This window comes from Vombatus ursinus, unplaced genomic scaffold, assembly GCF_900497805.2.
Source record: "Vombatus ursinus unplaced genomic scaffold, bare-nosed wombat genome assembly UNPS02007284.1, whole genome shotgun sequence".
Classification (NCBI taxonomy): domain Eukaryota; kingdom Metazoa; phylum Chordata; class Mammalia; order Diprotodontia; family Vombatidae; genus Vombatus; species Vombatus ursinus.
Window position 1 is genome coordinate 9,821,894 of NW_020947062.1, and position 115,009 is coordinate 9,936,902.

Consider the following 115,009-nt stretch of genomic DNA (forward strand, 5'->3'; position numbering starts at 1 on the left):
GATCCAGGAGAGAGAATTTTAAAATTACTGGACTATCTGAAAGCCATGATCAAAAAAAGAGCCTAGACATCATCTTTCAAGAAATTATCAAGGAAAACTGCTCTGATATTTTAGAACCACAGGGCAAAATAGAAATGGAAAGACTCCACCAATCACCTCCTGAAAGAGATTCCCAAAGGAAAACTCCTAGGAATATTGTAGCCAAATTCCAGAGTTCCCAGGTCAAGAAGAAAATATTACAAGCAGCCAGAAAGAAACAATTCAAGTATTGTGGAAACACAATCAGGATAATACAAGATTTAGCTGCTTCTACATTAAGGGACTGCAGGGCATAGAATATAATATTCTAGAGGGCAAAGGAGATAGGATTACAACCAAGAATCACCTACCTAGCAAAACTGAGTATAATTCTTCAGGGTAAAAAATGGTCATTCACCGAAATAGAGGACTTTCAAGCATTCTTAATGAAAAGACCAGAGTTGAATAGAAAATTTGATTTTCCAATATGACTCGAGTAGAACATGAAGAGGTAAACAGGAAAGAGGAATCATAAGAGACTTATTAAGGTTGAACTGTTTACATTCCTGCATGGAAAGATGATATTTGTAACTCATGAGACCTTTGTCAGTATTAGGGTAGTTGGAGGGAAAAAATTATATGTATGTATGGATAGATAGATAGATAGATAGATAGATAGATAGATAGAGGGCACAGGGTGAGTTGAAGATGAAGGGGTCATATTTGGAGAATAAAATTAAGGGGTGAGAGAGGATTATACCAGGAGGAGGAGAAAGGGAGAGGTAGAATGGGGTAAATTATCTCACAAAAAAAAGAAGAGAAAAGGCTCTTACAGTGGAGGGGAACCAGGGGAAGGTGGGAGGAAATGAGTGAATCTTATTCTCATAGGATTTGACTTAAGGAGGGTATAACATACACACTCAGTTGAGTATGGAAATCTGTCTTACCCTACAGGAAAATAGGAGGGGAAGGGGACAAGAAAGTAGGGGGATGATAGAGAGGAGGGCAGATTGGGAAAGGGGGTAATCAGAAGCAAATACTTCTGAGGAGGGACAGGGTCAAAAGAAAGAATAGAATAAATGGGGGGGTGGGATAGGATTAAGGGAAATAGAGTTAGTTTTTCACAGCATGTCTACTATGGAAGTATTTTGCATAACTGCACATGTATAACCTATATTGAGTTGCTTGCCTTTTCAATGAGGGTGGGTGGGGAGAGAGGAAGGGAGAAAATTTGGAACCCAAAGTTTTAAAAACACATGTTTAAAAAACAAATGTTTTCACATGCAGCTGGGAAATAAGAAATACAGGAAATGGGGTACAGAAATCTATCCTCCCTACAGGAAAATAGAAGGGGAAGGGGATAAGAGAAGGGGGGGAGAGATAGAAAGGAAGGCAGACTAGGGGAAGGAGTATTCAGAATGCATGCCATCTTGCGGTGGGGGGAGGGGCAAAATGGGGTGAAAATTTAGAACTCAAAATCTTGTGGAAGTAAATGTTGAAAACAAAAAATAAATAAATTTATTAATTAAAAAAAAATAATGTTTTTAAAAATTGAATTCTTAAATAGCTCTGTAATGTTGAACACATAGGAGACTGAGTTAACCAAAGAATTATTCCTAGCAAACAGGAAATACCAAACCATACACTTTCAATATCATTTGATACACCCTCCCTTCTTTCCCTCTTCGGCCCTTGCCCTTGTTTATGACTTCTGGATCTAAAAGATAAATCAGAAATTGCTTCTGAGATCATTTAACTTTACTATTTCTGCTCTCGCAGTTAATGTTGACGATACTATTTTTAAATACTGTCAGCACTTTATACAAATGGATTGAGAGAGTAGGGATGCCTAAGTATTTTTTTTTTTAAAAATCCATTATACACAATTCCTTTAAAATGCATCTGACCACACATTGACACATTGTACTAGAAGTGATGACCTAATTTAGGGGCTGCTTCTAAGAGATAAATAACACGGCTAGTTGTGTGAGTGAAAGAATATCAGTTTTGTGATAACTGATTCTTCATTCTTGCCCCCCCCCACTTTTCCTTGCTCATTTTGGTGTGGGGCCCATCTTTCAGTCCCATCTCTAGAACAGGAAACAAATAATATGCAAAGACTTGGTACTACTCATATTTTCCTATGTCAGTCACAATTTTCTATCTAATCCAAATTGTGATGTCTATAATATACCACCCCTCAGGTCATTCCCTCTCCTTTCTCAAGTTTGGCACCTGGTTCACCATCTTCTCCTCTCCACCTCTTGCCCTTACAGTAGGAGTCTTTAATATCCATGTAGATGCTCCCTCAAACCTCCTAACCTCCAAATTCCTCAAATCACCATGACCTGCTCCTTCATCTCAACTCAGCCACACGTATGAACTGTTACACCCAAGAGCTTGCCAGTAGCTACATGGGTTCTATTTCCCTAATTAGGTAGTCTAATATTCTCCCTTAGAGACAGCTAGATGACCCAGTGGATAGAGCGCTGGATCTGGAGTCAGGAAGATCTGAGTTCAAATCCAGGCTCAGATACTCACTAGCTTTGTGACCCTGGCCAAGTCACTTAATCTCTCTTTGCCTTAATCCACTGGAGAAAGAAATGACAAACCACTCTGGTGTCTTTGCCAAGAAAACCTCATGTGGGGTCATGAAGAGTCAGACACCACTGAACAATAATAGCATTTACTTATTATACTTCTTATTATTTCACCCTTCATCTTCCTAATCCTATTCTTTGCTGTCATCAAGACTTCCAATCCCTATATCCCTCAGTACTTTCTCAGGTAATTAATCCGGCTCTGACTTTATTTTCCTACCTCTTTCCAATTTTCAACCCAATAGTTAGTCATTTTTCAATTGTACAATTTCCTCTGCTCTCCAATCCTTCAGCCACTTATTCTACTGTCTTTCTACTCTTACCAAATCTCAGTCATGGCATCTTCCTCCTTCCTTCCTGCTCATAAGCCATTAAACAAAGAAGTCTCACAATGATGCTGATTGAAAACATTACAAATTCACATAATTGAATCTCAATGTGCTTTCACTGTAGCGAGATAGTTCTTTTATTCTTCATTAATTGATTCCCTATCTAACACCCCACAGAACCAAACCTTCCCCTCCCTCATCTCTCAGTTCTGGATCTTGTCTCTTACTTAGAAAATTGAAGAAATTCAACATCAGTTCCCTCTTCTTCCATTCTCTTCATCTTGCAATCCCTTGACACCTTCTCCTTCTCTCTCTTCCTTTCCTCCAGTTTCTGACAAAGAAGTGACCCTTCTCTTTTTTAATTCCATTACCTCATGTCCTCTCCAGTAGACTGCTAGAGAGGGATCCTCAATTTCTGTTTCTTGAGTCTTCAATCTCTCCCTAGCCAATTGTCTTCCTAAATGTCTTCAATCACATCCAAGTCTCCCCTTCCCCATCCTTAAAAAAAACCTTCACTCTACCCTATGATGCCCTTAAGCTATCATTCTATATTTCTTTTTCCTTTTTCAGACAAATTATTTGAAAAAACTATATATAATGATTGCGTCCTCTTCCTTTCTTCTCACTCACTCCTCTACCCTTGGCAATTAGGCTTCAGACTTCATCACTCACCTGAAACTGCCCTTTCCAAAGTTGTCAGTGATATCTCAATTGCCAAATCTGATGGTCTTTTCTCAGTCTTAATAATTCTCTCTACTACATTTGATTCTGTTAATTTCCCTCATCTCCTGGAAACTCTCTCTTTTCTGGGTTTTTGTGACACTAATATCTCCTGGTTTTACTCCCACCTGTCTTGCAGCCTCTTCTCAGTTTCCTTTACTGGTTCATCATTCATATCATGACCCCTAACTGTGGGTGATCCCCATGGTTCTGTCTTGGGCTCTCTTCTCCCTTTGCATTTTGCACCCTGAGGTTGAGCTCCTAAGGATGTTGATAATCTACCTGAACTCATTCTTCATGACTCCCCTATGCCCTAGCCTCTCAGTTGAAGATCTTGCCTCATATGTGACTGAAAACAATTTAAGCCATTCTCTGAGATCTCCCTCTTATCCCCTTCTCCTCCTCTTCACTCCTTCTTCATATCACTCAGATGCCACTATCTTTTCCTTCATCCTCCTCTCACATGAAGATGGGACCCTTCTCCTTGACAGCTAGCCACTCTATATGAACAGAGGATCTCATTCCATCCTATTTTTTTCCCTCTGTCATTCCTACTCTCTCACTAATCTGCAATTTCTCTCCATCTACTGGTTGCTTCCCTACCGCCTACAAACATACTCGTCTCCCTTAGTATAAAAAAAATCAAACCCTCACTTGATTGTTCCATCCTTTCTGTCATCTCATATCTCTCTTCCTTTTTATGGCTAAACTCCTTGAAAAGCCATCTATAATAGATGCCTCTACTTTCCCCTTCTTTCACTGCCTTCTTAATTTTCTACAGTCTGGCTTCCAACCTCATCTTCAACTCCTCTCTCCCTCTCACCCCCTATATCTAATAAATTGTCAAATCCTGTCTAACGCACTTTTGTAACATCTCTCACATTCTCCTTCTCTTCTCTGACACCGCCATTACCTGTTACAAGCTGTCATCACCTCATGCCTGGTTGATCTACTTGACTCCCCTCACTGCATTCCAGTCCATCCTCCACTCAGCTTTCAATTTTCCTAAAGTGCAGCTCCCTAAACCCTCCAGGATCAAATATAAAACTCTCTGCTTCTCACTCAAAGTCTGTCATAAACTGGCCCCCTCCTACTTTTCTTCTTCTTATACCTTATTCATCCCCACTTACTTTGAAAGTCAGTGACACTGGTTTCCTCAGTGTTTCTTACACAAGACAGTTCATCTCCGGGCTCTGCTCATTTTCATTAGCTGTGTCCCCCATGTCTGGAAATCTCCTTCCTCAAATCTGCCTAGTGGCTTCCCTGGCTTCCTTTCAATTTGTTACACAACCTCAACTAGGTTCTCACTGCTGATAGGGAATCTTTCTATAGCTGCTTTATCAACTTATTATTCCATTCTCTACAGTAGCTCTTTCAAATCTTTTCATTCCCCCTCAACCTCCCATGACTCCCCCTTTTCCCATCCTCTCAAGGTTCTCACCTTGCCTCATATTTTCAGAAAAAAAATGACCACATTTGCTGTGAGCTCCCTCTTCTTTCCTCTTCCTCATCTATTACTCTTTTTGCACTATCTTTTCAACCTCTGTCTTTTTTAAAAAATAATTTATTTATTTTTAGTTTTCAACATTCACTTATATAAGATTTTGAGTTTTAAATTTTCTCCACCTCCTTCTCCTCCCCCCTCCCCAAGAGAGTGTGTAATCTGATATAGGCTCTGCTTATACATTCATATTAAACATATTTTCACATTAGTCATGATGTATAGAAGAATTAGAACTAATGGGAAGAACCACGAGAAAGAAGAAATAAAACAAAACAACAAAAGAAAAGGAAAGCAAATATTATGCTTCCATCTACTTTCAGACTCCATGATTCTTTTTCTGCATATGGATAGCATTTTCCATAGTGAGTCTTTTGATGTTGTCTTAGATCCTTGCATTGCTGAGAAGAGCTAAGTCTATCAAAGTCAGTCATCATACAATGTGGATGTTACTATGTACATTGTTCTCCTGGTTCTGCTCGTTTCAGTCAGAATCAATTCACCTAAGTCTTTCTAGATTTTTCTGAAGTCTGTCTGCTCATCATTTCTTTTCTTTTCTTTTTTTCTTTTTCTTTTTTTTTTTTTTTTGGTGAGGCAATTGGGGTTAAGTGACTTGTCCAGAGTCACACAGCTAGTGAGTGTTATGTGTCTGAGGCCGGATTTGAACTCAGGTCTTCCTAACTCCAGGGCCAGTGCTCTATCCACTATGCCACCCAGATGCCCCTCATCATTTCTCATAGCACAACAGTATTCCATTACATTCATATACCACAACTTGTTGAGCCATTCACCAGTTGATGGGCATCCCCTCAACTTCCAATTCTTTGTCACCACAAAAAGAGCTGTTATAAATATTTTTGTACATGTGGGTCCTTTTCCTTTTTTTATGATCTCTTTGGGATATAGACCTAGAAGTGGTATTGCTGGGTCAAAGGATATGCACAATTTTTTAGCCCTTTGGGCATAGTTCCAAATTGCTCTCCAGAATGGCTGGATCAGTTCACAACTCCACCAACAATGAATAAGTGTTCCAATTTTCCCACATCTTCTCCAACATTTATCATTTTCCTGTTTTGTCATGTTAGCCAATCTGAGAGGTATGATGTGATACCTCAGAATTGTTTTGATTTGCATTTCTCTAATCAATAGTGATTTAGAGCATTTTTTCATATAACTATAAATAGCTTTAATTTCTTCCTCTGAAAACTGCCTATTCATATTCTTTGGCCATTTATCAATTGGAGAATGACTTGTATTCTTATAAATTCAACTCAGTGCTCTATACATTTTAGAAATGTGCCCTTTATCAGATACTGCCTGTAAAAATTGTTTCCCAGCTTTCTGCTTCCCTTCTAATCTTGGTTGCATTGTTTTATTTGTACAAAAACTTTTTAATTTAATGTAATCAAAGTCATCCATTTTGCATTTCATAATGTTCTCTAGCTCTTGTTTGGTCATTAATTCTCTTCTCCATAGATCTGACAGGTAAACTATTCTTTGCTCTCCTAGTTTGCTTATAATATCAGCCTTTATATCTAAATCATAAACCCATTTTGACTTTATTTTGTTATATGGGGTGAGATTTTGGTCTATGCCTAGTTTTTGCCATACTCTTTTCCAGTTTTCCCAGAAGTTTCAAGCTCTGTCTGGCATGAAGAAGTAGCTTTGCTCCTTACCAAGGTTAATACTTCTAATTGCTCATGATCCCATTGGATCCTGTCTCTTCTAACAGATTTTCCCCTCTGTCATCCTCACTCTATCACTTATTTTCAATTTCTCCCTATCTAATGCCTCATTCCCTAATGCCTACAAATGCCCATGTCCACCTCAACTTGAAAAAACCCCTCACTTAATCCTTCTATCCCTGCTAACTATCATCCTAAATCTCTTTGGCCTCTGTAGCTAAACTCCTCTAAAAGGCTGTCTACAATAGGTACCTCCATTTTCTATCCTCTTCTTAATCCCTTACTTTAGATCCTAACCTCTTCATTCAACTAAAATAGTTCTCTCCAAAGTTACCAATTATCTCTGTTACCAAATCCAACGACTTTTGTTAATCCTCATTCTCATTGACCTCTCTGCAGCCTTTGATACTATCAATCACCTTCTCCTTCATACTCTCTTTTCTCTAGATTTTTGGGCTACACTCTCTCCAGGTTTTCCTCCTACCTATCAGATGACTGCTTCTCAGTCTCTTTTGCTGGATACTCCTCCAGGTCATGCCTCTCTGGGTTCTGTCCTGGGCCCTCTTCTCTTCTCCCTCTATTCTCCTTCACTTGGTGATCTCCATCAGCTCCTATGGCTTTAATTGCCATCTCTATGGTGCTGATTCTCAAATCTACCTTTCCTGCCCCAATCTCTCTGCTGACCTCCAATCTCACATCTCCAACTGTTATTTCACGCATCTCCAGCTGGATATCTGATAGACATCTTAAACTCAACATGTCTAAAACTCATTATTTTTCAGAACTCATTATATTTTCCTCAACCCCTGCCCCCCAGCTTCCCTATTACTGTAGAGGGCAACACCATCCTTCTGGTCTCTCAGGGTCACAACCTAGGAATCATCCTGGATTCCTCACTATCTCTCACTTCCCATATCCAATCTGTTGCTAAGGCCTGTTGATTTTACCTCTGCAACATATCTCAAAATATGTCTGTCCCCTTCTCTCCTTTGACACTACCACCACTCTAGTGCAAGCCTTCAACAATTCACACCTGGACTACTGCAATAGCCTGCTAGTGGGTCTGCCTGCCTTATGTCTTTCTCCTATTCCAAATCCATCTTCCATTTAGACACTAAAATGATTTTCCTAAAATGTGGGTCCAGTGATGTCGCCTCTCTATTTAATAAACTCCAGTGGCTTCCAATTGCCTCCAGAATAAAATACAAAGTGCTCTGTTTGGTATTCACAGTCATTTATAACCTGGCCTTTTCTTACCTTTCCAGTCTTTTTAAACCTTACTCCCCATCACATATTTTTTGACCCAGAAACACTGGCCTCCATGTTGTGCCATGAACAAGATACTCCATCTCTTGCTTCCAGGCATCTTTCCTGGCTGTCTCTCATGCCTTGAACACTCTTCCTCCTCAACTCTGCCTACTGACTTCCCTGGTTTCTTTTAAGTTCCAACTGAAATCCCATCTTTTACAGGAAGTCTTTCCCAAAACTTCTTAATTCTACTGCCTTCCCTCTGTTATTTCCTATTTATCTTGTATACAACATTTTTGTATATATTTGTCTGAATGTCATCTCCCACATTCGATTGTGAGCTCTTTAAGGGCAGTGCCTGGCACAAAGTAGGTACTTCATAATGTTTATTGATTGATCTCCATCTCTTGACCTCTGAAAAAAAAATCAAAATTGATTCTATTATGTATCACTGACATTTTGTATAACTGCCTTAGTCATGTTTCTTTATCTTTGAATTAAGTTCAGAAATTCATAGGTTCAGAAGTTCAGTCTTCCTCTCTGAGTTAAGTTTAAAAGTTTATTTTCTGTGATATAACCATTTTAGAGAGCAATTTCAAACCATGCCCAGGGGACTATAAAACTGTGCATACCCTTTGACCCAGAAATCCTGTTACTAGGTCTATATCCCAAAGAGATCAAAGAAAAAGGAAAACGACTTATATGTACAAAAATGTTTATAGCAGCTCTTTTTGTGGGGCAAAGAACTGGGATGCCCATCAATCAAGGAATAGTTGAACAAACTGTGTTATATGATTGTGATGGAATACTATTGTGCCATAAGAAATGACAAGAAGGATTTCAGAAAAACCTAGGAAGACTTATATGAACTGATGCAAAATGAAGTGAGCAGAGTCAGGAGATCATTGTATACAGTAATAGCAATATTGTCTGATGATCAACTGTGAATGACTTAGCTATTCTCAGCAATACAATGATATAAAACAATTCCAAAGGATCTATCATGAAAAATGCTATCCACCACCACAGGAAAAACTGATGAAATCTGAATACATATTGAAACATACTTTTTTTTTTAACTTTCTTCTTTTGGTCTGTGTTCTCTTTTGCAATTGGGCTAATGTAGAAATATATTCTGTATGCACATGTATAATCTATATCAAAGTACTTGCCTTCTCAACGATGGAGGAGGGGAAGGAGGAAGAGAATTTGGAACTTAAAAATTACAAAAAATGAATGTTAACAATTGTTTTTATATATAATTGAATAAAAATAAAACATTCTGAAAAAAGTTGTTTACTTTAAATTAAATTACTTTAATTAAAAGAAACCTGTTATCTCTATACCATTAGCTGTCCTTCTACACTTAGAGGAAGTCTGTTATCTATATACCATTAGTTATATTTATAGATGGACTAAATCAACCAGAATATCCTAGTGGCAAGATGGAAGGAGGGGTTGTTACTAGCCCCGCATTTCCAGTTTCTGGCCAATCTTATTATTCCCCATGTCTATAATGCTTCTGATTTTGTAACCAGTTCTATTGTCTTTCTCATCTATAATGCTGCCTTCTATTTTTTTGGATGCCCTCTTTTTCTCTATAAAAATGATGTCAGGATTATTTCAGAAAAACCTGGAAAGACTTACATGAAATGATGCAAAGTGAAATGAATAGAACGAGGAGAACATTGTACACATTAACAAAAATATTGTGCAATGAAGAACTGTGAATGACTTAGTTACTTTTAGCAATGCAATTATTCAAGACAATCCCAAAAGACTAATGATGAAGTATAATACCTGCCTCCAGAGAAAGAACTGATAATGTTTAAATACAAACTGATGCATGCTATTTTTTCAGGTTCTTTCATTCTTTTTCTTATATTCAAGTCTTCTTGCACATAATGACTAATATGGAAATGTTTTATATGATTGTACATGTATAACCTATATCTGATTGCTTACTTCTCAGGCAGGGGAGAGGGTAAGAAGAGAGGAAGGGATAGAATTTGGAACTCAAAACTTTAAAAAAAGTTAAAAAGTTGTTTTAACATGTCATTGAGGGAAAACAAAATATACTTTTAAAAAATGATCTGTCAGCCCTCATTTGGGGTTTTAGCTTGCTGAGGATGCTGAGACCCTGTTTTTTACTGGCAAATTCTTACTTTGATAATATATTGATTGTGCTTGGAGCTTGTGCCTAAATTTATCTTAATTTTAATCATGACAGTTGGCAAACACAGCAGGATCGAGGAAGGGAGCCCAGTCCCTGGGACAGCTTTTCAGAGGGATTTCTAGGTCCCTCTAGTGAAAATTTTCACCAAGGGTCTTCTCCACAGAAGACTGCACTAAAGGCTGAACTCTCCCCTCAGTCCCAACTCCTCTGAGCCAAGATAAAGCCTCCATACTATTGGGGAAGTTGCAGCTTTACTTGGTGGTCTTCATCTAGTGTCTTTGTGTCTATTGTGAACATTTGGTGATTATTGGCAACAAACCGAGGAAATCTACTGCAGGGGCTAAGCCCTTGGAGAACTTTTTTTTTCTTTAAGGAGAGCTCCTGGTTCAAGCTGAAAGAGATATTGAACCTGGAAACACGGACGCTTGCCAGTCAAGGAGTTGGAAAAACCTGGAAACAGAGATGCCTCCAGGTCTAAGAGGGGGTAACTAATAATAATAAAAAAAAAGTCTGAAATTTGGCCTGAAAAGGACCTGTGTATATTGATTTTTAAGTATTTTTGTATCTATCTTGTCATATTATCTGTGTTTTGTAAGTCAAACTAGCTTTTTCCTGGGGCCTGGTCAGCTGAAGGAGAAGGAGTTTTTCTTTCTTCAGAAAGAAAGTGGGAAGACCTATAAGAGACATAGATAAGAGGGAATCTTTGCTCCCAGTCTGAAGAAATTTATGGCATTATAAACTAATTAGAGACTAAATTTGTGACTGAAACGTAATTTCTCTACTGTGAATTTCCAAAATGTGGTTTGAATGTTTTTATAAATGCTGAAAGATTTCAGTAAGTTTTGGGATAACACCCTGTAGAATGTAAGGGGAAAAAAGAATAAAACAAAGTTTACATGGAAACAGCACTTGGACTTCTTATCACTCTTTCCCTGGAGAGTGACAAAGTTATTGTATTAGTACAAGGGAGGAAGATTCTTTCACTGATTAGAGAAAAAAAAAAGAAGAAAAAAGAAAAAAAGCTAGTTTGAAAGTATCATCTGTGGTTTCAAAGTAAAAAAGGTAGGAGTGTGGGATGTTGCAATTTGCTATTTAAATTTATCTGGTTTTTAAGAACTGTCTATTATTAACTCTTTTCTAAAAGCTTATTTAAATCGGAGCAACTAGAGTAAGTAAAATTTAATTTGGAAAAATGTTTTGATGTTACTACTCTATTTTCTTCTGTAAATGATATGATAGAACTAATTGTTTAGGTAAACTAGAAGCAAGGTCACCAAAAGAAATTGGATAATTTGTTTGGAAGTTCTTAAGAACCCCAAAGGCAATAGTATTTCAATGAACTGGTTGTATAAGAAATTTTTTTGTGGCAAATTACAAAGAACAAATTGAGCGGGATGAAGATTTGTTCTATAGACAAACTAGGATATGATTGGGAAATAAAGATTAAAAGAATTGAGCAAATAGAAGGAAGTGAGGGAAATGCTGGATTATAATATGAAAGAAACAAGACAGGCGCAATTTTGAAAGAATATAAAAAGAAATGAAAAGATAAAGTTTAAATAAGAAGGGATAAGAGAAACTGGGTAGAAAGTTAAACAAAGTTGTAGTCTATTTGCACTGATTGTGAATGAAGGGTTTCAAAATAAAGGGTTTGGAGTTCTGGAAAGAGAGGCTTAAGGGAGGTTTTGATCTCACTGAGAAAAAAATATGGGAAACATTAGGTGATTTTATTTTATGATATGGAAACTGTAGTAATAAAATTGAAGCTCCAAATATTATGGGCTCCAGAGCAGGTGGATAGGAATGCAAAGTTGCCACATAGAGCCTCTCCCAATCTCTTGCCCAAGGTTAAAAATGAAAAGCCTTGGGGACAGGTGAAAAAGTGGGGGCTAGATTGTGAACATAATAGGAATTGATTGGTTTGGGGTTGGGTGATTTAAAAAGAAATAAAGAGAAAGTTCCGGGGAAATGGGAGGGTGACCACCTGTAAAAGTTTTATAATTAAATGAAGTAGTAAACTTTGAGAAAACAACAGGATCAGACTTTTATCTAAGAACTAGAATATATAAATGCATGTAATTGGCTTTCAAATGTTTCTAATGCATTACTAAATTTAAAAATTAGATCAAAGATTCTACATATAAATTGCACTAATAATTATAAATAAACCTTAAATCATCTTTTTCCTATTTGAAGTATCTGTCTGATAATTTAAAGATAAAGAAGGGCCCATTTTACAAGCCAGGCTCTCATAGATGCATTTTAAGATTTTTCACTCAACCTGTTGCTGGCACTGTCTATATCAGGTACAGGACTTGGTAAAGATAGAAACAGAAAGTGGTTTGTAATAACTGAAATTCTTTGAAGTTTTAGGTTTATTACAAGTTCCTAATTTGTTGTTCTTCTAACAATTCTGTTAATATTTGAGCTGATTTTCACCATGTGAACTAGTTACTGTAATATCAAATTTAGGAAGTTATACTAAATTGTATTGAGTAATCTCTCCAAGTAACTTGGAACCAGAGAAGAAGATCTTCAAGGAGGAGCTCCCTTCAGAGCTGCCCTGAGAATGAGACCTATCCTAGAATGTGCAAGAGAAGATGTTTCCAGGGACTGGACAACTAGATGAAACATCTAGGATCCAAGATGAAATGTGTTGATTAAATGGACATTGGCAGTGGTTTACCAGGATACAGAGAGACTTGATGTTAGTTAATATCAATGGGCATTATCGTATTACTTTGGGTTTTTGTTTCATGGTGTTTACATTTGTGGAATTTTCTTGGTTACCTTGGTGACAAACAAATCTCCCTTTTCAAGTTAGTATTTGGTGAATCTTCTGAGAAGTTTGAATATCTAGCTTGAAATTGAAAAGTTGGCTCAAAACACAAGTGAGTCCATTTCCTCCCTCCAGATTGAGGCAGGTTCTGTATGTAGCTCAAATGGCTTTGCAAAACCACATGGTTTTAGATATTCTCACTACAACTCAAGGAAAGGCTTATGCTGTGATTAATCAATCTTGTTCTTACATTAACCATGCAGAAGAAACTGTGACAAGCCTACATAAGACTCAACAAGTTATGGTAGAGACACAACTACCCACCCCAAGTGACTCCTGATGGAATCCTTATTCTTGGTTCACTTGACTATAGGTAAATGGCTTGTTAGCCACCTTTGGTAAATGGGTCCTTATTACTCTCTGTCTTATGATTCTGTTTAGACTTTGTATGAGTTGCTGTGTTAAAGCCTGTTCCAAACTTGTGCCAGAAAGGCTTCTGTTAGCATGCACTGCTGACACTGACCATATTAAAAATCTTATAGAATTAGCTTACAGATCAGTGATCCATGGGATACATGTCTTCCATTGATCAAAGGGGGGAATTGAGAAAATCAGAACTGATTCTATTTTTTAATTGATTCTACTTTATATCACTGCTGTCATTTTGTATAACTTGCCAAAGTCATGTTTCTTTGTCTTTGAATTAAGCTCAGAAGTTCATAGGTTCAGAAGTTCAGTCTTCCTTTCTAAGTTTAAAAGTTCAGTTTCCTTCTAAATAATTTTAATTAAAAGAAACCTGTTATTTCTATACCACTAGCTGTCCTTGTACAATTAGAGGAAATTTGTTATCTACATGCCACTAGTTACTCATGCAGGTAGACTACATCAATCAGAATTTCCTAGTGGCAAGATGGAAGAAGGGGTTGTTGCTAGCCCCACATGCCTGATTTCCAACCAATCATATTGTTTCCCAGCCTGTGATGGTTCTGACTTTGTAACCAATCATACCATCTTTCTCATCTATGGCGATGCTATTTTTTTTTTTTTGGATGCTCCTCCTTTTGTCTATAAAAATGATCTTTCAGCTCTCATGCTTGGGACTTGTGCCTCATTTTCAATCATGACATTTCCCTGGCTTCCATCAAGATCCAGCTAAAATTCTATCTTCTACAAGAAACCTTTCTTAATGCCCCTGAATGCTAATGCTTTTACTGTTGATTATCACAAATTTATCCTGTATGTATCTTGTTTGTACATGGTTTTGTATATTGTCTTTTTCATTAGACTATGAGCTCCCTAAGATCAGGGACCTTTTTGTTTGTTTTTGCCTTTCTTTATAAGCTCAGTGCTTAGCACTGTTCCTGCTCCATAATAGGTGCTTAATGACTGACTGACATAGTCTTTCCTGGTAACCTCATTGGTTTCCATAGGTTTAACTCTTTCTATGCAGATGACTCCCAGTGCTAGCCTCTTTCCTGAGATTCAGTTCTGAATCACCAATGACTATTCTATTCTGGACATTTCAAACTGAATGTCCAGAGGTATCTCAAACTCAAAATGTACCATGCTGAATTCATTATCTTTTCTCCCAAACCTTTCTGTGTTCTAAACTTTCCCATTTTTGTCAAAAGCACTACTGTCCATCCAGTCTCAGATGCTCATAACTTCAGCATTATTCTTTAACCCTCATATCCAATTTGTTGTTCCTACTTTCACAACATCTGTCGTTTTTTAACCTCTTCTCTATTCACACAGGTACTATCTTAGTTCAAGCCCAAATCACTTCTTCCTTTGATTATTCTAATAGCCTCTTAATGGGTCTCCCTACCACAAGTCTCTCACAATCCTATACTGTACACTGTTCCTGAGACAATTTTCTTTATTGTCTCAGGAACAGTGTACAGTATAGGATTGTGATCTGACCATGTGATTCTCCTAATCAATCAACTTCAGTGACTTCCTGGTTCCTCTAGAATAAAATATAAACTGCTCTAGTCTTTAATGTCCTTTATAACCTGGACCCAAATTATCTTTCCCATTTCATTAGACATTACTCCCTTACCTGCATCTGTAATGCAGACAAACTGGCCTCTCTATTCCTCTCACACCTCTCTGCCTTTGTCTTGGAAGTCCTATATGCCTGGAATGTCCTGCCTTCTCCCATCTGTCTCGTAGAGTGTCTTTCTTCCTTTAAGACTCAGCTCAAGAAATATCTTCATGAAGCCTTTCCTGATCCCAACTACTACTGCCTTCTCTCCCAAACTACTTTGTATAATTTATATTTACTTGCTACATATGTATATGTACTTGTGTATGTACATATTACATATATGTGTATGTACATACACATGTATATATTTGTATATGTATTTATCTCCCTTTAGAATGTAAATTTCTTGAGGGTAGGGCTCATTTTATTCTTTGTACTTGTATCCCTAATGCCTAGCACAAAACCTGGTACATAGTAGGTGCTTAATAAACGTTTGTTGAGTGGCTGATCCTGTCATTTGTTTTACCTACTGAAGATATTATTATTTTGTTGAATTTATCTCTATTTCTAAAACTATAATACAAGGAGTTCAGCATTTGATATTTCCCTGAAAAATGTAAGTACCATGAAGAATAATACCACAAATAGATAATCTTCTTGTCTACGAAGAACAATGGGAAACAGATATTTAGTGTACAGTAAGTGTTTTGATTCACAAAAACAATTATTCTTTAATTCCTAGGAGGGCTTGTTTTCTTTTTAAAGTAACTTTTGATGATTAGTTTTTAAAAATTATAGTCATTTCTGGAAACATTCTCTCACTATTCCAGAATTGAACTTCTCCTTATAATAAAGAAAAACATTTAAGCAAAGATACCCTATACTGTGATCTCCTGTGAAAATACATACAACAATCTGCTCTAGTGGTCCTGAACCTTTATCTGCAGAAAGGAGGGAAGCATATCCTCTTATCTGTTCTCCCAGATAATTATGTTTTGGGGGTTTTATGTGTGTGTGTGTTTTAGTTACTCAGTCTGGCTTCCTTCTAGTGATATTTTCCTTTATGTTACATTGTGATCACTGTATTCATTATTTTTCTGGTTGGCTCTACCTTAGTTCATGCAAATTTGAAGTGATTATTATTATTTTTTTTTGGGGGCAGTTGGGGTTAAGTGATTTGCCCAGGGTCACACAGCTAGTAAGTGTCAAGTGTTTGGTCTAACGCCAGATTTGAACTCAGGTCCTCCTGACTTTAGGGCCAGTGCTCTATCCACTGTGCCACCTAGCTGCCCCTAAAGTGATTATTTTCAAAAGAAAGAGTGATCTGCATTTTATTCATTCAATAAATGTTTATTGAGTGACTATTATATGCAAGGCACTACAGATTATACGAAGAATTAGACATGGTCCCTGCCATTACAGCGTCTGAAAAGTGCCTAAGTTTTAGAATCATACGTTATTAGATATTGTAGCTATTTGGTAAAGCTTGAAGGGTCACAGATCTAGATCACAGCCTCCCTAACACTTACCAGCTGGTCTTCACAAGTTGCTACGACCAAAAATTTAATCAGATGTTACAGATGGCCTGGTCTTTGGACAACAAAATCTTTTCTGGTTGTTGGTAGGACCTGCTTGAATTTGTGCTCCACTAGCATAGCCTTTGAGAACTCAGGGTCACTTCCACACTATGATAAAATTAACAAAGGTGATTAAGAAAAAAAATTAGATGACTTGGTATGGTTCATTTGGGTTTGGAATGTTTTTAGTTAAGTAAGGATCCCTCTTTCTTCCCTGAACCCAGACCAGTAATACTGGGATCAAGAATAACAAGGTCACTTTAGGGTCAAAGGACGGACATAAAGACATCCACAAAGATGGTGACTAATCTTGAGCAAGTCAGACCATCTGAGCTTCAGTTTCTTCTTCTATAAAATAAGGGAATGAGATTAGTTGCTAAGGTCCCATCCAACTCTAAAATTCTGGGCCTTATTCAAGATCCTGTATTCACAAATTTGGCATCATTTGGCAAGTGATGACTTGGCAAGTGATGACTTGTCAAGTGATGACTCAATGAATCTAGAACAAAAAATAAACATGCCCCAACACTGTTTTGAAGATGCACTGTAATGTATGGCAAAATGTGTGGTGCAGCATTACAATACCGATGATTACAGAATCATAGAACTAGAACTGGAAGGGAGCTTTGAAGCCATGTAGTTTAATCCCTTCATTTTACAGATAAGGAAATTGAAGGCCAGAGAAGTGAGGTGACTTGTTCAGGATCACATCCGTTATGTACACACATCTCTCTAGTCTCTGCTGCTGGGAAGGCTCAAGCTTGATCCCTTGAGTTTGGGAGCTCTGAGCTGCAGTCAGAGTAAAGTCAACAGGGGTCCATACTCAACCTGGCCTCAACATGGTTAAGTCCCTGGGGGCAGGGGATCACTAAGGGTGCCTAAGGAGGGGTGAAGTGGCCCAGGTCAAAGTTTCCTTGCTGATCAGCAGTGGGGTTGGGCCTGTGAGTGGCCACTGCACATCCAACTTGGAAGAGATACAGAACCCTGTCTCAAGCAAACAAACAAAAGGATCATACAGGTTATAAGTGAGAGAAATAGGATTAGAATTCAGATGCTGTGACCTCAAGTTCAGCGCTCCTGCTATGCGCTATGTTGCATGGTTTCCCATGCACTGAATCAACATGATAGAAAAATAACCTCATCTAGCAAGCTGAATCTGAAAAGTTGGTTAGCCTACATAGTGAATTAATTAAGGTCAGAACTAGAAGCAAAGAGACTGATCCTAAAGATATATACATCTTTTTAAAAAATTCATTTTATTTATTTTGTTAAATCTTTTCCATGTAATTTTTTTTAACATTTTAAAAAATTTTGAGTTCCAAATTCCCTCATCCCTCCACCACCCATTGAGGAGTCAAGCAATATGATATATCGATTATACATGTGAAGTAATGCGAAACATATTTCCATATTAGCCATGTTGTGAAAGAAAACACACACATATATAAAATAAGAAAAATAAAGTTTAAAAAATATGCTTCAAACTATACTTAGAGGTCATCAGTTCTCTCTCTCTGGAGGTAGATAGCATTTTTAAATCATCATGGGTCTTTTGGAATTTATACATCCTCTAAATTTTTCTTTATATATTTTTACATCTTAATTTCCCAATATATTCCTTCTCACACCCTTCCCCAGAGAGCTATTCCTAATAATAAAGAATACAAAAAGAAGAAAAAACCAAACCCAGTTTATCAAAACTAATCAATACATAACCAAGCCTGGCATGATTAGTGTTCCACACCTGGAATTATCCGAGTTCCGTGAAGAAGGGAGGTCATTATATGCATTCCCACATCTCTTCTTTGTGGCCAAGCTTGACCTTTATAATTCCCCAGCACTCAGTTTCAGGTTTTCTTGTTCTTTTTTTCTATTCACATTGTTATAATTGCTGGAATACCTCCCTTTCTATAGCTTCTTTGCTACTCCATAGTTGCAAATCACAATTGCCTCTAGGCCTTAACAGACAGTCTTGAGGAGTTGCTGTTGCTAAAAAGATACATCATTTGGTATCCAGTCTTGTGGTGCTGAACCTTTCTGAATTTGGGCTGGGCCTGAGATGGTAGACACAGTTAGTTACTGGGTCTAAGCTTGGAGTCTTTCCAGCTGTGACCTGCTAGAGCCTAAGTCACTTCTATGCCACAGTGAGGCATGAGGAGAATATCCAGCCACTTTAAAAATTATTTCAGTTTTTTTCCCTGACATTATTGTAAATACCTTAATGAAATTTCTTTCTTTTAAATAACATCAATCTCTAAACTTGAAATGAGGAACATGCCCTAGACTGGTTCCTTTATTAAATGGTAAAATGCTCCATATGTGATTATCTATTTAAGAACATCATTTACAAACATTCTAAGCACTTAAAACATATAAGGAATGCTGACAGTCACTGGGGTTACAAAGAGATCCCTACCCTCAAAAAGAGTGCATCTTGTTGAGGATATAAGATAGGTACATGAAAAGATAAATGGAAAATATTATAAAACCAAAGAGCTTTGTCTTTATAGGCTAAGTGCCAAATGAGTGGTACCTACAATAAGGGCTACAGAGTCTGGAGGCACATATGGTCTTGCAGAATAGCAAGCAAGGTAAGGCTTTATGAAGGAGGGGGACAGGTTCAGTGCCTTTAGAAAAAGACAAAGGATAAATGTGATCACCACAGACAGAAAAAATTAAGAGTCAAAAGCAGGAAAACTAGTCTACAATGTGGTAGAAAGAACAATGGCTTAATATCTAGGTTCAAATTGGTCAAGCTACTTCATTCTTGGCCTTGTTTATCATGTTTTTATTCTGTAAAATGGATAATACTGCTTGCATTTCACATCACATGGTTGTGAGCAAAGTGCTCTTAAAAACTTTCACTTCGGGAGTTTGTGTATGAGAGTAGTAGAAGTTAAGACTGAAGAAGTAAAAGTAGATGCTATCTGCATCGAAAGAAAGAACTGATAAATAGGAGTACATATAGAATGATTTTACATACATACATACACACACATTTGTGTCTAATGCTAGCCATCTCTAGGATGGAGGGGGGAGGGAAGGAAAGAAAAAAAAAGAAAGTTACATGGTAACTTTATTAGGTATTTAAAAAGAACAGTGAGTTGTACATAATAGATTTGCAGGTTCATGTGCAACGATCTTTTTAAAAATTCTACTGTTATGGAAATGCTTATTTTATTTCTTAAATCAAAATAAAAATTTAATGTTTTTTTAAAGTAAAGGTCCAATTGTGAAGGACCTTAATCATTACAGTTGTTATGTGTACAATGCAAAGTGGAATTTTTGGAATATTAATTTTCCCATCACTAGTAAAATGGATTAAATAGTATAAGAGAATGAAAATAGGAAGACTACAGTAATAATTCACATATAAGGTGAAAAAGGTCTGGACTAGGATAGTCACAATAGGAAGGGAAAGGAGGAGACAAGTGCCAGACACATTGTGTGAATGAGACTTGGCAAATATGGTTTCCAAACCTGGACATGTATTACTCTGCTAATATTATGTACATTATGAAACACAAATGGAACACAAAGGGAGAAAAAATTCTTACTAGTCATTGCCCCAGTCAGACTCCTTCAATCTCCAGTCTCTAGGGGTATCTCCTGCAGCCATGAAGTAATGGTGTGTGGGTGAGTGTGTGTGTGTGTGTGTGTGTGTGTGTGTGTGTGTGTGTGTGTGATTTTCCCAGTGGTACCTGCATAGTGGCTGCTGAGGTTGCCTGGGTAACAGATTATAACTGTTGAGGGGGAAGGTTGGGAATTTGCACAATGGAGGAAGGGGTTGGTACAAGGGAATGTTGTAGAATAAGAGCAAGTTCTGTGTTGGAGACAATTCCAATATTGGCTATCGTGGGGAAAGTGGGATGTGAGCCATCTTTCCACTCATCAAATGGTTGATATCAAACCCACTGGGATCAAGTCATCAGCACACTCTTTGGAGAGCACCAACACAGAGCATGGATTACTGTGAAGATGACACAGTCTATACCTTAAACAATGACACAAAAGGGAACTATCTTCTTTGACATTCTAACTACATATTGGATGGTTAGCAGTCACTGACCAAAAAAGGGGAATCCAGAGAAGCTGGTTTTTAGGGGAAATTTTTTGTTTTACATGTGTTGAATCTGAGGTGCTAAGCAACTGAAGCTCAAATGAGAGGTTAAGGATGAAGATGTATATTTCAGAGCAATCAATCAGAAGTGATAGTGAAAACTATGAGAGGAGCTCTGCCTGGTTGAGACTCCAAGGGAGTTTACTTTGGGTGGGACAGAGTGAGTCTCATGAACTGAGAGGGCGTGGATCAGAATCAGTCGCAGAATGTATGACATATTTTATCACATGAACTCCCCCTCCAAACCCATTCCTCTTCCAAACCTCCTTATTTGTGGGATAAGCTGATCAGCTGAAATCTCACCATCACGCTGAGGGATTCAGCTTTGGATCCTCAACACCTTCTCAGTTCCCTCAGTTTCCTCTCCCCTCAGACTGGAGGGCTAATGGATAGAACATGAAATTCCCTCCCAAGCACTCCTCTACAGAGGACACGCATCTGAATTTTACAGTTAACACTTCACTTTCATTAATGGCTCTCCTTGGTTTGGACTGCAGGGAACATCATACCCCTACGCCAGGTACCCCCTTGTACCCCCCTCCCCTTTTCCAGCTTTCTTTTGTTCATTGTCTTCCCCCATTAGATTGTAATCTCCTTGAGGGCAAGGACTGTCTTATTATTTGTATCCTCAGAGCTTAACACAGTATCTGGCAAATAGCAGACACTTAATAAATGTTATTGAATTGAATCAAGTACATGAGATTTTACAGGGGAAGAACTTAGAGAACAGATCATTAAGAAAGTTTTATAGGGAAAGGATGCAGGGCTTTAGTATTATAAATCCCTTTTGAGGGTTCTGAATAATTGAATTTCTAGTTAACTAAGGGTTAATCAGAGAATCCTTTGTCATCTTTTGTTTTTGAAAAATTATTTTGTTACTAGTTTCCTGAACTAGTAAGAATATTATAAACATAACTGAATCATTTTTGGATGATTCAAAATATCAGTGTTTCATGATCATAATTGCAAATATGAATTATCATTGTGGACGTTGACAGACTGTCCACTTCACATCCATCAGATTGCAAAAGTGACAAAAACAGAAAAATGACAATTGTTGGAAGGAATGTACATAAAGAGAGGCATGCAAATGTACTGTTGTTAGAACTGGGAATTGGTACAGTCATTCTGGATAGGAATTTGAAATCCTCTTAGTTACTCAATTTTATACCCTTTGACCCAATGGTGTAGCTACTAGGGTTATACCCCGAAGAAACACAAGAAAAAGGAAAAGGATCCATATTAATATTACAAAAATATTAATAGCAGCACTATTTGATGTATCTAAAGAAATTGAAACCAACAAGGTGCCCATTAACTGGGGAAGGGAACAAACTATAGCATAGTAATATGATGGAATACTACTGTGTCATAAGAAATGATAAAAAGGACAGATTCATAGAAATGTGGGACTGTTTGTATGAACTGATACAGAGTGAACTAAGCAGAAATCAGAATAATTCACATGACTACATCTGGTAAAGAAAAACAACTTTGAAAGACTTAAGAATTCTAATTACTGCAATGACCAATCACAACTCAAGAGACTGAAAATGAAACATGCTTCTCACCTCTTAAACAGGTGATGGACTACAAGTACAGAATAAGACATACCTTTTTAGACATTGCCGATGTGAAGATTTGTATTGCTTAATGATGCTTAGTTATTATAAGGGAGAGACTTTTTATTTTCGGAGTGAAGAAAGAAGAAGGGGAGTGGTGGCATAGTGATAATGATGCAAAGAAGAAAAAGAAAAGGAGGATAAAGTCACCAGAGCATTTAAAAATACACACACATAAACTGAAGACAGTTCAAAAGGAAACAAACAGGACAGCTTCGGAACTAACAGGCTGAATTTATTGTATACTTTAAAGAATAAAAGGGGTCAGCCATAAGTGATGGAGATTTGCAATGCTAAGTGCAATTATTTTTCTGTTCTTTGTATTGGAAAATGCTGATATTTGTTGGTATTTGTCAATTTTAGCATATTAAAACAAAATTTTAAAATGTTTAAATTATATCTGTAGCCAAAAGTGATTGGGCTGGATATGGTGATTCAAGAACATACTCTAAAATAGTAAGTGCTAAGAATTTACTTGTTTTGTTGTCATGTCTTTTTTCTAAAACTAAAACAGAATGATAAAAAATTCTAGGTACCTGAGGAATCTAATTCAGAGGATCATAGGATTTTGGAGATGGAATGAACCTTAGAGATCATTTATTCCAATCCCTTGATTTTGCAAATAGGATTTTACTTCAGTGTTTTTCTTGTAATATCCACAGGATATTGGTCAAATGCTGTGCAAATAATACAATTACTATAATTTTCACTGACACCTATTTACTTTGGATTATGTCAAGGTGTGTATGCTTTGGGCTTTTTAGAAATCACATCACTTCCCTCATAATATTTGCTCACAAAAATCATAAAGAGAAGGCATTCATAGCTTAACATTATCTTTGTACTGCAGCTATGAACTGATGGTCCATTTTTTCATTATAACTGTCATCATATTCATCTTATTAAATTATAAGCCTCATGAGGGCAAAGGCCATTGATTTTTTACTTTTTATATTTTCCCTGTAACTATAATTGTGCTCTGTATGTAGGTAAGCTCTTCAAGGTCCACTGAAACTAATCATATAAGACCAATTTTTTTTCCATGAGAATTCTACCTGAATTTGTTTCCAATTGTCTTTACTCTGGAAATTTCAAAGCACAGCTACAAAGAAACACAGATATGAATTTATATATTAATGGATTTTTAAAATCTTGAGCTGTGTTTCATCAATGTAGGGAACTCTCTGTAAAGAAACACCTTCTACAGACAAACAATATGATATTGATTATACATGGGATGTCATGCAAAACATATTTCCATATTAGCCATGTTGCAAAAGAAAACACAAAAAAGCTAAAAAAAATAAAGTAAAAAAAAAGTATGTTTCAATCTGTATTCAGAGTTCATCAGTTCTCTCTCTGGAGGTACATAATATTTTTCATTAAGGGTCCTTTGGAATTGTCTTGGAGCATTGTCTTGATCAAAGCAGCTAAGTATTTTATAGTTTATCATGTTTACAACATTGCTGTTACTGTGTACAATGTTCTCCTGGTTCTGCTCTCTTCACTTCAAACTAGCTTTTCAAATAATTATTTTCCAATAACTACTGGCATTTTCTTCCATTCTGCACTACTTGAATCTTTCAAAATTGCTCAGTAACAAAATCCAAGAAAACTAGCTAAAATAAAATGTTAATAACACTACAAAATAATTCAAAAAAATTTAAAAGACTAAAGGACTGTATTTGCAAATGTTGAAATGACTACTTATAATCGATCTTACTTAAAAATAAAATAGGTATATAGTATTCTTTCTTGGAAAAAAAACACAACTTCTATTCAACTGAAACTGCTCTGTCTAAAGTTATCCGTGATTTCTTAATCGACAAATCAGATGGCCTTTTCTTAACTGCCATCCTTCTGGGTCTGTTGCACGTGACAATGCTGATCATTCCCTCCTCATACATACTCTTTCCTCACTATTTTTGTGACACTACTCACTCTTGGTTCTCTTATCTGACTACTACTTTTCATTCTTTGCTGGATCATCATTACTTTAGTCCCTTAACTCTGGGTATATTCCAAGACTGTACTGGACTCTCTTCATTTCTCAATCTATAATCTCTGAGAACTCACCATCTCCCGTTGGTTCAACTGTTATGTCTACACAGATGATTACTAGATGTATATATCTAGCTATATAATCTCAACTCCAGACCTGCACCATCAACAGGTTTTTGCATATTTTTCCAAGTGGATATCTACAGGCCTCTCAAATTCAATATATTAAAAATAGAAGTCATTATCTCCTCCCCCAACCAAACCCACTCTTTCAAACTTCTTTATTTCTGTTGAATATACCACCATACTTCCAGTCACAAGCATTTGCAACTTTTCAGTCACCTCTGCCTCCTCACTCTTCCTTACCCCACATACTAATGAGTGGCCAAGTTTTGTCAATTCTATCTCTACATCTCTCTCATCCATCTCCTTCTTTCCACTCCACAACCACCCTAGTTTAGGGTCTCCTCACCACTCACTTAGACTATTGCATTTTAAATTGGTCTCCTTCACAAGACTGCTAAAGTGACATTACTGAAGTAAGGTATGACTTATGTTACTTCCTTGCTCAATAAATTCTAGTGGCTTCCTACTGCCCCAGGCTAAAAAATAAAGTGCTTTGTTTGGTGTTTAAAATGCTTCACAACCTGCCTCCAGTCTACTTTTCCAGCCTTATTATACACTAATATATATATGAAAGGGAGCTCTGTGTCCAGCCAAATTGGCCTTGCTTTGCCCAAATACAACATTATAGGCTGTTCCACACCTGCATTCCTGGAATGCACTCCCTGCTCACCTCTTCCTCTTAGAATAGATCAACTCACATACCACCATACGAAGTCTTTCCTGATTTCCACAGTCACTGGTACTTTTTCTTAAAAATTACCTTGTATTTATTTTGTATATATTATATGTATACCTTATCTCCCTTTAGAGAATGTAAGCTCTTTAAGAATAAGGACTATTTTATTTATGTCTTTGTTATCTCCAGCATCCACTTCAGTCCTGGCAGAGGAAGCATTTAATAAATACTTACTAATTGACTATAGATGGTAACTGCTTGGCAGCTTATAGGCTTAGTTGCCTGGGATACTAAGAAGTTAAGTCCAAGTTACCAAGCATTTATTAAAAACTTACTATGTTCCAAGGACTGTGCAAAGTGTAGGGGATTTAAAGAAAGGCAAAAGATAGTCCCTGTTCTCAAGGAGCTCACAATCTAATTGGGGAGACAGCATGGAAACATGTAGTAACTTGTCTAGGGTCACAAAGCTGAATCCAGATCTTTTAGACTCCAAGGTCTGCTTTCTATTCACTGTCAGTGTCTCTATAATAGAAATCACTTTTTACATTTTATTGACAACATTCATGACTACAGTTATATGCATTCCTCTACAAATAAAAGTATCTCTCCTTACTAATGCTGAACAACTATTAGACTATTTAACGGTTTATTTAGAGGTTTATTTAATTCAAGTGAATACTACTAACCTAGGGTAATAATAAAGCCTTCAGGAAATGAGCACCCAGTTCATTTTTTTTACCTTTCTCTAATGGGTTAAAAAGTGTCTAATGTGTTAACAAATTAAATCAACTTTCAGGCAGAAGGCAAAACTGTCAACTGAATGATTCTCAACCAAGTCCTTCACAGGCAGTCCAACCAATGAAGTTGAGAGGCAGAGTATGTTTTCCCCTAAATTCTTTGTTCCTGCTAGGTGACTTGTCTATACCCTTTTATGGTTATACATTTCTCCAATAAAATTTATGCCCGTTCTCAGTGGTAATATGAGGTGACCTTCAACTTTAATTCTTCAGAATGATATTTCATGCCTCACAGCCTAAATGTTTATGTTAAAAAGATGGGCCTTTGGGGGAGCAGTTTGGGGTGATTTAAAGAAAGCACTGAGTAATTTCCCAAATGCCAGCTCCTCCCCTTTAAATAACTGAAAACAGCTATCTATTATGGTCAATAAATTGTCTCCAGTCTACGTATCCTTAATTGGTCCAAACATTGCTCCTCTGACATAATTTGCAGTTTCCTTCCCATTTTACTTGGTCATTTCAAAACAAGAGCCAGCTTTTTTTCCCTCAAATATAGTGTCCAAACACTTATGATGGTTCACAAACACCGTATTCCAGCTATTTGACCAAGGAATGACAGGACTGTCATTTCCCTCTTTCCCAGAGATTCTTACCTTGGGGCCCAAACACATTTTTTCTTTAAAAAAATTGTTTTGATAACTATTTCAATATAATTGGTTTCCTTTATTATCTTATGTATTTTATTTTATGCACTAAGAAATATTCTGAGAAAGGGTCCATAGGCATCATTAGGTTGCCAAGGGGGACTATCACACAAAAACTCCCTGTTCTAGAGGAAGACTTGAGGAAACTAGACGTGTAATGGTTACAGCCCTGGATGTGGAGTCAGGAAAATCTCAGTCCAAATCCTGACTCAAACACTTACTAGCTGTGTGACTTTAAGGAGGTCACAATCTCTGTTTGTTTCCCCATATGTAAAATGGGGATAAGACGGCACCTACCTCCCAGGGTTGGGAGGAGATAATATATGTAAATCACTTTGCAAACCTTAAAGATCGATATAAATGCCAGCTATTATTATCAGACACTTCTATTAATGGAATGTATAGGTTGAAAAGGCAATTAGCAAGCAACAAGCATTTATTAAGCCAAGCATATGAAAAGCAAGAAATGAAACAAGGTAAAAAAGATCTGGGCTTAAGTCTCTCTCTGACCTCTACTAGTTGTGTGATCCTGGCCAAGTCATTTAAACTGATAGTGCCACAGGCAACTATTTAATAAGTTACAGAACAGTTGCTGATTCGCATACGGGTAGAGGGAGTGTCCTCATCAGGAATTCTTTACAGCAATAAAATCAGAGCACGTCCAGTCCAAAGGGGGAAAAATGTTTTAAAGGCTTGGAATTAAGCGAAAGGGGCTGGACCAAGAGGTGTCTGAGGTGTCTTCCCTTAGAGAGCATCTCACCTGACCCAGAATGAAAAGTGACTGGGTCGTCAAGGTCACCCAAGTACTACGGAGTCGAGGAGCTGCACCCCAGGGTTCTTGACTCCAAATCCAGGGCGCTCGCCTCTCTAGATGGGGCCGCCAAGGAGCCCCCAAGGGCTCCCGGTCTCCTCCTGCACAGTCAAGGGCCGGAATCCGGCGGCGTCCCTAGCTCCTGCCCTCTCACGGCTTCCGTCCTCGCCCGCACGGGACCCCGCCCCCCGCCCTCCGCCCCCCTCTCGTCCCAGCCCGGCCTGGCTCGCGCTGAGGCGACAGCGGCGGTTCCCACACCCTGGGACGGCCTACGACAGAGGACTTGGCCCCCCCCGGGCCCCTCACCTAGCTGGCGGCGGTCGCAACGGCTCTCGGGGACCCAGACACAGGGGCCGGAGTCCGCGACTGAGCCTGGGACTGCCAGGGGATATCTAGCTAAGCCGAGGAGGTGGTCGCGCCTGCGCAAACAAACTATAAACAAGCCCTCCCTCCTTCCCGTGGCCGCCGCACTCGGTTGGGAGAGAGCGGAGTGGAAGGGTGAGAAGGAAGGCGGGGTGAAAGAGGAGGGGGAGGGGGTGGCCTCTGGGAAAGCTAGGGACGGCGCCTGCGCAGTGGGTGTGATCCGGGCACTTGGGGCAGGATGAACGCTGCTTTCCAAGATGGCGACGGAGGGAGGAGGGAAGGAGATGAACGAGATTAAGACCCAGTTCACCACCCGGGAAGGTCTTTACAAGCTGCTACCGCATTCGGAGTACAGTCGGCCCAACCGAGTGCCCTTCAACTCGCAGGGGTCCAACCCCGTGCGCGTCTCCTTCGTCAACCTTAACGACCAGTCTGGCAACGGCGACCGCCTCTGCTTCAATGTGGGCCGGGAGCTCTACTTCTACATCTACAAGGGGGTCCGCAAGGTACCGACCCGGGCGGCGCCAGGGCCCGCTGGGGGCGGGGGTAGGGGAAGCGACATCGGCACGGGCGGTCGGGAGCGGGACGGGACCTGCCGACGTGACCCGAGCCGGGGAGGAGGCGGCGGCCGCTTCACTTCGGAGTGGGCCGGTAACTCCACTTGAGAGTTCTCACCTCAGCGCCTGAGCTGGGGGAAGGAGGGAGAGAGAGGGGGCGTGAGGCGTGGGGGGGCCTGGGGGGTCTGACTGGGGGAGAGGAAGCCTCGACCCGTCCGGGGAGGCCACCCCCCCCAGGTGGCTGCTTCTCGTCACCCCACCCTCCTCCGCCCCGAGTCTGTCAGGTTGGGTGACAAGCATGGAGCCGGGCCTGCGGAGTCCCTGGGAAAGGGGCGAGGGGGCGGCGGCTGCGCGCTGAGGGGCTCCCCCCAAGAGGACAGGGACGAGGGGCGACTGGGGGAGGGCGGTGAGTCAGGTGGGACCCGCGCCGGGCAGCTGCAGGATCCTGTCCGAAGTCGGAGCGGAGCTGCTCGGCCGCGGGTGGGGGTTCGGCGAGGGGGCTGATCCACCTGCTGCCGCACTTCCGAGGACTCGGTCCTGGCTCGGCTGTTAACACTTTGTATCTCCGAGAGTTCAAGGGAGGGCAGCTGTCGCTGTCTCCTGCGCTAGAACGCACGGGAGTGAATCTTTCCGTAGGAGAGATCGTGAAAGATTGTATCTTGCCTGTTTCTAGAATGTGGATAGGCTAAGTTTTAAACTGAGGGACCGAGTCATCTTACTTTTCCATTATTTCAACTGGTGATACGGGTTCGGCGTGAGGGTATTGGAACTAATCTTGTCAGAGAAGTCGGATCTAAATCATGAAGGTCTAAAAAGCTCCTTCATTTGATCCTTTCCTTTTCTTGGCAAACAACAGTAATTCTTTCGACCAGGCAATCGTCCTCAAGCATGTTCTCCCTTTAAGAAAACAACTTGGTAGAGATTTCATTTGTTACTAAATACTTGTTGACCTTTTGAAATAGATCTTTGAATTTACTATTAGCAGAGGGAAAATAGTGGACTCTCTACATATAATCTGTGCAAGATTATGAACAAGCAAATATGATAAATGCTAATTTTTATTAGTATCTTAAAATATGCACATAACGAATAAGAAAGAATACAGATTTTTTTCTGCGAATAGATTATGTTCAAGTACAGTATTTTAATTTCAGTATTGCAGGGTCACGTGGTGAGTGTGCTGCTGCTGTTTGTAAAGCAGTTGTTTGAAATGTTTTTGCTAGTGATTGTGGTCAAAATGTGATGGAAAATATCGAAAAGAAGCCATTTAATTTTTCTTTTCCTTTTAAAGTTAGGAAGTAAGAAAACATAATCTTGGTCCTGTTCCTAGCTTTGTCACTGACTTGTTGGGTGACCTTTATCAGGTCGGTTCACTTATAACTCCTCTACCATAAAAAAAGATTGGTTGCTGTGAATGTGTGTGTGAATGTGTTGTAAATAATGAATTAATAAGTGTAAAATGCTGTGAAGTCTGCAGAGATGATAAATGGAAAACAGTTACAAGTATAAAGAATAATGGTCAGACAGGAAACTGCCATCTTGATTTTGATACTAGGACTCAAAGGGTCAGTTTTCCGTAGAATTAGTTTCAAAGTTTTAATTGTTAAAATGTATTTTTTATATGCAAAACACCAAAAAGAAAAAAATCTTAACTTTAACCTAAACTGAAAACCAATTGAACCTGCTTGTTATTCTTAAGTGTTACTTTTTTTACCCCACAAGTTTTCTTTTTGAAGCTTTCTCATAGGAAACTTGGTCTGGTCAGTCGTGGTTTACATCATAAAACAGAGCCCATGCCCAAGAATTATCTTTGCAATGGAAGTTCTTGTTAAGAGAGGTAATAACCTTTCTTATAAAATGGTAATACTAAAGTAAAGAGAGATTTGCAAAACTATACTGAAAAGTTCTTGTAAATGACTTTTTAAAAAATAGGAGTTGCATTTACAAAAAAAAATAGAAGCAGGTGGTGATAGTCAGGAAGATGTGAGTTCAAATAAGGCCTCAGACACTTAACTAGCTGTGTGATCCCAGACGAGTCACTTAACCTCAGTTAAATTTGCCTCAGTTTCCTGAACTGTAAAAATGGAGATGACGATAGCACCTACCTTTCAGAGTTGTTATGAGGATCTAATGAGATATTTGTTAAAAATAAATAAAGCGCTTAGCTCCAGACCTGGCACATAGTAAGCTCTGTGTAAATGTTTATTCCCCTCCCCAAATCCCTCATTTGCCTACATGATCCTATTTATACTTTGATGCTAATTTACAATATTTCCTTTTAATGTTTAGCCCTCTTTGGATACCTATGTGAGACACATCGTATCTCTTCTATCCAGCATAAAATACTTAGATTTCTGTTTTTATTGTCTGAATTTGCAATGTATTTCATGTTTCTAATTATTCACATTTATGTAGTCTTTTTTTTCCCAAAGTTTACGAAGTGCTTTCCTCAGAACAACCCTTTGAGTTACGAAGTATGAGTAATATCCCTATTTTACAGATGGGGACACAAATTCTGAGCTACAGTGACTTTCCCCTGGCAATAGATAGCTGGTAAATATCTGAGGCAAGATTTGAATCCCAGTCTCCTGACTCCAAATCTAGCATACTTGCCATTACATTACTCTTTCTTCTATCTGTGTCTTTCAGCTTCTCATTCTAGTAGTAATTTTTTTGTCAGTTTTTTAAAAATTTGAAATACCTTGAAGAATATCTTTAAAAGCTAGAAAATTGAAATTTAATTATTTTACTGTTAAGTGATAATGATGGTTTTAAAATCTAATTTTGACAGTGTGAATTATTTAGACAATCATCCCTTGTATAACAAATTGAACAACATTTATTCAGATCTAGAATTTTCAATTTTGGTAGATTAATTCAACAAGTTGAGACAAATTTGTAGAACATATAGTTTTTTAGAACACTTAAAACATTGACTAATGAATAATAGAGTTTATGAAGATCTTGGTTTTGATATATTGCTGCTCTTGTGGATAAGAAACTGGGATATGATGGTAGTGTAAGGAATTACTTTGGCCCATTGTTATGATTAACTGACCAAATAAAACCTTATGTTTAAACCGAGTCAAACCTTGTGTTAGTAATTGAATTAAAACACAGCTGAACTCACGGTATCATTTTCATCTCTTCCTACTACTGACTGGTTCCCTACAGCCCACAAATGTGCCCAGGTATTCCCCATCCTTAGAAAACTTCCTTTAAATCCAGCCATTCCTACTAGCTATTGTTCTACATCTCTCTTCTCTTTCTCAGCCAAATTCTTTGAAAAAGCCATTTTAGTGCCTCCACTTACTCTCTTCTCTCTTCTAAACCCTTTTCAGTTTGGTTTCTCACTTCATTACCCAACTAACACTGGTCTATAAAGTTAGCAAAGATCCCTTAATAGCTAAATTTAATGGGTTCTTCTCCTCATCCTTCTTGACCTCTCCACATCATTTAATACTGTTGACTTCCATTTCCTTCTGAATACTCTCTCCTTTTAATCGATCAGCAAATACTTCTTAACCACCTTCTGTGTTCTAGATACTGTGCTGGGTGCTGAAGATACTCTGAATTTTCATGACACTCTTCTTTCCTAGTTCTCTTAGTTGTCTGGCTCTTCCTTCTAACCCCTCTTCCCTGGTCCATCATCCATTTTATGCATGCTAACTCTGGATATTTTCCAAAGGCTCTTTTCCTGGGACCTCTTTTCTCTACACAGTCTTTTAACAACCTTATTTACACCCATGGATTCAATTACTGTTTCAATGCAGATGACTCATAGAGCTATATATCCAGCCGTAGTCTGTCTCCTGATCTTCAGTTGTGCATCTCCAACTGAAGGTGTTCAAAACAAGATTCACCATCTTTTCCCCCAGATCTCTCCCTCTTGTGAGCTTTCCTGTTACTGTTGAGAGTACCATTATATTTCTGTCACCAAGATTTGCGACTTTGGAGTCATCCTTGACTCCACTAATCTTTGACATCCAACCACTTGCCAAATCTTGTCATTTCTATCACTACAACATCTCATGTTTTTCCTTGTTCTCCACTCACACAACCATTACCCTAATCCAGACCTTCATCACCTCTAGCTTCCATTGCTTCAATAGCATCTTATTCGGTCTCCCTGCCTGAAGCCTCTCCCTCTTCCAGTTCATCCTTCACACATAACTTCCAGAGTGATTTTCCTGATGAGTATGTCTGACAGTGTTACTCTCTCCTATTTAAATAAACTCCAGGGACTCTCATTTACCTCTTAGATCTATAAACTTCACTGTTTGGTCATTAAAGCTCGGCATAACATGACTCCTTCCTACTTTTCCAATCTTTTATTTTACTCCCCTTCCCACATTCTCCAGTCCAGCTGTATTGGCCTGCTTGCTGTTTTCATATATCTTCCATCTTCTTGACATTGCACTGGACTGTCCCCTGTGCGTAGAATTCACTCCTTCTTCACATTGACCTTTTGGAATCCCTCATTTCCTTCATGCTAAGCATCACTTTCTTCATAAAACCTTTCTTCATCCACTCATCCATCCCCAGCTGCTAAAAGCATCTGCATTCCCACAACTGTCTTGTATTTATTTTATATATATTTTTATTTTCTATTCTGTATATCTTTTTACATCTTCCTGTGTCACATCTGTCCTAGAGTACCTATCATGTAATACATACTTAATAAATGCTTGTTGATTGGTAAAATCAGTCACTGATTTTAGATACATGTGACTTTTATATGGATTTTTATTTTTTTCTCTATAAGTTACATTTATATTAAGTATTTACGTTAAAAACTGACAATTGAATGAGTTATTTCAAACTCAGAAGTAGCGAGATAGAAGCAAATTTAATGTAACTGGTGAACAAAATTCACTCTTGTAACTGAAAACAAAATTGAGAATTCCCTAAATTGTTTTGTTTAGGCCAAAAGCAAAGCATCTTTATTGGAAATAGGTCCCCAGAACTAAAGCTATAGCAAATGATAGGGTCTTGAGCATCTTTTCTCAGTGTGTTGAATTGAGCTCTAAAGTAGCTTCTTATTTCAGAATAAGTATTACATTAACTACTTTGATTAAAGATATTTTTTATTAGCTATGTTTTAATTTTTTTTAAAATTGTACTCAGCACTTCTGCTTTTTCATGTGCATTTGTTATGCCACTTCAGAAAAAAAAAAAGCATCTACTAACACTGAACATGGTACTGGATCAGTGCCTAAAACAGTTTAACAGTTATGTATAATATCTTGTCTCATTGGCTTACATTTTGTAGTATTGACAGATTGCAAATTGAGTTTGAACTTGAAAGTTATAGGATGAGAGAAAATGAAATAATGGAATTTCATGAAAAGTAAATCAAGTACCATGTCTCAGACTGTCTAATTTTATATACTGTTTCTTATCATACTATATTGCCTACTAGATTAATGTTCAAATGAATAGCTAACAGCATACCTTTGCAAATATTAGATTTGGGAAAATTTCTCTAGCTTAATTTTTAATCTCTAAACATTAGATTTGTGAATAAAAAAATATACTCAGATTTTTGTACCATTGCACACTATACTTCATTAAGGCATAAACTTTAAAAATTTAAAAGGAGCAAGCAAAAGGAACATGATAAGGGAACATAGACAAGCAGTACAGTGTTGGAACTACAAATTTAAATTTAAAATATACAAAAAATCTGCCAAGCTGTCTGTAATAAGGATTCATGGTGGCATTTTTTCCTGTTCTTCTTTGTATAAGGAAATGGTCATGTTTGTCGATGTTTGTCAAAATCAGAATAATAAAAAGGAAAAAAATTTAAATATATGTGTTTACCTAAAAAAAGATTTAAGCTTTAGAAAAAATATTAATAAACTTTGCAATCTTTTGTAAATCAAACAGTGGCATACTTGGAACAGAACAATTAAACTTTGAATGACCATTTTGTGCATTTAATGTATGATGGTAAAACTAGCACATATTATGTAAATCAGCACAGTGCCAACAATGGAACTTCTTCTGTTTTGATTCAACTTTTAAATATTCACAGTACTGTACATAGAGGCAGCATGATGGAGAGCAGACAGAGAGCTGGCCTTAGAGCCAGGAAAGCTTGGGTTCAAGTATTGTCTCTGACGTGTATTGGGTGTGTGACCCTGGTCAACTCTAAAACTATAAAATGCAGAGGCTATACTGACCTTTGGTAGAGAGAATTTCCTCACACAAAAGTTCTCTATACTAGTGAAATCAGATCCAGTCCCTATCCGTAATATTGTATAAAATATCCTAAGAAACATGAATGAGTGTTTTTGAAAGAATCTAGGCAATAGATATTTATTTTTTTAGTGATTCCTGCTTTGAGTAGGAAGTTTAACTGGATAGTTTTTCAACTTTAAGATTCTATGGCTCTGTTAATAGGTGTTTGAGGAACCTAAATGGAATAGTGGAAAGAGTACAGAACTTGAAGTCAGGAAGACTTGAGTTTGAATTCTGCCTTAGATACACACTGTCTGAGTAAGTCACTTAATCTTTCTCAGCCTCAGTTTCCTCATCTATAAAATAGAGATTATAGCATACTTCACAGGGTTGTTCTAAGCATCGAATGAGATAATGTGTAAAGTGCTTTGCAAACGTTAAAGTGCTTCAAAAGTTCTAACTTTAATTATACTAATCCATCATAAAACTAAGTTTATGATATATGTCTCATGTGTATCATAAACTTTCCTATTGCTCTTTTTTCAGATCTGAGCCCATTGTCGATCTCTTCAGTTATGATGGGTGTATGCTTTATGTGAGGAAGTGTGATTTCAGCTACTCACAATGAAAGCAGCTTCACATTTAGCCCTGAAGGGCAAATCTGAGGGTAGTGAATAGATGGCAGGTGTAATAGTCCCACAGTTGATATTGCCCCCAGAATAGACCCAACTGCCTTATTTAGTTAGTAAGCTTTCTTTCATTGGAAGTGTTTCATTGGAAGTGTTCAAGCAGAGAAGACATGGTCACCTTACCTGTTAAGGATATTGTTGAGGAATTCCTTCTTTGGGTGAAACTAAGGTCCTTCTAGGATTCTGTCATTCTAAGACAGTGAAGGATCTTGTTGATAATTGTAAGTACTAGGATTGCCTTTTCTCTCTCCCACTCTTTATATAATATGGTTGATTTATTCCTTAATAAATTGTGAAATTCTTTATATTGGGGTGAAAAATGAGGGAATATCTCTATCCTCTTCATTTTTTTCCACTTTACTAAATGCCCCATAACTTTCGATTCAAAGACTTTTTGTTTCAATATTAGCAGGTGTCTGAGGCAGGTTCACTGGATCATTTAAAGCGGTCTCAAAAAAAAAATTTAAAGCTGTCTCGGGTTCTTTGACCTCGAGGGTGTGTGTCTGTGTCTGTGTCTGTGTCTGTGTCTGTGTCTGTGTGTCTATGTCTATGTGTTATCCTAGGATTCTTTTTTTTTCCAGGCAATGGTTAAGTGACTTACCCAGGGTCACACAGCTAGTAAGTGTCAAGTGTCTGAGGCTGGATTTGAACTCAGCTGACCTCCTGACTCCACAGCTTGTGCGCTATCCACTGCGCCACCTAGCTGCCCCCTATCCTAAAATTCTTAGTAGTTAGGAAGCAAACAAGCAAGTGATGGAACTTTGCTAAATGTATTGGCTAGTATTGTTGAGCACATAGGGATATAAAGAGTGTAACTCCACCTTAAATTTTATTATTGTGAAATTAATTTAGGAAATTGGTGTTAATTCTTGTGTTTTGGTCAAAGCCTTAGGCAGGGGTTGGAACATATAAACAGATTTTTGAGAGGCTGGTGATAGCTTCCTACTTTATCATTTTCATGGAAATGTAAAATTCAGATTGCTTTTAATGGAAAATAAGTGATGAAGGTATTGGGCTATTTTCTGTTTATATTTCAATAAATTTAATGATGAGTACTTGGTATTTCTTGGAAAATACTTTCTTATTTAGTGCATTATTTGTTAGTATTAAGCCCATTTTCACATCTGATCATGATTTCCTCTCCTGTCGCTCTTTCTCACTCCTGAACTTTTTCATCCTCCCTCACCTCCACTTCTTCTGTCTCTCTGTGCACTTCGCCCCTTCTTTACCACCCTTTCCTATGTTCAGTCATGATCTTGTAGTTGACCAACTAGTTTAACTATGCATTGTCATCCACCTATGACTGCCTTTTCAGTCAACAACCATTTATTAAGCCCTCATTATATACCAGGCAATGTGCTGAAGAGACACGGAGGAGACAACCTGTGAACACCAATGTTCGTGCAAAGTAACATACTGGGCAAATTAGAGGTGCTCTCAGAAGAAAGGCATTAGCATTTTATAGAGGACCGGGAAAGGACTTTTTGCAACAGTTGCATTTTTAGCTGAAACTTGAAGGAAGCCAAGAATTAAATATGAGGAGGAAAAACATTGCAGACAGGGGGAACAGCCATTGAAAATACACAGGAGATAAACAGCAAATAGGCCAGTGTTTACTGGAGTGTAGAATACAGGGAGAAGAGTAAAGTACAGAAATATTAGAAAGGTTGGAAGGAGTTAGGTTATAAAGGGATATAAAAATTCTTCCATTTGTTCTTCTACCATCTCTTTCCTGACAGTCCTCAACCCTGGATCATTCCCACTATCCACTTTTCTCATTGCTGTTCCTAAACACAGCTAGAAGGAGGGAGTGTCACCACTCTGTGACCAGTTCCATTACAAACTCATGCTTTCTAATCTCAAGGAGGCCTTCTTAAGGGTGATGCAGTGGATAGAGGCTGGGTCTGGAGACAGGAAACTGGAGTTCTAATCTAGCCTCAGACACTGAACTATACAACCTTGGCCACGTCCCTTCAGGAAGACCTGTGTCAAACAGAGCATCAGACATTACTAGCTATGTGACCCTAGATACTTAATCTTATTCTCAAATTCCTCACCTGTGAAATGGGGATAATAATAGCACCTAACTCGTAGGATTTTTGTCAGGGTCAAATGAGGTAATATTTGTAAAGTACCTGGCACAATGTAAGCATATGATGAATGCTCATTCCTTCCCTTTCTTGTTCCCCCCAACCTCCTTCGTGCTGCAGGAGAAAACTTATTCTTTCTTGATTCTTTCCCAGTGCCTCCAGCAGCTATTCTGTACTTATCTCTTTAATGGCTTCCAGTGCCTCTACTACCTTTTTTTTTTTTTTTTTTGGCCTTTTTGGTGAGGCAATCAGGGTTAAGTGACTTGCCCAGAGTCACATAGCTAGTAAGTGTCACATGTCCGGAACTCACATCCTCCTGACTCCAAAGACAGAGCTCTATCCTCTGCGCCACCTAGCTGCCCCTTGCTCCCTTCTTTTTCAAGAAACCCAAGGTTTAGAGCTGAAAGAGAATTGAAACGTCATCTAGTCCAAACACTTCACTTTTACGGATGAAGAAACTGAGACCAAAGATGTGAAGGGACTTCCATCATACAGGTAGTAAATGACATAGTTAGGATTTGAACCCAAGTTCTCTGATACTCTTTCCATTGCATTATTGCATTTCCTCTTTTCCTAAGGAACTTTACTAAGAAAATAGATGTCATCTGTTTTGAACTACCTCTTCTCAACTACTTCATCCTTTCTCTTTTATTCTTTACCATGAAAGTATTGCCAAGTCCAGCCTCTCTCATCTATCCTTGATCCTATCCTTTTCCTTTCCCTCCAGGGGCTTGTCTAATCTCTTAACATCTACTAATTCTTTCTCCATACCTACAGATATACTCGGGGTAACCTCTTTCTTAAAAAATCTTCAATGTCACTGCCATACCTTCAAGCTATTGTCTTTTACTCTTCATGCCAAACTATTGTAATGGCTCCATTTACTGTGCTACTCAATTATCTCAAACTCTTTCACTCTAGCTTCCTATTCAAACACTAAGCTAAAACTGTTCTGTCTTGAAGGTTACCAGTGAACTCTTTAACTGTTAAGTCCAGTGACCTTTTCTCAGTCTTCAAACTCCTTAATATTTCTGCAGCTTTCTCTTGATCCCCTCTTCTTCCTAGACACCTGCATCAACCTTTCTGACTTTTTCTCAGTCTTCTTTGCTGGATCAGTGTTCATCTCCCCTCCTCATAATGTAGCCAGCAGGCTCTGTTTCGGTCTTTCATTTTTACTTTAGCTGAAGCATAGTAGATTTTGCTGCAGTATGTTATTTTAACTCTGAGCATCTTTCAGTTTCAGATGTTTTTCTAATAAACATATTGTTGTAGTCTACTTTCCTCTTCTGTGTTATGAGTGAGTTCATCCCATTCACATTCACAGTTATAATTTTTGAGTGTGTATTTCCATCCATCATGTGTATTTCCTTCTCATTGTTTTCTGCTCTCCTGTGAGAGTTTGTTTTTCTTGTTTGTTTTCCTTCTTTTAATCTATCATTTCTCTTATTCCTCCCTTTCCCTTCTCCCTTTTCCTTTGTTTTCCTGTTCAGTGAAATGTAGTTTTATGCCCAATTGTATATCTATGTATTCTTCCCTTCTTTGACCAGTTTAGATAAGAGTGTGAGGTTCAAGTGTTGTCTGCTCCCTCCTGCCTTTTCCTTTTTTTTAATTTATTTTTTATTTTTTTTAGGCAATTGGGGTTAAGTGATTTGCCCAGGGTCACACAGCTGGTAAGTGTGAAGTGTTGGGTCTGAGGTCAGACTTGAACTCAGGTCCTCCTGACTTCAGGGTCGGTGCTCTATCCACTGCGCCACCTAGCTGCCCCACTCCCCTACCTTTTCATTCTTGTTTGTTCTAGGCTTCTACTTTTGTACCCTTATTATGTGAGATAATTTTCCCTCATCCTTCCTCTCCCTCTCTCCTTGACCACCTCTCTTCTCTTTCCTTTCCATACTTCCTTTAAGGTCATCAGGATATAACAAAACTACTCCTAGGCCCTCTGTCTAATTAGACTCCTTCTGTGACCCCTCCTGATGATAAAATCTGAAGGGATACATGTATCTTCTCCCAATTTTAGATTGTAAATCTTTTGCCTTTTTTAGTCCCTTATGATTGCTTGTTCACATTTACATCCTTTGTATCTCCAGGTTTCTGTTTAGCTCTGGTATTTTCATTAGGACTGCTTGGAAGTCTTTCATTTTAAAAGTCCATTTTTTTTCCTGTCAGAATTATATTCAGTTTTGCTGGGCAAATTATTCTTGTTGGTTACTATAGATTTTTTTTTTTGCTTTATATTTTTTACTTTCTGGAATATCTTATTCTAAGCTCCTTTATAGTGATGGCTGCTAAATCATATATGATTTTGATTATGGCTCCTCGATACTTGAAATTTTTCTTTCTGGCTGCTTTGTTTTTTTTCTTCTAATATGGAAGTCCTGAATTTTGATTGTAATGTTGGTGTTCTTTCGGAAGGCATTAGCTCTCTATCTGGAGGTGGATAGCATATTTTATCATGAATCCTTTGTAGTGGTTGGTCATTGTGTTGATCAGTTACTAAGTCTTTCCAAGTTGATTTCCTTGACAGTATTACTGTTACTGTATAAACTATTCTCTTGGTTCTGCCAAATTAACTTTGTCCATGTAAGTGTTCCTAGGTTTTTGAGAAAACATCCCCTTCATAATTCTTACAACACAATATCTCATCACGTTCATACACTATAATTTGTTCAGCCATTTGCCATTTGATTGGCATCTCTTCGGTTTCCAGTTCTTTCCCATCATGAAAAGAGCTGCTATAAGTATTTTTGTACATATATGTCCTTTTCCTCCTTTGAACTCTTTGGAGTAATATCAGACCTGGTATCAGTAAAGAATAAGCACAGTTTAGTAGCTTTTTGGGCATAGTTCCAAACTGTTTTTTGAAAAGGTTGGACTAGTTCACAGCTCCACCAATAGTGCATTAGTGTAGACTGTTTTCCCATAGCTCCACCAACATTTGTCATTTTCTTTGTTTGTCAGCTTAGCCAATCTGATGGGTGTCAGATGGTACCTCAGAGTTGTTTTAATTTACATTTCTCTAATTATTAGTGATTTAGATTGTATTTTCATATGGCTGTTGATAGCTTGGATTTTTTCTTCTGAAAACTGCCTGTTATATCTTTTGACCATTTATCAATTGGAGAATAACTATTATTCTGGTAAATCTGACTCATTTCTCTCTACATCTTAGAAATGAGAGCTTTCTCAGAGAAACTTGCTACAAAGTTTTTTTCTTGTTTCCTTTTCTGATATTAGCTATGTTAATTTTGTTTGTGTAAGACTTTTTAATTTTATGTAATCAAAATTATCCATTTTACCTCCCACGAATCTCTTTGTCTCTTGCTTGGTCATAAACTCTTCCTCTATCCATAGATCTGAGAGATAATTTCTTCCATGTTGCATTAATTATCTTATAATATCACCATTTGTATCTAAAACATGTACCCATTATGAGTTTATCTGGGCCCCTTTTTTCCCCTTTTGATTCCTTTGATACTCTCATTCCTCCAAATAAATTTTATTATTTTTTTCCCCTAGCTCTATAAAGAAGTTCTTTAGGAGGCATAAAGTGAATAAATTAATTTATGTAGTATTGTCATTCTTATTATATGTTATTATTTGTTATATCAGCCTACTCATGAGCAATTAATATTTTTCCTTTTATTTAGATATCTTTATTTGTATGAAGACGTTTTGTAATTGTGTTCATATAGTCCCTGTGTGTGTCTTGGCACACAGACTCTCAAGTATTTTACACTATCAGTAATTATTTTAATTTTCTCTATCTATCTCTTCCTGATGGACTTTGTTGGTAACATATAGAAATGCTGATGGTTTATGTGGGTTTATTTTATATCTTGCAACTTTGCTGAAGTTGTTAACTGTTTCAGCTAGTTTTTTAGTTGATTCTCTAGGATTCTGTAAGTATACCATCATATAGTCTGCAAAGAGGGATAGTTTTGTTTACTCATTGCCTGTTCTAATTCCTTTGATTTCTTTTTCTTATTGCTACAACTAGCATTTCTAGTACAGTATTGAATAATAGTAATGATAATGGACATCCTTCCTTTACCCGTGATCTTACTGGAAAGACTTCTAACTTATCCGCATTACAAGATAATGTTTACTCTTGGTTTTAGATAGATACTGCTTATCATTTCTAGGAAAGCTCCATTTATTTTTATGATTTCTGGAAATAGGAAAGGGTGTGATATTTATGCATCTATTGAAATAATCATATAATTTTTGTTGTTAATATGGTCAATTATACTTAGTTTGCCTAATATCAATCCAGCCCCACATTCTTGGAATAACTCCAGACTGGTCATAGCGTTTGATCCTTATGACATATTGCTATAATCTCCTTGTTAGTGTTTTATTTAAAAATTTCAAATAGATTATTATTTATTAAAATTAATATTCATTAGTAAGCCGTTTAAAAAATTAGTCATCAAAAAATTTTTTTTAATTCACTGACCTCAGGTCAAGAATACCTGATCTTTGTGGTGGATCATCTGTACCCTTGATCTTTCTTCCCTTTTGCTAACTTCATCTTGGCTATTTCTTTGCTCATTATCATTGTCACCAAAAGGGCACACCGGGCCATATTCCTTTCCATCTATATCTTTATTTAATAGCAGCTTCAAATAATATATGTTTTTTTGCTTCTTTGATGTCAGTCTTAGAAGTTAAGTCTCTCCCTGCTTTTAGTAATCATAACTCAGCTTTCATTCATTAATTTACCCAGGTGCTTTTCAGAATTGTTTTTTGCTTAGATCTACCACCTCTTGTGGAGTCAGCTAGGTAGCTCAATAGATTGTTGGGCCTAGAGTGAGGAAGACCAGAGTTCAAATCCAGCCTAAGACACTCACTAGCTCTGTGACTGTGGACAAGTCACTTAACTTCTGTTTGCTTTAATCCACTGGAGAAGGGAATGGCAGGCCAATCCAGTATCTTTGCCAACCAAACCTCATACAGGGTCACGAAGAATCAGCCACAACTGTACTACTGAACAACAACCACTACTGTCTCTTTTGTCAGTGAGCTGTGAAGTTATTCTTACTTCTCTTAAGCTTATTTTGTGCAAGTTGAAAAGGTTGTACCACAGTCAGAATATCTTGAGATTTGGTTCATTTCATTTAAGGTTTGTGAAAAGTTTTATGGATTTTGGTGATGTCCATTCTCAGTCTTTGCCTTTCCAATCTGAAAAACTCTTTTTTTCTCTTCTTAGTCTCTCTCTCTATATATAACTCTCCCATCTCTCTCTCGCTCCTAATCCCCCATTCTCAGGTGTAGATGCACCATAACTTTAAATTTAGGTTTTCTTTTTATGTTCGGTATTCTCAGTGATGTACAACACGCTGTTACTTTTTTCACCTATGGGGGAAAGGCGATTTGTGGATTCACCTAAAAGTCTTATTTAAATGTAGGCTATATTTTTAAAAAGCTACAGTGGATAGAAAATGCATACTTTTCTTCTTGTTGGTAGTATAAAATTAACTAAACTAGTTGTTAAGACTTGGAGATATGTTTTTTAAATTATTTGCTAAAATGAAGCTTGGGGATTATACGTAGACAGCATTCTCATATATAATCTAAAGTAGACTATAAATTGAATTCAGAATAAATGCTCATTTTATTAGATTTGTGTACTGAGTAAAGTCTATTTTAAATACTGGCTATTTTTCAAAAGCTAGTAACTAAGCAGTTTTGCCAAAAAAAAGTGAATACAATTTTATTTATCTAGGTGGCTTAGTAAATAGTCTGATACAATTCAAGAGGATTTAGAAGAATTATGATGTTTTATAGTTAGGATTCCTCGTTTGAAATCCAGTAAATTTTGGGTGGGGCTTGATATAGATTTATATAAAAATTTATAATGCTTGTTTGTACACGCATTAGACAAGAATAGAAACTACACCTGTGATTTCATTGAGCCAGTGAAGAAATTCTCTCTACCTGTACAAGTAAGCACCTCCTCTGTAATTTATAGTCTTATAAATAATTGCTCATCAGTGATAGGTTTCAGTGACATAGCCACTATGTGTCAGTGATAGGCCTCTCAGCTCTCTATCTACTATGCCTTATTGCCTTGATATACATTCAAATATCGTTTTTTTTTTTAAGGCAGTTGGGGTTAAGTGACTTGCCCAGGGTCACACAGCTAGTAAATGTCTGAGGCCAGATTTGAATTCAGGTCCTCTTGACTCCAGGGCTGGTGCTCTATCCACTATACCATCTAGCTGCCCCACAAACATATTTTCTAGGTACAATGAAGAAAATGTGTATCGTGTATTATAGGTTAAAGTTAAATATTAAGTTTTATACATCAATGTTTTAGGACAGAATTTTTAAAAATAATTTTTGTTAAAAAAATGAAAGCACTTTTTGTTGATAGCTTTTGTTTTGATATTGTTTGGTAGGCCATATCTTAGCATTTTAGGCCATACATAGTATAGTTCCAATTCCTTATATCAGCCAAACTATATTAGGTTCTGTGCTTATGCAGTCCCTCATGCCTAGAACAGACTCTTCCCACCCACCCCCCAGCCCCTCTCCATTCCCACTTCTCTGCCCCTTCTTTTTATTTAAGACCCAGCTCAGATGCTACCTTCCCAAAGTTTTCTCCCAGATCTACACACCAGCTCAAAGTGAACTCGTTAAATTTCTCAGATCATGTTACCTAGACCCCTCCTTTGCATTTTGTCATGCTCGCTCTTTTATCGTAGATCTTTGAGTTTGTGTAATTCACTCTATCCATTAAATCATAAACTTAGAGTATTAACTGTACTGTATTAGCCCAGTGTTTTGCATATTTGAGCACTGTTCGTTCCATTTTAAAAAACTCACTTGAATTGATTTGTACAAAAAGTGGAATGGGCTACACCTTGCTAAGTAACCTGGGAAGTATCTTAGAGGATCATAGATTTGAGCTAAATAGGATCTTAGAGATCATTTGATTTAACCCCTAGATTCTACTTATGAGGAAACTGAGGCCCATAGAGCTTAAGAGACTTGCAAAAGGTTATATAGGTAGCGAGACAGACTGAATAATTAGTTGTTGGAAATGTAGAATGGATTTCTTATTAGTTGAATTCTGGGGCACCTTATACCTCTTGATAATCTATGATATAACTATATCATAGTTTTTAATCTATTCCTTTTGACACCACTGTTAAAAGTGTATTACATTTGAAAATATCACCTATTGAATATAAACTATATAGTAGCAATACAACAGATATTTTGCTAGTAATTTCATCTGGTTAATTTTTGCTAGGTAAGTGGACTAATTGGATAATTAGAACTACAGAACTTTAGAGCTGGAAAGGACGTCAGGTTCACTCTGGAGTCTAGGAGTCCAGAGTATAATACTTAAATGGAACCCTTCATTTGCAAACCTTTCTCAGTTTATTTTGAGAAATCAGGTATTTCTGTACAAAAGATAGTGTGCTCTGCCATATTTGCATGTTAAATAGCAGAACTTAACTACAAAAAATCTCTTAAACAAAAAGTTATTTAGTCATGACTTGTGACTGGCTCAATTAAATTTTTTTAGAAATAGTATAATTAGCAGTAACATACTCAGTTCCAGGTGCTTTGTATAGCATTAATTAAGTTCAGCTTTTCATTGGCTTCCTGTTTATAGGGATTAATAATGCTTGAGTTACTGTACCCAAATATACTGTACCCAAATAGGACACATTACTTTTCTTAAAGTTAATAAGCCAGATGTGGAAATAAAAATGACAGCAATAGGGGCAGCTAGGTGGCACAGTGGATAGAGCACCAGCCCTGAAGTCAGGAGGACCTGAGTTCAAATCCGGCCTCAGACCAAACACTGGACACCAGCTGTGTGACCCTGGGCAAGTCACTTAACCCCAATTGCCTTAAAAAAAAAATGACAGCAATTGAGCCAAAACAATGGCAGCCTCGTGAAAAGAAAAAAAAAATGTGTTGCTAATTGGTTCATGAGTATTCTCTTTCTGGTTCAGCTCCCTTATTTTGCAGGTGTGGAGACTGAGGTACTAGAAGAATTAATTTGTCCAGTCACACAGGTGGTGGCAGAAATATGACTGATTTTTTAAAACCATCATGTCTGAACTCATACAAAAGAGCTTTTTAGAGCTCTTCTTTTATCTTTCAAAATCTGTCATAATCTTTGAAAATCCCCAGTGGTTATTCATTTTTTTGTTCTTTGAAGATGGATTTGATTTTTGCAAAAAGCCTGAAATTATTTGAAACCACCTGTGGTGATCAAGGTGGCATTTTTTTTTTTTTTTTTGGCGAGGCAATTGGAGTTAAGTGACTTGCCCAGGGTCACACAGCTAGTAAGCGTCAAGTCTCTGGTCTGAGACTGAATTTGAACTCAGGTCCTCCTGACTCCAGGGCAAGTGCTCTATCCATTGTGCCACCTAGCTGCGGCAGTACCATTTTTAATTTTAAAAAAAGATATAACTTCAAGTAACTTATTTTATAATAATAGGTAATTTATTTCATAATGAAATAATTTATTTTATAAATTCATAGAATGTTAATTCTGGAAAGGACCTCAGAGATCATTAGATCCATCTTCATTTTGCAGATGAAGAGACTAAGGCCTAGGGAGAAGAAATTACATGCTTATCGTTCAGCTGATATGAACCAAAGTCTTCTGACTCTTCAGTGCCCTTCCTATTATTAGACCATGTATTTTCTTATGTGACTTTGAATAGACTTTGAAGGCAGTTTCAAAAATATTTTGAATAGGGCAGTATTGTTGGAATGAGTACAGTATATACCCTCCCACAGTACCTGCTTGGAATGACAGCACTTGTTGGACTGTGTAAGTTCTGGCACGTTTACAAGATGGCTCATTACTTTTTAGCTACACTTTGTCTAGCCACTAGTGTTACTCAGATGACATTTTAATAACGTTGGAAGTTCTTTTCCTTTTCTTATAATTATTAGAGAAGTTGTTCTTTCCTTATAGTTGGTACTTTTAGATTTTTTAAAATTAAAATTAATATTGTAAATTTAATATTAAACATCAAATGGCTAATTAAGCTTGCACTACAACTATTTACATTTAAGTAAATGAATTTCAACACAAAATGTTATACATTTTCAGGCAGTCTGTTTAGACTGCATCAGAACTTTTTGTCCATTCTTTCCTTTTACTTTTCTTTCGTGTGGTATTCTGTTCTTCTGATTTTGCTTCTTTTACTTGGCATTTTTTCTACTTTTTAAGTATTCTTCTTACTTGTCAGGCTTAATTGCATTATGGCTTTTTATTACATTAATGTCCTAAAGTTAATTTAACCATTCCCCTATTGTTGGACATTTAGGCCATTTTCAGTTTTGTGCAATTACAGGTAATGCTAATAAAATCTTTCCTTTTTTTTATTTAAAAAATGTTTTATTGATTCAGTTTGTCTTATTTATTTTTTTAAGTAACCCTTTCAGGGGTATTCCCAACAATGGAATTACTGGGTCAAAATTTTTTTTTAAGCTTTTATAGCCAAATTGCTTCTGAAAAGATTTTTACTAGTTTGCAATTCCACCATTGAGGAATAAGCTCACTGGTTTATAGCCTTGACTTTTAATTTCATTGCTTTCAATTGTTTTTGTCAATTTGTGCATAAAGTAGCAGCTCATAGTTGCTTTAACTTCTACTCTGATTATTATTGAGATTAAACATTTTTCAAGTAATTTTCAACAGTTCACATACATTCTTTAAAAATTGTCTGTGTATATCCTTTGATTATCTGTTAAGGACTGGAAATTATTTTTGTAAATTCTTATGTATTTTAGATGTCAACATTTTATCTATCATAGTTACGATAAATATTTTCTGCAATCTACATTTTTATTTTTATGTTGTGCAGAACTTTATTTTAATGTAATCAAGAGTATCTATCTTGTTAATATTTTTTTATTTTATTCTAACATAAACACATTAGATTTTCCCCCCTTTTTTAATTATTAAGCTTTTAAAATGTATAATATTTTTTTATATCACATTGATTGCAAATACACCTCTCTTCCCCTTCCCAGTAAGTCTTCCCTTTGTAGCAGAATTGTGAAAAAAAATTCCCCCAAATCAAATAACACATTAGCTGCATTTGTCAGCCCGTGTTATGTTCCACATTCATATCTTCACACCTCTCCAAGGAAGGGATGTGGGAGGTATATTGTCTTATCTCTTCTCCAGGCTAGCTTTAATCATTATAAAATTATACAATATCCAGTTTAGTTTTGTTGTTTTTTCTTTTTATATTGTAGTCACTGTGTCTGTTTTCCTATTTCTATATCAGTTCATATCTTCCCATGTCCATCAAATTCTTCACATTGCTCATTTCTTATGGTACAGTACTATGCCATCTTATACATATATGTGTATATAAGTATGTAGTAAGTCTATATTATGTATAAGGATATATTATATATTCGCATCTTATATATGTTTAAGATGGCAGAGTACCATGAGAAATGAAGAATAAAAAAAATTCATTGAACAGGAAGACTTATGAATTGTTGTAGAGAAAAGTAAGCAGAAATGGGAAAACAACAGACGCAATGACTGTAACAATAAAAGTAGAAAAAATAAAATGAAACTAGACAGTGTATAGTTATGATTAAGGTTAGCCTGGAGAAGAGATGAGACAATGTGTCTCCCTTCCTTGGAGAGATGGGGACTTTGGATGTGGACTGTAATGCATGCAAACAAACACAGTTAATGTGTTAATTGTTTTTGTTATTGTTGTTGGGTTTTTTTAAATTTTGTTTTGTTTTTAATTCTTTTATTTAGTTTTTTGTTTTTGTTTTTTGTTTTCTGTTAGGCAATGGGGTTAAGTGATTGGCCCAGGGTCACATAGCTAGTAAGTGTTATGTGTCTGAGGCCAGATTTGAACTCAGGTCCTCCTGAATCCAGGGCCAGTGCTCTATCCATTGCGCCACCTAGCTGCCTCTTTAACTCTTTTATAAGGGAAGACTCACTGGGTAGGGGAGAAGAAAGGTATATTTGTAAATGAATATGATATAAAATTATTATTTTATATACATAAAATATGAGTATTGCTCCATAGAAATTAATATGAATGTTTATATTATGTGTAATATTTTTATTTCATATATAACTATATCTATATAGATAGAGATATATATGTTTATATGTCCTGGAGTTCCGCAGTGCCAGAGGTAGCTCAGTATTTGGGAGGTTCTAAAAGAAAGTGTGAGAGAGAAGAGGCATTAGGCTGCATACCAAACTGAAGGTCTAGAGAGCCATTGTGCTGATTTCATCGTTGTATGCTGTGAAACCTGGATGGTCTACCAGCACCATGCTAGAAAATTGAACTGCTTCCATTTGAATTGTCTTAGGAAGATTCTGAAGATTATCTGGCAAGATAACGTACCCGGCAGTGAGGTCCTCTTTCCAGCTGACCTGCCAAGCATTCAAACTCTGCCGTAGACAGTGCAACTTTGATGGGCTGGCCACGGAGCCTGCATCCTAAATATACCATTTTATGGAGAACTAGCCCAAGGCAAGCACTCACATGGAGATCAGGAGAATCAGTACAAGGACACTCTCAAAGTCTCTGAAGAACATTAGTATCAATTGTGAGACATCGGTGACTCCAGCACAGGACCACCGAACATGGAGTGCCTGCATCAAAGAAGGCTCTGTGCTCTATGAGCAAAGCAGAATCAAAGTAGTACAAAGGAAATGTGCAGATCTAAAGACATCTCCATCTCAAATGTTCAAATGGACTATTTGTGCCAACTTATGGTAGAACCTTTTGAGCTCATATTGAACTGATCAGCCACAGTGGAACACACTTAACTTTGTTCCCTAATCATGTCATTAGTCCTCTTTGAGTACAAAGGATGAACAACATTTATATGTAGAAGAGTATCTATACACATTTATTTTGAAATTTATTATCCAGGTTCAGTTCACTGAAGTATACATGATATGAGATGTGGGTCTAAATTGTTTTCAGTTGTGTTGGTGCCAAAATGTTGAAACAAGATAAAGAAGTAATTAACAATAGTTAATATCAAAATGCATGATCAGACTGGAAGAGTACAAAGCAAGCTTTTAATATATAGTTGTTTAATAAATGAAGAAGAGATAATGGTATGACCAGAATTGAGGAGTTTATGTATTCAACTATATTCAAACTATCTTTAAAAAGTAAGTTTCTCTTCAAGACCAGCATATAGTGTAACCAAGATTATTCTCAATAAATACTTGTTCATATCTCCGAAAGACCTTCAGGAAAGAACAGTCCATGAATTTTACCTCAGTGATCCATTCTAGTGTTTGTCATTTGCTGCTAAAAGAATCTCCTATCCCAGATGTCTTTCTTTAGGGTACATAGACAAGTATTTACTGAGCATACTGTATTCCAACTTTTTTACAGATATTTTCCTGATCCCTTCAATAAAGGTAGTAATAGTCAACTGTGATCTAATTTTCATGAAGGCTTGTCAACTCCTTTTTAGATAGGGTAAGAGTATTTCTTCAATGTTGCCTAAACCTGGATGAAAGCCAGTCTGGTGCATTAGGTTCAAAATGAAATCCTTGTAGACTATCAGACAGTTAATAAAAGATTTGTTTAACTGTGACATGGAAAGGATACTCAGCAAGGATTCAGATAAGTGCAAATTCCCTCTTTGTGGGTCACACATCTACTTGTCAGAAGCCCGAGGGAGGAGCTCCTGACTCCTTGTGTACTGGCTATTGTACTTAGACCTCCAGGAAGTAACCTCAGTGGCCCAAGCCTTGGCCATTTAAGACTTATGGATGATTTCAGTACCTTTTAAGAAAAAATTAGCTTAGTGTTTATGGTAGAGATTGTTCCTTCTACCATGCATAACTTTCCTCTTTCAAAGCACAAGAATGGCATTGTCCTTTTACCTTCTCCCCCAAAATATAGATTGTTAGTATGTGAAGACCAGTCTGTGGAGGTTACAGATAATTGAAAATAGTTGGTGGTTTGCTCAGAATTGTTCTTGTTGCCCCACCAGTGCCCAAATTCCATAAAGATTAGAGTGAGAAAGTAAATTTAAAAAGCAATTTAGAGGTTAAGGATATGAACTCACAAGTTTGACAGAGTTCATAAAAGAAGTCAGATGGTGTGGGTTCAGTGATTAAGATTCTATTTGGACTTAAGAAAAGTTTCACAGAGTATTATTTCTGAGCTGGACCTTGAAAGAAGAGAAGAATTAGTGTTGTTGAATGGAATTATATTGAAAGGCAGTATGCATGTTGTCTTTCAGTTTAATGGATAAATTGAAACTTTCTTCTTTTGGTGACATCTGCTCTCTGCTCACTTTTGTGCAACTGAAATTGTGAGAGAAAGACGGTGGAAACTTAAGTAGATCTATTGATCTATTGATGATGCCAATCAAATGGGGCAGATCACAGTCTATGCACGTCTCATCCTATGCAATTCTTGACCCTTTCTTCCCATAAATCTCATACAGGAGATCCGCACATTATGCCTTCATTTTGAAAATCTCTTGACATTACTTGAGTTTTAATGGAACTTTGGACTGTCCATTTCTTGAGTTCCAGTGTTACACCACTTTTTGGACATTTTTAATTGTATGTCCGGTAAGTATCTCAAACTACATCTCTTTCCTCTCAAATCAACACCTTAATTGAACATCCTTATTTTTTTCAAGGACACTATTCTTTCAGTTACCCAGGTTTGTAGTCTTCAACTCCTTACTTTCTGTTTTGCATAACCAGTCTGTTGTTAAGTTTTATTTATACCTCCACCCTTCTGACATCTGTCTACTTGTCGCCAAAACCCTAGTTCAGAACTTCATCATCTTTTACCTGGACTCTTGCAGTATCCTAATGAATCTCCCTGCCTCAGTTCTCACCTCACTCCACTCATTCTCCATACAGTTACTGAAGTGACTTTTCCTAAAACACATGCCTGACCATGTCATTCCCTGTTCAGTAAACTCCAGAGGCTCCCCAGAATGGCATTTAAAGCCCTTTACAACTTGGCCCTAACATATTTTTCCTTATTTCAAGAGGGGCTCCCCAGTGTTTCACTCTACCTCCAAAATCATTTTCTGGACTTTTGCTTCTCCTTGCCAGCTGCCTTGCCACTCCGGACAAATAAACAACTTAGAACTCTCTGCTCTTGATTGGTGACTGCCTGTAACATTTTCAGACAGGGTCCCAGTCAGGTTTCACTCCACTCCTGGCTCTGCTCTCTTCACTTTTCCTTCTCCCTGAATGGTTTATAGACCAAAGGATTTATATACCCTTTTTTCCCCTTCCCTTCCTCTCTCCACCTAGCTTTTCTTTGTGTTGTCTTTTCCCATTAAAATGTAAGGTCCTTGAAGGGGAGAATTTTTGCTTTATTTGATCACTAATGCCTGATAGTGTTTAATAAATGCTCTATGTAATCCATACCTTTGCACTGGCTATCCTGCATGGCTGAAATGTACTCTAACCTCCATTTCTGGTTGTATACCTCTTTTACAATGCTTGTACTTTATAGTTCTTCATTGATGATGTTTTGCAGCCTATTTACCCATAATGTATTTCTATTTTGCATCCTGTAACTATTTCCCAGCCTAAAGTGATGGACTTTTATTTCAGGGAAAAGCTTATAATCGTTAAAAGTATGATGTATTTCTCATTATTCTAGTTCCAGGTCACCATACATCCATAGCATCTCTGTGAGAGGGTGTGTGTGTAGGTTGTCCATCTAACTACTTGGCATAGTCTGTACAATAGATACTGTTCATCTACTTGATTTTTCCTGTGTAGATAGAACAAACTCTTGATTGATTATAGATCTTATTTACGAGGCTCTGCAGTGTTCTAGGGCTTGATGGAATCAACATTTTAAGTACCTACTGTGTACTAGTCACTGTGCTAGGTACTGGGGATACTGGAGTTCATATTCTAATGTGGAGACAAGTACATATATGAGTATATATCTAATAAATGAAAGTAAACATAAGATAGGGAAGGGAGAGTATTATCAGTTAGGGAGATGAGGAAAGGCTTTGTGTTTAGGTTGGTGTTTGAGTTCTGTCTTAAAGAAGGAGAGGGATTCTGTGAGGTATAAATGAGGAGCGAATATATTCCAAAATGGTAGGGATGGGTGATGGAATGCTATGTGTCAGGAACAGAAAGGCCAATTTGGCTGGATCACAGTGTGGGAGGTGTATAATGTCATCTGCAACTAGGACTATCTGGAAGACATCATCTCTGGGGATCCTTCTTCCATTTGGATTCTGTACTGAATGCCCTCCATGACAGTGGCAAACATTAGTGAATAAACATTTCCCTTTTTTATACCTCACTTGATATTAGTTGTGGAATAAAGTTATTTTGGTATCTTTAAAGGAATTTTACATAATTTTAACATGCACATAAAACATTTTATTGAAGGAGAACTTTTAAAGTAGCATTTTGCTATACTAAAACTTTTTTTGTACTTAAATAGTAAACAAGTAAATATGGAATCTCCATATTTTCCATATTTTTTACTCAGTTTATGACTAAGGATGTAGTATTTTGCTGTGAAATGTTTGCTTCTGAATGTCTGATTTTTTTTCTTATACTGTTATCAAGAATGATTTCAGTGTAGATTACTTCAGAGATTTATAATGAAGTAGTGATGTGGGGTGATAGTTGTTCATATTTTCTTTTTTTATTAACAACTCTGTAATTTTTTTCCCTAAGCATCTGGTATTCTTCCCTTTCCCAGATAATCTTGAGACTCAGTCTCTCAAAACTCCTCAAAATTTCATTACCCGGAGCCCAGGCTTTCTCATTGCATATTTGGTTGGGTGCAGCTGTTCTTCCTGTCTTTGTTTTCTTTTAATGCCATTTCTTATTCTCGTGCAGCATATCGGAGACTCTGATTTTAGAGTTCAAGAATGGTGGCTCTGCTGTTGTTGATAGAGGAGATAATTTATTGTAAAAGTCTTGACTGATGTGACGCTTTTTATTCTTTCATATCATGTTTTCAATTTCATCCTTAAATGCTTTGGGAATGATGTGACTTAATTCAGTTTCTCATCATTTTCTGTTTTTGTTTTCGTTTTTTTTCCCACTGCTTGTGGTGATACTTCTCATAACCTACCATCACTTCTCAAGTGAGTTTATGTTTTGAACCTAATGTTGCTTTTGGCTGCCTTTGCTCTCTATTTTCTAAGTGGAAAGGCTTCATATTGACCAATTTACATCAGTTAAACTTCCTTAGGAAAGAGTAATAGTCTGTCAGTATTTGTTCTTGTATCTTTTTTTTCCAGTATCAACATCTTGTTTAAACAGATCATGTTGGAGCTGTTGCAAATTGAGTATTGATACTGACCTTTGCAGTCAGTGGTCTTACTGTACATAAACATCTGATTCAGAAATGACTGCCCACCTCATCAATAATCTAGCATTTCTCGTTAAGGTGTAGTCATTTTAATTTTTTGTGATTGCTTGCCTGCCATGTCTAGCACCTGCCATGTGTCTTGAAGAAGGTGTGAAAACACATGTATAGCCTACAAATCTTTGAGCACTTCCATTTCTGCCGAGCCATATTTTTCCATTCATATTTTGCTGTCATCCCCAGACTTACTTTTGCTTTGAAGTTACTGAGTAATTGAATGATCTTGAGCAGTTTCTCAAAGAAATTCTCCCCTCAACCCCTGCCCCAAGTCTTTGCAATTGATTTTGGCATTTAAAATTAAAATTCATGGTAGTCTTACTACTTGTTCTTATTCTGAGCACTGCAATACAAGATGACCAATTGTTCCATGAATTGAGTTCACTATAAAGTTGGCTCTGCCATTTTCTTTATTTTATTTGACTTCCCAAGGAGAACCTGGAAGTGGTCTTACCATCTAGCAGCAACTTTAAACTTTTGGTTTCATTTATTCTAAAAATGTCAAGATAGATATAATTTAGTTCTTCTAGGAACATGGTATGTCCTTGTTATATATGGTATAACCATTTCATTGGTTAGCTTTTCATATTGAAGGCAAGGGCAGGGTAATACAATATGGAATTGGGCACATAAAGTGATTATGTCTGTACCTTTTGATCATAGATTCTACTACTAGCATATGCCCCATGGAGGTCATTGACAAAAAAGAAGGCTTCATGTACACGAACAAATGTGTAGAAGTCAGTAAGCATTTGTTAAGTGCCTACTGTGTGCTAGACAGTGTACTAAGTATTGAGGATACTATGATGAGTGAAAATGTACAAGAGAGAGTTTCTGAGTAAATTATAATCACTTTTATTAATTATAGCCAGCAAATAATCAGTAAAATGAGCTCATTTGTTCCTCTCAGTGAGCAGAGAAGCCTAAACTGTGGAACTTGTGGAAATCAATTCTGATTGGTTAACAAGTAATGAGAGAATGAATATTATAATGAGATGTGGGCTTATTCTAATGAGGGTTTGGGGGAGGGACTCTGATTACTCAATTTTGGTCAGAGAGACTCATCTGTACCTATACCACTTTGTCTCAGGTAATCTAGACAAAAGGGGGAATCTTGTTTGACTCAAACACAATGGACTGGAATCCACCAATTCACCTAAACTAGAATTTCTTTACCTTTTGATCATATCTAAGTTTTTGGGCCCAAGATTCCATCTCATTATCAGTCCTCTCTTCAAAGGCTGTCTGGATAGCCTCCAGGGTTTGATTTCTGAATGAGGAAATAAAAAAGAAAACCTTAGTCCTAATTCAATAATTGGTTATTAATATAAGAGAGAAGTAATCATTTCTCTTAGTACAAAGAAAAGCACAAAGACAGTTTGTGCCCTTAAGCTCACATTCTAATGGGGGAGACAACATGCAAATATGTACAAATGAGCTATATACAGTACTAATTCTTATTAATAGAAAATAATTAACAGACGAAACTCACTAGATCATGAGTTCAGTGTTGGATAAGTTGAATTTAAGATGTCTATTGGAAGTCTGGTTTGATGTGTTTGAAAGGTAGTTGGAGAAGTCTGCACTTACTGTAGAGGTAGCAAAAACTGGAAACAGTAGATACCCATTAAATTGGAGAATGGCTAAACAAAGTAAGGACTGGATTCTGACGTTTAGAGCACTCAGTTGGATTAGTGTTTATAAATCATCTAAAAACTTTGGTCTAAAACTTTTTGTCCATATTGCTCTTGTACCACTTTGAATATAGATATGGAAGGAAGCTTCACAGGCCTGAAGTGCTGTATTTTCTTTCTTGATATTTGCTTTCTTCACCTTCTTTGCTAGCAAGGCAAATACAGGTTTTGTTTGATTGAGGATGGGAAGTGGCAAAAAACCATTAAAGGGAGAACAAAACAATCAGTAGCTCCCAGTGGAGAAAAACACAAGAGCAAAGCTGTAACAGGGAGCTGGGTGGGCAAATATAACTAGAGAAAGGCATAGCTCTAGGAGGTCAGACACTACATGAGTTGAATAGGTTTTCTGATAATGGAAGGAAACCATGATATACAAATCCAAAAACTAGATAATCATAAAGTAGTTTAGACATAGCTTTATCTTGTATTGAGATAAATTTTCTAGGCACTTATCTCCTAGGTAAAGATTTAGTCTGACAGTTTTACTTTCCATTCCTTAAGCATATTGAGTTGTAAGCTCTTTGAGGGGAAGAATTATCTTTGCTTTTGTATTTGTCTATCCTGTGCTTGGCTCTTATTAAGCACTTAATACATTTTTTTAATCATTCACTCATGTATTCAAATGTGATAAGCGGAAGCAACCTGGGATTTTAAATATTCTGTCAACCATCTGCTTAATGAATAAAGCTCCATGTAGAAGTTACCTGTGTTTAGTAAAGCATTAACTCTCCCTGGTTTGGTCACTGTGGTCTTGAAGTATGCTGCAACTTTATAATCTCTGCCTACTCACTCCATCTACCCATTGCCCCTTGTTGCTGCCATTGGTCAAACAGCAAGCACTTATTGGAGCAGTCCTGCTTCTGGCTTGTCAATTCTGGAGCACTGAAGGAAGGATGTTAATTTTTAACAGCTGTATTTCATAGAAGAATTATGTCTTTCCTTATGAGAAGTGTTATCTATGTTTCAAGTTTAAAGCAATTTTAGTATTGTATTCAGCGCTAGAGTATGCTGAATAACTTTTTTTCTGTTGAGAAAGTAATTTAGAAAAATATTGAGACTTAGAAGTTAAACTGTTTCTAAGGAATTCTCCCGCTTTGTTCTTGGCCTGTCATTTTGCTTTTAGGCAGTTATTGGATGTAATTTGGAAATTTCAACCCACCTAAGCTTTGTAACAAAGACATAGTTACTGCTGTTTTGTGATGGCAATACTTCCCATGTTTGGAAAAGTCTATTTTAGTCCAGATTTTATCATTGATTTGGGGTGTGGTGGATATACTCTTTCGCATCATCTAACACAGAAAAAATGCCTTTCACATCATAATAGTTACATATATTTTCTGTAGTGAAAGTGTTTTTGTCACAATAAACCTATCGGGTAAGCAAGGCAAGGATTGTTATTCCCATTTTATAGGTGAGTAACCAAAGTCTCATTGAGCTTGTGACTTCTCTGTGGTCACAGAAGTATTAGACCAAAGATAGTAAGTTTGGGAATAAATATTTGTAGAAAATATTGACCTTTTTTTCGTTCCTCATATGTAAAATGTATATTTGCATACTTGAGTTTATCAAGTGAAGTGTCATAAAATTCTAGAATAAGAAAAAGCTAGATGAATGACCAAACCATTTCAGACAAATGGAGAAATCTTTTCTTTGAAATTGTTAGAATTTTTAATTAATTTATTATGAAATATTTTCTATTTATAATAGTTGTTTATAAATAAATTTATATAATTTTACTATAATAAATTCTTTTAATTTATTAGAAGGAAATATCTAACCATGTTTAAGAATTCTCATTGTAAAAGTCTTCCTTAAATCAAAATCCTCATACTACAATTTAAACCTACCACATCTTGTATTTTAGTGATTATGAAAAACAGTTAGTCACTACCTTGTTTACCTTCAGAGGATGGGCAGGTGCATTGTGGCATGTAATTATCTGAGCATGAGCATCTGGATCCTGAGCTACTGCTGCCTTTTGCAACCCTCATTAATTTAGAACTCCTAGAATTTTCTCTTCCTTCAGCTGTTCCTTTTTGCTTAGATTGGAAAAACTGCTTGTTAAGGCTGCAAGAGCTGCATGTATTTGAAAGAAAAGATGGAGATCGTTTGTAAGTGATTTAAAAGATGTTTGACATGGCCATTTCAGATGTAATCAATCTATGATAGAGAGGACCTTCTAAGATTTAACAGTTCTACTAACTACTCCCTCTTCTGGTAATTTCAAGTGAGAAGGAATAATCCAACCAGATGAAACCTGGGAAGAATCTCTAGGGATTAGTGAGCTCCTGGATGGGAAACTGAAGAATATAGGGGTGCTTATGTTATACTTGCTATTTTCAACTGAAAGTGGAGGAACATACGAGAATTGAACATCTGAGTAAGAATTATATGGTGTCAAAGAACAGAATTTTACTTTCTGGAATATGACAGTGTATTGGTAGGGCTTTTGGCCAGGATAGATTGTATCTAATGCAGGTTGAATCTAAGATGAAATTGAATTTTTTTAAAGTCTATACCTGTCTAGGACCTCACTAATCCTGTATTTGTGCAGACTTTCTTATTTCTATTTTTAAAATTACATATAAAATATATTTTAAATCAGCAAAAATCCACCTTCTCTTCCCCTCTGCTCCCCAAATTGAAGATAAAAGAAAACTCAAACTGCTCTTACCAACATGTATTGTCAAGCGAAACAAATTTCCACATAGGCCATGTCCAAAAAAAAAAAAGTTTCATTCTATACTAAGTCTTTCACCTCTCTATCTGGAGGTGGTTAGCATATTCTGTTATTAGTTCTCTAGAATCGTGTTTGGGGATTACACTGATGATCAGAGTTCCTAATTCTTTCAAACTTGTTTGTCTTTACCATATTATTATCATTGTATAAATTGTTTTTCTGGTTCTGTTCACTTCACTCTGTGTCAATTTGTACAAGTCTCCTTCGGTTTCTCTGAAACCTTCTTTTTCATAATTTCTTAGAGCACAATAGTAGTGTATTATACTTCTATACCGTAACTTGATCAGCCATTCCCTACTTTATTGGTACCCCCTCAGATTCTTTGCTGCCTCAAAGAGCTATAAATATTTTTGCACATCCTTAAAGTCTGTTTTGCTTAAGAGCAATCACACCTTTAAACTACCCTCCTAATTCCCCTTTTTGCCATTTTTCTGTTAAGATATATTTTTACCTAGTTGAATGTGTATATTCTACCCTACTTTGACCTGTTCAGATGAGAGTGAGGTTTAAGTGTCAGATGCTCCCCCACCACTCCCCTTCTTTGCTTGTATAGCTGTCCACTTGTACACCTTGATTATGTTGGATAATTTTCCCTTTCCCTTCCTTTTCCTTTCTTCTCCCTTTTCCCTGCCCCCCCATTCCTTTTCTCTTCTTTTTCCATTCTTCTCTTAAGATCATCAAGATAACAATCATTCACATGCTTTCTGTCTAATTAGATTCTCTCTATTGGGTACACATGTGTCATCTACCCACATTAGAATGTAAGCAGTTTATCTGTATTTAATCTTTTATCATTATTCATTTATGTTTACCTTTTTATGTTTCTCTTAAATCCTTTGTTTCTACATAGCTCTGATCTTTTCTTCAGAAATGCTTGGAAGTGCTCTATTTCATTAAAGATCCATCTTTTCCCTTTTAAGATTATATTCCATTTTACCGAGTAATTTATTCTTGGCTATAAGCCTTTGTCATATTCTGAGCTCTTCCCTCCTTAGAGAGGCTGCTAAATCATGTGTGATCCTAAGGTGGCTCCTCAGTACTTGAATTCTTTCATTCTGGCTACTTGCATTATTTTCTCTTTAACCTGGAAATTGGATTTTGGCTATAATGTTCCTGGAAATTTCATTCAGGGATTTCTTTCAGAAGGTGACTGATGGATTTTTTTTTTTTTTTTTTTCGTCTTTGCTCTCTGACTCTGAAAGCTCTGGGCAGTTTTCTTTGAGATTTCTTGAAGTGTGATGTCTGAGCTCTTGTTTTGATCATGAGATTTAAGTAGTCTGATGATTCTTAAATTTTTTTCCTTCATGTTTTCTCAAGGCCAGTTGTTTTTCCTATGAGGTACCTTACGTAGAGACAGCTAGGTGGCACAGTGGATAGAGCTTTGGGCCTGAAGTCAGGAAGTCCTGAGTTCAAATCCAGCCTCAGATACTCATTAGCTATGTGACCCTGTGCAAGTCACTTAACCTCTGCTTCAGTTTCCTCAACTGTACAGTGGAGGTTCTAATAATACCTAACACATAGGGTTGTTTTAAAGATCAAAAGAAATAATATTTATAATGTACTTCCTTAGCACAATGCCTGGTGCATAGCTTAAGAAATGTGTATTCCCTCTTTCCCTTATATTTTCTATTTTTTTTTTTCAGTCTTTAAACTTTGTTTTATTATTTGTCTCATGGAGTCTTTGGCTTCTGTTTGGTTCCTTCTAATTTCAGGGAGTTTATTGCTTGGACAAGGTTTTATACCTCTTATGCCAAACTGTTAATTCCCTTTCCAATTCTTTTCCAATTTTTTCCCCTAGTGCACACATTTCATTGATAAAAACATTTTAAACTCTTTTTATACTCTTGCTTTATTTCTTCCAGGAATTCTAGTAGAATTTGTACTCATGTTGTGTTTTTCTTTGAGGCTTGATTGTAGATCTTTTGGGGTCATTTTCTTCTTCTGGGTTTGTGTCTTGTTTGTTCTTCAGACTTGATGTTAGGGTCAGGCTCTGTGCATTTCTGGTGGTAATGTCTGTATTGTTCCTGTTGCTGCTTTCTTAGGATATTGAATGCTTTATTGTTTCATCTCAGGGACAGCTCAGGCTGGGAACCTCCCAGTCTCTTCAGCCCTCTCAAAGTAATCTGATCCGGGGTAAAGTCTCCTCTGGTCTGAGCTCTGGAAGTTCCTGACGTGGGTTTGGGTCTGAGCAACAACAGACTTTTGTTGGACTCAGCCACTATCAGCCCACTGGGTACCTATTCTGGTTCAAAGTGACAAAACTACAGGCTTTCCATGGGTCTGGGATTGTTGTCTTATTATTCATCTGCAGACTTCAGAGCAACGCTGCTACTGCTTGCTTCTGAATCGGCTCTTTTTCCTGTATGTTGCCCAGGGCTTTCTTACCCAAGAACACTTACAGATCCCCATGTCATTTCACTCTAGATATGGAACCCAGAATTGTGTAGTGGGTAACAAAGTTCTGCTTGGTTCTTATCTCCATCAAGGTGCCCTAATATGGATCTGGGACCTTCTGTTGCCCTTGGGTGCACCCTTTCCCTGGGCGTTTACAGTGTCTTGATTTCTCGTAAAGTCACTAGTTTCCAGTTGCTCTATTCTAATTTTTAAGGAAGTATTTTCTTCAGTAATCTTTTGGACTTCCTTTTCCATTTGTCCAATTTTGCTTTTTAAGGCATTCTTCTCCTCATTGGCTTTTTGGACTTTTTTTGCCATTTGGGTTAGGCTATTTTTTAAGATGTTATTTTCTTCAGTATTTTTTTGGGTCTCCTTTAGCAAGCTGTTGAGTTGTTTTTCATGATTTTCTTTCAAAACTCTCAGTTTTTCCTCTACTTCTCTTACTTGCTTCTCAAAATCCCTTTTGAGCTCTTCCAAGGCCTAGGACTGATTCATATCCTTGGAGGCTTTGGATGTAGGAGCTTTGGCTTTGTTGTCTTCTTCTGGTTGTATGTTTTGATCTTCTTTGTCACCAAAGTAAGATAATATAGTCTGACTGTTTTTGCTCTGCTTACTCATGATCCCGGCCAATTACTTGACTTTTAAACTCTTTGTTAAGATAAAAGTCTGTTTCCAGTGTGGAGAATGTACTGTTCCAAGCTTTGGGGGTTTGTACAGCTGTTTTCAGAGAGACTTTTAGGGACCTGAAAATTTTCAGTTCTTCCAAGGTGCTATGATAAGGGGTGAGGTGTTTCCTCTCCACCGCCACAACAAGCTCCACCACGCCGTCCTTGCCCCAGGACCGCCCCTCAGAACTATGACCCAGATCCAAGCACTGGTAAAGCAAGAGATTCCTGCCTCAGCTCTGGCAAAGAGATTCCTGCAATCCCCCTCTGATCAGCCACTTGATTCCCCCTCAGTCTGTGGGCCTGAAGCTCAGGAGGCAGCCATGGCCTGTGCTCCAGAATTGCGGCTGAGACCTAGCTCCTCTCTCACTGCAGTCACAGACTTTTCCCACTGACCTTCCAAGCTGTCTTTGGTGTTCATGAGTTGAAAAGTCTGGAAACCACCACAGCTGCCCGTGATTCAGTCCTCTGAGGCCTGCTCCAGGTTCACTGTGGCCTGTGCGCCCAAGCCTAACTGCGCTCCTCTCCCCGCCCAGCACGATACACCTTTCTGATCACCCATCCAGGCTGTCTTTGGCTGGAAATTTGTTTCACTCTGTCTTTTTGTGGGTTCTGCTGCTTTAGAATTTGTTTAGAGCCATTTTTTATAGGTATTTGGAGGGGTTTGGGGGGAGAGCTCAAACAAGTCACTGCTTTCCCTCCACCATCTTGGCTCCGCCTCCCTGCCATTCCTTTTCACAGGTCATTCCTTCTACGTGAGATGGCCTCCTACCTAGTTCAAAATTCACTTCTAAGGAACCTTTCATAGTTAACCTAACATAACTGATCACCTTCATATTCTCTCCTCTCTTCTCTCAAACCATACAATTCTTTCTTGTTCTCCCACTAGCACAGTAGCAGGGCTTTCCAAATTTTAGATCATGAGACCCTCTTGGACTAAGAAATCATTGAAATGATGGGATATTGGGATATTTATAAAATAAATATAAATATAATATTAAAATAAATATTTTAGAAACTCAAATAAATGTATACACTTTTTTTTAGTGAAAGCAAAGTTCAGATTGAAGTTGTCAAAGGCAAAACAGATAAATCCTTCCAATTGACAGTGAATGATATCATTTAATACAATATGATGCAAAGTCAAGCTTGAATCATCATCACTGTAAGTCAACATAGACTCATGACACAGACTAGTTGTGTTGCAGTGAAGTGTATCAACTTGAAGTTAAGCAACCTGTGTGTAAAAGGTTAAAAAAAAGTACCATGATATCCGTTAATTGCTCAACTTCATTCCTTTTGATGAGTACATAAAAAGCTGAGTTCCAAAAAACATTGCAACTTTTAAAAATTAAAATTATTAATGAAAATAGTTTGAACTTTTCAGTAATTAAGTCTCTTATTAAAGTAGAATAATGTCCCTTCATGATTAATAAATATATAAAAAGTTTGAAGTTAAAATTTACTGGAACAGTTGAAATTAGTATGAGCAAAAACAGAGATTCATTTTGGAATAGGGAGAACTAGACGTGATTTCATTTGGCATAGGGACACTTTTATTTCAGATTGGTACTTACTCATTAATTTATTATTGTAAAGAGTTTCCTGGGGGGCACTTAGAGGTTGTTGTAAAACCAGTATTTTCTCCAAAGGCAAAACTTGACCCCAGGTTTTCTGACTTAAAGGCCAGCTCTTTATGTAGTATGCTGTACTTCCTGGAGTCCGTTTAAGTAGGGAGAATACAGAAACGTGAAGTAGAAAATTAAAATCCAAAAAATACAATCAGGTATATTATTGGGATATATAACCATTGCTACTAATGGAAAATAAATGAATAAGTTAACAGGCATTTATTAAGTGCCTGCTGTGTGCTTGGCACTCTGCTGGAGATACAAAGACAAAAATGAAAATCCCAGCCCTCAATGAATTTACTGTTTTGGAGGAGATAACATGGATAGAGTGCTTGCAGAATAAATACAAATGTACAGGGTAAGACTGCTGTGTTTGCTCTATACAAATGCTTTAGTTGCAGAAAGGATGAAATGACGTCTTGGAAGTGGACATGTAGAATACAATGGCAGGAGTGATAATTCTTCCATTGAAAAATAGATGCTTTTAATAAAAAAAACTTATTAAAAAACTGCAACTGTGACATCAAAAGTATTGTTTGTATTATATAAAATCGTTGAATGAGTTGGTGAGTATCAAAAATATCATATAATAAGAGAGATATTGGTGCTACCTAAATGTAGTAGTATTCATATAGTAAAATGTTGCATCGTGAATCACATGCAAAGTAGCTTTGAATGGTTTGAAGACCTTTGTGATCAGTTGATTCAGAAATTAAAATTTTCCTGTTTCTCATTGAAAATGGAGGAAGCCACAAATGTAAAAATTGGCTACTTATGCATAATATATTATTGAAACTGATTATCAGGAAAAATTAGGTATGATTGATGGCAGTGTCACCTCAAGAGAAATTGGTGGATTTTTAAAAATGAAAATGATACAACATAAGATTGTTTTAGACTCTGGTGGAGATCAGACAACTTCAGGATGAAATGCAGACATATGAACACTAGCTAAAAATGGGACCCTCATGCATTTTGGGCACATTGCATGTTTCAGATAATCAGTTGTATCCAGATAATTTGAATGAAGAGCTGCATTCAGTTTTTCAAGTTGTTTCAAAAGTAACCAGCTTTATAAAAAACAGTCCATTAAAAGGAAGGATTTGAATATTTGTGTGAAAATATAGGGTCATAACAGATTGCATTATGAAACATGCAGGCTTTTCATCCCAAACTATTTTGAAGAGTGCTTGAGCTTAAAAAATTTTTTTTGTTTTACATTTTTCTTAGTGACATTTTAAACTTTGCTTAGTGATGATCTGATAATAAACATCAGGCAAAGTATAAAATAGAGAAATGTATGCTCATTGAAAGTAGGAGAACCAACATTGAGACTAGGCCTAGAAGGTTACCTCCCAGTGTTACTGTGAGGATCAAATGAGTACTAAAGTGTTTAGTACAGTGCCTGGCACATAGTAGCACTATATAAATGCTAGCTATTAGAAACAAATAACAAAATTCATCTGGAAGAACAAAAGATCCAGAAAATGAAGGAAATTAATGAAAAGAAATATTAGGGAAGGTGGCCTAGCCTCACCAGATCTTAGATTGTATTATAAAGCCCCAATCATCAAAACTGCTTGGTACTGGCTAAGAAATAGAGTGGTGGATCAGTGGAATAGGTTAGGTACACAAGACACAGTAAACAATGACTGTAGTAATCTACTGTTTGATAAACTCAAAGATTCCAGCTTCTGGAATAAGAATGCACTATTTGACAAAAACTGCTGGGAAAACTGGAAAATGGTATGGCAGAAACTAGGCATAGACCAACATCTTACACCATATACCAAAATAAAAACAGAACGGGCACATTATTTAGATGTAAAGGCTGATAATATAAGCAAACTGAGAGAGCAAGGAATAGTTTACCTGTCAGATTTTTGGAGAATGGAAGAATTTATAACCAAACAAGAGATAGAGAACACTATGAAATGCAAAATGGATAATTTTGATTACATTAAATTGAAAAGTTTTTGCACAAACAAAGCCAATGCAACCAAGATTAGGAGGAGAAGCAGAGAACTGGGAAAGAATTTTTATGACCAGTGTCTCTGATAAAGGCCTCTTTTCTAAAATATATAGAGAACTGAATCAAATTTATAAGAATTGATAATGATTGATAATTGATAAATGGTCAAAGGATATGAACAGGCAGTTTTCAGATGAAGAAATTAAAGCTATCTATAGTCAAATGAAAAAATACTCTAAATCACTATTAGAGAAATGCAAATCAAAACAGTTCTGAGGGAACATATCACACCTATCAGATTGATAACGTGACAAAACAGAAAAGTGATAAATGCTGGAGATGTGGGAAAATTGGAACACTAATGCATTGTTGGTGGAGTTGTGAACTGAACCAGCCATTCCAGAGAACAATTTGGAACTATGCCCAAAGGGCTATAAAAATGTGCATACTCTTTAATCCAAATATCACTTCTAGATCTGTATCCCAAAGAGATCAAACAAATGGGAAACGGACCCACATGTACAAAATATTTATAGCAGCTCTTTTTGTGGTGGTCAAGGATTGGAAATTAGTTGGGGAATGGCTGAACAAGTTGTGGTATATGAATGTAATGAAATACTATTGTGCTAAAAGAAATGATGAGCAGGTGGACTTCAGAAAAACCTGTAAATTCTTACATGAACTGGTGCTGAGTCAAGTGAGCAGAATCAGGAGAACATTGAATTGTACACAGTAACAGCCATAATGTGTGATGACTGACTTTGGTAGACTCATATCTTCTTGGACTCATGATGGAAAATGCTGTCCACATCCAGAAAAAGAATTATGAAGTCTAAATGCAGATCAAAGCGTATTATTTGCTCTTTCTCTCTCTCTCTTTGTTTCTTCTTTCTCATAATTTTTCCCATTGGTTCTAATTCTTCTTCATAACATGACTAATGTGAAAATAGGTTCAATATGAATGTGTGTGTAGAGCCCATATCAAATTGCATGCCATTTTCGAGTGGGGAGAGGGGAGAGATGGGGATGAAAATTTGGAGCTCAAAATCTTATGGAAGTAAATGTTGAAAACCAAAAGTAAATTAATTAAAAAAAAGATATTACACAAAGGATTAGATTGACTTGAGCTATAACTCTTAAAAGAAGGGTAAGACTTTTAGAACAGGAAGAGACTTTAGAGATCATTTAGTGAACCCCTCTCATTTCATAAATGAAAGAATTTCAGACCTTGTGAAAGGTGAAATGACTAGTATAAATCATGTTATTGTTAGGGCTGTTATCTACTTTCCCTGATTCTTGGTCCAGTGGCCTTATACTATACTTAGACTACTTCACTTTGAGGTATGCTCCTAATTTAATTCAGTTTTTTTTTTCACTAAATCAAAAACATGTACATTATGTGAATGGAGCTTATGATTTTTCTTTTTAGTATCGACTTTATGAGTTTGTGTACATAAACTCTTAGCATTTAGTGACACAATTCTTAGTTTAAAAAAACTATGAATTAGAAAATCATCAACAGACATGAGGGGCAGCTAGGTGGCACAGTGGATAGAACACCGGCCCTGGAATCAGGAAGACCTGAGTTCAAATCTGGCCTCAGACACATGATACTCACTAGCTATGTGATCCTGGGCAAGTCACTTAACCCTGATTGCCTCACCAAAAAAAAAAAAAAAAAAAGAACACGAACATTTCTGTATACAAAGAAGACAGAAAAAAGGTTTCTTTATGAAACCATTTATCTGTTGCCCTATAGTTTTTTTAAAAAATTAAATTTAACATGATAGTACCAACATTACCCTACTTACCTATATCTATTTCTGAACTTCTGCACTCTTCTGTGTATATTTATATGACACTTTTTTTTTTTTTTTGCATCACTGTCACTGTTCACGGTCAGTCATTTTTCAGTTGTGACTGACTCTTCATGACCCCATTTAGTGGTTTTTTTGTTTTTGTTTTTGTTGTTTTTTTTTGTGGGCAAAGATACTGGAGTGGTTTGTCATTTCCTTCTCCAGCTCATTTTACAGATGAGGAACTGAGGCAAAGAAAGTTAAGTGACTTGCCCAGGATCACACAGCTAGTAAGTGTGTAAGGCCAGATTTGAATTCTGGAAGATGGGTCTTCCTGACTCCAGGCCTCGCATTCTATCCTGTCTGCCATTTAGCTGCCCTGTCGCTATCACTACCTCTCCTCAAATAAAAGCCCTCTCTTACAACAAATAAGTATAGCAAAACAAAATAAATTTGTTATGTAATGTTCAGTTATGAAAATGTATGTCTGATTTTGTATTTATAATCTCTACAAGGAGATGGGAGTCATTTTATTAGTCTTCTACAGTTGTGATTGATCTTCTTTATAAAATTTCTTATCAGTTGTCCATTTTATCTCTTATGATACTCTCCATCTATAGTTTGTCAAAAATTCTTCCCCTACTTAAAACTGCAAAAAGATCCTTTCCTTCTGCTCTAGTATACGACATGATTATTTATCTCTACTTCATATATTCATTTGGAGTTCATTGTGGTATATGGTATGAGATGTGGGTCTAAGCCTGATTTTTCCCAAACTGCTTTCTAATTTTCCCAGCAGTTTTTCTTAAGCCTTGCCCTAGTAGTCAGGGTCTTTGGGTTTAACAGAACACACTATGTTACTCTATTTAATTGATTCTGAGTCTTAAGTAATGAATCTGTTGCATTGATAACTTCCTTGGTTTTTTGACCAATAGCAAGTTGTTTTGGTGATTATTGCTTTGTAGTATAGTTTGAGATCTTGGACTGCTAGGTCACCTTCCTTTCTAGATTTCCCATGAGATTTTTGACCTTTTGTTTCTCCAAATTAATTATATTATTTAGTTAGTTCTGTAAAAAAATCTTTTGATAGTTTGGCTATGTCATTGAATCTATAAAATAATTTCAATTGTATTTTCGTTTATATTTATGACCACAGCCTATGACCAGTTAATATCTATCCAACCATTTGATTTTGTTATTTCTGAAAAGAGGATTTTTCAAAAAATAAATTCATATATTTCCTCTGTGCTTCTTAAACAAAAAAAATTGTCATGTAGCCAACATACTTTTCACAAAAGAACCTGTAAATCATTTTCTTAGCACTGTTAGTCTTACTTTTGCTGAATTTTGTTTTTCACTGGAAAAAGTATATGTAATAGTCTTTGACAGTAAGCATTCTTTCTCCATTTGGTTTTTCAATTCTGTGGATTGTTAGGCTGATCTTTCAGGTGGTTGTGACTCTTAGAGATCTCAGTACAATATCATCCACCAACAGTAACATTTGAAACATCTCATTTTCTATATATGGCAGGGATTCGTTTGAGTTTGTTGTTGTTGGGTTTTGTTTGTTTTTGTTTTGGGTTTTTGTTTTTTTTTTTAGTGAGGCAGTCTGGATTAAGTGACTTGCCCAGGGTCACACAACTAGTTAAGTGTCAAATGTCTGAGGCTGTGGCAGGAATTCTTAAAGCCAGTTCTGTGAACTTTTGTTTTCTGCTGTGTATTATCTGTGCAAACTTTGGCAAGTTACTTAACCTTTTGGGGTCTCAATTTTTGTATCTATAAAAGAAGGAATGTGAATTAGATGAATTCTCAGATTCTATCCAACTCTGCAAAACTATAATATGTAAACTGTTATTGCCTTTGGCTACTATGGTTCTCTCCTTGGCAAGGAAATTGAATTTTTGCTAGGTTCTTTTTACTTCATCGTTGTGGCAATCTGATTGGTTACTATCAAGGTTAATGCTTATACTTTTATTCATTTCCCATTTTTCAATGACAGCAGCTTACTTGAATAAGTCTAGGTATAATTGTAAGCACGCTCAGTAGCTTATAATAGTTAGTTATTATAATAGTTATTCTAGTTTGCTGTTCGTTTGCTTTATTGAATTCATAGTCCAACTGCACGCTGACAGGTAATTTAGAAATGAATTAATAATTTCCTATCTGTTAAGATATAATCATTTTAATTTTTGCGATGTTTCGTGTTCACTATGTCCATTGCATTCTGACTATATTCATGATACACAAGTATGAGTTTGCTGAAAAGTCTGTGTTTTTTTCCTCTTACTAAACCTGACTCATATTTTCCAACCTTTTTTTTTTCCTGACATGGTACTCTGAGATCACCTTTGCATGAAAGTCACCAAGAATCAGCCATATAAGCAATTTATTACATTAAAGAAGTATATGTTGTTACTATCATCAGCAACATAGGAACTGATTTGGATTGGAGGCTTTCATAGAGGATTTCTATAAATGACTTGTCATCTTCTACAACAGCTATAATTGTTTTTATGATTCTTTTTACTTTGTTCATCATTAGCATTGCAAAGTAAGATGACTGTGTGTCCAGTGAATGTGTCTTGTTGCCCTTGCTGCATTACGAAACCAGCTATTACAGCTACAATATCTGGACCCTCTTACTGCAGCTTCATACTTTTAGGTTTAATTTACGGGTCAGTGTTGATATGGTTCATTTCTTCTAATGGTACGTCAATTGGTTTATAGATTCAACAATTAAATTAATGTTTATAGGCAGTCTAAAAACTATTTGATACTTGGTCAACCCTGTGTTCCATTTTCTGTTATACAGCTACTTTGATCACAGAAGTCGAAGGAAGTCAGAGACATCTGAGGATCCAGTTGTGCTTTGTTTCATGGGGTTCTTTGGCCAAAGAATTCGTCATTAGTTACTAACCTGCTCATAGATGATCCTCTCAGAGGTAGTATTTGGCCAGTGGATAAATTCTGTCACTAGGACTGTACTTGGCTTTAACAGCTTGGTGTAAAATGTGTCAGAACTTATGTTCTACTGGTAATTCTCCTATGTGTTGTCTTCTCTTATAGAATGTAAGCTCCTTGAAGTTAAGGTGTCTTGCTTTTTGTATTTGTATCTCCAGCACTTAGCACATAGAGCTTAATAAATACTTTTTCTTTCATTCGTTCATTCAAGATCAAAGGTTATGCCACCATAATGAGAGATCACAGTAAGATGTTTGTGAAGATTTACCACCATATAGCTCTTTTCATTATTTCCTCAGTGGAGAATAATTTCATTTTAGATTTTGCTAGAACAATACCCTGTGGAATAGAAATATTCAGTCTTTGGGGGAAGATAAGAGCTGTCGTATTTTGGCAGTTCCTTGCTTAATTAGAGGCAGTTGTGTAGCCTAGTGGATAGAATGCTGGATTTGAAGTCATAGAGATCATAAGTTTAAATCCTTCTTCAGACATTTAGTTTACTGTAATCCTGAACAAGTCATTTAACCCCTCTCAGCCTAAGTTTCTTCATCCTTGAGATTTAAATAATAGTAGCACCCACTTCTGGGCAGTCATGAAGGTAAGATGAAATAACATTTGAAGTGCTTTGTAAACCTTAAAACATAATGTAAATGTGAGCTATTATTATAGCTTATATAAATATGCATTTAATAAATACCAACTGAATTGCACTAGACTCCTCCAGATCTCTGAAAGTCCTGTAGTTTTAACACTATCTGATACCATGAAAGGTCTGGAGCATGTCATGTGTTGTGCAAATCCTTTTATATATTTGACAGCAGTTTAAATTTTGAAAAATAGTATTTACATGTGAAGAACTGTGTTGAATGTAGTTTAGTTATAGAGGATTATTTAAATGTCAGGAAGTATAACAGTTCAAGCATTGGGCTAGAACTCATTGCCTGGTAATGAATTTCATTTTACAAGTGTTTGTTGCAGCACATTTAACACTCAGTAAATATTTTTTAAGCAACTGCTACATGCCAGACACCGTGCTAAGATTTTTGAAAGATCACTTAAGGGGAAGTTTTATTAAATAATTATTTTCAGAGAAGTTGAAGTGCTTAGTATCTTTTACGGAGATTTCTTGCTTTTCCTTCCTTTAGAGCTGCTTCCTGTTCTGTTAGATACACATACTTCTCATCATTAGACTGTGAGCTCCTTGAGGACTGGGACTATTTTTTGCCTTTCTTTGTATTCCCAGAACTTAACACAGCTCCTGACACACAGTAGCACTTAGTAAATGCTTGTTGACTTGACCTCTCCCCATACTTAACAGAAGGATTCAATAAAAATAGTTCATTTGAATGTCATCATTTTAATGTGCTAAAAATTGCAGTTAGAAAATGTAAAAATCTAATTTATCTAATGCTTATTTATTAAACTGAATTAAATTTTATCAAAATGAAACCACAAATTATAACAATTATTAGTGATGTAGTACATTGTTATATATATTGATATTCGGTCACTTTTATTATAAAACAATATAACCAATATTGAAAAAATTAGCAATATAACCAATACTGAAGAAATTATAGTCTTTTAAGATAATTTTAATTTCTTTTCTGATGCAGTGAGGATAGGGGGAAATGCTTTACCGTGTTAACATTTAAGGGTTGATTGAGAATAAAATCTTAAAAAAAATGATACAGATATCTGTGATTATTTTAGGGCTTGTATTCTGTGATGTGATTGACTGAAAACTTAGGATAATTGGGGGAAAATACACACATATACACGCATACACATACATACACATACATACATACACACGCACTCAGGACCCAGATTAGTCATCACAACTCAGGAGCAGAATGTTCTTAATATATTTTACAGTTGAACCTTCCCTATCTTCTTTGAGAATCCTATTTAAGGGAAGGCCAGGGAATTTCAGTACATTTGTTGTTGTGAAAATTTTAATAAATTGATTATGCATATTTTATGTCTGTTCGTTTCTTATTTTTTAGTATGGTTTTTAAAAACATGAAAGGTAGAGAGTCACCTTTTTGTGTGAAAAATTCAACTTCAAAAATTCTACTTTAGAGCATAGTCTTTAAATAAAGGAACTACAGGGAAAGAGTAACGTGGTTTTATAGAATGAATACCATTCCATAGGAAATCTGTTTTGTTGCATTTGATTATTAGATGGGGTTAGAACAAGCCACTTTGTGCCTTAGTAGTTTTTTCAAGATTGTGGAAAGCAATCTGTAAGTAGGATCATAAGACTAAATTCTTCCTAGCACTTTGAAAAGAACATTGGAAGGGATCCTGACCATCTGAATGCGCTTGGTAGAAAATGTGCTGCAGGAACTTGTGGTCATTACATATAATCTTCCTGGAATTTAGAGTTCTTGTGAAACAAGGACCCGCAACCCTTTTTGTGTTCATTTGGCTGTCTGATGAAGCCTATGGACCCCTTCGCAGAATAGTGTTTTTAAATGCATGAAACTAAGTACATAAGATTTCATAAGAAACAAATTCTGAAATGCAGTTTTCAGAATATTTTTTAAAAAACAAGCTCATGAGAACCAGTAGTAAGAGCAATGTTGTAACAATCAACTGTGAAAGACTTAGATACTCTGATCAAGATCCATGATCCTCTGATCAGTGATCCATGACAATTTCAAAATTCATGATGAAAAATGCTTTTCACCTACAGGGAGAGAACTGATGACTTCTGAGTGCAAATTGAAGCTTTTCTTTTTTCACTTTATTTTTCTTGGCTTTTTTTGGGGGGGGGGGCCAATATGGCTAATAGGGAAATATGTTTTGCATGACTTAACATGTTTGCATCTGTTTCCCGGGGTTGTGAAAATCAACTAATATTTGTAAAAAGCATTTAGCACAGTGCCTGACATATAATTCTCTCTTCTCTACTCTTTGATCTAGCCAATTCATTGTTCTTTCCATGCTTGGGGATTGATTTTATCTTCACCTCTGCCTTAGAGAATCCTTCTTTTCCTTCAGGTTACAACTCTAGCACCATCTTCTTTCTTAACAGTTGCTAGTGTGCTACCTTTCAACACTACCTTCTACATAACTACTCTGTATTTATTTGTTTTTATTCTCTTTATTCCCTTCCCTTCTGGTTTCTTTTTTCACTTAATATTACCCAATTACATTTTAGCAAGTGTTGCCTCGGTCAGAAGATTGATTCAGGTATGCGTTTCTGATCATTTCCTTCTGTACCAGACTTGAAACAAGGCATTTATTAACACTAGGCAAGGTTTGAAATTGCATTCTCCCATTTCAGAATTGTACTTCCCATGCTATGTGTTTTTGTTCATTGGAGGCTTTAAGTCTTTGTTGTAATGCATGTGACTTAGAATCTTAAAATGATAGACTTTTACACCAAGAAGAAATCTGAGTGATGATTTTGTATTAGAGGACCTCTAAGGTTTCTTCCAACACAAAATCTGTGATCTAGTCCAATTCCTTCCTGGCACAGTAATATTCTATCACATTCATATTCCATAATTCTTCAGCCATTTCCCAGCTGTTGGTTACTCCCTTGGATTCTGGCTCTTTCCTTTCCTTTTTTTTTTAATACCTCTTTTCAGCATCATGAAGTTTATTTTGCTTGTGGCTTTTCCCTCCCCACTAATATCTTCCCTCTTAAACCTGCCCCCCACCCTTGCTTGTTTCCCTGTTGAGTTTCATGTGTTTCTACATCAAATTCTAAGTTGTTAATGCTCCTTTGTTTAAAATGAGTTTCATCCTTCATCTCTCCTACTACCCCTTCCTTCATGTTTTTATATTCTTTTTCTTATGTATTTCCTACTTCCTCCTTCTTACACTAGTGTATTCCTCTTATCCTCCTTTTTCTTGCCCCTCTTAAAATCTTTAGAACTGTTCCACCCCAAGGGCCTCTGTTTTTCTGATTTAACTCAGTACCATTTGAAGTCCCCTACTCAAACAATCAATGACTTGCTGTTGCCTTTAGAATCAAATATAAACTTCTCTTTCTAGCTTGTATGCCCCTTCACAATCTTTCCTCAACCTATCTTTCCAGCCTCATTGTATATAATTCCCTTTTCTCTACTCTTTGATCTAGCCAGTTCATTGTTCTTTCTGTTCATCCCACATAATATTCTATCTCCATGCTTGGGAGTGGATTTTATCCTCACCTCTGCTTTAGAGAATCCTTCTTTTCCAGAGAATCCTCCATTTCCTTCAGGTTACGACTCTAGCACCATCTTTGGAATGAAACCTTTCTTAATGATTGCTAGTGTGCTCCCTCTCAACATTACCTTGTACATAACTACTCTGTATTTATTTGTTTTTATTCTTTATTTTCTGTCTGTACTTGTCTGTTGTCTCTCATACCAACCCCCTTAGCATGTAAGCTCTTTGAGAAAGGGGATTGTTTCATTCTCTATACTTGTATCACCAGTGTCTGGCACATAGTAACTGGTGCTTAATAGATACTTGTTGATTAAATGAGTGGAGCAAAGATTCCCTAAGTTCATAATAGTGTGTTTTTTGACAGCTAGGTGGTATAGTGGAGACAGTGCTGGACCTAGAATTAGGAAGACCTGTGTTCACATTTGGTCTCTGATACCTAGTAGCTGTGTGTCCCTGGGCAAATCATTTAACCTGTGTTAGCTGTTTCGTAAACTGTAAAATAGGGATAATAACAACACCACTTCAGAGGGTTGATGTGAGGATCAAATGAAATATTTGTAAAGTGCTTAGTACAGTGCCTGGCACAAAGAAGGATCTGTGTAAATATTTATTTTGTCTTCCATTACCCCTTTCTGAAAAATTGCTAAAACAGTCTTAAATTTTAAAAATAACTTGAGGCTTATCAAAGAATCTTGGAGGACTAGAATTGGAATTTCCAGTAGTTGTTTTTTTTTTGTTCTTTTTCTAATTAAAAGCAAGTTTGAATCACATTTTCCAGTGTGTAATTAATTTTACATATTGTGATGGAAGCCAAAGAGAAAATTTCTTTCTTTCTTCTAATGAGTTTTCTTTCACATTGCTTCTATCTTACAAATGAGAGAAGCTGTGGAATGTAGGTGACCGGAATTGAGTCCAGTTGCAAATCTTATCAGAAGTGTGATTAAGGAACTACACCCCAAGTAGTTATTTACTTTAGCAAAGACAGGGGCATGTCTGGTATGCCCAGTACAAGTTTGGGCTGTGTATTGCGTGTGAGAGTGAAGAAAAGGCAGGGAGCTCTTTTTATGAAACCTCTTATAAACATTACTGAAACGAAGATACTGTCTTTGGAAATTTCCTTTAAGGAGTTTAGGATTGTAGTCTCCCCATCCATACCTTATCTGGAGAGACAGTATGGTACTATGGAAAGAGCTGGAATAGGACTATGCAAACTAATATAGAAATGTGAATATTTATGATGAAATTGGGTTTTATTACTAGCTTTTCCACTTTATGCAAACTTGGATAAATTTTTTCTCCTTTCTGGTCCTCATTTTCCTCTTCTGTCAAATGATAGGTTGGACTAGCAGATCCTTGAGATCTCTACCAACTCTGACATAGTATTCTTCTGACTGTGGTTCCAGAAAAAAAAAAAAACACTACTATTTGGTATTGGAATTCGGGCAGGAAAAGATGCTTTCTAGTATTTTAGAACAAAATCTTGGAAGCAGTATTCCTGTTGTGGCTTTTGTCAAGTCTAGCTAAGGTAAGCTAAGGCTAAGTACTATGCAGTTTTTCCTAAATGAGTTCTGGAAGTTATTTAACATTACTTCTGAAAGTCATAATGTCTTATATATGGTATATTATAATTTATATAGCTGTCATCATTTCATGGATTTGTCATCTCTATGTAGATGATTCCCTGATCTCTATTTCCAGCCTTAGCTTCTGTCCTCAGCTCCAATCCCACTTAATCAGCTTTTAGACTTTTCACATTAGTCATGGACATCTCAGAGTCAACATTTCCAAAATAATACTCATCTTTGACTCCTAAACCCACCCCTCTTCTGAACTACCTGATTTTTTGTTCAGGACACCACAATACTACTAGTTACCCAAGCTCACAGTTTTGGTGCCATTCTCCTTTCTTTACACTTCTTCATAATTATTATTTTGTTGTCAAGACTTGCTTTTTTACTTTCATACCATCCTCATCACCTCTCACCTGGACTATTGCAACAGCCACATGATTTGATTTTTTGCCTCAGGTTTTCCCCTAGTCCATTCCATTTTCCACATAGCTGCCAAAATTGTTTTCCTCCAGTGTAGGTCAGTCAGTAAGCATTTATTAAGCATCTACTATGTGACAAGCACTGTAATAAGCACTGTGGCTATAAAGAGAGGCAAAAGGCAGTCCTGTGCCTTGGGGAGTTCACAATCTAAAGGGAAAGAGAACAAGCAAAGAAATAATTAACAGAGGGGAGGCAGTAGAATCAAGAGGGGTTGGGAAAACCTTCCTATACAAGATGGGATTTTGGTAGAGACTTGAAGGAAGCCAGGAAGCAGAGATGAGGAGAAAGATCATTCTGGGCCTGGGGGGCAGTCATAAATGCCTAGAATGGAGAAGTGGAGTATCTTGTTTGTGGAACAGCCAGGAGGTCAGTGTCACTGGACCAAAGAGTATGTGGAGGGGAGCAAGGTATAAGAACACTGGAAGGGTGAGGAAGTAGGAAGGGAAGGTTTTTGAACACTAAACAGACGGTTTTGTATTTGACCCTGGAGATTATAGGGAGCCACTAAAGTTTATTGAAGGGAAGCTAGATGGCACATTGGATAGAGTACTGGGCTTGGAGTCAGGAAGACTCCTCTTCTTGAGTTCAGACCTGGCCTCAGACACTTACTAGCTGTGTGACCCTGGGCAAGTCACTTAACCCTGTTTGCCTCAGTTCCCTTATCTGTAAAATGATCTGGAGAAGGAAATGGCAAACCACTCCAGTATCTTTGCCAAGAAAACCACTGATGGGGTCATAAAGAGTCAAATGCCACTGAAAAAAAAATGACTAAACAAAAAGTTTATTGAGGGAGTGGGGTGGGGAGGTGACTTGACTGAACCTGCACTTTAGGAAAATCCCTTTGGTGGTTGAATGGAAGATGGATTGGAGTGAGGAGAGACTTGAGACAAAGCAGACCAACCAGTAGGCTATTTCAATAGGCTAGGTATGAGGTGTTGAGGGCCTGCCAATAGAGTGGTGACAGTATCAGAGGAGGGAAGGGGTTATATTTGGGAGATGTTGCAAAGGTGATGTTGACAGACCATGGTAATAGATTGGATATGGAAATTGGAGTAGGGGTGTGTGAGGAGAGGAGATTTAGTGAGGAGTCCAAGATGACACCTCAGTTGCAAGCCTGAGGGACTGGCAAGATGGTAGTGCCCTGGGGGAGGGTTTAGGGGAAAAGATAATGAGTCTCAATCTCTTGTCTACAATTTTTAACCTTTTATGACATGTCATAGTACAAGACTGTGTTGCTATGTTACATCTCCTTTGGGGAATTTCTATATTTATGGAATAATTCTGCCTCTCAATGTATCGGTATATTTACCAGAGTTTATCTTTTCCTCGATAGAGAAAGACTTCCAGGTCCACTAAAATTAAAAAATACCAAAAACATTTTGGGGAATTGATATTTTACAAAAGATTTTATAGATTTACCTGGACCTTCTCTGACAACAACTAAGCCTTGAGTAAAAAATTAAGCTTCAGTAAAATTTACCTTTTTCCAACTGTCAGTGCTCTAGTCTTTAGTCTAAAGACTAAACAGATGTTTTTCTTCATATCATTGGTTGGCAGCAATTTTAAAAAAACTTGTCGTCTTGCTATTCTTTCAACTTAACTAAGCCTTCACCTCCTTTTAGAGGAATAGGCAATAACCTTTCCAGTTGCTAGGTGCCTCTGAATGTCTTTACTTGTTTTGTTTTTCAGCAATAGTTTATTAGGTCTTAGTGCTATTTTAAATTTTTGACCATAGTTTCCTTTGATCCTGTTTTATTGTAGGAAAACTTGACTTACTAAAACCAACAGGTACTGCAGTATATCTAATAGTCATTGAAGTGTGCCATAACTTTTACATGAATTAATATTAAAAACACAATATTAAGAGAAAAATAAAACAATTGTTTATAGCACAAAATACAGCACTCAGTTGCCAGATAATTCATAACTATGAGGAAATCAGCACAGTCCACTTTCATCTGTTCTAGGTCAGACTTTAAGTCAGTCTCATGTCCATAGATTTATACACAACCATTGACGTAACAAAATGAAAGTATATCAAAATTATTATTTATCCTAAGAAAGTTACATACTGCTGTAGATTCCCTAGTTGCTTTCAAGACTCAGTTCAAGCTCTGTATCTTCTCCATGAGGCCTTCTCTCATTTTTCCCACACCTACCTGCTTGTGCCCTTCCTTGTACTTTAAAACTTCCTTATACTTATTTTGTATTTATTCTGCATATGTCCTTGAATATGTACATATGGTCTCCCTGTATAGAGTGTAAGCTCTTTGAAGACAAGAACAATTCCATTTTTTCCTTTGTACCTCTAGTGCCTGGCATTGTGCCTGGCAGGTAGGTGATTAAATATTGGTTGATTGATGATAAAATAACTCTGTGAAGTAGGTGGGAAATGAGACAGTCTGGCATATGCAGTGGAAAGAACACAAATGATCGATTCAGGAGACTTTCTTATTGTGGTCCTTGACATTGAGCCCCAATTTTCTTATCCACAAACATGAGGATATAATACTTTATCTACCAATTTCACACAATTGTTTCAAAGAAAGTGCTCTGTAAATGGTAAATCACCATAGAAATGCCAGCTATTAAGTTACTATAATGATAATCAAACTGAATCTTAGGGATATTAAGTGAATTGTCCAAGGTTATATTCCTTATCAATGACAGGATCAGGACTTGAGCTCAAGTCTTTTGACTCTCCAATTTGAATGCTTTTCCAGGAGTCTAAGATATAGAATAGAAGGAAAATTAGAAAGATTGTACTTGTGTATTATCTTGGTCCAGATTAGAACATTGAGCCCCTGACACTGTGATCAGAGTACCATAGACAAGAATCATAGGTTCTTCTAGTTGGAAAGGATCTTTTTTTTAAAATTGGAATAAATCTTTAACATATTATTTTTTAAAATTAATACTTTAATCCACATTCTGCTACAACATTTTCATGTGAAACTGAATCTACTACAAAAGCTCATTTTTTTAAAAGTACATATTATGTTTAATATGTGTCTGTTTGGACTTGATTTTTAAAATATTTTATGATACTTGCTCTTTTTCTTGTTTTGGTTTTTTTTTTTTTTTTTTGGCATAACTGTTACTACCTACTTTTACATCTCTTCTCATAATACCTCTCTCCCTCTTGCTTCTACCCCTAAGGGGAGGGAAAACTCTCTCTTATAACATGGAAGAGATCTTAGAAACCATCTAATTAAACCTCAGTTTTTATGGCTTCCCTGAGAGTTATCCACAAAGTCCATGATCATAAGAAAAGCCTTTGTTATAATTCTGTCAAACATGATTTGTTATAGGACTTTTCTTGTTGCTGTTGCTTTACTTTTCTCTAACTCACAATGTGAAATGGTTTTCTTACTCAGTTATGTGATTCCCTGTGCTTAGCAAGTATATCACACCTTAGATTTTTACAGATTCTATATTTTTTATGTGTTAGCTTGTTTTAAATATATCTGATACCAATTAAGCAAATTTTAGATGCAGCTATCTTGAGCTGGGGAAATTGAATGAGAATGGATTGTGTGGGTGGAACCAGCATAGGATTAGAAATATTCTGTTGCCATTTTAGAGACAGATTCATTAGAAGACAGACAGCTAACAACAAAGTGCCCTAGCAATAACTCTTAACAGAAAATTAATGTTTTCCAATACTAGAAGCATGATCAGTAGTGGTGCTAAAATCAAAATACATATTCCTATGGTTTAAATCAACATTATTAACTTATGTATCAACAACTTTTCTTTAGAATTCAGATATGTGAATAATAAAATATTGAGACCTGTTAAAAATGGGAGTGTGATGCAGTCAACATAATATCATCCATAAATAGGAGCGTGTAGAGGACCTCACCATACAAAGGGAATCTTGGACTCATCTCTGAATCTTCTTGGTCTCAATACTACATAATTTTGGCAAATATACATCTCTCTGTTTTTATGCCTTGCCTGATGTTTATTATTTGAAGGCCATTGAGAAGGAATTTTTCTAGGAGTCTTGAATGATTTTTATATATGGATGAGAGACACCTTGCTGTAAATTCTAATATTTTTGTAATCAATAAACACAATAGGATTTTATCTCCATCTTTCAGTTAATTTTGAGATAGTAAAGATATGATCCGTTGTTGAATATTGTTTGCGAAAGCTTGCTTGTACCCTACTAATTCCTGCATTAAAGATGTCCTTAATTCATATATAGATGAGTCTACTAAATATTTTATATAGATGGGACAGTAGACATATGGATTGGTAGTTAACAATGCTTTCTGTGTCAGTAATTAAATGCAAAAATTTCCCCATACCTTAGGTATCTTTGTAGATACCTAGTACAACTGGTCTGTCCATGCCTTCACAATTATATCAAGTCTAGCACAGATCTATCCCATATGTATTTGTTTCATTCAAGTTCCTTTTTCCATATTTATTCTTAGTGACATTTCTGCCTCCTCTTTAAGCACCTCATAGACTGTGATATTAAGGTCCAAAAGTGGTGGTCCCACGCTTTTTTTTTTTTTAAGGCAATTGGGGTTAAGTGACTTGCCCAAGGTCACACAGCTAGCAAGTGTCAAGTGTTTGGTCTGAGGCCACATTTGAACTCAGGTCCTCCTGACTTCAGGGCCAGTGCTCTATCCACTGCGCCACCTAGCTGCCCCCCCATATTTGTCTTGTAGAACGAATATTTTCTCTCTTAAAAAAAGTTTTATGGCATTGGAATTACTTGTTTTTTGAATGTGTGATCTAATCCATCTAGTCCCAGTAGTTGGTTTTTTTTTTTTTTTAATAATGGTAACTCATTAATAGCCTGTTCAGTTTTTCTGATATTGAGTTATTTCCTTCCCATGTTCTGCTCTCAGGCCACTTCTTTCAGACCCACCTCATATTCCTTGTTCCCATTCCTCACCCTAGGCTTTCTCTCCCACCATGCATATTCCATACACTTTGTCTCTTCCTTTGCATCAGTCACTCCCCACCTTGTAGGGTACTTTATCTTTGTTCAGGGCTTAATCCTCCTTGTAGAATATAAGCTCTTAAACAGAAGGAGCTGATTCCTCTTGGTCTCAGCATTCCCATTGCTGGTCATAGTTCCTTGCTTATATTATTCTTTGAGTTTCATACACTTCAGTGTTTCTTTGGAGCCATGCTTTTTTAAATGGCAGGTAAAAGATAGGTGGTATAAGGTAGTATTAAAATGTTAAAGGGAGTATTTGATTCTCCACACTAGTAAGTTTTTTGGGGATAGAGACCATCATATTTCCTCTAGGGCTTGCACATAAGAAGGTGCTTAATAGATTTAACTGTGTATTTATTAATGCAGACTGTGCATTAATAGTCACTGAAGGAGGTACAAAGGTAAGACACCTCAAGGAGCATAGTAGTCTAGTACTTGGTTAAGAAAGGTTACAACTGTACGGAATTGCAAAGTGTATTAAAGAATTGCAGAACAGGTACTATATGAAATCTTCAGGATAGGAAGAGCTTTATTGACCACTTCAATCAAGAAAGGCTTCATGGGAGTGCTAGATTTTTAGTTGGACTTTAAAAGATGGTTAAGATGAAAATAACCCATGCATGTAGAGAATTAGCTCGCTAATGTTTGAATTAGTGGGAAAAAAAATTTGCAACAGTTTAGCTTCCATAAGTATATTTTGCTTGGGCTAGTATTGGGCTAGTATTAAAATGAGTGTTCACTCCTTGAATACTCACAGACAAATGGTGGAAGAGCCAGCATAGATTTAAAATTTGCCGCAGATAATCCACATTTGATTAACTGAGGGTTGATCACGTATTTTTAAAGTTGAAACTTTATGCAGGTGATGCCCCAGTTAAAAGATGTAGTTTTTAAAAAAAGAGAACATAGAAGGCAGCTAGGTGGCGCAGTGGATAGAGCACCAGCCATTAAGTCAGGAGGATCTGAGTTCAAATCCAGCCTCAGATACTTTAACACTTACTAGCTGTGTGACCTTGGGAAAGTCACTTAACCCCAATAGCCTCACCAAAAAGCAAAAAAAAAAAAAAGAGAGCAAGAGAGAACATAAGCAGGGGTAAAAGATTACTGAGCAAAACGTATTAAAATAAAATATGGCAGAATTTTAGAAGGCAGGGATCCTTCCTTTAATTGTCTTTCACCCTATGGCCTACTGACTGCTTTGCAATAACTTAAATATTAGTTGACTACTGTAACTTGACAGTTGTACTTCAATTTTATGTTTACCTTGTATATTTTTCTTTGTCTTTCCCAGGCTGCTGACTTGAGTAAACCGATAGATAAAAGGATATACAAAGGAACACAGCCTACATGTCATGACTTCAACCACCTAACAGCCACAGCAGAAAGTGTCTCTCTACTGGTGGGCTTTTCTGCAGGCCAAGTCCAACTCATAGATCCAATCAAAAAAGAAACTAGCAAATTATTTAATGAGGAAGTAAGTAGTACTCTCTGCTTTGGTTTTTAAGAACACCTTTAAAGAACTTGTTCCCTTTTTTCAAGGGGCCCCTCTTTGCACTACTCTGTGAGCTGATTTTTATTTACCATAGAAATACCAAAATTTCTGTTTTAAATTACCTTTAAAGTTAAAATTACCTATTTCTTGATTAGTGGTATTTTATTTACTTTTATTGTATACCCTTATAGGTCTCTTGCTTCAAGAGAAAAAAGTGAATATTCATTAACCAGATATTCAAAATTATTTTACTGTAGAAAATAACTGCTTAGAATATTGAAAGTTGGAATTATTCATATTGTTGGAAATTTTTATAGAATAATTTAAGAATTTGAGGACTTTTGCCTTAAGCCATTTTAAATGCTTTACTTTTTTGGGTGTCTTGTACTGGAATTATCTGGCGCAAAGGTAATAGCCCTACTCCTGGAAACACTGTTCTCATATTGCTTTTGGCAAGGTTAGAAATTCTGGCAATTTTAATTGGATCACATGACAGAGCTGTTACTTATATTGTGACAGTATTTTAAATTTTATTTTGAAAGGAATTTGATATGCTTGTGCAGTAAATCCAGAAACATGTCTTAGGGTTCATGAATATAGTAGCAACCAGATTTACTAATAATAATCGACAACTTTGATGAAGTCTTGCCTTACTCCATTAGAAAAAGATTGTACCTCAGATAGGGACTGGACTAGGTGATCTCAAACTTCTGTCCAATTCTAAGGTTATATCGAGTAGCATAGTTATATGTATTTTAACTATTTTACTTTCTTCTCTTTGCCCTTTTCACCTAGTTTTACTGTCAAATGAAAAAGTAAGATAAACTTGAGTGATGGAAAAACCAGGAACCTCATGTTTTCATTTCCTTTTTCTGACACTTGTAAGGTGTGCATTGGGGAAGTCACTTAATTTCATCATGTTTCACATTGCTTCTTTGCATTAATAAAAGGAGAGATAATGATAATATATTTGCTTTGTAGGTTTATAATTTAAACTCCTTGGAAGAAAAGCACATTATTAATTAAGCTTTTAAAAAATCCTTGTATATTTAATATATGCAAAATATGTTGATACACATATAAGTTTTATTGCCCAGAACATATATTCAAGTTCCAAAAAAGTAAAACACGCACATATTTATGCATGTATTTTAGGGAAGATAGCTTTCTTGTTTAGAAAAAAATTCAAATAAAAATAGCCCTGTCGTGAAATTTTTTTTCCTGCAGTTTTTGTGGTTTATGGTATTCAGCAGTATTGCGGTTCATTAATTAGCAATAAAAGACAATTTTTAGATGTATTTGTTTTTTGTAAAATGACTTGGCCCAACAGAAGTAAGAAAGTTTCATTGCTTGGGAAGAAAACATTGAATTAATACAGAAACTCTTAATCTTTCTGGAATTGTGTAGAGATGTGAAATTTGGAGGCATTACAGGCATCATTTTGTTATGAAAGCAACTCAGAGTTGAAGCATATTGTTTTGTATTTTGAATGAGTTGTAATTTGGTGGAGGGAAAAGATGGTGTTCATAAAGGCAGAGTCAGTAAGGGCAATAGTGAATAAAAAGAATCTGTAAAACTTTCTTGAAAAATCTTATCTGGTGGTTGCTTCCTCAGTAGATTAAACAATGTTCCCCTTCGAAAGGCAGAAAATAAAAGATTGGTGTAGTTGGGAATGGGAGGCAGGGAGGTTTGAAGGACAAAGAGATTAAATGAATCTTGGTACAGTGACATATCCTTAAAGATTCATCAATAGCTACTTATCAAGTAGGCCGTTGCCTAGCCTGAAGTTGTTACTAAAGATTGTCTTTCAATTTATGCATGTGATTTTAAAAATTTATTATTTGTTCACATTTTATTTCACAAAGGGCCTATAGGAAGTAGATGTGTGATTTTATTGATGTAGGAAAAGTTCTGGATGAAGACTTCAAATGATGTGTTCAAATCTGGATCAGGAAACTTCATCTACGAGTTTGGTTCTGTACCTTCTCTGCAATTCATAGTTTTAGAGAATTGCCTATAATACTGAGAGATTAGGTGATTTTCCAAGTCTTCCTCCAAGACTAGTATTTGCCACTTACTGCCTCTACTTAAGATGTAACTTTTCAAAATTCCAGGTTTCTCCTTATACTTTAATGCCAGTTTGACTGGCATAGTTTAAGATAAAAATTTGTTGCCCTCGAAAATAAAAAAAAATTCTTTGGGCTTTAAGGAATATTTTATTTAGCTTTTTTGACTGTGAGTTATGAGAGTCAGCAAAGTGTTTTTAAAATGCTAAGAAAAGTCCTTTGAATTTCATATCATAAATTTTTAGAGCTAGAAGAGACTTTAGAGGTCATTTAATCCAGTCCCCTCAGAGAGGGGAAAAATGACTGACCCACTATCACTACCCGGGTAGTAAGTGGCAGAACCATTATTCAAACCCAGGTCCTGTGACTCCCAAGACCAAGAGTTTCTATTTTTTCAAAGCACTTTCAAGTACACTTTATTTAATCCTCACAGGAGTCCTATAAGGTTGTTAAAACAAATATATACATTATACAAAAGATGAAATTGATGTGGGGGTGAGGGAGTAAGTCTTTAATCTAGAACTGTTTAACCCAGAAGGAAATAAAAAGCAGGGCAGAAAATGGACTGTCTTTGCTAAAAGAGCAGAACTTAGTTTGAGTTTTACCCATTTATTAGCTCTACTCCTGCCTTCTTACCATAATCACTCTGTACCTTGCCTAACTTAAACCTGTTGCACTTGCCTATTTTTCTCTTCCCTAACAGGCATCCCTGGCTAAACCTCTCATTTGCCTAGTTGCTTGTTAGACCCCATCTGGCAAGCCAAGTCCTGACTTACTCTGGCTGACTAGGTCCTCTTATATCCTAAAGCACCAACAGAGTAATTCATTTTCTTTACATGAAAATCTCTTGCCACTATCCTAGCTTTCACTAACATTTTAGAACAAGCATATTTATATGGTCTTTATAGGGAAGGATTTTGATTAGAGGTGAACAATTTATAGACAGCTAAAATGAAACCAGTTGTTATATCGGCCTATGTTCCCCATTTATAGCCAGTAGATGTCAGCCTTAGGTTGAACATCAGACCGGACACCATTCTTTTCAATTAGAGGGGCTGAGCAACAAGGTTTTGAAATTTGCCTGCAATTTGAGTTATAAAACCAACAACCCAACCCGAGCACAATTTTAAACTTAGTATCAAAAATAACCACAATAAGTTTGATCAGGGAAACTTATAGGTTCCCCTGTGTATGTGTAAATTTCAGAAATCCATTTAGGAACTTAGATGTTAGAATAAGGTTCATCTTTTCAAGAAAAATTTTTCCTCCAGAGTCAGGATTCAGACAAATATCATTTCAAAAAAAAAACAAAACTAAGTTGTTGTCATTCATCATCACCTCATCAGTCATCATAATAATTAAATTACAAATTTTTCAGTTTTTAACTGATGCCAAACCAGAGGAAACTGTAAGTACTTGATCCTTTCTAGACACAGAAATGATTACAGTCTGTTTTGGGTATTTTGAGAATACATGAGAAAATAGTATGGTATAATAAGTAGAGAGCTATCTTCAAAATATGAACACCTGGATTCAATTCTTATTTGCTGTGTACTAGTTCTATGATCCTAGGCAAGTCACTTAATTTCTCTCAGTGATCTAAATTAGTAGAGGGAGTTTCTTCACTATAATTTCCCTATACTAATGAAATCACAGATACAATTCAAAAAAATACCTAGTTTCTATCTATATTTTATTAAATCATCAATCTCTGGAAAAATGTCTATTCAGCTTATTTTGACAGCACACTTCATTCTTTCTGTAATGGAATTTAGATTTCTATCTCTGAAAAAGGAAGTAACAGTCTGCCCAAGTATTACTATGTATTATATCCTTGAAAGTGACTAATGTAATGTAAAGAATGTTTTCGTATACAGTTTGTAAACACTTTATAGGTACACTGTGGGATATAATTCCTTAAAAAGATTACCTTTGAGGGGCAGTAATTTGTGGTATGTAGTCATACTTTTATAATTCTTTTTTAAGGGGCTAAATATTTAGCCGTTTATAACTGTTTATTCTGAGGTAAAAGCTGTAATTAGCAAAAAAACCAATACAATTGCTAAACTCTCAAGCAACTTACTTGGTAACTATAATATTTTGTAGTAACTTAAATATAATTTTAATTATTAATATATAGTTACTGTATGCTCTCATAGTTACTATATTATTTTGTGGTAACATTTTTAAAAAGTTTTTACTGAAGCTTTTTTGTGTTTTATACATATCATTTCCTGATAAACTTCCTCTACCCACAAAAAAATTCTAATATATTTCTAAGCTTAGATTTATAATATAAAAATTAGCAGAGGAAAGAGAAAACTGCCACATTAGCATGTAAATTAATAATTAAAAAATTATTGAATAATATTGTGATCTATTGGGAAAAAACAGATTTAAATATCTCCTCTTCTCTCCACTCATACAGAAATCATTCTAACTTAAGCTTTCAATATCTCTCCTAGAATATTATGGTAGCTTCCTAATTGGTCTCCCTGTCTCTAGTCTCTTTTCCTCTCCAATCCATCTTCTGCATAGTTGCCACAATAGTCTTTCTAAGGCACAAGTCTGATTTATTTCACTTTCTTGCTCAAAAACTTTGAGAGGCTTCCTATTGCTGATAGGATCAAGTATAGATTTCCTTAACTTGACACTGAAGACTTTTGATAATCTGATTTCTACCTACCTGTCCAGCCTTTTTGTATTCTTATCCTTTATGAACTCTGATGTTCTAGCATCTCTGCATTCCTTCTCCCAGTTAAATATATTCACACTAGCTTTTCCTTCCATGCCTGGGATACACGACCTTTCACCTCTGCCTTTCAGAATTATTCTTTCTTTTATATCTCAGCCCAGATGCCACCTATCTTCAGCACTTGCCTGATTTTCCCTTTCTCTTCCCTCATTGACAGGATACTTTTCCTTCTCAAGTTACCTTGTTTTATATACTTTTCTTTGCATGTGCTGTCCTCATAGAATATAAACTCCTTTAAGCCAGAGGTCTTTGTATTCCCAGCATCTACAGTGGGTAGAGTACTGGGCTTGGAATCAGGAAGACCTGAGACACTTACTGGTTGTATGACCCTGGGCAAGTTCCTTAATCTCTGTTTGCCTCAGTTTCTTCAACTGTAAAATGGGAATAGACAATAATTGCACCTACCTCATAGGGTTGTTGTGAGGATCATATAAATATTTGTAAAAATATAAATCATATAAATATTTGTAAAAAGCACTTATGCCTGGCACATAGTAAGTGTGTAAATGCTATGTAAATGCTAATTTCCTTGCCTTTCCTTTTCACCCTCCTTTCATGAAATTAAATTGAATTTTATACCTTTAGTAAATTACTGACCTTTTGGTTCTTCTCCTTACAAAATTGTGATCCTTAACTACCCCTAGCGCATTTCAGTTTATAAAACATTTATTAAGCATCTACTTTGTACTACGGTAGACATTGGGTAACACAAGTATAGAGAAGATATGGTCTCCACCCTCAAGGAGATTTCAGTTTAATCTAGTTAGGGTATATAACACAGCTAATTAGATTACAAAATCATTAGGAAAAGAAGTGGGGGAACAGGGTCCCATGTGAGGTCCTAGGAAGAAAATGTTGCCTAGCAATGTGCACCACAGCTAGGAGAAAGGTAAGTTTCAAATATAACTTCAACTTTGAGAACCTAAGAGAAGGTAAATAGTAGAGATACAAATGTATTCTGCAGGGAGGATTTTTAGATGAAGTAGCATTTGATTTGAGTTGTAAAAGCTGTGTAGGAATTCAGTGGTTATGGGGAGAGGGAGAAAATTTCCAATATAAATGTGAACAAGACCCTGAAGGTTGAAACAGAAAGGGTACAGTTTGTCTCAAATGTGTAATAATATACAGAGAGATTAATAATATAAAGCTGAGGTGAGACAAAATTTTAGAGGGTCTTAGATGTCAGGCAATAGGGAACCTCAGAAGATATTTGAGAAGAACAATATCATCCTCATCATTATCATCATTACAATAGCTAGCATTTATATAGTGCTTTAAGGTTTACAAAGCACTTTACAAATATCTCAACTCTGAGAGGTAGGTGCTGTTATTCCCATTTTACAGATGAGGAATCTAAGGCAGATAGTTAAGTGACTTGCCCCAGGGTCACACAGTAAGTAGTAAGAGTCTGAGGCTAGATTTTAACCCAGGCCTTCCTGATTCTAAGTCCAGTGATTTGTCCATTGTACTACTTATCCTCCTCCTACCAGAGGAGGAATAATAAGAGAATTAGGAGAACCAAGAGAATATGGTATTTCTAATACCAGGGAATGAAAAATATCCAGTAGGTAAGAATGGACTTTTATGTCTGGAGCTCTAGAGAGATCAAATCAAATAAGGACTGAAGAGTGACCTGTTGGATTTGGTAATCAGATCTTTGAGAGAGAGAATGGTTTCAGTAGAGTGGAGGCCAGGTAACCAGACTTTAAGAGATTAAAGAGACAGAATGTAGTCGGGAAATGGAGTCATCAGCTATGGACAGTTACTTCACGAAGTTCAGTTGTGAAGAAAAAGAGAGGATAGCAGTTCTGTGAGTTAGAAAGGTAAAAGGATTGCTTTCTTAAAAAAAAAAAACCAACCCAGAAGACCTAAGAATGTTTACAAGTAGATAAAAAAGGAGCTAGTGAAGAATGGAAACTGATAATAAAGTGGGGACTGGATGTGGGGAGGAGTAATGATTACTGCTACAATGAAGTTTGAAAAAAGAGGGAATGGGGAAACAGGAGGGGTGGGCAGTAATTTTTGGAAGTTTCTAAAGAATGAAGGAGAAAGTGCTGTCATATGGGCTCAGTAAGCTCAATGAAGTAGGAGATTAAATGATATACTGTAAATGGAGGGAAAGGACAAGAGGAGAGAAATTTGGAACGGGTATAGGGAATGAGATTAAAAAAATAAGGATAGACTAGGAGGATTATTGGGAAATGGTTAGGACCAAATTGAGCTTGTATAACGTTTTTGTGGTGAGTAAAGTCGGGTTTTGGGATTTTTTTTCTTCCTCCATTGATATTCAATAGCCTTAGAACAAGAATGGAGAGAGTAGGTGGTCAGGGTCCTCTAGGGATGAGGATTCAGAGGTTGGGAATAGTGAAGGTTTGGGGGTAAGTGGGTCAGAGAAGAGAGAAAAGTTATTCTTGGAGTAATTGGCCATTAAAGTCTAGGTATAGAGAAGGACAAGGTAGAGCCAGAGTTGTTTGGAAGAATAAGGATAGGTAATGGAAGTCATAATAGCGAAGGGTATAAAGAGTTAGAATGAGGTGAGTTCTGGTCGTAGGTACATATGAATCTCAAGTCTCTCAAGACCGTCTGATACAGCCATCTCCTTCCCCCAGCAGTGGCATTCCTGAGGGCTGTTAGCATCTGGTACTTTGAGCAGGCTCTGACTTGCTATGCCTTACTCCTGTGGGAGGGCTTTGGTTTAGAGATGAACTAATTATATAATAGGGCTTTTGGGAACAAATTCATTATAATTTTTTGCTGCTATTTTTATTGTTGCTCCAGTAAAAGTAAAAATGTCCATAATAATCACCTGAAATAATTTTTAATATTGGTTAAAATGGCAGGTACTGCCCCCTGCCCCCCAGGAACTTTGAAGTAATCATTTCCTAAAGGAAAAATCAAAACTTTTAGAATTGTGGTGAAAACCTTTCAGCCATTTTTGCCTATCTATATTGATTTTTCCCCCAGTGACTGCTACTGAGCCTGCCTGTTTATATGTTTTATGTTTATTTTGGCATTGTTGTTATTTACTGTAAAAATTGACACTACCAAATATTACAGCAAGGCCCCACCCAGTGTCAATGATCTTTGTCATTGAAAAATTCACATTTTCTTAGATTAAGCTAATCACTTCATGTTTATTGTATGAATTTGTGTTGAGGGACGGTAGCCTACATGTCAAAAATAATTATAATGGATAGTGAAAAAAGGAAGCAGAAGGCCCTTGGCTTTTTAAGTCTTTTAAAAATGTGTTCTACTAAAAGATTTCAGTGTAGTAAAGACCAGTTGAACTTTGTCCTAGATAATTAAGTCTAAAAATTCCAACAGAAGTTCTAGATTACGTAACATTTACTTTTCTTATTTCTTATTCTTATTTATTCTTATTTTTCTTGATCACTTGAAAAATGAATGATGTGAATCCCATTGTGTTGTTTTCAGATGTAATTTTAAATTTCTATCCTCAGAGTATCACAGGTATTGAGGTAGCAGTATCTTTAGCCATGCATTTCAAAGTCATGCTTAATTGCCTCAATTTCCTCATTTGTAAGATGAAAGGGTTGGACTATTATGCTTAAAGTTTTTTCCAGTTTTTGACATTCTGTGAGTCATTTTTATTAGTGCCTAGGTTGTATTCTAGTTTCCATATTTTAAATTGAATGTTTGAACATTGTAGTTCAAACCCAATTTTGAAATTGTTTTGTAACTCCAAACCTAGGTATATGACTGGTAGACAACCTGCCATATAGATTGCAGTTCTTCTGAGATTTCCTGCAGTTACACAATGAATGATAAGTTTAGAAATCTGCCTTACCAGATTATTGTTATTAGCAGCTGGCATTATAGCCCACTAATTAGTTTTAATTTCTTAAAACTATGGAACAAGTTACCTCTTGATCTCAATAAAAGTATAGACAGACATTTATTTGAAATGATCAAAAGATCAGAGATCACAGTGCTAACTTTACTCCAAGAACACAAGATTGCTGAGATGGCATTTGTGAAATTCCAAACAATCATGAGAATGTGTGACTTGGCAATTGCTGGAGACCTGATCGAAACAGTTGACCATTGTGATAAAGCAGTATGTTTGAGGACTGGGTAATAACCCAGGAAAAGGTTTGAGAAATTGATAATTTTTAAATGATACCTTAAGATTTAATAATTTTAAGAATTAGTGGCACAAAAGAGACAAAAACATTTTTAGTGGTTACAATGTCAAAGAACGGGATAAATCCCATAGTTTAGTAATGAATCTTCTACATCATTTTTCATGTTTTTGATGACAGGTTTGAACAATGGCTCCCTGTCACATGAGACAAGTGAGTAAAGATGTCATTACATTGTTCAATTTTATATGTACTGGTTGGTACAAAGTAGAATAATGTCTAAATGAAGAATCTTAACCTAAAGAAAATGTTTTCCTAACTTGAAGAGGAAAACCCAAGTCTCATGTAATTCAGAACATCGATAATGTCAGAGCAGCTTAAATGCATTTTCTTAACAGAAAGTTTTGAAATGTAAAATTTCCTCATTTTGACAGCCATTTGTTTTCTGCTTTATTTTCACAGAGACTAATAGACAAATCCAGAGTAACCTGTGTAAAATGGGTGCCAGGCTCGGAAAGCCTTTTCCTAGTAGCTCATTCCAGTGGTAATATGTACTTATATAATGTGGAACACACTTGTGGTACCACAGCTCCACACTACCAGCTACTTAAGCAAGGAGAAAGCTTTGCAGTCCACACTTGCAAGAGTAAGTCCACAAGAAACCCTCTCCTTAAGTGGACAGTGGGAGAAGGTGCCCTGAATGAGTTTGCTTTTTCCCCCGATGGGAAGTTCTTAGCATGTGTGAGCCAAGATGGCTTTCTCCGGGTATTTAACTTTGATTCAGTGGAGTTGCACGGTACAATGAAAAGCTACTTTGGAGGACTACTATGTGTTTGTTGGAGCCCAGATGGGAAATATATTGTAACTGGTGGAGAGGATGACTTGGTGACAGTTTGGTCTTTTGTGGATTGTCGAGTAATAGCAAGAGGCCATGGACATAAATCATGGGTCAGTGTTGTAGCATTTGACCCATATACCACTAGTGTAGAAGAAAGTGACCCAATGGAATTTAGTGGCAGTGATGAGGATTTCCAAGACCTCCTTCATTTTGGCAGAGATCGAGCAAATAGTACGCAATCTAGGTTATCAAAAAGGAACTCTACAGATAGTCGCCCAGTAAGCGTTACATATAGGTTTGGCTCGGTAGGCCAAGATACACAACTCTGTTTATGGGACCTTACAGAAGACATTCTTTTTCCCCACCAACCCCTCTCCAGAGCAAGGACACATACAAATGTCATGAATGCCACAAGTCCACCTGCAGGAAGTGGTGGAACCAACCCAGGAAGCAATGGAAACAGCATCACAATGCCTGGAAATTCTGTGCCCCCGCCTCTTCCACGGTCCAACAGCCTTCCACACTCTGCAGTCTCGAATGCCGGCAGTAAAAGCAGCGTCCTGGACGGTGCCATTGCCTCTGGTGTCAGCAAATTTGCAACTCTCTCACTACATGACCGGAAAGAAAGACACCATGACAAAGATCACAAGCGAAATCATAGTATGGGACATATATCTAGCAAGAGTAGTGACAAACTGAACCTAGTTACTAAAACCAAAACGGACCCAGCTAAAACTTTGGGAACTTCTCTGTGCCCCCGAATGGAAGACGTTCCCTTATTAGAGCCTCTTATCTGTAAAAAGATAGCACATGAAAGACTGACTGTGTTAATTTTTCTTGAAGACTGTATAGTCACTGCTTGTCAGGAGGGATTTATTTGCACATGGGCAAGGCCTGGTAAAGTGGTAAGTTTTAATCCTTAATGCTGCATCAAGATCTAGAACTTGAATAGGTAGTGATTTTTTTCCCCCTTGTGGGAGGGATGGGGTATAAAATGAATGTTGAATGACACTTCTTTATGCTTAATGTAAAGCTAAATGCATCAGAGCCATAATTTTGGATACTGCATGCCATGTAATTCCGAATCATTTGACATCTCGCCATAGTACATTAAAAAAGGAAAATATATACAAATTACCAGCCAAGACAGTTATCCTGTTGGGAGTACATAGAGCCCTAAGGATCAGTTAGCGTTCCTATATTAGACTCTTGATTTTAGGAAAATCACGGCAATGTGGAAAAACAGTGATTTTAAAATGCTAAATTGAAAGTTTCTGCTTTGACTGAAGTAGTTTTGCTTAAACTCACTGACTCGGCTATTATGCACTTAATGAGAGAATGTGTGTTCATTTCAAAGTCACTAATTGTCATTTATAGTCAAATTTTTTTCAACTTGATCTTGAATGTGGTTTATGAATCTATCTAAAATTTAACTTTAGGAACAAAGCATTGAGCAGTGTTGATATTCTTTTTACATTGTTATGGCAATCCATCCAAAGACAAGAGCCTTAATTTTTAAAACCCATCTTAGTCATTTTATGACAGAATTAAAGTTGTTTAATAAACATCTTTTCAAAGAAGCGGTTTGTAGCACTTTGCTTGAGATTCTGAATAGGGTGGTGGTCTAAGTATTTATCCTGTACTACTTAAGAGCCTGTAAGGTGAAAGAAATCATAGACTCAAGAAGTCTGGCAGTCATCAAAAGTGCCTCTTTGTCATATATAAGCCAAGATAATTTGTACCCAATACTCTGCTCTTTTGGCGGGTGGGGGGTGGGGGGGTGGGAATGGAACTGAGGGAAAAGGGAGAACCAAGTATTTTTGGTGAAACTCCAGCTTAGACTTAGAGGTCTCAGGCAAGCTTCTTAGCTTTGTTTTTATAAAAGTAATAAACTCCCAAAGGCTTAAAAGTACTGACTTTGAATTTGTTTGGATTTTGCTTTTACACCCAAAGGAAAAAGGCAGAATTTGAGGTCATTTATGTCTTGGAGTTTTTTGTTTTAAATTATTATATTTTATGATACCCAGATGAGTGTTAATACACTGGTGAATAGTTTAGCTCTCAGGACTCTCATTTTTATATTGTTTCTAAATAAACAGAGAGCTACTGCTTTGGAGCTCATATAATTGATTGATGGGTATCAAGGAGGGGAGAGTTGCTGGGTGGAATTTTCTCATAAAAATTCAGATGTTCAAGTCAAATGGATCCAAGTGTTGCTTTAATTTATAGTATTTGGTTGTAATTCATAATGTACCTTGTCACTTATTTAAAGTACTTCTCTTCCAATATTCAGAATGGTAAAATTGATTTTTTTTAATTGTATTTTATCAAAATGACAACTTCCTGCTTGATAATTTTTATTCATGGCATTAAGGTTTGTGGTTATATTATGGTCTACTTCATTAAATCTCCAGATAATCAGAATGTGTATTAGTCCAAAGTTAAAATAGTAAATGAAATTATAATAAGTAAAAATCTAATATTTGTATCTCTTGATGAATGATTCAGTTAAAGGATAACTGAAATGATGTGTTATAGCCATTACACTGGTGCTGCCTGCAACTCTCAAAGAATTTGCTGGAATCATGTTTCATCCAGGCCTAGTTTTCTGCACATATAATGGCTGGATCCATTAACTTTATATTTATGAAACTCCTTAATGAAAAGTCTGTTTCTATTACTTTGTAATAGAAATTAAAATGTAATAAAAATAAAAACAGTAAAAATCATTCTTTTGTATTAAAGCTGCAAAGCACTTTTCGATTGTATTTCGTTTTGTTACACATCCCAGAATATTTGTTCCTGGAAAGACAGAGATATTAGTGCCCTATCTTATAAAGTATAGTCCTTTGTTCCTAAATGTTAACTGACCCCATAGGTAACTAAAAACAGACATTTTAGCAGATCTTTTCAACTTTAAGTCAGTCTAAATTTGGTTGTTAGAAAAGTAAATTAATAACTAACATCATGTGTACAGTTTTGTGCACAGACATTTTTAGAAATCCTGTTTCAAATGCTTCTGAGACATTGAGTATGCAGTTTCAAAATTCAAGATTGGGTATTTATCCACTTTTGAAAGTGGTTAATCACAGGTAAGTCATATTCATACTGAAGTTACCCTGGTCTTTAAAATTCTAATGTTATTGCACACTGATAGTGTATTATTAGCATAATTTGGCTAGATTACACCTTCAAGTAGATTGACATTTAAACTCTTTTTTTCCCATTTCCCTGCAACAAAACTAAGACTTTCATTGGCAAATAAACAGGATTTTTACTGCTTGGGAATGAGGTCATGAGAGCAGGGACAAGAGGGCTTTTGTCAAGAATATATAGCAGAAGGAACAGGCTAAGAATAAGCACTTGAATTTTCAGTTTAATAAGAATTTTCAAATACATAAAAAACATGGGAGTGGTTGGATTTGGGGCTGGGTTTTACATTGTAGTTTTCTTTCCTTTTTGCCAGTAAATCTATCCTTACATTTAAATATCCTGTGTATACTTTGCTATTTTAATTCTCCATCCCTCTCTCCCTTGTTTGTGCTTTCTTTTTACTTTAGCGAACTGGATTAGGGATAGTAATAGATTGGGCTGTACTATGCTTAGATCCAACTAACTCAGAAGTATAGGTTCTTAATGGGTCACTCAGCAAGTATTTATTCAAGCACTATGTACCAGTCACTGTGCTAAGCGCTGGGGGTATGAAGAAAAGCCGATGTAGCAGATAACATCACAAAGTGGTCCTCACCTTTCCCTCTGACTTATTGCCCCCCCTTTTTTTGACAGCCATCAAAACACTTCTCTAATCAGGAGGACAGAATACAAGGTATTCTTTTGGACCAGAACTCATGTGGCTCTACAGATTGCCCAGAAGAGTGGGATGGGTGGGTTTTTCACCGTTTTCAAAGTGTTTGCAAAAACACTAGTAAGAGTATCCTAAAACTTAGGAGACAGAATGTTGTACATCTCTTAGATCAGCCAATTTCAGACTTTTTGTGAATTTTTTATTAGTTTTTTTAAACCTTGAGCTTCCCTATTACTGGATATTTTCCCAAAGGCTCACTGCTCTATTAGTGGGCTGGAGCATCTCTTTTGATAGAAATTTCGAAATGAAAACTCAGGAGTTGACAAAGAGGAAGAAAATCAATTGAACAGCATGTTCAATTGGCTTTTTTTCTGATTAGAGTATAAATATAAAGAAGTAACAAACAGATAATTAAATGAAATACTAAATGTAATTAAGGATAGGGTGTGGCTTGTTTCCAGCTTGACAAGAGTGTTAACCTTATGTACAGTTTAAGAAAACAAGAAATGCTTTTTAGAGCTTTGAACAGTCTCTGACCAATAGTAGTGTTAATTTTGAGTTAATTTGGCATTTCCCTCATCTCATTTTTTTTTGAGTCACTATTTCCATAGTCCAGTTTGATACTGATTTTTACCATGCAAATGGGCAAGATTTTGATTCTTGGGGGTTGGGATGTATTATGTGAAGTTAAAACTTAAACTATCTTCTTTAATTATCATGACGTGAAATAGGGAAGTTAAAAGTCTCCATCATCTTAACTCCCTCAGTTTGTTTTGAAAGCAAAACCAAAAGGAATCGGAAGGAGTAGCAAAAACCATTGGAAGGAATAGCAAAATAGTATTTTAAAACAAGTAGCTTTTGATTGCAATTTTACTACAACTTTTGGGAAAGTATTTTCATTTTCTTTCACTGTTTTGTATATAAGTTAGAACTTACACTTTTTGAAGGAGAGAAATGTTATATAAATACCGCCCCTTGAAGCTTTTGGCTGGGACTAAGAGAATGCTGAAAAAAGATTGACAGGAAGACTCTATAAAACAGGAGGAAGCTATAGCAAAGATTTCCCATACTTTTCACCTTAGAATAGAACTCAAATACCTTTGATAAATAAGGGGAGGGTGAATCCCAGAACTTATATTTCATATATCTGTGGGGGATACACTGACATATACTGACACACACATGTACCTACAATTCATACTTGAAAAGTGTTTGAAATTCATTTTCTGTTGTCTAGCAGAAAATGCCCTAGATGAATAACTAGTTCACTCACTTGACTCCTTGCATCATGTAATAGATCTTAAAAGTTTGCTCTCAAATTGAGTATATTTATTTGTATTTATTTATTTGAAGTTGTTTTCTTCTGCTCACAACTTCCTGTAACCTTTTGACTTTGAAGAAAATTAGGCTTGGTTTCCGTGTTGGGGCAAGCATTAGGTATCGTTTAGAAAAATGCCAAAGGGCTAATTAAGGCAGGCTGGCAACCTGCATAAATAAACTTTCTTTCAGAACTCTGTAAATGAAACTTGATAGTTTGATTGTCCAGGGGAGAACTTAGCAACCTTTTAACAACAAAGTTTTCAGATTCAAGATGCATGTGGTACAGTATCTATCTTGTTTTAGTGTAATATCGTTTTTTGCTCAGAGTGCTTAAACAAACCATATCCATGTACCTCATGGTGTAAGTGTTGGTGAATGGAAAAGAGAAGTTTGCCTGTTTCTTTTATAAAGGGGCATTTCTCTCTGACAGATGATATATCTTCAGTGTTGATGTTTCAGATTCCCAGTTGTCATTTTTATTTCCCAACATGAGATTTTTCTGTGTAAACCTTAGGCATAATATAATTAAAACGAATCTTTGTCATATGATCTGGGTGACAAAGGTAAAAATTGAAGCTTCTGCAGTCTTGTGTACATAATTGGGAGAGGGGAAAGAAAGCCAATGCCTTCCTCACATCCTTCGTTATCAGGCTAAATCAGGGTTAATAATGATCATTTGTGACAGAGCAAAATGAATTGCAAAGCAAAGCAAAATATTGCTTCAGTTAACAAAGCCAAAAATACAGTATGACCTTGTGGTATAATAAAGGATGATTGAGGGTTAGTAACCTCACTGGCTCTCATCAGTTATAGAATTTCCCCCATATTCAACTATGACCTTTGAAACTTGGTTATCGATTTTAAAACTGTGATATGCCTCTGCCATCAGAGAAATCTATTAAATTGGTATTTTACTCATTAATGCACATTACATGAAATCCAGATCATCACTAAATTGCTATCTCGTAACCTGAATGTGAATCTAATATACAAGATTTTTCTTGTTTTTTTAAAGAAAAGTCTGTATTCTTGGGTTTATTCAAGACTGCTAACGGTGATACTGTACAAAACCTGTATTACTATTTACTTTTAGTGAAAATCAAAAGTAAAATCAGATGTATTTCCTTTTTTTTACATTTTCATCTAATTTCTTCAAAACTTGAATAAATTTCATAGTGAGCCTTTCTAACATAGAATATTGGTAAATTAAGTTCTTAATTGTTGCAATAACTAATGAAGCTTTAATAATATCAGTATTGTTATTTTTAGTTTTCAAAAAAAATCATGTTTCTCTTTCACACAGCTTTGTTTTTTAGCTGTTCAACTGTCTTTATTACAGCTAAAGAACCTCACTAAATACTTGATAAATGCAAAATACTTTGGGGTTGTCCACTGTGTTATGACATTAAATAAAATGTGTGAATGAATTATAAATGTAGATAATTTTCAAGTCATTTTTTACCTAAGCTTGAAAATCTGAGTAAACCAAAAACCTTATTTTTGCACCTTATTTTTTTCCCACACTGGGTAAAATCAAAGCCCTTATCAGTTCGATAGAAGAAAAAAAAAAGCCACAAGCATTGTTAACATCACCTACTTTCTGATTCAGAATTTTTAATAGATTTACTAAAAAAAAAAAAAACCTTAAACTACATCAAAAAATAATTTTCTGTGCCCTTTATCAGTGCAAAATCAAAAGAAAGCTCTTTTGATTTAAAAAGATTTCAACTGTTAACATAAAGTTTAATTTTTATGATTATAGACTGAACTGTCATTGCATTCTAAGTTCAGTAAAAATAGATTTTGTTGAAATTTGATTTCACAAATCTAGACATGAATAGTTGGGTTCTCTTCAGCCAAGCAAAAGCGGAAATGGAGACATTTTTATGTTTTTGTTTTTGTTTTTTTTTTAAACTCTGCAGGAGCTCTTTTCCTATGAGGATTTCCTTCCATAGCCTTGAACTAAATTTGCTTGACATCTTTTTCAAGAAAAACACTGTATTAGAAGTCGCCACTTCCTAGAAAAATCTAGGAAACATTTCCATTTTAGAAACTAATATATAGTTAGGTAAGGAGAGAATGCCCATTTTCATGGTTTTAATAAGCTGTAGACAGTTATTTCTGTTATCTTGCTATGAAATGTTATCCACTCACTCTCAACAGACATAATTGAACTGGGCAGCGCCCTGGGACCTCCATCCCTGAATGCTTCAATGCAGGAGTTCCAGGCCTACACTCACACAAGTCACCATCAGAGGTACCACTGAGGTAAGGGAAGGCTAGCATGGAGAGAATAACCTTTCATGGAAATGAAATGCCCACTTTACTTTCATTATTCAGTTTCATAAAATTTCTAATAACACCGGGCCCAAACTTAGCGTTGTAATCTCTCATCTATTTTTGTCTCAAGTCCCAGGTTTTTTTGGAAAAGTGGCACAATCCAAATTTGTCCCATTCTCAGGGGGTGACATGTTTCTTTTTCCTTGTGGTCTGAAACTGTAGCATTTATCAGAAACTATATATTTGAGAAGCTCACATCTGTAGCACTGTACTCTTAAGCAGTAGTGAATTCAGCAAGCCAAGTAAGTGACCCAGTTTCTATTGTGGCCCATATCTTACTCTCTTCCAGGGAGATCTTAGACCAGAAAGGTGTTCTCAGATACATAACCCAGTCCATAATTACTATACATGGTACAGTCCTGTAAGTCTGGTTCCCTGATAAATTCAAGCTCTGATATTGAAGTTCCCACATCTTATTCTTTTCTTTCCACCATTTCAGTTACTGACAACAATGTTTTTGGTTGGCATGTTGAGTCTAGAATAGCTAGCTTGTTGCCTGTAAAGTGTTTTTGAACATCCATCCCTCTACCCAATTCCTCCAATAGCACTTAACTGTCATAAGAGAAATTTAGTAAGTTAAGGATCTGTAATTTCATTGTTTTGGATCTCCCCACTGGTACCCCCATTCCCCAGATAGTGATTAATATATCTTATTACTGGATTTTTTAAGAACTGCTATGGCCAAAAGACTCATCATCCTACAGCCAGACTCATGAGGAGACTCTAGGAATAGCTGTTCCTCAGCCGATGCAGTTCACAACTAGTCTTAATACTCAAAAGTTTTCCTAATTTAGGACCTGAATTCCATTGCTATAGTCTTTGAAAACATAGGATCACTCTGGTAGGACTGCACTAAGCAAAAGATCAAACATGAACAAAACTGCTTTGGAAATCTCTAAGCCAATACTGTCTGGAAATTGTTTGAAAAGACTTCATGAAATGAGAACTGACTATGTTCTTTGCACCTACTTTTAGCATTTATAGACATCTTGATTAACAAACCAGCAATGATAGTCTAAAGACCTGCCTAGCTAAGTGTGAAGAGGCTAATCAGAGTTAACCATAGGGTGAAGAATGTTCTTAGCAATAGTCATTTACAGAACTAAGGAAGGAATAGAAGCAGCTGCAGCCTATATTAGTGAAGAGAACATCTATACAGATTAAGTTTGTAAAAGGGGGCTGGCAACTTTCATGTTCACTTTATTTTCTGTCCAGAGGTAAGATTTGGGTGGTACTGAAGTTATAAGTTACAAAACTATGTATTTGAATAGCCTTCCAGTGTTGCTAACTAGTTTATCACTATCTCTGGTAAAATTGGAGAATTTAAGCAAACATTTAAGTAATTATCTCACTTTGTTTCATTTGCGAATGCAGACTTCTGACAATAGACTGAATCTGAACAGGTCCTGTATCGATCAGGATTAGATTAGGTGTGTGAAAAGCAAAGTGGGAAAGTGGGAATAGCACTGGTCCTGGAATCAGGAGATTTTGGATTTGAGTCCCAGCTCTGCCACTTGGTGGCTATATGAATGTAAGCAAGTCACTTTATTGAATTTCAGTTTCCTCTTCTGTAAAATGGGGATAATATCTATCCCAACCTGTTTTACTAGGGTAATGTCAAGAAAGCACTTTGTAAAAGTTAAAGTCCTACATTATTATTATGTATGGCCTTGATTAGCTTTAGATACAGTTGCAAGGGGAAGGATCCTACAGCTCACTGATCAGTCAGTAAATATCTACATTGCCCCTTTGACAAGCATCCATAAACTTTGATTTTAGTATGATAAACTACATAACTTAGTACAGCTTCTAAAATTGCTCATTTATTTGCCATTTTGGAGAATTCAGCCTTCTGTATTCAGTTTAGTTTACTAGGTGACATGGAGAACACAAGATAAGCAAAATATAGCGCTTACCTTCAGAAACTTAAAATCTGGAAGGCAGGAATAAATCATGTTCACAAATTAAAGCATATTCACAAATTAAAGCACCATAAGGTAAATGTGATTAGGGTCATAAGAGAGGTATAAAGTACTATAATCACTAATAATAATAGTGGAATGAGTTGGGGAAGGTAAGTTGGGACCATGGCAGATAGGACTATGATTAGTTTGGCTGATTAGTTTGAGCTTTATTCTGTGGCTGGGGCATGGGGAACATTGAGAGTTATAGCTCTCAACCTCCTTCATGAAATCATTCCACGTCAGCCCAGCCTGAAAGTAGATTTACCTTAAGCACTTTTATCAGAGCTCTCTTCTTCCCCAATTACTATACTATGCATCATAGTTGTATACACACACACACACATCTCTCCCTCTCCCATTACAGTATAAGCTCAAGAGCAAGGTTTGTTCTTTTTAGTTTTTGTGTCTGTCCCAAAACCAATAACCAAAGGGGCCTTCAGTGTAATAGTCCCTTAACAAACATATTGAATTGAGAGGAGTGTTGTAATCAGAACTGCTTTAATATTCAGATGATACTTGTTTTGTCCAGGATTTCTTGTTTTGTGACTGTTGGGTTTTATAAAAACATTTTTTTTGCTTAGATGGCTAAGTTCCATGCAACTAGTTTTTTTAATTCTTAAATTTTTAAAAAATAATTTATATCACTGCAGAGTAAAGGGTTATTTTTCTGCACAATAAATGCAAGGTTGTGTCATTAAATTTTCTAATGTTTTATCAGATTTGTTTTATCAGATTTATACATATTTTTATATCATTGATTTTCATCTAAATGTGAACAAATACAGCATTTATCCAAATTGAGAAACCTGGATTCTTGTTCAGGCAAATCACTTCCTCTCTGTGGATCCCAGTTTCCCTCTCCATAAAGTGAGGTCGTAGGGCTAGATAATACCCAAGGTTCTCTCATACTCCACAACTTAAATGTTTAGGATGCTGACAGTCTCAGAGCACTCAGGCAGGCACTCCTGATTTCATAATAGAAGCACCATTTGCCAACATAGTACAAATTCAATTAACCAGAACTCCCAAGTGGAGTTCTTAGTCTACTTTTAGAGATTACAGAATGACTACCTATTTATTATAAAGTGAATAGGATTCATAGCCTGAATAAACACATCGTAATTTCTTATGCTTTCTATAACTACATAAGGTACAATGAGCATTGTAAGTAGAATAGTAATCATCAAAGAACATGCCACAGATTCTCCTTTTTGTGCAACTGCTCCTGTCACATCGTGCAGCTTTCATAATCCCCAGTCCTCAACTTTAGTCCCACCCAGCTGCGGTTTGTTGCCTGCTCTTTCCAGCTTGTGTGGAGAAGCACCAAGCCACTGCCTGCATTTTTAGTCCTGGGAAAGTCAAGAAGAGGTTGACGAGGGTAAGAAAGGAGAAAGGCAGAGGACTCCCAAAGCCCAGGTAGTGATACCCAATTGACTGGCATCCTTTGTTGCCAGCTTAAAACATTTAATGTGCCACAGTGCCTCACAGCAAATACACACACACACACACACACATACACATACATATTTTATGTGTGTGTGTGTGTGTGTGTGTGTGTGTATCTTTGTCATGAGGTAAATATCTTTAAAAACCACTGGTTTAGAATGATGACCTTGAAATCCTACAAGATCCTTAAATACACCAGAAATAATACATTAGTAATACATGAGACATTAGAGTTCCACAGGGATACCTAATATAGTGGAATGACCATTGAGTAGTGAGTTAGGGGATGACTTCTCCCAGTATTGTTATTAACACGTAATAGGATACCATATAGGTGGGTGAATGTCCTAATTTCTCTGGGCCCCATGTTTCTCATCCCAAAATGAGGATGTGGACTAGATCTCCAATGTTCTGTGGTCTTAAGTATTTTCTCCTAAGGCATGAATGTGACTAACACATTTTAAAAAGATTTTCAGCATGGAAACTTTCTGTCTAACCTTCAATAACCAGAACATCTCATTCCTGTAGCATTTTGACTGAGACTTTACTGTATTAGCTTAATATCTTAAATTATATAAATTCAGTAAAATTAATGGTTAGATCACTTTAACTTTTATTTTTAAATGAAATTTTTGGAAATTCATTATTAAACTGTACTCATTACTTTAATAGAGTTCTGTAGGAAAAAAAATCATACTGAATAGAAATGGCCTCAGTCATAGAATGGTAGAACTGGGAGAGACTTTAAGAAAGCATCTAGTCCTCATTTTTACAGATAAGGAAATTGAGGCCGAGAGGGCACTAAGTTGATGGTGGAGCCAGTAGGAGAACACAAGTCTTTTGGTTTGTAGTCCAAAGGAATGGGGGTGGGGAAGATGAAAACAGAAATTATGTCCTACTTTATTTGCAGCAAAGGCTGAAAAATGCAATCATGGGAATAGTAACTTTTAGAAAAATGATTTGGTTGGTATTTTGGTCCTATTCTATCCTTAAGTAGATTTGTTACATAAGGCCCATTTCTTATATTCATTTGAATAAATCATGAAGCTTGTTGATGGGGAGGACAAATTGTCAACTGAAAATAAGCAAAACGACATAGGAGCAAAGTTGCCCCCTGGAACTTCTAATCCTACATTATGTTCTATAATTTAGAAATATCAGATTCTCATGTAGCATTTGGTTGCTAATAGTTGCCATGACTAAACATGCCTCAATGTCAAGTCTATATTTTCACACTGGTTTAGTTAACTAAAACGAAAAGGTTCTAGCACCTCTCCCACATCCCTCCCCATTAAAAAAAAAAATTGAGCTATACAAACACTAATAAAAATTCATATTTATTCTGTAGTGTTTTAAAGGCTTACAGAGTAATTTAAAGGTCCTATAATAAATATCTTCACTGGGTACTTTATTCCCCAGTTAAACTGGTTGAATCTGTAGTAAGTGCTTTGCATGCCTTTCTTAAGTCTTTTTTTTTTTTTAACCAAATGACAGCTTTGCCTAACATCTTTACAGTTTACAAAATGCATTCTTGTTTGATCCTCACAATGGGGTGAAGAGGTGGCAATCAGTAGTAAGTGCTGGGACAAGACTGCAGTCTAATTCTGACTCCAAATCCAGTGTGTGTTCTGTGGCATGCTGCTGTTCAGTTAATCAACAAGCATTTGATTAGATGCCTGCCTACTATGTACCAGGCATTCAGCTAGACCCTGGGGTATGAAGAAAAAGATTAAACAGTTCCTGTATTCAAGGACCTTGTTCCATCATACTTATGTACACGTAAGCATATATAAAATATACGTGTGTGTATGTGTGTGCGCACATGTGTGTGTGTGCACATGTGCACGTGTGCATGCCTTACTGGGTTATAGCAAAGGGAGCGAGGCAGGGCAGAAATCAGTCCCAGGATCTCTGAGGGCCAAAAGCCTTAGCCTTTTGTAGTACCTTTGTGTTTCACATGCAGTAGACATGCAAAATAGTTGTTAAATAAATATATATTTTAAAGTGATGTACATTATGGTTAAAATATTCTTTTCTGCTCTTGTCAGCTACTTTTACCAATTCAATTTAATAGCCTTTTATTAAGTTCTAATTTAGTGCCACTAATTATTAATCAACAAGTATTTAATTATTAAGGGTCCTCTGTGTTCTAGGTACTGCCCTAAGTGCTAGAAAGACAAATACCAAAGTGAGATAGTTCCTGGCCCACAAGAACTTGGATTCTGAAGCTCAGAGAAGGAAGTGACTTGCCCATAGTCACAGAGTTTCTAAGAGACACTATCAGAAATAGAAGCCTGGACTTCTAACTCTAATGGCACAGAGCTTCTCTCCATATGCATGCTGTGCATCGATGGCATTCTTTCTTGTCCATATAGAGCCTGTTCTGCCTTATCTCCAACCCTCTCTTCATTCCATAAGTCCTGAGCCCGTGCTTTGTTACACTTCAGTAATATATATGACAGTAACTGATGTTTATTGTGAAAATTATTGTTGTACCTACTTTAAGCATGCTCACCATCAGTTGAAATGCATGCTTGAGACAAATGATAGGTAGATGTATATTTCTTCACTTTTTTTCCTACCCATCTTCAGGGGGAAATGTAATCTTGATTATCCATCTTCCCTTTATCACTGATTATAACCTTGACATCATACTGGGGGTTCTGTTTCAACATATCTTCCTGGCCTTTCCCTTTTAGGTAACATTTTTTGTTTTCAACTGACACTTTAAAATCTGTTTACATTATTTGGGCATTAGATATAATTTTACTATTTTGAATTTCTATTTTTATTCATTAGGGTTAGTATCATAAATAGTACTGGTGGTTTTATCACAATTTCTCTGTGCACTTTGTTTTATATTTAGAATGTATATATGCTTTTTGAGGAATTGCTATGGATGTATGTATATGTATGTATATGTGTGTGTTTACATGATACACACACTTCTGTTAAATACATTCTGTGAATAGATAGAAATTACATATAAGTAAGTGACATCCTAAACTTTAAATTCATAGAATACCAAAGTTGGGGAGAACCTCAAAGGTGGTCTAGTTCAGCCTCAATCAAATGATTTCAACTTCTATTATGAAAACTTTCAGTGAAAGGATACTCTTTGAAATACCGAAGATATTGCCATTATATGCATACGAAAAAAGCATAATGGGGCGAGAAGAACATTGGTTTTCAAGTGAAGTCTGTTCTCCTGTCTTGGCAATATCACTTACTAGATTTGTGTCTGGGCATCTAAACATTTCTGAACCCATTTCCTCATTTGTTAAATAGGAATAATAAGATTTGTACCACCTATCTCATGATAATTGTGAGGATTAAATGAAATTATGACTGTATAGTGTTTTGTGACCATAAAACGTGGAAATAATAGTTATGTCTTATGCCCATAAAAACTTGAAATGTAGCATGGTATAATTGATACAGGGTTGGCATAAAAGCCAAGAAGACTGGTGCACTGCCAGAGTGACAGCAAGGAAGACCTCGATTCAACTTTCCATCTCAGACCATAGCTGTGTGACCCTGAGCAAGTCACTTAACCTCTCCAAGGTTTCAGTTGGAATCAATGCCCTCTAAAGCCCTTCCCAACTCTACAATCCAGTAACCAGAGTTTCAGCCTTGCTTCTGAAACAGTGCCTCAGGCAACTCTTTAAAGAATAATCAGTTCACCCACAAGTTGCCAATCTGGATCTACATTCATTAAAGTTGTTTCTTCATGCATTCTCCCATTCCCCACACAAATGAAATCCTAAGTCTGGACCAAAACTAAATAATAATAATAATAAAAAAATATTTAATCAAAGTACTATCAAATTCTTCACGCTAAAATGATAGACACATTATTATTGTTGTTGCTGTTGTTATTAATGTTTCAAAAATCTAGGATCTTATTTTGAGTTTAGGGGATTTTCCCCTTAATATCTTCTAAAATTACAAATAAGTTTATTTATGTTTGTTTCTCTTTGCTATCCAATAGAACCCTTTTGGAATCTTTTCTGCCTGTTAGGAAGAAAATTACCGATTGATAATCAAAGATTTAACTAATTGATAATTTACAGGTTATGTCTTGCTATCTACACACATTAAGCTCACTCCCTTTCACATCAAGAGTATTGCACTGCAAGCTTACATTATATGCAGATAAAAGATATGTAAGTACATTCTAAAAATGAAACACATTGCCATTGTTTAACAGGGTTAATCCTCAGTTATCCAGAAAAATCTGATTGATCAGAAAGCCCTCTCTTACTAATTGATGTTCAGTAAAAATTAAAATGCCCCAAGAGATAAGAGAAGGGCCTGCTGGCCTGCTGCCATGCATTAAGTAATTGAGTTAGCTAATGGCACCTTAAGAATAGGATGTATGGTTCAGAGTATGCTCAGTGATCTTGGGCAAGGAATTTCATCTCTTTGAGCCTCAGTTTCTGTCCTAAATGAGGACTAACTATCCTACTCTCCTTCCCTTCCTTCACAACATTGTTGGGGGATTAAAAGAAAAGCACCTAGTAAACTTGATCAAGTATTATTAAAATGTGATATTGCTAATAATATCTATTCATATAGAGAAGGCAATGGATGTGGTAGGAATAACACTGGATTTGGAGTTAGGACACAGACTCCCTAGTCTCATTCTAGGTTGTGCTCTCTTTAAACAAATTGTTTAACCTTTGTACATCTGTAAAGTCTGAGTTGGGACTGAACCTCTAAAGTCCTTTCTAGAGCCAAGCCCTAAAAGATTATGTTCTGTCCAAGGTGGCCAGAGTGCTGTACTTAAAGTCAGGGAGGCTGAGTTCAAATCCTGCTTTAGATACTTTAGCTATGTGAACCTTGGCCATTATTGTCATCTATAAAATGAGTTAATACCACTGACCTCGCCAAATTGTTGTGAGGACCAAATGGCTGTGTAAAGTGCTTCGCAAAACTTTGCTGTCATCATCCTTAGCATCCTTGAAATGCCTTTTGTAGTAATTGATTTCTGTAGTACTTTCCTCACAATAATTTTACAGACATGAAACTGTATGATCCCTATTTTATAATGGTAGGAAATGAGGCTAAGAAAGGTTAAGGGTTAAGTAATTTGCTCATGGTTTTACAAATAATGGAGGTAGAATTTAAATCCAAGTTTCTGGAAGGGAATAATGCAGCCCATCCAGCCACTGACCAAGCCTCTCTGTAACCTCAGTAAAACAGGAATTTTTCTCTCAAAGCAGTAAGGATAAGTGACAAGGTATGTGAAGTACTTTAGTTTCTTAGAAGGAAGGTGCCATATGCATTGAAGGTAGAGACAAAACATTAAGAATGGAAGATCATGGGTGTGGCAATACTTCTGTCCTATAATGATAGGCCCCTAGTAGAGAATGTTAACTCAGTAGGACTCCTCTAATGCTGGGTGGGCCTGTAGGTAGAACCTTTCTCAAAGGAGTTTTCTCCCTGAAGCACTACAGACTTCGCTTGCTTGGAGGAGTGATGAGTAGGTCAGGTGCAAGCACAACAAACACAGCTTGAGGAGGGAGGGTAAGAGCAGAAAGCCTGCATCTATTTTTATCACAATGGTTCATTTTTCCTTTACAGGAATCTAAGACGATTATGTTTTGATAGTTTGCTCATTTTTATTTCAGGAATGAGACAATCTTTTAGATAGGTGAGTAGGTAGATAGATAGTTTATCCCTTAGAACCAAGTAACTCATCCAACAAACTCCCTTACTATATTCTAGGTAAATGAGTCTTAAATTCTCAAGAGATTCTCCAAGAACATGCCATTTGTTGTTTCATTAAAGTATTCCTTATTCCACAAACATTTTATTGTAGAAATTCTTAGCCAGATATTTCTTTGGGAGTTTGCTTGAAGCTCTTTTGTTTGTTCAAAATATGCAGTTCTTTCATTTGGTTGCATTGACCACTTAAAATGACTTTTCCTCAGGCTTCTGATTTGACTAAGATGAACTATAAGATCCCTTCCAATTCTGAGATTCATATGGGAGACTTTATATATATAACTTCCTGTGGTTAGAATTCAAAAAGCTAATATGCATCACATCTAGAAGCTAACCAGCATTCTCTAGGCTTGTTGGGGAACTGGAAAATGCAGTTTTCTTTATCCACCTATCCTGGTAGATTTCATCACATCTGACTTGGTGGATCTGAGTTAGCAGGAAAGAGTTTAGTTGGGCTAGGTTTTGAGACTCATTACCACCAATCCAGAAACGTGTTCTTTTGGTTTAGAAGTCAGAACAGGGTTCTTTCCTTTTCTCAGTAGTGGTTCCTGGGTTCTTGGATCTGAGAGGAAAAGAGCTCCTATAGATTCTGAAGAGGTGTCAAATTCTACATTCCAATTGGTATTTGCTTCCTGGTCTTGTCTAGATTAAAGGATCTAAGTTACAGGAACCTAACTTTAAGGTAAGAAATGATCTGTACATAAAATTACTTAAGTGGTAGCATAACTATAGTCCCACTGGTTACCTAGAACAAGGTGCATGTAACTTTGTCAATGAATGCTGTTCAGGTATAGATAGCCATTTTATCTGCTACAAATCCCGAATGTGAAAAATAAATACTGTATCTGGCACACTTTTTTAGTCTTAGCTTTATAAACAATACTTCAGTACTTTTCAGCCTGGCTTTAAGAATAATTGAGTTTATGTGCCTAAAATGGAAGATTTGCAACTTTGGTGTTATGCTCTTGTAAAAGCAAAGTATTATATTCAGTGAATATAGAATTAAGAACTGTAAATATCTCAGAATATTGTAATAGCCATTTATTTTGGAAAAGATTAAATATGCTTAAGTTTATGTAGAATGGCACCAACCTGAAGTTAGAGAAGTTTGATATGGGTCTCATTTTCTGCCTGCCATCATAAAGCAACATGATTTATTTTGAACAGTTAGACCAACACACTCCCAGTGATATGCAGGAGTTTCAGGCATCCTGTTAACGTTGTTCCAAAAATCCCACCCTTCATTCTAATCCTTAATGCTTCAGTGGTTGGCACTGGCTTTTGAACTCTTTGTTCAATTTTTACATTCACCAAAGCCTTATTTATTTTACCCAAGAACAACCATTGGTTTGTTCTTCTGTAATTCAGCAAACCCTCTCTCTCTGCCTCCTCCCCACCCAACCCCCACCCCCCAAAAAATCCACAGTTACTTGCTATACACTGAAACATGCTTGAAAAGTATTTTCCCTCTCATGAGAGAAATCACCTACAATTAAAACGTGTCTGGGATTGCCTTTATTTCGTGTTACCCCCTCATTCAGTTGTGCAGGTCACTTGTGAACTATAATTCCCAAACATGTCTCACTTCATTCATGGTCAGTTCACTACTGGTGAAGAGGAAATAAATGGCTTATTTTGGAGGACGAAAGCATAGCAAACAGTCCTACCGTAGGACATCCATCTCTTTCACAGGCCTAAGTCTAACTTCCTTCCAAAAAGATGAGCAATTTCTTTCCTTTTCCCCAGGGGTATTACATCTAAAGTATTAGATATGCATGGATTTGGGGGCTCAATGAATTTTGCTTTGTTTTACTTAGTAATTATGAATTTAATGTCTGCGTAGGAGCATAACTTTATGAAAAACAATTGAATTATGTGATAAAACGGGTTACCAAATAAAACTTACCTGTTGATTAAGATGGTGGAAATAACTACTAGTATAAATGTGTTCTTAGATGTCGGGTTCTTTTGCTGGATTAATGTAAACTGCTTTGTTTGCAGGGTTTATTGTCATCCCAAAACCAGGCCAATTCTCCAAGTGGAACTGTAGTGTAGCCATCCCACTACTGCGAACAAAACCCACCCCAGGACAAGGAATAATGACAAGGGCACCAAGAGCTGCTCTCCTCAGCCACAAAGCATCGACGTGTCTAAAATGGCCGAATGTAAACCTGGAATTCTGGGGAACATAGTGTGGTACAGAAGAGTAACGTCATAGGTCCTTTTCCAGTGTTGTTTCCTTGGCTGCTTACCCAAAGAATTTTCTGTTTTAAAGTAATTCTTTTGGTATTGCAGTTAAAATGAGAAACTAGGTTTTCTTGCTTTTTACTTTAAAGTTCAATGTAATTAAAATATATATATCATATATATATGCATATATATATATACACATACATATATATGTATGTATGTATGTATGTATATACATAGTGTAAGATAAAATGTTTCTTGGACAAAAATACCCTCAAGTTCAGTTGTTATAAAATAGTACTTAACCATTGTTTGTTTTTTGCACTGATTTTTTTATACTTGAGGTGGTAAGACAACCTAGGAATGCACTCAGAGAGTCATTTTTCTGACTTCAATATATAATTCAGGAAGATGGATGCTGCAATCATAGATTTGTTTTAAAATTGCACTTAAGATAGTTTAATGTTAGTAGAGTACTTTAAATATGGGTAAATGTACTTCCCAGCAATGCTAAGTTGTGGAGATAAGAAATCCTTTGTATCTATTAAACCTTTATTTTAATAATAATGTTTCTAATTACAATCAGCTCTGTATTATATGTATAAATGTAATTTGGTGATTGGGGAAAATGGTTTTCACCTAGTAATTTTCATCATCATTTAAGAGTATTTCTAACTTAGAAAAACATTAATATTAAACTATTTTAAATATGCAGCTTGTTTATTTTCTGTTAAATTGGCTCAGTTTTGATGTAATCATTCTTTTGTTGAATTAAATGTCTGGTTAATAATTATTTTATTCCTTGAACACCTTGTCCTCTCCAGGCCTTTAAATTTCAATTTCACTGCGGCTATTCATGAAACTACTAATACTATACTGAATTTATTCTCTAGAACTCAGTCTCTACCTTCCTTCTGTTCTTTTCTACAAGGATAATTTTTTTTTAAAGGCCTTTGTGTGTTATGACATGGAATCTTCAAAGTTTGTGTTTTTTAAGTTTACCATTCAATTCCTTTGACAACATTAATCCTTTTGTGCAAAGATCTATAATCATAGTTAACTTACATATGTCTTCTGAGGTCAAAAATTAGATTACAACTATAAGGTCAATTTGCATTTGGAAACTTTACAGTAATCTAAGCATGATTAAGGATTAAGCATAAAGGTGCTTTTCATACTAATCAATCAAATGTAAGATGATCCAAGATGTCTAATTATTTCTCAGGTCTAATTTTTTTTTCTTTTAAACTAATTAAGTTGCATACAAGTGACCCTTTATCTCAGGTTCTCTCCAAACATATTTGTATAACATCCTCCAGAAAAACTGTCACTCCAGCAATTGCCAAGTAGAAAAATATTTCTCATTAAAAAAGTCATATACAATTTTACCTTTTTGGGTGTTTATTTGGTGAAAACCTAAACCACAGAGCAACAAAACTATATAAAATAAGTATTTCATTTGATGTTACTGGGATCATTTATCACCCTAAGTGAAAGTTAAAAATACCTAGAAAAGACAAGGACTTCATTAATTAAAAGTATGGGATGTGTGCTACACTGTATTCCCCAAAATATGGAACACAGGGCGTGGGTCCATGTGATTGTTTCACTGGATTAGTGTCACACTAGGTCTTAAGGGTTTGGATTGATGGATTCTAAGTATACCTTTAACAACTAGATACCCTAATGCTCTTGATGGATCAAAAGCCCCAAAATTTAACTAAATCTCTCTTTCTCCTTAAGGAGAAATGTACAGACCAAATAGTGGCTGAGGAAGCTTGCCTTTGTGCTCTCCTTACCTGTGTGGATAATTTGGACTTCCACTCCAGGATGGGTAAATTGGTCACTTAGTCCTAGGACATCAGCAAAAAGTAGACTATAGTCATCTTACTGAAGATCCAAGTCTGAAAATCAAGAGATGGGTCCAGATTCTAGAAGTTCAAAACTTTGGCATCATTTTTAATCAAACTTCAGAATGAAGGCTACATAAGTATTTACTATATGTGGCATTTTTTAGTCAAAGCACAGAAGGATTTGTTTCACAGATGAGCAATTACAGTTGCATCTGAGTATTACAGTATTTACTACATATTGTAGTAAAGAGCTATTATGAAAGACACAACAGGAATGGAAGACTGCTTTTCATGGTTATTTCCTAGCTTGTACCATATGACAAATCATCCTTGATGTCCTTTGACACAAGCACCACCAACATTTTAAGAAGCATAAAATTACCAACAATTGAAACAGAATCTTGAGTGTGCAAAAAAAAAAAAAAAAAAAAGCAAAAAACAAACTCTGGCTCTTCCTTAGATACCTAATTTGAGTTTTTTCCACTAAGTACAGTGATGTCTTAGAAGAGGGTTTGGAATACTGTGTCATATTCTAATTGTGTATTTCCTATCCATTTGTAGGAAACTACAGATGGAAAATCGAATTACATCCAGGACAATAATCATGCATATTAAACACTAAAGAAACTTTGGCCTAACTGACCTTGTGGTTTTGTGAACATTTAATTACTTAATTACTTAAATTATACTCTATACGTGAGAGAACCCTGTAGGGTAGATAGTTATTTGTGTTATTGTGGTGTCACACTCACAAATGGGGACCACTAATTCATACATAAGGATTCCTACAGCCTGCACATTGATTTGGTCTTAAAGTATAATATTATCTATGTTTTATTGTATTTTTATGTGTTTTGTTAAGTATTTCCCAATTACATTCTAATCTGTTCAAGCTGCACTTGGAAGTGTTATGGCCAGCTGGCCATGTTTGACACAACTGTTATCTTACATGAGTTGAAGGATGTTGATTTGGGATATTACTTGCCATTGACCATATTCAAACTGAAAGTGTTAATATGTCAGTTTCCTTTGGAAATAATTATCCCTAGTCAAAGCTACAATACACACTTTAAAAGCAGCCTTCTAGAAATTATGTAAAGTATTAGGTTGTAAACATGTTGTATCTCTCAGTACTTTATTGACCATTATGAGACTCAGTCTATTCCATTGTTGGATAGTTTCTGACTGATGGAAAATATTGAGCTAAAATTTACATCCTTTTAACTTCTACTCATAACTCATAACTCCACTGCCCCAGGGGACAATCCTAATTCTGTCCCCTGGTGCAAAACAAATTCAGTCTAATCCTAACTTCACTTATATACAACCATTCAAATTTCTTGTACATTATCATTCTGGTACTCATATATGAAAGGGTAAGGGAAACATGTATTTAGGTGCCTGCTATGCCAGGCACTGTGCTACACATTTTACAGTTATCTCATTTTATTCTCACAACTAGCATGGGAGGTAGGTGCCCATTTTACAGTTGAGGAAACTGAGGCAGACAGAGGTTAAGTGACTTGCTCAGTTTCATAGCTAGTAAATGTCTGAGGCAGTGCTGAAGTCAGGGCTTATTGACTCCAGGCCCAGCACTTTACTACACCACTGTATACACAACAGTAGGACATGCCTGCAGTATTAAATCTGACTCAAATTTTAGTCAGTTTAAGCAGAGATAAAAAATAATTACTCTTGGTCATTAAAGTCCTAAACATTCTTATAAATATTGCACACATCTAGATGTAACGCTATGGAAATTAGAATAGGGGAGGGATATAGGAAGAAAAGGCTTGAGGCTGAAGAAAATAGACCTATTTTTTAAGGGTTGGTAGAAGCTCAGTGTAATCATTCTAAAATTTAAGACTGTTCTGATCCTAGATCAGTCTTTCAGGGATTCAAGTTTTTGAGTTGCTTTAGAATAAAAAAAAATGCCTTTAGAATCTTGTTTGTTTTGGGAATATTTATAAATTATTAATAGTCCACTGTTTTGCTCTTCCCAAAGGACAAACTTCAATTTTTCTTATTTACAACCTCTCCCCTTTGGAATTTGGCAAAGACCCATTGATTTCACTGTGGAACCCTGGAATCAATCCTATTTCTAAAGATAGGTTAGGTGAATAACTAGCGATGGTAGAGGAATGCAGAACCAAGTATAAAGGCAGTATATTGGGAATAGCACTGGGTTCTGTTCCTAGACAGGTTATTCATTCACCTACTGTAATCTTGGAGGAGTCATTTCCCTTCTTTTTTCTTCACTTTTTCAACCTCTGAAGTGAGGGAGTAAAACAAAATGATTTTGAAGATTCCTTCCAGACTAACATACATGTCATGAATTTGGGGATCTCTTTATTCCGTAATTGAATATGAGGCAGCATCAGTAGGATTTGGA

At 36.3% G+C, this 115,009-nt stretch overlaps 1 protein-coding gene across 7 annotated transcripts; it reads left to right on the plus strand.

Annotated features, from left to right (window-relative positions):
• The first annotated feature begins 27,981 nt into the window (after positions 1 to 27,981).
• Positions 27,982 to 112,131, plus strand: WDR20 (WD repeat domain 20). Of its 7 annotated transcripts, none has more exons than XR_003567994.1 (7): positions 27,983 to 28,289; positions 82,007 to 82,189; positions 91,594 to 92,874; positions 95,756 to 95,795; positions 99,258 to 99,362; positions 109,114 to 109,256; positions 110,576 to 112,131. XR_003567994.1 is itself a non-coding variant. In XM_027849131.1 (6 exons), the coding sequence occupies exons 1-5, from the start codon at positions 28,041 to 28,043 to the stop codon at positions 99,359 to 99,361; spliced, it is 1,857 nt and encodes a 618-aa protein (XP_027704932.1). In that variant the 5' UTR covers positions 27,983 to 28,040; the 3' UTR covers position 99,362; positions 110,576 to 112,131. The 7 variants fall into 7 exon arrangements, 4 of the variants coding, with proteins under 4 accessions (XP_027704935.1, XP_027704932.1, XP_027704933.1 ...); XR_003567995.1 differs by having other exon boundaries at positions 109,117 to 109,256; XM_027849131.1 differs by lacking the exon at positions 109,114 to 109,256.
• Positions 112,132 to 115,009: the final 2,878 nt, after the last annotated feature.

Excerpts from the sequence above, each read along its gene's own strand:
- WDR20 (XM_027849131.1), top strand. The coding sequence starts at position 28,041 with ATGGCGACGGAGGGAGGAGGGAAGGAGATGAACGAGATTAAGACCCAG. Across the intron at positions 28,290-82,006 it reads TCTACAAGGGGGTCCGCAAG|GCTGCTGACTTGAGTAAACC; the intron begins GTACCGACCCGG and ends TGTCTTTCCCAG. Across the intron at positions 92,875-95,755 it reads GGGCAAGGCCTGGTAAAGTG|CCATCAAAACACTTCTCTAA; the intron begins GTAAGTTTTAAT and ends TTTTTTTGACAG.